This window comes from Anolis sagrei, chromosome 4, assembly GCF_037176765.1.
Source record: "Anolis sagrei isolate rAnoSag1 chromosome 4, rAnoSag1.mat, whole genome shotgun sequence".
In the NCBI taxonomy this organism is placed as follows: Eukaryota; Metazoa; Chordata; class Lepidosauria; order Squamata; family Dactyloidae; genus Anolis; species Anolis sagrei.
The window spans coordinates 180,157,552-180,301,730 of record NC_090024.1 but is presented as its reverse complement, the minus strand read 5'-3'; the positions used below and the strand labels follow the sequence as shown (position 1 = coordinate 180,301,730).

General features: G+C 40.0%; 6 protein-coding genes across 11 annotated transcripts; 3 read left to right on the top strand and 3 right to left on the bottom strand.

The window, feature by feature from the left end:
- Positions 1-3,441: 3,441 nt before the first annotated feature.
- PRDX1 (peroxiredoxin 1) lies at positions 3,442-12,416 on the top strand. Its single transcript, XM_060773384.2, has 6 exons — positions 3,442-3,550; positions 7,070-7,186; positions 8,043-8,196; positions 9,032-9,154; positions 10,667-10,797; positions 11,936-12,416. The coding sequence occupies exons 2-6, from the start codon at positions 7,081-7,083 to the stop codon at positions 12,019-12,021; spliced, it is 600 nt and encodes a 199-aa protein (XP_060629367.1). The 5' UTR covers positions 3,442-3,550; positions 7,070-7,080; the 3' UTR covers positions 12,022-12,416.
- Positions 12,417-16,089: 3,673 nt separating this feature from the next.
- LOC132773391 (selenoprotein Pb-like) lies at positions 16,090-22,711 on the bottom strand. Of its 2 annotated transcripts, none has more exons than XM_060772641.2 (5): positions 22,544-22,711; positions 21,316-21,552; positions 19,730-19,942; positions 19,041-19,179; positions 16,090-17,306 (listed from the first exon to the last, which is right to left on the bottom strand). In XM_060772641.2, the coding sequence occupies exons 2-5, from the start codon at positions 21,531-21,533 to the stop codon at positions 17,184-17,186; spliced, it is 693 nt and encodes a 230-aa protein (XP_060628624.2). In that variant the 5' UTR covers positions 21,534-21,552; positions 22,544-22,711; the 3' UTR covers positions 16,090-17,183. The 2 variants fall into 2 exon arrangements, with proteins under 2 accessions (XP_060628624.2, XP_067324015.1); XM_067467914.1 differs by having other exon boundaries at positions 22,539-22,602.
- Positions 22,712-26,731: 4,020 nt separating this feature from the next.
- On the top strand, positions 26,732-35,706 carry HPDL (4-hydroxyphenylpyruvate dioxygenase like). The gene is made up of 2 exons (XM_060773387.2): positions 26,732-27,090; positions 32,114-35,706. The coding sequence occupies exon 2, from the start codon at positions 32,165-32,167 to the stop codon at positions 33,341-33,343; it is 1,179 nt and encodes a 392-aa protein (XP_060629370.1). The 5' UTR covers positions 26,732-27,090; positions 32,114-32,164; the 3' UTR covers positions 33,344-35,706.
- A 758-nt stretch (positions 35,707-36,464) lies between these two features.
- On the bottom strand, positions 36,465-51,807 carry MUTYH (mutY DNA glycosylase). The gene is made up of 16 exons (XM_060773385.2): positions 51,621-51,807; positions 50,067-50,182; positions 49,182-49,303; positions 49,037-49,076; positions 48,537-48,610; positions 48,339-48,380; positions 48,124-48,195; positions 47,410-47,523; positions 46,361-46,458; positions 45,199-45,343; positions 42,859-42,946; positions 40,991-41,182; positions 38,929-39,071; positions 38,289-38,447; positions 37,866-37,913; positions 36,465-37,169 (listed from the first exon to the last, which is right to left on the bottom strand). Exons 2-16 carry the CDS (start codon positions 50,173-50,175, stop codon positions 37,053-37,055), a joined length of 1,563 nt encoding a protein of 520 aa, XP_060629368.2. The 5' UTR covers positions 50,176-50,182; positions 51,621-51,807; the 3' UTR covers positions 36,465-37,052.
- Positions 51,808-52,454: 647 nt separating this feature from the next.
- On the top strand, positions 52,455-60,604 carry TOE1 (target of EGR1, exonuclease). Of its 3 annotated transcripts, XM_067467912.1 has the most exons (9): positions 52,481-52,568; positions 53,801-53,935; positions 54,191-54,311; positions 54,835-54,875; positions 55,823-55,919; positions 56,149-56,307; positions 57,549-57,808; positions 58,522-58,696; positions 59,686-60,604. In XM_067467912.1, exons 3-9 carry the CDS (start codon positions 54,201-54,203, stop codon positions 60,442-60,444), a joined length of 1,602 nt encoding a protein of 533 aa, XP_067324013.1. In that variant the 5' UTR covers positions 52,481-52,568; positions 53,801-53,935; positions 54,191-54,200; the 3' UTR covers positions 60,445-60,604. The 3 variants fall into 3 exon arrangements, with proteins under 3 accessions (XP_060629373.2, XP_067324013.1, XP_060629372.2); XM_060773390.2 differs by lacking the exon at positions 53,801-53,935 and having other exon boundaries at positions 52,455-52,568; XM_060773389.2 differs by lacking the exon at positions 53,801-53,935 and having other exon boundaries at positions 52,490-52,558.
- A 1,269-nt stretch (positions 60,605-61,873) lies between these two features.
- On the bottom strand, positions 61,874-131,788 carry TESK2 (testis associated actin remodelling kinase 2). 3 transcript variants are annotated; one of them, XM_060773392.2, is made up of 11 exons: positions 131,381-131,786; positions 118,649-118,953; positions 105,890-106,011; positions 99,591-99,639; positions 83,961-84,107; positions 77,060-77,142; positions 74,657-74,732; positions 73,049-73,132; positions 70,411-70,497; positions 70,123-70,270; positions 61,874-67,448 (listed from the first exon to the last, which is right to left on the bottom strand). In XM_060773392.2, exons 2-11 carry the CDS (start codon positions 118,865-118,867, stop codon positions 66,442-66,444), a joined length of 2,022 nt encoding a protein of 673 aa, XP_060629375.2. In that variant the 5' UTR covers positions 118,868-118,953; positions 131,381-131,786; the 3' UTR covers positions 61,874-66,441. The 3 variants fall into 3 exon arrangements, with proteins under 3 accessions (XP_060629375.2, XP_060629376.2, XP_060629377.2); XM_060773393.2 differs by lacking the exons at positions 99,591-99,639; positions 105,890-106,011 and having other exon boundaries at positions 131,381-131,788; XM_060773394.2 differs by lacking the exons at positions 118,649-118,953; positions 131,381-131,786 and having other exon boundaries at positions 105,881-105,965.
- Between the last annotated feature and the right edge of the window lie 12,391 nt (positions 131,789-144,179).

The window sequence follows — 144,179 nt, the reverse complement described above, 5'->3', positions numbered from 1 at the left end:
TGGGGGCAGAGGACTTTTACAAGTCAAACAAGTAGTTGAAGAAGAAAAACACGCCCTGGCAGAATATGTCAAGGAAAGTCAAGAACCTGCTTTAATTGAAGTCAATAATTGGAAACTTCTCAAAGCACAGCAGACAAAGAGTCAGTACAAGAAAACTGCACTCCAAACCAGAGCTGACAGTTGGCACAACAAAGCCTTACATGGGCAGTTCCTTGAGAAGATTGATGGAAAAGTTGACAAGGAGAAGACCTGATTATGGCTCATGAATGGAACCCTGAAGAAGGAGACAGAAGGCCTGATTCTTGCAGCCCAGGAGCAAGCCATCAGAACCAATGCAATTAAGGCCAGGATTGAAAAATCAGCAGATGACCCAAAATGCAGACTATGCAAGGAAGCTGATGAAACCATGGACCATATCCTCAAAATTGCACAAACGGACTACAAACAAAAACACAACTCTGTGGCCCAGATTATTCACTGGAACTTATGTCACAAGTACCACCTGCCAGCAGTAAAGAATTGGTGGGATCATAAACCCGCAAAGGTTGTGGAAAATGAATATGCAAAAATACTGTGGGACTTTCGAATCCAGACTGACAAAGTTTTGGAACACAATACACCAGACATCACGATTGTGGAAAAGAAAAAAGTCTGGATTATTGATGTCACCATACCAGGTGAGAGTCGTATTGAGGAAAAACAACAGGAAAAACCCAGCCGCTATCAAGACCACAAAATTGAACTGCAAAGGCTCTGGCATAAACCAGTACAGGTGGTCCCAGTGGTCATCGGCACACTGGGTGCCATGCCAAAAGATCTCTGCCGGCATTTAGAAACAATAAACATCAACAAAATCATGATCTGTCAACTGCAAAAGGCCACCTTACTTGGATCTGTGCGCATCATTCGAAAATACATCACACAGTCCTAGACGCTTGGGAAGTGTTCAACTTGTGATTTTGTGATACGAAATCCAGCATATAGATCTCGTTTGCTGTGACATACTCTGCTTTTGTGTCAATAATAATAATAATAATAATAATAATAATAATAATAATATAATTTAAATAAAAATTGGTTTTCATAAGGGTGTTGTTTCAATATAATATTAAGTCAATACAGAACTTATTGTATGGTGTACAATGGAGTATAGTATTAGTTAGCCTGTTTTTAAGAGCAACTTTAAAGCAAGCAGAAAGTAAATTTACCTGCATCTACCAATCCCAATGGAGAGAGCCTACTGTATATATCAGGGGTCCACAAATAAGGCCCGGGGACAAGATACGGCCCTCCAAGGTCATTTACCTGGCCCTCGCTCAGGGTCAACCTAAGTCTGAAACGACTTGAAAGCACACAAAAAGAGCATCAACAACTAGTATTTCAATGGGCCCACACTTCCCATTGAAACACTAGCAAGTTTATATTTGTTAAAATTGTTCTTCATTTTAATTATTGTATTGTTTTAAAGTGTTTTTTTGCACTACAAATAAGATATGTGCAGTGTGCATAGGAATTCATTAATGCTTTTTTCAAATTATAATCTGTCCCTCCAACAGTTTGAGGGACTGTGACTTGGCCCTCTGTTTAAAAAGTTTGAGGACCCGTGGTATATATATTTTGTATGATTCTTATCTATCCTCATTCATCATGACTTCTGCAGTTTACACTACATAAAAAAAAAATCAATGTAGCAAAAGTAGTGGTCCCCACTCCTGTTTCCTCTTAAAATAAGAAACTACCACATCCTCATGACTTTGCTCTTTCAATACTGATTGAGATCAGTTGCAGAGCCATTCCAGTATAATGTTTATAACCGCATTCCCTGTTCCTTGGCAACAGCAAAGGGTTATAATTTGCAGCATTAATCATGCCGGTGTCTAAAAGCAACCGCTACTACAATTAAAAAAGTGTTTCTATTTAGCTGCATCCACACCAGGATCAGGCAAACTTTGGCCCTCCAGGTGTTTTGGATTCCAACTCCCACAATTCCTAACAGGCTGTTAGGAATTGTGGGAGTTGGAGTCCAAAACACCTGGAGGGCCAAAGTTTGTCCATGCCTGATCTACACTGTAGAATGAATGCAGTTTGGCACCACATTAACCACCATGACTTCAGATGATAGAATCCTGGGAGTTGTGGTTTCACATGGTCTTTGCTGATGTTTGCTTGTGCTTCGCCAAACTAGAAATCCTTAAAAAATTGCCCATGCCTGATCTACACTGTAGAATTAATGCAGTTTGGCACCATATTAACTGGCATGGCTTAAGATTATGAAATCCTGGGAATTGCGGTTTTATGTGGTCTTTGCTGATGTTTGCTTGTGCTTTGCCAAACTAGAAATCTCAACAAAATTTGCCCATGCCTGGTCTACACTGTGGAATGAATTCAGTTTGGCACCACATTAACTGCCATGGCTTAAGATTATGGAATCCTTGGAGTTGTGGTTTCACATGGTCTTTGCTGATGTTTGCACATGCTTCACCAAACTAGAAATCCCAACAAAATTTGCCCATGCCTGATCTGCACTGTAGAATTAATGCAGTTTGGCACCACATTAACTGCCATGGCTTAAGATTATGGAATCCTGGGAGTTGTGGTTCCACGTGGTCTTTGCTGATGTTTGCACGTGCTTCAACAAACTAGAAATCCCAACAAAATTTTCCCATGCCTGATCTACACTGTAGAATGAATGCAGTTTGGCACCATATTAACCGCCATGGGTTAAGATTATGGAATCCTGGGAGTTGTGGTTTCACATGTCCTAGATGCACTTTAGCACAACTATTGTTGCTGCACACCGCACTTTTAATCTTACGTTCCTCCTGCCATCTCAGCACTTTTAACCCTGTACCCCATTGCGCTGGCCGAACCAGTTTTAATAGTGTCTTGATGTATTGTCATTGTGGTTATTTTGCTTAATTGTTTTGATTTGCTTTGTTTATTGTTGTGTTATGTTTTCTATTGTATTGTATTTGAGGCTTCGGCCCGTGTAAGCCGCATCGAGTCCTTCGGGAGATGCTAGCGGGGTACAAATAAAGTTAATAATAATAATAATAATAATGATCTTTGCTGATGTTTGCTTGTGCTTCACCAAACTAGAAATCCCAGGACTCCATAGTATCAGGCTATATTAATTCCAAAGTGTAGATGGGCTTGACCATTCATTCATTCATTGATCACTTGCAACATCCCATTGGTTCCCAGCTTATACCTTTTGGACTTCAACTCCCAGCATCCCACATCATTGGCCTTGTTGGCAAAGGCTTCTGGGAGTTGAAGTACAAAGGCTGAGAAAGCCTCACCCAGTCCCATCCTCGCTAATGAGCCAAAGTGTCTGCCTAAAGTGCAAAGTCATGCTGGCGCTGCAGCTCTAAGGATCCGGGAAGGAGGGGGCGGGGCCAACGCGCGCCTGCTTTTTCTTCTTCCCGGCGCGAGGCCTTCTCGCGAGATTCTCCAGGCTATAAAAGGGAAGGTGAATCCCGCCACAAGGAGTGCTTTGTCTGGATTCTGCTCCTCGCAGGTGGTTCCAAGTCTGTCGCTGAGATTCTAGGTAAATAGATGTGCAATTAGGGATGCCATGGAATTCGTTTGCATGTTTTGGGGCGGATGAGAGTCATATTGAAGCAAAAGCATGCTTTTGTAATAGTTTTATTTAGTAATTTCACAAATTTTACTCATTTTTTTGGAGCAGAGAAGAGATAGGCGCGTTCTCTGTATTTGATGCTTCACCAACTACTTCATCACACTAGAGAATGAATCCACTTTTAATCCGGTTTCTGCCTCCTGCAGAATTCTGGGGTTTGTAGTTTAGTGAGGCTATTAAAGACCCCTCCCTAAACTACAAACCCCAGCATTCTGCAGGAGGCAGAAACCGGATTTAACGTGGATTCATTCTCTAGTGTGATGAGGTGCCAAGTAGAGTGGAAGAAACTGAATAATAATACAAGCAATTAGGGAAATAGTTGTCATTATTGTTACTATTTTCCTGCTATTGCTCCAAAATTGGGACCTAATCCCCTGATATTTCCATGCAACTTATGTGTTTGCCTTTGGTCATCTTTAAGTGTTTTCTTTTCTGCTTCTTTTGAGACGAACCAGATCAAAGCAATTCAAAAGCTTACAGGGTGCATCAAAACTGTAAAACTAATGTAGTTTGACACCATTTTAACTCCCATGGCTCAGTGCTGTGGGATTTTGGGAGTTGGAGTTTTAACTTGTGGGTCCTTGTGGACAACAAGTTAAACATGAGCCAAAAATGTGATGCGGCTGCAAAAAAAGCCAATGGGATTTTGGCCTGCATCAATAGGCGCATAGTGTCTAGATCCAGGGAAGTCATGCTCCCCCTCTATTCTGCCTATTGGAATATTATGTCCAATTCTGGGCAACACAATTGCAGAGAGATGTTGAGAAGCTGGAATGTGTCCAGAGGAGGGCAACTAAAATGATCAAGGGTCTGGAGAACAAGCCCTACGAGGAGCAGCTTAAGTAGCTGGGCATGTTTAGCCTGAGGAAGAGAAGGCTGGGAGGAGACATGATAGCCATGTATAAATATGTGAGAAGAAGTCACAGGGAGGAGGGAGCAACCTTGTTTTCTGCTGCCCTGGAGACTAGGACTCTGAATAATGGCTTCAAACTACAAGAAAGGACATTCCACTAAACATTAGGAAGAACTTCCTGACTGTGAGAGCCGTTCAGCAGTGGAACTCTCTGCCCCAGAGTGTGGTGAAGGCTCCTTCTTTGGAAGCTTTTAAACAGAGGCTGAATGGCCATCTGTCGGGGGTGCTTTGAATGCAGTTTCCCTTCTTGGCAGGGGGTTGGACTGGATGGCCCATGAGGTCTCTTCCAACTCTATGATTTTATGATTCTAGGGTCATCAACCTTCCATAATACTACAACTCCCAGCATTCCATAGCCTTGAACCAAGACGGTTGAAGTGGTGTCAAACTGCATTAATTCAGGGTTGTTGTCAGTTTGCTGGACTGTAAGGCTATGCTCAGAAGCACTCTTTCCTGACGTTTGCCTGCATTAACTCTACTTTAGGGATTGAGGCTATTGAATTAAGACACACCTCAAAAGGTTACATTTTTTCTTGGCATGGTTTTTTGCTGGATTTAAAACAGCTAGAACAGGCTTGGGAAAAATTGGGTCCTCCAGGTGTTTTGGACTTCAACTCCCACCATTCCTAACAGCCTCAGGCCCTTTCCTTTTCCCCTTAAGTGGCTGAAGGGGGGGAAAGAAAAGAACCTGAGGCTGTTAGGAATGGTGGGAGTTGAAATCCAAGACACCTGGAAGGCCCAAGTTTGCCCAGGCCTGAGCTAGAAAGCTCAGTGATGTATTGAAATCACTGTGATTTCAGAAAAGTGCATTTTTTTGCTGAAAGAGAAGCCGAACCGTTAAAAGCAGAGATGGAGAAACTGAGGTTTCTAAGGATCCGCCTTCTGGATTTAGCACTGTGGATTCCTCTGGGTGGTAATTTTGCTCAAAGGATGAATTGAATGAGTTATTAATGACAAAGCAACGTAATCGTGTTCTTACAAAAAAGTTGCTATGGGATATGCTGAGACTCTGAGAACTGACATGTTGCAAAATCCGTGAGCAGGTTGAGATGGAGATTTATTGAACAAGCTTCCTCTGAGTTTCAATTTCACATCATTGCGTAATGGAAAACTAAAGCTGAGATACTTCCGAGTAGATGTGCTTCCATTATACTGAATTGACCCAACACAACAGTTAGTCTCGAAATTGTTGTCCCTGGATTTAGGTTGGCTTTTTTTATAGCAGGCATGGGCAAACCTGGGCCCTCTCTCCAGGTGTTTTGGACTTCAACTCCCAAAATTCCTGGCCTCAGGCCCCTTCCTTTTCCCCCTCAGCCGCTTAATTTGGTCTGGCCATAGGTTTTTAAATGCTTGTATGTTATTGTTTATTGTTTATTTTTGTTTTGAGATTTATTTTACTGTTTTGTATTGATTATTTTGTTCTTGCCTTCGTTTTATTGATGTACTGTGGGCTTGGCCTCTTGTAAGCCGCACAGAATCCCTTGGGGAGATGGTAGCGGGGTACAAATAAAGTTTTATTATTATTATATTATTATTATTAAATATACACATTAAAATTGGAAGCGAAGAATAAAAGTGCAATTCTTTGAAGTGCGATTTAATTCAATAACCTCAATCCCTGGGTGTTTACAGCGTAGAATTAATGCAGTTTGACACCACTTAAACTGCCATGGCTTGAGGCTATGGAATCCTAGGAGTTGTAGTTTGGTGTGGCCCCAGCACTCTCTGGCATGAAAGGCTAATGGTCCTATAAAACCCCCAACTCTCAGGATCTCGTAGCATTGAGACTTAGCAATCTTTGGTTTGGGGATCTACAAGTAGATCAGTGGTTCTCAACCTGTGTGCCCCCAGATGTTTTGGCCTTCAACTCCCAGAAATCCTAACAGCTGGTAAACTGGCTTGGATTTCTGAGAGTTGTAGGCCAAAATACCTGGGGACCCACAGGTTGAGAACCACAGATCTAAAGCAACACTTAGCTGGAGTATGTAATGTATGGGAAATTCCAAGCTATGAATGGCAGTTTCTTTTTGTTTTTAAAGAAGTAGTTTTAGGAGGAGAGCCAAATATTGCACCAGTGCTGTAGCTCATAAAGGATAAAACACAGCTTGCTTGTTCCTTCTGTACTACTGACAGAAGTTTGTATAATATTCAGCAAAAGCGTGCATGGAAAATTCAGTGTTGCTTAACATCCACCTCTTGAGTAAAGTGGATCTGGGATTAAGCCAGTGATATTTACATATATAGTTATGCATAGTTAAAATTTGCCTAAAGGCTGAAGTAGTCATTCTATTTAAAATAATTTAAATACATTATTTAAAAATGTGTCTCAAATAGTATTTCAGATTGCGGCCATGAAATCAACATAGGTTAAATATATGCAAACTTTCAGCTGCAGACCATTTAGGTACTCTTGAATATTAAATAACCTTTTCAACGCCAGCAGAATTTTCTGGGTTGGGCTGGGCGAGGTAATCATAAAGTGGCAGAGCTTAACAAGTTGCAACTTTCTTTAGTTTCTATCAAGATGTCGTCAGGAAAGGCTTACATTGGGAAACCAGCTCCAGACTTCAAGGCTACCGCGGTGATGCCTGATGGGCAGTTCAAAGACATCAAACTCTCTGACTTCAAAGGTAAGTCAAATGAAACATGCTGGTTTTGTGGAGTAAAACGGAGGGAAAGACAACAGAAAAATATTAGACATATGTAATGTGTTTATAGTCCAATTTCTCTCCTCTTGGACTATGTACAGGATCTGTATATTATTCTGTGCTCAAGATGATAAAACAGATCTGCAACTATAATCGCTAGTGGGCAGTACTAGAGTGCTTGTTGTACATCTTTAGCAAAGTCAGAAATTGGGAAGTTCCTTTTTTATATCAGCTTCCAATAATTCCCAATTAGGATGGTCACTTGCCATGGGGTTTGGGAAATGAGATCCTCCAAAACCTTTCCAAGCTCTGAAGTGCAACGTAGTCCAAGTTGTGAGCAATACTAGCTGAATGTTAATCAGATCAAAATAGTTAATTTCTATAAAGTTGACAATCTACTATATTCTTGAAAACTAATCTCTAAATATTATTGTTCCATCTTAATGTCAGATCTGAAGTGCAATGTAGTCAAAGTTACGAGTAATACTAGCCGAGTATTCCAGGCTGTATGGCCATGTTCCAGAAACATTATCTTCTGACATTTTGCCCACATCTATGGCAAGCATCCTCGGAGGTTGTGAGGTCTGTTGGAAACTAGGCCAGTGAGACTACTTCTTTAAAAACGTGGACAACACCTCAGGAGAGAATGCATTGGAACATCCCATACAGCCTGGAAAACTCTGGCCATGAAAGCCTTTTGACAACGCAGTAAACATAATGTTTAATGCAAAAGAACCTTACGATTTGGAAGAGACCAGAAAGTCCAGCTTGTCATACAGGAATTCACATCTTAAAGTTGTCCCAAAAAATTAAACACTCTCTTTCTGTTTCCTCTCAGGGAAATACGTTGTGTTCTTTTTCTATCCACTTGATTTCACCTTTGTGTGCCCAACTGAAATCGTTGCATTCAGTGAAAGGTCTGACGATTTCAGGAAGATCAACTGTGAAGTAATCGGCGCTTCTGTTGATTCTCATTTCTGCCATCTTGCCTGGTAAGGACTCTTGAGATGCATATAATGATGGACCATAGATAGGCAAGCAGTAACCAACAAAATCACTTAGCTGTCTCATTTCTTTTCATAGTAGCACATAAGATAGTTGTCCAGGGATTTTTTACTTGGGTTACTGTAGCCAACTTCTTTCTCTTTGGACCTTACTAACTGCCACACTTGAAAGCATAAGGGCTAAGGTTGAATTAGTATGCTGTGCCAGGTTTCAGTTCAACTTGTACATTCAATTTTAAATTGTGGATCATAAAGCTCTTCCTGGTTATTAAAAGAAAAGATATTAAAAGAACAGTATGGGACCACTTGGAATTTGTCCCTTTACCTCTCTAGACTTGTTAATGGAAACTAGAGAGTAGCCTTGAGCCACTTCTGCAATGGATAGTACAGTTTTATCATTACTGTTACAGAATGCTTGGGACCTAAAGTATTTGGTATTTCAGATTTTTTGATTTTGTAGTACCATTATTTGCACCTGCATATATGTCTCTGTCTGTTCACCAATCTTCAGTCGCTCTAGCCTTACATCTTGTTTGAGACATGAGGCTAGACAGGGATTGAGGACCTGTGGAATGGTAGGAGGTGAGCATTCGCAGCCAAGCACTACGTTTCAATTTCTGCCATTTCACAGATCTTTGGTCTCTCCAGCCTTGTGTGGCTCAACCTGTGTCTGCATGTTATTAATGTAGGAAAATGTTGTTCCTTGATACGATTGTGCTGCAGTTGAAACAGTGGGACAAAGATATTTCAAAATATTTTGGTGACTTCTACTTGGAATCTGAAAATGCGGTGTTCTTTCTTGAAATGCATATTTTTGTTATAGGGTCAACACACCTAAGAAGCAGGGTGGATTAGGCACTATGCGCATTCCTTTGGTGTCTGACACAAACCGTACAATTTCTAAAGAGTATGGGGTGCTAAAAGAAGATGAAGGCATTTCTTACAGGTAAGGCTACTGGTGAATTTTTGAGAAGCAGCTTGTAATGAATAACAAGGGAATATAAGTTGATTCTCCATGAATGAAGGCCTTGGTGAAATTAGGGAGCAATTCTTTTAACTGGTTTGGAACATGAGCAGGAATGTCTTTTTTTCAGTTCCTTTACAATCTCGTTTCAAAAGTGTTGCAAATTACAATTGGCTTGTATTTCTCAAAGTTTCCCAGTTAACTTCTGCCATTCTCTTCCTTCCACAAGGAGGCAGTGCTTCCATCCATATCTTACGCCTTAGCAAGGAGAGGGAATGTGTGGGCATGCTAGATTAATTTGTGCCTGGCATCTTACCAAAGCTGATATTAATATTTGGGTTGAAATAGATACATTTGTGATTTCAGGTGAACATGGCATTGAAACAATAAATTACTCACTAAAGGTGTGCATTATCCAAAGTCTCTTCTGACTCTTACACAAGATGGAATCTGTTTTAAACTTAATTTTCTGTGTTCCGTGTGTTGCTGAACAAAAGACCTTTGTTACTCGCCTTACATGTGCTGAGATGCTTGGGATTTTTTTCTAGGCACCACTAGAAAAACTTGTTGAGCCAGTATGGTGCCATGACAAAGAAGCTGAACTTTGGATCAGGAAGTCCTTGTGTGAATCTCCCCTCTGCCATTACGTTGCTAGTTCGCCTTGAATGAGCCACTCTGTCAGCTAAATACGTTTGTAAAATATGGCAGATCATACAAACACCCTGTTTAACTAAATAATTCATTTCAAGCAATTTGAACATGTGGAAGTACATCGTAAAAATGTTTAATATGGTAAAGTTTTCAAAAATGTGTAAATGATTCTGCAAATAATGGTCAAATGCAATCTAAGACTTTAAATCAGTGGTTCTCAACCTGTGGGTCCCCAGATGTTTTGGCCTTCAACTTCCAGAAACCCTAACAGCTGGTAAAGTGGCTGGGATTTCTGGGAGTTGTGGGCCAAAGCACCTGGGGATTCACAGGTTGAGAACAGCTGCTTCAGATGGTGAAAAATAAAAATTAAACTGGTATGTTGTGCTGAATTCTGCCGAAAAGCTTGTTTTCTAGCCAGATACCTTAAAAATTGTTTTTGGGGACCAAATGGGTGGCACATGATTTTTGGGGAGCAAAGATTTTGCAATATGTCAGCTGTTGGTATGCTGAAATTAAAAGCTTATGGAAGCAAATAAGAGACAAAGACATACTTGCAATTGTGTTCACTTCCACTTGAAGTTTTTTTCTGCTTTATATTCCACATTCTTACATTAAATGCCAAGTGTATTGGAAAATTTACTTTTTGCACCAGTTGAAGCTTCACCTCTGTCCTTCCAAATGTTGTAAGTAAGCTATAAATATTTAACAGTGTAGGATATGAGTTGTAAAGAAGCTTTATATTGCTTATGCTCCTTCAGGCTGTAGTCTGTAATTTTTTCTAGTAAAAAATGCAAGTGCATAAGTCTGACTGTTTGTTTGTAACCTGTGCTATTTCTGTTTAAGGGGCCTCTTTATAATTGACGAGAAGGGGATTTTGCGCCAGATTACAATCAACGATCTGCCTGTTGGTCGCTCTGTTGATGAAACACTCCGGCTAGTTCAAGCTTTTCAGTTTACAGACAAACATGGAGAAGGTAAAATTTTCATGATTTGTGCTTATCTGACTTTTTAAAGAGAAACTTTCTCAAGGAAAAGGAAGTTTTAAATTTTAACAATAGAATTGTGGCATTCTTTGTCTACACAGTAGTATACAATTGTTAAAAATGCTGAGATGGAAGAACTGTAGACTAAAAGCAATGCCAGGTATCATCATTGTTAGTTTCTATGGGACAAAGATGAGATCAAATAACATGCCAAATAGCAGTGCAACAGTACTTCTTCCATCAGATTGATTTGAGAGTCATTGGAGGAAAGAAGCCAAATGCATTCCAACAGCATCCTTGTAATTTGAAATATGTGGCTGCTGTTCATTTACATTCAAAAAAAGAGTGTTGCATTCAGGCTTTCTTGGCGCATCCGACATAGCTGTATATTGTGCCTTCTCAAGCCTGCCTGCATTATAAGGTTTTTGTTTTTTCTCCCTTCCTCATTCTCAGTGTCAGAAATTTGACGAGTAGTACATAGAAATAAATCAAAGATGAGCAAAACATGTATATTACCATTTCCTATGCTGGTAAGACTCATGAGAGCTGTAGGCCAGTGTCATTTTGGTCATATTTACACATTCCTGGACTAAATTCAACTTCATGTTGAATTTAGGAGTAACAGAGCCAAACAACAAAAAAAGTTGGTCTCTTGGTTTTTAGGGCTGTTCTTGGAATTATTTGGGATGCTGATTGAGAACATTACATCAGCTCTAGTTTCTTATGGTTATCATGATTTCTTAGGCGTGAGCAGATGAAGACTGGTATTATGTATACCTCAACTAAAAGCAAATAGGGGGAAAGTGGTTCCATTTTTGGAATCTGCAGGTCAAATATATCCAGAAACAGGCCTGACATTTGAGGCATGTTGACCATTGTAATCAAATTTGCCACAAATGTGGAAGTCTTGTGGTATTTTGGTTTTGCCTATTTTCTTGCTTCCCTGTCTAAGTGCAAGAAGAGGTGGGTATACTGAAATAATATCAGGCCAACTAATGTTTTCCTAGCTATAATCATACAGATAACATAATTGTCTACAGATCCAAGACATCTTGTAGAAAATATTTTTTCACATGCTGTTTTTAAACCTGCACCTCTTAGTAACTAAAGTGTAATGTTATCTCTGCAGTGTGTCCTGCTGGCTGGCAACCTGGTGCTGACACAATCAAGCCTGATGTCATGCAGAGCAAAGAGTACTTCTCCAAGCATAAATAAATTGTGTACGTCGTGTTTTGTATGATAAAGCTTTTCTGTATCAAGACCAAAACCAGAATTGTATTTACCCTTCTCTTATTTAAAGAGTTTGCTATATTGTGAGCTAATTGGCTTATGAGTACTATTCATAAACCATTTATTCTAGAACAGTCCAGTTGACTCTACAAGGGTGGTTTCTGGAGTAGATGGATTATGGGTTTGAAGCCTGTTAGTGATAGTTATAAATGTTAATCAATTATACGTCCTAACCATCTCAACCAGGGTAAAGTACTACTTGTGCTCATGTGAGTAACTATGGACCTGTATCATTTAAATGACTGGCTCAGTCACGTGCGTAGAACAAATGGTCTTCTGTTTTGTACTGTCATTAAATTTGTGCAAAAAAAAAAAAAGAAGTTTGTGTTAAAGTCATTGAGTGTTCTCAAACTGAAAAGCAGATGCAACAGCCCTTCTGAAATTACACTAGTAATAAAGTATTCATTTTGTATGACAACTTCTTGGAGAGGGAGGGGTAGAGAATGTCTTTTCAGACCAGAAATTATGGCTTCCGTAGCAGAATATTGGCAGGTGAAGAACTATAGAAGCATTATGTCCATTACTACCTTGTGTTTTAAAACAACAGCAAATGTGAACAGAAACCAGCATTTCCTTGTCAAGAAGAGATGGGAAAAGTGCATAGGATAATTGTTGACCAGTTCAGAATCAGAAAAGGTGTTACCAACCAATTAATTGAGCCCATAGTGTGTCACTGCCATGACTATTAAGAATCCATTCCTGGTAAAATTAATTGCACTGCTACCCTTGAACATTATAAGAGCATCAGATATCTTGAGATTAAATTTATTAGTAATTTATCATTCTTAAAAGTAGTAGAGGTTGCTGGACAAAAGCCTGAGTTAAATTTGGTTGTAGTGATCTTGAAAGTATGTGATTTTCATAAACATACAGCAGTATGTGCTAAATGTTGAAAACCACTTTCAGGAATCTTTATTTCAAGAGATATTTTTAATACGATCTGAGGAGAACACACATTCTTTGCACAAAAATTAGGCACCTAAAACTGTTAGATAGGAGCATTTGCTAGCTCTTAAAAGCTATTTGAAGTAAAGAGGAATGCCACTAATACAAAGAGGTACGATTGGCCATCTGTATCCATGGCTTGGAAATAATCCAAAAAGCAGATCATAATGCTATTTTATATAAAGGACACCATTTTACTACACTATTGTACATACAGGCAGTCCCCAAGCTATGAACAAGATAGGTGCTATAGGTTTGTTCTTGTTGAATTTGTGTGTAAGTCAGAATAGATACACTTTTAAGTGTAACTCCAGCCAAAAATGTATATATAAGCTTTGGGTAGCATAGGGAATGGTTAACTCCCCTGTGGTGTTTGTTTTGTTGTCTGTTTAGAAGATTTAACTTGGCTTTCTTTCCTTGAGATAATTGGATTTTGAAACATTTGGCTTGTTGTAGAAACAAGAATTGGTGAGAGAGCTTCCATGATAGCTCTTGTAGGAGTGAATTTCCCTTTCAAGGGGTAGGTTTTTCTCACTTCCTGCTGTCTCACCCCCATTTGTAATTATGAGTCATTTGTAAGTTGGATGTTTGTAACTCCAGGACTGCCTGTGTAATGAGAATTGAGCATCTATGGGGAGTGGAAATGTGGGAGCGGGCCCAAACACCAATGGAGACCAAGGGCCCACTGTATCTCATTTACAATGCTATGCTTCTGCTACCACAAGGTGTCAGTATGTTTTCTTAAAAACTGGTATTGTCACAAGAAGGTTGCTGTTGGAAGCCAGTCTTTTTGTTTAATTAAAATGTCATATCCTTGGTCCCTGTAAAACATCGAGAGTCAGGCATACATTCTGAATTGAAATAGAAATAACTTTCCATATACATGCTCAATAATTTTGCTTCAGGGCAAACATTTCACTAAACTTAGAATACGTATCAGTTTTTAGTTTGGGTTGTCATGACATAGAAGCTACCTTAGCTGCCCAAGAAATGTTCCCTGTACCCTAAATGGCTTTAATTTTTATAAACTCCAACTCTTGAAGAGTTGCAGAGAAATGTAAGAAGGTTTGGTTGCTGTGAGTTTTCTGGGTTATATGGCCATCTTCCTGAAGCATTCTCTCCTGATGTTTCGCCCATATCTATGGCAGGCATCCTCAGAGATTGTGAGGTCTGTTGAAAACTAAGCAAGTTAATGTCCAGGGTGGGAAAAAGAACTCTTGTCTGCTGGAGGCAAGTGTGAATGTTGCAATTGGCCACTTTGATTAGCATTTAATGGCCTTGCAGCTTCAAAGCCTGACCGCTTCCTGCCTGGGAAATCCTTTTTTGAGAGGTATTAGCTGACCCTGATTGTTTCCTGTCTGGAATCCCCCCCCCTTTTTTTAGTGTTGCTTTTTATTTATTGTCCTGATTTTATAATGTTTAAATACAGGTAGCCAGATTTTGTTCATTTTCATGGTTTCCTCCTTTCTATTGAAATTGTCCACATGATTGTGGATTTCAGTGGCTTGTAAGAAGGTTGCACTTGCTTGGGAAAACCTATTTTTTTCCAAATACAATGTGCGACATCAGTTGTGTTTCCTGATGGGAAAGGAAAGACTACATTTAGCATTCCAAGGTGCCACTTAAACAGATTAAAGATGGAGAACTAGATTTATTTGTGAATATGAAAGCACACACTTTGCTTTGGGCTCTTCCTGAAAGGATTCAGAACATAATCCCACTATTTCCCCTCTATGATAACTGTTGTGCTTTTGTGGGAGGCTCTGAGAAAAAGTTTTTTCTGTCATGTTGTGAATGGTGGTGCCTTGTAAATAAAACATGCTCTTAGGAACATGATAGCTGTAGGTTGTATTACACCAGTAAGTCAAACTGAATGCATGGTGTACATGACAATTCGAGTAATTAATACCATCCTAATTTTTCTAATTTTTTTCATCTCTGTTTTTAAAAAAGGCTGTAAACTGCAAAACACATCAGACCATTTATAACTTCAAGACACTCTCTATCACTACAGACTTTAAAATGGTACCTTTGGAGAAATACAACTTCTGCAAAGAATAGCCGACCTCGTATCTCAAAAAAACTCAGGCCAGCAATGTATAATATACTGTATAAATATACTAAGTTTAACTTTTTTATGAAAAGATTTTATTGCCTTACCACAATAAGCTCTGCAAGTGTAGCCAGAAGGTCTTCCGCATCCACAATACGTTAAGTCACTCATGTTCCATGAAGCTGAAAAAATGCATCCAACAAAGACAATAGTGCAGGCATGGGCAAACTACGGTCCTCCAGGTGTTTTGGGCTTCAACTCCCACAATAGCTAACAGCCTCAGTCTGACATGGTGGTTGTGAGAGTGGTCCAGCATTTCTGTGTTCTCAAATAATATACCGTGTCCAGGTTGGTTCATCAGGTGCTCTGCTATGGCTGACTTCTCTGGTTGAAGTAGTCTGCAGTGCCTTTCATGTTCCTTGATTCGTGTTTGGGCACTGCGTTTGGTGGTCCCTATGTAGACTTGTCCACAGCTGCATGGAACACTCTCACAACCACCATGTCAGACTACACAGAGAAGCCACTGAAATCCACAAGCATGTGGATAATTTCAACAGAAAGGAAGAAACCATGAAAATGAACAAAATCTGGCTTCCAGTATTAAAAAATTCAAAAATTACAACAGCAAAACAACAGAGAGTAAACAATCAGGCACATCAAATCACCTCTCAACAAAAGATTCCCCCAGGCACTTCCAAGCCATTAAATGCTAATCAAGGTGGTCAGTTGAAACATTCACACCTAGCTCCAGTAGGCAACAGTTCTTTGTCCCACCCTGATCATTCCACAGATATATAAACCCTTTTTCCTAGTTCCAACAGACCTCACTACCTCTGAGGATGCTTGCCATAGATGCAGGCGAAATGTCAGGAGAAAATGCCTCTAGACCATGGCCATATAGCCCAAAAAAACCTACAACAACCCACTAATGGTTATGTCTTATATTTGTAAAGCCTCTTATACACAAAGATATTATGAGAAGAACACAGAACACATACATTTCAGAAATTTTATTTTCATTATTTTCCCCAGGATACAGTTTTACTATATTTTATAATTTTAATTATCTGGTATAATTGGTACAGAATAGTTTTCTTTCTTGATTAACTCAAAATATAATTGCTTACTCCAGCTTCATCCTAAACCTCCCTGAAATGTGCAAGTTTAGCATATCTGTATCCCATCCCATCATCTCCATTGTCCCAAACTTCAGATGTTCTTTGCATACAACAAAACAAATGTCAGAGTCTTCAAGCTCAGTTAGTGTACAAAGCATTGAGTTCCAGGTTTCAGGCCAAAGTTATCCTTCTTTGATGACTTAGTCGCCCTCCTACTGATCCCATACTTCCACCTGTTTAAAAACGTTTCTGCAAAGTGTCAGCCTGCAGTGACTAAAATATTTTAGTTTACACCACATGCTTCATTAAGTGCAAAAAAGCAAGAAAAGCAAATGGAAGTGGGAATTAAAACTGGCTTTCCAACAGGAGAGAGGACTGTAACACCTGAATGTTCTTACAGAAGGCAAGGTGGTTACTTGAGTCAAACCTCAACAGAAAAAAAACCCAAAAGCCCTAAAAAGATGTCAGAATTTGAGATAAATTGCACCCTTGCTTTTGTGGAACAGAATGAATTAATTTGTGTATAATTACCAAATTATTAAAAATGTGGGGATAGCTCTCATCAAAGATCCTGGTTATACTTTCCAATTATAAACACCCAAAGTCAAAAGGTTGTGCTATACTCTGCTATCAAAGACGTATCTAGACGGTCCATCTTTTTCTAAGCACAGAATTAGGATATTCTGTTTCCTTTACTTGCTGAAAAGGGAACCATTATGCTTCTTCTCTGCTGGTGAATTTTTATTTTATTCTTTTACATTTCCTTGCATAATTGAGTTTTAAAAAGTATGTGTATGTGTAAATGTTTGTTTATGGGTTTATTTCTATGTAGTTTAATATATTTTACTAGGTTTCACCTGCATGGAGCTTCTTTGAGTAGCTCTGAGAGAGGTGAAATGGATGGTCTGTACTGAGCAAATTTAAAAAACAATCTTATCTGCTAGGTTCTCCATGCTGTGAATATTGGCGGACTATATAATGAGTGTTATGTTCCCCTTGCTCCTTTCTTCATGCTTGTGCTTGGGAAGGCTTTTCTCTATGTCCAGTGGAGCTTCAGTTGTTGTCATCGTTTGAGCACTTACTGTGCTATTCGCCTGTGAATAGAACAACAGGTTCTAATATACAGATAGAGTCAGGGTGTTCAAAAAGGCTGAAACTGAGATTGGAGAGCAAAATATTTACACTGGAATCTGGAACCAACTGTATGTATTAAGGTAAGGAAAAGGGGATGCAGAGCTTTCAACACAACCAAAGTCCATGCAGTAACTCCTAGAAGCAGACATATTTGCCTTCATTCTAAGTGTGATGGGAACAGAGTGTGATAGATTGTGGTGCTGTGGGGTTTTTGGTTTAATCGCTGAAAGTATGCTCATATTTTATTTTGAATACAAATGCACTGCTCCCTTGATCTGCAGCAGTGGTTCCCAAGAACAAAAATATGGTCAGTTTACTACACTGTTGCCTCAAAACCACATAGCAATGAGAGTGACTGGTCTCGTGAAACCCTCTTATAGTGCCAAGGCAATGGGGATGTCAGGAGGGGAGAGGCTGACCCACAAAAGATTACTACTATCACATCAGCTCTAGGTTATTAAATATGGTTTTCTGTGGTTGAGCAGATAGTGACTACTAGATGGCATATGTTCTGTATCTGAAACTAGAGCTGATGTGGTCTATCCAATGCAATTTTCTGAATCAGCACCCCCAATAACCAAACCAAATCTAACGTTGACAAAAATCGATTTGTAACCCTTTTGGTTCTAATGTTGGAGAGTGGTCCCTGGTCAAAGTGGTCCCTAGTCAAGTGGTCCCTGGTCAAAAACAGATTGGGATCCAGTGATCTACAGGAATGGCCCAAGAAAGAGGTGGGTTGGAGAGGGGAGATATTGGGAAATATAACACACAGTACTGCATCTCACAAGGAGGGTAATTAAACTGGCAAGGCAGAATCTGAACAACTGGTCCCTCTCCATACTTGTTTCTGAAAAAATAAATTATTTTCCTCTACTTTGCTTCTTTTTTCAACTCAAACTTCAATTCTCCACTGAGCTATTCTACTCCTATCTCACAATTCCATGGAAAGGATCATGCTAGGCTCCTACCATTTTTGTCCTTCTTGGTCATTATCTTTTCCACCCTAAACCACTGTATACTTCCTTCAGATTCTTCCACCCCCCCCCCCCCCCCGCAAGCATATCTGTTAAGCAGGTCTTTAAAATGCACTATATTCTTAATTATCCCTTTACCCACTCAGAATTCATTCAAGTGTCATATAATAAACTATAATTATTGTAGTGCACTTTCAAGTAATTTCTGACTTATGATGACTCTAAAGAGACACTGACTATCAGGATTGTTTAGGGGAGGGCGAATGTGCGACTTGGCTAAGATCATGCAGAAGATACCTATAGCCAAGAGGGAATTCAAATCCTAGTTTCCCAGTCTCACTCCAACCACTACATCACATTGGCTCTCTAGTTATACTTTCTAAAGTGTATTTGCTTCACTGTGTTAGTCTCTTTGAGTGTGTGAGTACTGCATTCCTTGGACACGAGCAAAAAGGCCCTTTGCCTATGAATGTGGACAGCAGTCTCAGGGAGATGCACTCCTGGGTCTTGAGCACATTTCCCCCACAGTTCTCTACAGGTAGCAATATAATTGTTATTGTGGAGAGAAGACCAGTTCTAAAAATGACCTCTTTCTGCTTTCTCAGCTATAAAAGGAAGCAATGAGAAGTCCTCCACAATTCCTAGTCAGATCAGGCTGGGCACATAAGAAAATATCTGTCTTAATAAAAATGGGAAGGGAGAGAATGAAGAGGTTCCTACCTCCTGGCTGCTCTCAGAATAGTACTGGGTACAATTGCCACAGTAGTCTTTCCGGTGTGTATAACGCACAGCTGCTTCAACATATGGTAAATGCAGAAAACTGTATGGCAACTGGATGTGGAAAGTGAGCCTGCTGCACCTGCAAAACCCAAGACAGAAATAAAAAGGAAAGTACACCAACTTAATATCAGGAAGGCTGTGAACATCTACGAAATGAATGTAGCCAGGCCTGAATTGTCTAAAATGGCTTGAAAACCAAAAAGGTGCAAAACGGTGGCCAGACACACCCAGTCAACCCATGTTGGTATCCAATATTCCAGAGCTTTAGGTTTAAACATTTAAAAACATGCGTCAGTGGAATGTTGTACAGAAAGCCAGCAGTGGATTTGATGTGAGTTTGGGTTTTTCTCCCCATATGGAGAATCTTGATCATGCCACCTTAACTCGTTCAGTGCACATTAAAGGATTTTCACACAGTGTCAATTCCCTCCCCTTACAACCTTTCTTTGTTTTTCTGCATTTTTTTTCAAACTAGGTGAAGAGGTCTCTAATTCATAGAGTCACATTAAGTCAAAATCGAATTGACTGCTGTTAATGATATGATCCACTAGGGAATAAAAGGAAAATTATTTGCATGGTGGTGCCCTCTAATGAGGAGAGCCTTCTGGAAAAGCCCAGTAAGTACTGACCTGTCATAAATCAGGAAATCATCCTTGTCCCCATCTAGAATTTGCCATACATCAGGTTCCAGAATCTGCTGCTGGTAAACAGGAATTCCTTGAGGGGCGTTTCTTTTAAGCTCCCAGTACATAGCCCTGGATAAAGGGGTCTTCTCATTCACAATCAGGAAGCTGACATTGGACACCCCTCCGTTGGACAGCTTCTTCTGCAAGCCACCAATGCTGATGGCAGGAAGAGAAATAACCAACATTTACAAAAAGTGGAGCCCCCGGTGGCACAGTGGGTTGAACCCTTGTGCCGGCAGAACTGCTGACTGAAAAGTCAGGGGTTCAAATCTGGGGAGAGGGGTGAGCTCCTGTCTGTCAGCACCAGCTTCCCATGCAGGGACATGAGAGAAGCTTCCCACAGGATGGTAAAACATCCAGGCACCCCCTGGGCAACGTCCTTGCAGACAGCCAATTCTCCCACACAAGAAGCAACTTGCAGTTTCTCAAGTCGCTCATGACATGAAAAAAAATACAAAATAAGATTAACCCTTTACCAGAAATATTAAAAAAATAACTAGGTATTTTTACTTACAAAAATGTGAGTCAAGTACTGATGAAGGATGCTAAGCAAGGGGCTTAGGGTCTCTAACACTGAAAGGGTTAAGTAGATGCAATTACTCAGCAAAGCTGCAGTTCAATATAAGCAGGTGTACCCGTTGCTTAGTAATGTTTCAGTCTGAGAGAGCTCAGTGTGCGAGAAGCCTCTCTGTGTGAGAGAACGCCTTAGTGGTAGTAAGCCTCACTGTGGGAGAAAAGGCCTCAGAGTGTGAGGTAGGCCCCAGTATGAGAAGACCTCGTGTGTGAAGCTCCAGTGTGAAGGCTTAACTTTATCTGTTATGGAAACCTTGTTTTTGTAAATAGTGCAACAATATTATTTTGCTATAAAAGAAAAGCCTCCTATGGATGAGATAACATTGGTCTGTGTGTTTTTGTTCTTTTTATCACTTTGGGCTATTGACACTGGGTCACGCTGCCACTGATAAGTTGCTGTACCTTTATGAGGAGGGCTTTTGTTGATAAGCCCACTCGCCCAACACCCTGGCTCTTTACATACACTATCTGATAAATGTCTTCACAGCCAGAGGCTCCTTCATTTATTAACTCACTGGTGGTCATTGCTGCATAGATCTCAAAATAGATTATATTTTATATTCTGATCGAATTCTTGAGGCAAATGGCTCCAGTCTTTCATTATGTGTGCTATATTTTGTCTATTATAGCCAAAGCTGTAAGTCATTGAACTGGAATTTATGGAGAATCCGTCTTGTTTAACATTTGACTAATGTCCCATTTAGCAGATTAACATTTTCTGGCAGAAAGCCTAATAGGAAAACGGTGACATCTGAGTTGCCACATTTGCTATGAACAATAGAGGTGCAGTTCCAGCAGCTTGGAAAAGTAGCATGGCTGGGAAATTGTGAGACTCAAAGTCCAAGGAAAGCTAACTTTCCTGTGCCCTGCACTGCAGCTCAAATCTGACATTATACTTGATAGCTTTTTGCAGCAGGCTTTGAGCCAAGCTGGTCTTCTTTTTGGCATGTACTCACTTGGCAGCCTGCTTGAGGCAGAACTGTCAGCTGGCTTTCAGCAAGGCCACCACTGTCACTTGACCCTCCATCCCAGCCATTGGGGCAGTCCCATTGATCTTCCATAGCGGCGCAGGCTGGCATATCCGGGTCTTGTTCTCAGTCACTTCTGCTTGTGCAACAGAGATAACCACCAGTCCCAGCAGCAGGATTCTGGGGGCTAAGGCAGAGTAAACCATCCTAGCCACCTCCTTCAGTCTGCAATAGAAAAGAGCAGCAGTAACCCTGATCTCTGATAGGGTTGCTATGTATAGAAGGCAATCAGTGAGACATTAATTGATGATTTGAAGACACCATCACACGGCAGACTCTCAGGACTTCATAGACAGTTTTCCCAAGCAAGACAGTGAGGTGGCATACATACTATAGGGCTGTCACACTTCAGACTGTAGTGGGCAATTCATATGGCTGCATGCAGTTCTATTATTGTGTACCTTCAAGGCATTTCCAGACAACCCTATCACAAAGTCTGGTGGGTTGTCACAGCTAGCATAACTTCATCACACTAGAGAAAAAAATCCACTTCAAATCAGGTTTCTGCCTCCTGCAGAATTGCAGAATAGTGGGGTTGTTAAAGGCTCCTCCCTAAACTACAAACCCCAGAATTCTGCAGGAGGCAGAAACTGGATTTTAAGTGGATTTTGAACATTTACTTGGAAGTAAGTCCTTGAGCCACCTTCCTTGTAAACATGCTTAGTGATGAACTTTAGATATCAGATAGAATTACCCCAAACTTACCCTTCTTTCTTGATATAATATATCCTCCAAAATTAAAGTAAAGTAAAGGAAAACTGGGGGGTACTTATCATTAGGTAACCTTTTTTTACTGCAGAGCCAAATTCCCCCCTTTCAATTCAACGTTGCATTCAAGGAAACGATGCAGTCATAGGAGGGTCTGAGATCAAACCTTAGGCTCAAATAGCAAAGCCCTAAAACGTAATTATATGTGACTCAAACCCTTCCACATTATCACCCACACAAACGGATTTGATAGCATACAAATCAGTGACTCCTCTCAGATATCCACCAAGACCTTTTCACTTTCTGTTTCTGAACCCTGTCAAGCTTTATGTCTTAGTGATATCTTTCATGTTAAATTCAAATACAAGCCTTAACCATTTCCAGAGCACAACACCCTCCCCCAATCCATTGCATTGAGAATTCCCAACAAAAAATTATGGTACTCTGCCTTTCTCCATGCGACTCCAGTTGTTGCTCTGCTCTGTCTTCTGAGGGACTTTGGACTATTCTAGTGTTGATACAAGCCTCTGACTGCCCATCCCCAAACCGACCCCCAACATAAGCTATCTCTTCACTCAAAGGCGGCTGGGAGGAAGGAGGTAGTTGGTTGTCGGGATATCTACAGATCCCTCTTGATAATTTCAATGTTTGTGCCTATTGCTGACAGTCACGCAGTGCTATTTGTTTCACACTCAAAAACATCACAGGCAGGCGTTAGAGAAATGCCATGCAGTGCCAGGACTGCATTCTGGAGAGCATGATTCCCCCGGAGGATGGCAAGTTGACAAAACTGCTGCCTGACCATTTTGAAGAATGCTATAAGAAAACAGGTCATTATGAAGCAAAAAGAGGGCATTGTTATAGAATGCATACAGGCAGTCCCCAAGTTATGAACAAGATAGGTTGTGTAGGTTTGTTCTTATGTTGAATGTGTATGTAAGTGGGAACAGGTATATTTTTAAATATAACTCTCTCTCTCTCTCAGTGGTTCTCAACCTGGGGTCCCCAGATGTTTTTGGCCTTCAACTCCCAGAAATCCTAACAGCTGGTAAACTGGCTGGGGTTTCTGGGAGTTGTAGGCCAAAAACATCCGGGGACCCCAGGTTGAGAACCACTGCAAGTCTCTCTCTCTCTCTCTCTATAGCATATATGTGTGTGGTTTTTTTTTTGCTGTCTGTGCCCCTGATCAGAAGGTTTCACCTCACTTTCTCTCCCTGTGAGAATGGGATTCTGAAAAATTTGTCTTCTTGTGGAAACAAGGATTGGTGAGAAGCTTAAGCTAGTGGTTCTCAACTTTTGGGTCCCCAGGTGTTTTGGTTTACAACTCCCTGAAATCCCAGCCAGTCTACTAGCTGTTAGGATTTCTAGGCCAAAACATCTGGGGACCCACAGGTTGGGAACCACTGGCTTAAGCTGAGACACATATTCCCCATGATCATTCAGGAGTTAATTCCCTTCCAAGGGGTCAATTTCTTTCACTTCCTTTGTTTCAATCCCGTTCTTAATTATGAGTCATTTTTCAGCCAAATGTTTGTAGCTTGGGGACTGCCTGTACTTCAGAAATGTTCCATTTGCTTGCATCCTCACAGAATGTTGTATGTGTCACTTTGACACATACAAGGGCGGTATTGGAGCCTTCGGTGGTGCAATGTGCTGGCAGGACTGCTGGCAGGACTGCTGACTGAAAGTTTGGCGGTTTGAATACGGGGAGCTGGGTGAACTCCCGTCTGTCAGCTCTGGCTTCTCATGCAGGGACATGAGAGAAGAATCCCATAAGATGGTAAAACATCTGGGCATCCCCTGGGCAACGTCCTTGCAGACAGCCAATTATCTCACACCAGAAACGACTTGCAGTTTCTCAAGTTGCTCCTGACAAACACACACAAAAGGGGGGGGGGGGGTATTAATACCACTGCCTACAAATGGCACATTTTGCTGTTAACTCATTCAAAACTCTCTTGGGACCAGATTTTATTACTTTCCCCAAATTAATATATGCAGCTCTCACAATCTGATTGTTGTTGTTGTCTTGTGGCATTGGTAGTGACTTTGTCTGGAACGTGCTAACCTGTGAAAATTACATTTTGCACCAACCCCTTTCATGTCATCTTTTAAACTCCATGCATACTGCTACACAATGTGGTTCCTTCACTCTTCATACACCATGTGTTGTTAAAGAAAAAATGACAGAAACTTTGAAAACACCCTTTAACAATAACTGAAAAAATATAAAATAACTAAAATGGTAAACCCTAAAAAGAAGTACAGTCATCTTGCATATTTTTATTACTTCCATTTTATTATGCATCACCCATCCTCAACCTTCAGTGGTGCAGTGGGTTAAACTGCTGAGCTGCTGAACTTGTTGATCAAAAGGTCACAGGTTTGAATCCGGGGAGTGGCATGAGCTCCCACTGTCAACCCCAGCTTCTGCCAACCTAGCAGTTCAAAAACATGCAAATATGAGATCAATAGGAACCACTTCGGCAGGAAGGTAAGAGCACTCCATGCAGTTATGCTGGCCACATGACCTTGGAGGTGTCTATGGACAACACTGGCTCTTCAGCTTAGAAATGGAGATGAGCACCAACCCTCAGAGTCAGATACAACTGGACTTAACGTCAGGGGAAAATTTTTACCCATCTTCAAGTCCAATGACCTAAGTTTGGTATAGACTTTTTGCACAACCCTCTTTTTTTCTGCACTCATCCCTTTTAATGCAAATTTGCTTTTTCTTTTGAAGTCCCTATGGAATGACATTGAAGCGATGTTTTCCCCACCCAGAAGTGTGTCCTTCACTCCATGAAAGACAAGATAAAAACAGGCAGCGCAGCAAAATAAAGAGACCGCTTTTGCAAAGACTCCAGGGAAGAGACTGCAGAGGGTAGAGAACTCTTCACAGAAGGAAAGCAGTTTTCCCAGGTATCTTTGGCCTTCTTTTGCCTCACCAAATGACAACTCCCAGCATCCCATCGCATTGAGACATGGTGGGTCAATATGGTGTCAAACTGCATTAACTCTATAGTGCAGATGCAGCCAGAGAGTGAGAGGAAGAAAGAAATGCCTTCCAAGTTATGTAGCAGCACATCACAAAATAATAATAATAATAATAATAATAATAATTATTATTATTATTATTATTATTATTATTTACGACACTTATATGCCACCCTTCTCACCCTGAAGGGGACTCAGAGCGGCTTACAAGATATATATATATATATATATATATATATATATATATATACACACACACACACACACACACACACACAATATATTATATTATTAGCATAGTACAATATCAGTATTAAATATTACTATATTATACTATAACAATATATTTTAATATAATTAGTAATATTACATGCAATATAAATATATAATTATAATATCATATTATTAGTAGTAGTATTTACCTGCATTACATTATAAAATTATAAATCTATATAAATAAAAATGTAATGTTTGTTTTTGGGATTAACATAACTCAAAAACCACTGGACGAATGGACACCAAATTTGGACAGCATACACCTAATAACCCAATGTATGTAATTTGCTCAAAAAAGTTTGATTTTGTCATTTGGGAGTTGTAGTTGCTGGGATTTATAGTTCACCTACAATCAAAGAGCATTCTGAACTCCACCAATGATAGAATTGAACCAAACGTGGCATACAGAACTCCCTTGACCAACAGAAAACACTAGAAGGTTTTGGTGGGCATTGACCTAGAATTTGGGAGTTGTAGGTCACCTCCATCCAGAGAGCACAGTGGACTCAAACAATGATGGATCTGGACCAAACTTGGCATGAATATTCCATATGCCCAAATATGAACACAGATGGAGTTTGGGGAAAATAGACCCTGACATTTGGGAGTTGTAGTTACTGGGATTTATAGTTCACCTACAATCAAAGAGCATTCTGAACCCCATGAACAACAGAATTGGGGCAAACTTCCCACACAGAACCCCCATGACCAACAGAAAAGGTAAAGAATTTCCCCTGACATGAAGTCCAGTCGTGTCCGACTCTGGGGTGTGGTGCTCATCTCCATTTCTAAGCTGAAGAGCCAGGTCATGTGGCCGGCATGACTGCATGGAGCACCATTGCATGTTTTCGAACTGTTAGGTTAGCAGAAGGTGGGGCTGACAGTGGAAGCTCACGCTGCTCCCCGGATTCGAACCTGCGACCTTTTGGTCAACAAGCTCAGTGCTTTAACCCACTGTGCCACCGCATATAATATAATAATATTATATTATATTATTAGCATAGTACAATATCAGTATTAAATATTACTATATTGTACTATACCAATATATTTTAATATTATTAGTAATATTGCATGTAATATAAATATATAATTATACTATATTATTAGTAGTAGTATTATATTGCATTACATTATAATATTATAATATATATATATATATATATATATATATATATATATATATGGACACACATATATAGATACACATACACATACATACATATACACACATACACACACAAAAGAGAAAGCCTCATAGATCAGGAAAAGAGGGGAGAAGGAGGGAGGGGAATCTTGTGTGGCGTCTAAGGAAGAACCAATGGGTTGCAGCATCGTCAGGTTCTGTGGAGAATGCTCTCTTTCTTTTGGCTGCAACCAGAAGGGAGGGTTTCATCTCTGCTGGAATCCAATATAGTCCATTTCTGCCTTTGCTCCTGTGCCTGAATCCCTTCGCAGTGTTGGTTGCTGAGTGCCTTCCAATCAGGCCAGAGTTCTAGAGACCTTCAGCCTATCAGAGGAGGGTTTTCTTAGCGCAGCCTTGGCGGAGCCTCGGAGGCTGAGAGAGTGTGACTCGCCCAAGGTCAGGCGCCCAAGGTTGAGCCCGCCCAGATTTCCGCTTCCGACCTTCGCCGGGTGCCCGCCGCGTGGGTTTGGCTGTCTTGGAGAGGGAAAGGAAGAGAGGCTGCAGCCTGGAGCAGAGCTGCACCGGATCCAAGCAAGGCAAGATCCGCAAAAGGAAAGCGAGCGGGAGGGAGGGAAGGGATATTTCGGGCAGAGAGAGGGGGACCCCAAAGGCAAGGGAGCAGGGCCGTGGGTTATGGGTATGGCTATCTTCCTGGGAAGGAAACCAATAAGGAAACAGTAAAGGGAGAGATATACAAGGTATCTCTTCCAAAAAAGTGTATACAACTAGTATCTATGATAGGCATGGGCAAACTTGGGCCCTCCAGGTGCTTTGGACTTGAACTCCCACCATTCCTAACAGCCTCAGCCCCCTTCCTTTTCCCCCTCAACTGCTTAAGCGGCTGAGGGGGGAAAAGGAAAGGGCCTGAGGCTGTTAGGAATGTTGGGAGTTGAAGTCCAAAACACCTGGAGGACTGAAGTTTGCCTGCACCTGGTCTACAGTAATAATTAGACTGTGGCTTGTGCTTTTGGTGCTGTTGTTTCAGGATGCCTTTAAGCCAAAGCATTACTCCAGAGGAGAGCAACTAAAATGATCAAGGGTCTGGAGAACAAGCCCTTTGAGGAGCGGCTTAAAGAGCTGGGCATGTTTAGCCTTCAGAAGAGAAGGCTGAGAGGAGACATGATAGCCATGTATGAGAGGAAGTCATAAGGAGGAGGGAGCAAGCTTGTTTTCTGCTGCCTTGGAGACTAGGACGCGGAACAATGGCTTCAAACTACAGGAAAGGAGATTCCATCTGAACATGAGGAAGAACTTCCTGACTGTGAGAGCTGTTCAGCAGTGGAACTCTCTGCCCCAGAGTGTGGTGGAGGCTCCTCCTTTGGAGGCTTTTAAAAAGCGGCTGGATGGCAATCTGTCGAGGGGGCTTTGAATGCAATGTTCCTGTTCTCGGCAGGGGGTTGAACTGGATGGCCCACGAGGTCACTTCCAACTCTATGATTCTACTCTTCTGCTCAGTAATGTAAATTGCATTCAAAGCACCCCCGGCAGATGGCCATCCAGCCTCTGTTTAAAAACATCCAAAGAAGGAGCCTCCACCACACTCTGTGGCAGAAAGTTCCACTGCTGAACAGCTCTCATAGTCAGGAAGTTCTTCTTAATGTTCCAGTGGAATCTCCTTTCCCGTATTTTAAAGCCATTGTTCCGCGTCCGAGTCCCAGAGCAGCAAAAAACAAGTTTGCTCCCTCCTCCCTATGACTTACCTTCACAAATTTGTACATAGCCCTCATCATGTCTCCTCTCAGCCATCTCTCCTGCAGGCCCAGCTCTTTAATTCACTCCTCATAGGGCTTGTTCTCCAGACCCTTGATCATTTTAGTCGCCCTCCTCTGAACACATTCCAGCTTGTCAACATCTCCCTTCAATTGTGGTGGACAAAGTATGATTCCAAGTGTGGTCTGACCAAGGCAGAATAGAGGCGTAGCATGACTTCCCTGGATCTAGACACTAGACTCCTATTGATGCAGGCTAAAATCCCAGTGGCTTTTTTAGCCACTGCATGACATTTTTGGCTCATGTTTCACTTGTTGTCCACGAGGATTCCAAGATCTTTTTCATACGTACCGCTATCGAGCCAGGTATCTCCCATTCTGTATTTCATTTTTTTTCTGCCTAAGAGGAGTATCTTGCATTTGTCCCCGTTTAACTTCATTTTGTTAGTTTTGGCCAATCATCTCTCTAATCTGTTAAGATTGATTTGAATCCTGCTCCTGTCGTCTGGAGTATTGTCTATCCCTCCCAATTTGGTGTCGTCTGCAAACTTTATGATCCTGCCTTCTAACCCTTCATCTAAGTCATTAATAAAGATGTTGAACAGGACCGGGCCCAAGACGGAACCCTGCGGCACTCCACTCATCACACCTTACCAGGATATCCCTATTTAAGCTTTACTGTAAGCTATATTTCATAAGGAACAGTTAACTTAACCTTTGGAACCTCTGTATCACTACAGAGTCACACTGGAGGACCTAGAAGGGATTTTGCAGGTAAAAAATTAGTGTTATGTATTTGCAGAGTTCCCACTTTTGCAGAATTCCTATGCCCGTAACCAGAGCGAATGTGTTGGGCTGACTGTACATGTAACTCTTTTTAATATTAATGGGCAGAAGTGTTTAAAATGTGTTTGACTTGGGTTACAGCAGTGGTTCCCAACCTTTGGGCCTTCAGGTGTTTTGGACTTCAGCTCCCACAGTTCCTAACAGCTAGCAAGCTAGCTGGAATTTCTGGGAGTTGAAGTCCAAAATACCTGGAGGCCCAAAGGTTGGGAACCACTGGGTTGCAGTCGTGTGCCTACAGAGTAGATTTATACAATTGTCTGGGTTATGAAAATATTTGTTTATTTATTTATTTATGATATTTATAGCCTGTCTTTTTCAGCCATGTGGCAACTCAAGGGGGGTTACAGATTGGCACAATTCAATGCCAGACATTTATAAAAGTGCAATTAAAAACAGTCAACACAACAATATAAAACATATATAAAAACCACTGAAATATAATCATCGGTGTCAGCCTGTTAAAAACGTTTTCCAGTAACATTGTCTGGCCATTCCATGTTCATCGTTCATAGTTCCATGTTATCTATTCCGCTGCATTCTCAAAAGCTTGCTCAAAGAGCCAAGTTTTACTTTTTTTCAGAAAGTCAGGAGGGAAGGGGACGATCTAATATCCCTGGTGAGGGAGTTCCGTAGTGGGGTGGAGCCACCACTGAGAAGGCCCTATCCCTTGTCCCCGCCAGTCACACTTGCAAAGCAGGCGGGATCGAGAGCAGGGCCTCCCCAGACAATCTTAAGCTCCTAGATGGTTCATAAGAGGAGATACATTCGGACAAGTAAGCTGGGCCGGAACCATTTAGGACTTTATAGGCTAAAGCTAGCACTTTGAATTGTGCCCGGTAGCAAATTGGCAGCCAGTGGAGCTGACGCAACATAGTGTGCTCCCTGAGCGCTGCTCCTGTTAGTAACAGTGGAAAACAGTGGAAAAGTAGGTTGCAGAAAGTTATGTGCTCATGTTCTGTAGTGCCCTTATTTTTATCATTTTTTTCCAGGATTGGTTCTGTAGCAAAGCAGATGGGGATGTCTTTCACACACACACACACACACACACACACACACACACACACACCCCACTTAATTTCCCCCGTGTTGTGAATACAAGTGGGATGGCACAGAAACTCTGCTTCAGGGGTCCTCAAACTTTTTAAACAGAGGGCCAGGTCACAGTCTCTCATACAGTTGGAGGGCCGGATTATAATTTTTTAAAAAATGAATGAATTCCTATGCACACTGCACATATCTTATTTGTAGTGCAAAAACACTTTAAAACAATACAATAATTAAAATGAAGAACAATTTCAACAAATATAAAATTATTAGTATTTCAATGGAAAGTGTGGGCCTGCTTTTGGCTGATGAGATAGGATTGTTGTAGTTGTGTGCTTTCAAGTCATTTCAGACTTAGGTTGACCCTGAGCGAAGGCCGGGTAAATGACCTTGGAGGGCCACATTCGGCCCCCGGGCCTTAGTTTGAGGACCCCTGGTCTACTTCTTTCTGATGTTGTAGCTTTGTGGGCTTGTTCTCATGTAGCACATTCCTTTTACAATGTCTCTAAATATCCTGCTTTTCCCATTTGATGAAGAACACACTGTCCTTAGTATGAATGTGAAGAGATAGCGATGACAACATACTTTTAGTTGAAAAATAGCATCTGAAAGAAGAGCAACTAAAAGAGTTGATTTCTTGGTAGCTGCTTGACTGTAAGGAAGAACCAAAGTGGCCAGAACCTGTTTTAAAACACTGCTTATTAAAATGTGGGTCCCAACCCCAAATGGGGTCCCCTTAGCTGAATGGTTCTCAACCTGGGGTCCCCAGATGTTTTTGGCCTCCAACTCCCAGAAATCCTAACAGCTGGTAAACTGGTTGGGATTTCTGGGAGTTGTGGGCCAAAAACATACGGGGACCCCAAGTTGAGAACCACTAAATGTTGGGGTCCTCACCTATATACCTGGGATTGTGTAAAATAAAACTGGGCCAAAATGGATCTCAAGTGGAAATGTTGAAGACACCTTGTTCTAAGGGAACAGTAGACGTTTCCTGAACAACATCTCTAGTGGCTGTTTTAGACATTTATTTGCACAAAACTGTTGTGCAATGTTTACAGTGGATTCTGCAGAAGATGCTTCAACAGCACTTCATTACAAAAATCAACAAATTTAGCAAGCCCTGACAAATGCTGGTTTGTTATCATCGGACATTATCAGTAGATGTCTGATTTTTATATCTCTTTTATATGCCACCTGGGATCGTGTAAAATAAAACTGGGCCAAAATGGATCTCTGTTCTAAAGGAATGAAGGAAAGGGGTTATTGAGGGGCAAGGTCTTGAACCTTGGATATTGGTCCTATTTTGCATCCTAGGCCTGGGCATTTTTGTACTAATTCCTATTCTTGCAAAACATGGAGTATTTCTGTTTGCGTAGCAATAGAAGGTAAAATATAAAAGTTTCACCACCACCCCCAAAGTTGTGTCCGGCTGGGGTGGTGGTGCTCATCTCCATTTCTAAGTTGAAGACGCCTCCAAGGTCATGTAGCCAGTACGACTGCATGAAACAGTATTTTTAGTATAAGTATATGTTATGTTGTATTTGTCTGGTTTGTTTTGTCGTGATTCACTGTACACTGTCCTTCTTTGTTGCTGTTCACCGCCCCGAGTCGCCCTCGGGCTGAGAGGGGCGGTCAATAAATGCAAGAAATAAATAAATAAATAATAAATAAATAAACACCGTTACCTTCCCGCCAAGGCAGTACCTATTGATCTACTCACATTTGCATGATTTCAAACTGCTAGGTTGGCAGAAGTTGGGCCTAACAGCGGGAGCTTACCCCGCTCCCCAGATTCCAACCACTGATTTTCAAGTTCAGCAGCTCAGCAGTTTAATCCACTGCACCACCAGGAGGCCCTAGCAATAGAAAAAGGGGCCCCAACTTGCATTCCAGCCCCTCCTGCCTGTACCCTGCCCTCAAATAATCAAGCACTGAACTGGATTTTTCTCTATTTTTATAGATCCAACAACAAAGCTGTTAGTTGCCATCAGCTGTCTTCTCAAACTGCATCATGCCTCTTCTACACCGCTTATGCTACATCGGGTTCCATGTTCTTGAGAAGGAACATCTGGCCAAAGACCTGGTGAGTAAGTTTGGCTTTGAGTTGTTTGCAACACGGAAAGCAGAGTCGAGCAGGCAGTTGGCTTTGCGAAGAGGGGATGCAATTTTTGTCGTCAATGAAAAACGGCAGGAGATACCTGGAGAAGTTGCACCTGAGCCGTCTTCTGATAGTGGGATCCTCTACGATGTGGACCTTCAGTATGCTGTCAGCACAGCCTCCAACATTGGCTTTGAAACAGAAGATGTACCTGGCTTCACTCTGAGTCTGCAGGAACGTGGCTGCCAGGTCCTTATCCCTCCCACCACTGTAGCAGATGAGGATGGCTGTGTCATTTATTCTGTGGTGAAATCTATTGTGGGCAACATCAGCCACACTCTACTTGACCGGTCTCAATATTGTGGACTATTCTTGCCTGGCTTCCAGGTTGAGAAAGATGCCCTCAACAAGTTCCAGAAGATTGGGGAGATCACACACTTTGACCACATCACTTTTGTTTGCCCCCAGGGCAGTACTCAAGCTTTACTGGAGTGGTATGAGACCTGCTTTGATTTCCAGCGCTTCCTGGTCCACAAGCAAGATGACATTGCAGAGGGCTATGTAATCCATGGGGCTGGTGTGGGTCTTCGCCTCACTGCCATGTGGTACAGTGGGCTTGAACATGACTGTAAATTTATTCTGGCAGAGTCAATGCCAAAGCAGAGGCAAAACCAGGTGGACAGTTTCTTAGAGCAGCATGGTGGGGCTGGCATCCAACACGTAGCCCTCTATTCCACAGATATCATAAGTACTGTTGCAGCCATGGCCAAGTCTGGAGTAAACTTTGTCAAAACGCCCTTAGCGTATTACACTGAGAAAAGAAAGATGCAGGAGATACAGCGATCTGGGCAGAATCTTCAGCTCTTAAAAGATCATGGAATTCTTCTGGATGCTGCCGTAGATGAGGAAGGAGACCAGAGTGACTCAGCCCTCCATGGGAAACAATTCCTGATGCAGATCTTCACCAAGCCACTCTTTAGAGAGGAGACATTCTTTCTGGAAGTCATAGAGCGATGTGGGGCTGCAGGTTTTGGAGAGGGAAATATCCGTGCTCTTTGGCAAGCTGTACAGAATTACTTGGGCCATCAGTAGGGAGAGATTCTTTAGTTCTCAACGCAAATAATCCTTTTGTGATGTCACTGCTCTTGCAAGCCTACTTTTGGCGCTTGTGTTCCCATGTCAGATTAATAATTTGCCTAGGAGTTCTGACAAAGATCCTATACATGTTTCTTACATTAGCAAAGCACACTGTATCCTGTTTGTTTACTATCATGTAGAAACAATCTACAGTGTTCCCTCACTTACCGTGGGTGTTATGTTTCAGGATCACCCACGATAAGTGATAATCCTTGAAGTAGAGATGCTATACACACACACACACACAGTCTCAAGCTTGACGCCTCTCCCGCCTTTCTTTCCCTACACACTGATCCCCCCTCCTCGCTCCCAACCCCCGCACACGCCCTTCTTCACTCACGGCTTTCCTCTTCCAAGCCAGGCTCCCCCGGAGACAGCGGCAGCAGAGGGGTTGCCAAGACAGGGCCATGGCTGCCTTGCTCTGCTCCTTGCTCAGGCCCAGCGCCGCTATGCCAGTAGCAGCAGCAGCAGTAGGGAAGCCTGCTCGACCCGGACGTGGAAGCCCGGGCCTGGGGCAACATGTGGGACCCCAGCAGGAAGGCCTCCTCCTCCTCCTGCCCCTCCACTTCTCTGAGGAGCCGTAGGGAAATTATGGGAAATGTAGGACGAGCAAGGCGTCATCAGGGAAGGAGGAAGAGGAAGAGGAGACAGCATCTACACTAGAGAAACAATGGGTATACGGTGTTCCCTTGCTACTTGTATATTTTAAATTCTTTTTTAAAAATCCCGCGAAACAGCGAGTCTGCAGAAAGCGAACCGCGAAGTAGCGAGGGAACACTGTATATCCTGTGGCTGACCTGTAAACTAGAACTTGTATACATCACTGAGGTGAACTGGGAGACGACCACAGGAAAAAAGTGTTGTGGCAGCAACCACACCTTTTCAAAAGAATGCATACGAATTTTTTCTTTCTGGGCACCTAAGCTAATATTTTTTTTCTCAACCCTTAAATGGAATAAGGCAAAGCATACATTTCTGTCCTAGAGAGGAGGAAAATGCTATTATTTTAAAGTAAGTCTATAATAAAACATGTATTCTTTGAGGACCTGGAAACAATGTCTGATATAGCTAAATTGCCCTTTGAATAACTCTTTTTCTGCTACCCCTATCTTAAGGCCAGATGTCTCTACAAGTCTTGCTGCTTATGCAATTTCTGTTGCCCTGTTTGTAATATTCCCAGTGAAAAACATTCTTCCTATTCTGCTTTTTTTCACGTGCCATAAAGCAGGGCTCTGTTGGCTGGCTGTAGAGGGCCAGAGAGACAATGCACATTGTTTTAGTTCAGAACATGCTTCAGTAATTGCCTGGACTGAATGGTATTTAGCTCATTGATTCTTCGGGTCCTTGGGTTCTTGTCAGTACTAAATGAAATCTAGATTTTACTGGGAGGAGACATAGTGTTATTATTTGTGTGTTTTAGTAGTATTACTGATGTAACAATGGCATTACAGAGGTAGTAAACTACTATTTCCTTATTATTTTTTCCTTATTAATATTAACACAAACTCATTGTTACAAAAACTCCACAATTGGAGTAATGGTGAAGTTGGCAGCTGTGTTTCCTAAGAAAGGCGTACAGATGACTTCATTTTGTTCATCTCACAAATTCTCCCATCTCTTCTTGTCCAGAATTTGAGAAAGATTGGGTGTGTGGTTTTCTTTAAGAATATCAGCTTGCTTTTAAATATACCTATTGAAGACTCCTGGAAACACAACCAGAAGACTCCTTCCTGCTAAAATAAGTGAATCAACTCATTGTATAAATAAGTGAAAAATAGAAACACGACTTTGCGTGCTATTGAGAAATGTCTCTTAGAAACTGAAATGGAAAAAGCGAAGTGGCATGTGGATACCTACCCAAATTTGTCCCAATCCCAAGGTAAAGAAGTTGGCATATTCAAAAGCATGAAGCCTATCTCAAAAACAAAACTATGCTTGGTTTTCTTCCCAAACTCCTTTGAGAGCTTGAACAGTTAGTGCTGTTGAGCTATTACTTTTTCTTCTGCTTCAAGGCTCCTTCCTAGGTATCCTAAAAGTATTACCCGTTGGGATGGAATAACAACAACAGCACTGTTTTCTTTAGAAACACAGTTTCATTCATTGTTTCAAGACATATTATTCTTTTTTCTACTGAATGTGATGGCATAGTGTTTTGATATTTTAGTTTGGTAGTTTAGTCGGTCTGTTTGTTTGAAAATGTCTCAATTTCTATAATTCTGTAATCCTGGCTAGAACTTTTTCCAAGTACGATCATTCCCCTGTATTTCCTTTCTCCTTAAAATTAAAATAATTGCTAAGTCTGTTGTCATTCTCAGAAACCACTGTGTGTAAAGTTTGTTATTCTTTTCCTGGTCTCTCACTTCAGCACTATATACACAAAGCATGCTTTACTGAATTCTTTACCATGAGACCAAGCTTTTTGAACTTGGTATATCTTTCACTTGGGGAAGGTGATATACTGGTTTATATGTAACTGATAAAGAACCATAGTTGACACCTTCTAGCTTGTAATACTTTGCTTTTGGAATTACTATAGATGGAGCATTTATCCTTCAAGCAAGCCACCTTTTTTGGTCAGTAGACAGGATGCTTTTTAAAAAGTGGTAAATGTTTTTTGTATGCATACTGCAATTGTGATATTATTTGTGGATTGCACAACATACAACATGTGCATGAACACTCTTCTTCTTCCCAAGCCCCTTCCACACAGCTGAATAAAATCCCATATTATCTGCTTTGAGCTGGGATATATGGCAGTGTGGACTCAGATATTCCAATTCAAAGTACTATAAATATTGTGGGTTATTCTGCCTTGATATTCTGGGTTATATGGATATGTGGAAGGGGCCCCAGTTGTGTCTCTATTTTTAATCATGCTTCAGTCATACATATGATCAAATCTCTTAGTTCCTTCCCACCATCATGACTCCACACATGTCATCAATAAGCTGGAGCTCAACTTACCAACCACAGGAGAAGTTTCACAATTCAGTACTGTAATATGGATAACACAACTGATTTTGGGGAAGCATCAGTCACTGAAAACTGGCATTAATAATATCTTGATACAAATTATTTAAAAATTTATTAGGGTAAACAAAATTAAAATGACATTGTTAATTTGTTATAAAAATGGCAATTAATGCAATGCTAAGACCCAGTAAAAGAATATTTACATGTCTTAAGAAGTAACAAGAAAGCTGCATGATCAAATTTGTCAGCCACTGAAGGTCAGATACCCTATCCTACTTTTGTTATCCTGTGTGGTATTTAAAACATATTTTCTTTGTTGCTGTGTCATGAATGTATGAATCGCCACTATCTGCTTTTATTGTGCATGTGCAAGATTGTTGGTGGACTGCAATATTACAGCTTTCCCATGATGTGCTTGCTACAGACAGCTGTTGTTACCCTCCACTTAGTCCCTTATCCCTCAAGGTAAAAGACACATGAGGAATCCAAGAGAAGCAATAATATTTCATAGTAGCAGACTGTGTTTAGCATTGTCCCCAACAGGCACATGAATACCTCAGACAAGAAGTATAATGTGAAGGTCATGAAATTATCGTCCCCTTGAAGAGACACCAGCAGTACATTAAAATACAGTACAGCAGAGGATATGTATCATTTCTCATATGAAGTCAGGCACAGCAGACAGACTATATCAGTTCTTATGATTTGTTGCAAGAAAAGAATCCAGAGAAAGCTGCCTTTTGCAAGCACTGGTCTCTTCCGGCTTTGAACAGCTCGCATGTAGGAAGTCTCGTTTCCGCTTAACAACCTGAACAATCACACATGCAGATATATTAATACAGAAATGCCTGCGGCTGTCTATATACTCCATCTTCCCACTGAACACTAGCCCTAACTTTAGGTCCTTGGGTATAGGGGAAAAGCCAAACCATCAATATCTCCATGGTATGATTGTAAGAAAGTGTAATTACAGGCAGTACCCGGGTTACAGGCATCCGAATTACAAATTACTCATAGTTAAGAACGGGGGTGAGACAACAGGAAGTGAGAGAAACCAACCCCTTGGAAGGGAAATTCACTCCTATAAGAATTATCATGGAGAAAAGGTGTTTCCACTGAAGCTCTCTCACCAATCCTTGTTTCCACAACAAGCCAATGTTTTCAAAATCCAGTGCTAACAGGGACAAAAAGTGAAGTGAAATCTTCTAAACAGACAGCCAAACAAACACGACAGGGGTGTTAATCAATCCCCATGCTATCCAATGCTAATATATATACATTTTTGGCTGGAGTTATTGTTCTGTTCTGTTTCTGTTCTGACTTACATACAAATTCACCTTAAGAACAAATCTATAGAACCTATATTGTTCATAACTTGGGGACTGCCTATAGTAAGTTTCAAATAAAATTTCTTTTACCGATAACTAATTCTGAAGTATGTACTATTTTGTTTTGGGAACATTCCCAAAATTGCAGTTTAGTTCTATTAAAATGATGAACTTACCTTGTCAGAACTGGTTTTAGAGCTCCATGCTTCATATGCTTTCAAAACCTGAAAATAAGATGCCTCACATGACACACAAACCATTTAGCAGTACACTAAATTGCTAACTTAATAATTGAAATAAAAGGTGCTATACAAATAGATTCTACTAATGAATAGCAGAATCCCATGCAAGCACCCAGTTTCAAAAGTGGAAACTAAAGGATGTTGCAGAGATGAGGCACTCCCTTGTTTATTTATTTTTATTTATTTACTTTATATACCGCTTTTCTCTTTACAACATGCCCTTGTCTTCTCCACAGATAAAGATGTCCAGGCAGTTTGTAAAATTTAATTCAACACAAAGTTTCTATGGCAACATTCCACATTGTTTTTCACCTGCATATCTTTAGAGAAATGCAACCTGAAATCAGTATTCAGTACCTTTTTCATAGCTGTAGAAATAGCTGAGCTCTGGAATTCGGTTTTGGTCACCCATCGGGATGCTGGCAACTCCACCTCTTTGTCCCAGTTTTTCTCTTTGTTCAGATTTAAAAAATAGATCATATATGTTTGGCGGATATGGGAGAAAATATGGAGGACCTGGTGAAGGCAAGAGATGAGGGCAGACATGGAGACATATCCTATGGCTCAACAACATCCTCTCCTTCCCTTCTAGTGGACACGTTATGCAGTTTCTTGGCCAAGAAGGAAGCAAATTCCACCCTTGTAAAGAGCGGCTGGGCAGCAAGCTTTAAATGAAGAGTTTCCCCTTTCTGAAGTCTTCTCATTGCCTTGAAATAAGGATCTGCAAGTATATCAATATCATTTAGCAGAGATGAGAATGGTGCTTTATGGAACCAAAGTCTATATCCATGTAAGGGTGACTAGATATGAATAACTGAGGTGAACTACTCTGAGATATACATACAGTGATAACTATTCCAACAGCATCTCAGATATGGTTGGGCTGCAAATCTCATATTAAGTATGATGGAAAGAGCTTGCTGGGAGATACTTTGGCTAAACACTGATAATTCCTGGCATTGTGCATTGCTGTTCATTTCTGTAGGAACTACTTTACCTCCCCAACATGCTGCAGACGCCTTACTGCCACATCACTACCAACCCAAGTCTGGAGGTAACCTGCGAGTGCTGATTTCAGTTGCTTCTCTTGCCCTGGCTCAAGGAGGAGGCTTGGAAACTCCCACAGCCCTGCCAGCAGTCCTACAAGGAAGCACATAGTTATTCATGTGACATAGTGGATGTAAGAATTTGTACTCTTGGTGATACAAAGCCACATACAACTAAGCTGCTAAAACGTTGATATATTTTAATACAGCATTTATTATAGTGGGCCCTCTGTATCCACAGGCTTTAGAACTGCAGATTCAACAAATAGCAGATTGAAAATAATTCTAAGAAATCAGTCTTCTCATATATATATATATATATATATATATATATATATATACACACACACACACATACATACATACACACACACACACACACACATACATACACATACACACACACAAATAATTACACACACACACACACACACACACACACCTTAAATACAGACTTTAAAGATTTGTTTAAGGTACCACAGGACATCTCATCCCTCCCTTGTCTCGCCTTGTGACCTTGCATAAAGACTATGGTAGAAGCTCTTCTGCAACAGTCCCCTGCTAAGGATGACAAAGCTGTTGAGGAGAAAAAAAGGAGACTGAATCTGACTTTGGGGGGTACACAGGTGGTGAGCTGAAAAGATCATGTAACGAAGGACAGAGCAAAAGGGAAACTGATTTTTGGGGAGGCTGAACTTTAGGAGCCCCCGGTGGCGCAGTGGGTTAAACCCCTGTGCCGGCAGGACTGAAGACCGACAGGTCGCAGGTTCTAATCCGGGGAGAGGCGGATGAGCTCCCTCTATCAGCTCCAGCTCCTCATGCGGGGACCTGAGAGAAGCCTCCCACAAGGATGATAAAAACATCAATTCATCCGGGCGTCCCCTGGGCAACATCCTTGCAGATGGCCAATTCTCTCACACCAGAAGTGACTTGCAGTTTCTCAAGTCACTCCTGACACGACAAAAAAAAAAAAAAACTTTACGAGCATAGAGGCAATTTCCTTTGGAATTTATTTCAGCTCCTTTTTTATCCCTTTGTGTAAAGGACTTGAGTATCCATGTTTTTATGGTATCTGCTGGGAATCCTGGAACCAGTTCCATGGCTACAGACGCCTCACTGTACACATTACAATGTAATCTTTCATACATACAACAGTGCATCATCTGCTGCATCAAGCACATGCTATAGCAGTAATGTTTGTTAAGTCCAGCAATAAAAGCACTCTGGGAGATGCCAGGAACAACATCAATTCCCAAAACAAGATACTGGCAAAGAACTTGAGCTAGAAAATCCTAGTTGAAAAATTAGCTTGAATTCAAGGCACAGACTTGAATTCAAGAGGAAAAATAGGACACTCCTAAGAACATTAAAAAAAAAGAATGAACTGGCTGTTACAAAGGTTTATGAGATAATGCCCTCAGGAACTGCATAATATAAATTAGTAGTTCCCAACCTGTGGTCCATGGACCACCAGTGATCTGTAAAAAAGGTTGGTTACCTCTGAAATAAATATTATATAAATTATCACGAGACAGAAATACCATTATTGAGGGTACATTGTTTTCCTTGGTAACTGAACAATATTCCCCAGGCATAATTGTGTATATCTTTACTATTGTTAAGGGAAGAGGTGCCTCAAAAATGCATTTTGTTTTCTTATTTTATCTCAACTGCATCACAGTCTTTTCACAAGCAGGTAAACTCGAGCAAACTTTGGCAGTGCAGGCACCCACTTTCTGCAGTCCCTTACTAAAAGTCCCCAACACATTTCAACTTAAAATCATATGTCGTTCCAGGGAAAACCTCTCCTTCCCACTAAATGCTCACACAAAAACAATGTGTGTTGCTTTTCTCTTTTTAAATACACAAAGATATGCTGCGGGTTTATCATACATTTGCACCCACACTTCTTCAGTTGCTGAAGAAAGAGGATGTTTGGCTAGGGAAGTAATAATAGTTTGTTACCTGAAAAAATGTTCCCCTTTTAGAAATACCTATTCTTGAAGCAATTACCTGAGCTGGGTCTCTGCACGATAAGATACTCTAGCTCCCCACCAATGCGTCTCCGCTGGAGCACACAGGTGGCTGTGTGTTCAATTCTTGGCTTCTTCTTAGTGACCTTTCTGGGGAAATTGGCCACCCCAAAATTGGGATCCCATGGCTCTGAAGGAGGCAGGCAGAAGGAGCAACTCCCTGTAGCAGTGGCTGCAAATGAGAGGAAAAGGATAGTTGAATTTGACTCTAATTCACTTTATAAACCAGATGATGCTGTCCATCCTATAGTAGTGATCTAGTGTTCTAATATTGGCTCTGTATCAGGCAGATGTAACAGATTGTATGACTTTCTACTTCAATATGCATCCACTCAACAGTTGTATTGCAGAAAATGTACAAAATGTAGACAACTTATCAGAAGGAAACGGCAGTTGCACTGCAAAATCTGCAGAACAGATACTTAACAGCAGGGAAAATAATAATGCTGGCTAGTATTTGTTTATTCCTCCAGCTGACTGCTACTAGGGATATGAACCTCTGCATTTAAGAGTATATATTTCTGCTTCATTTTATGCACATGCAGTTACAAATATAACAATAACATCCATAAAATAATTTGTTCACATGGAAGAGAACAGACTTTTTCTAAAAGCATTTTTTTCAGATCTGAAAGAGCATTTTCAGTCTTGAACACACAAATGTTTTCTTTCACCTGAGGGGAACCTAGTAGTGCCACAGAACTCAAGGAAATGCAGCAGGGAAAATATTCTATTTATTAAGCTCCAGATGTTATCATCTGCCCAGGCTGACAGGGTCACCAAACCAAGCAGAAATGCCCATTATGGTTCCTGCAGACGTCCATCTTTCACAGAAATGAAAACACAAGAACTAGTGATCTGGAAACCAGGGACATCTGAACACAAATATGCCTTCTTCAGCCTCAATATGGTCTCTACTGGGCTAGACTGGACCCATAACCCTTGTTGGACGAGTGGGCTTATTCACATAAGAAATTCCCCATAAATGTACATCAAAGTAACTTGTTAGCAGCAGCATGACCCAGCACTAGTAGCCCAAAGTGATAAAAAGAATAAAAACACACAGACCAATGTTATCTCTTCCATAGGAGGCTTTTCTTTATAGCAACATAATATGGTTGCACGATTTACAAGATCAAGGTTTCCATGACACAAATAAAGTTCAAACGTTTACGCTGGAGCTTCACACACGAGGCCTTTTCATAACGAGACCTATCTTACACACCTCAGGACAACCCTAGCGTTGACTCACTAACTCTGATAGGCTTCGGCCTTCTAACTCTTTAAGTGCTTGACTCACAATTTGGTAATCAAAAATACCTAGCTAATTTTTAATATTTCTGACAAATCTGACTTTGCTGACAGTAGCCCTTCTTGAGGCATCTAACTTGAATAACGGCAGAAAAGGAAAGGGAAGAGGGATTTCTTGAGAATTAATAACCTAGGGCAGGGGTCCTCAAACTTTTCAAACAGAGGTCCAGGTCACAGACCCTCAAACTATTGAAGGGCCGGATTATAATTTGAAAAGAAAAAAGAATGAATTCCTATGCACACTGTACATATCATATTTGTAGTGCCAAAAACACTTAAAAACAATACAATAATTAAAAAGAAGAACAATTTCAACAAATATAAAATTATTAGTATTTCAATGGGAAGTGTGGGCCTACTTTTGGCTGATGAGATAGGATTGTTGTTGTTGTAAATGATCTTGGAGGGCTGCATTCGGCCCCGGGCCTTAGTTTGAGGACCCCTGACCTAGAGTATTCCTGCTTTTATAAACTTCAATAAGTATCCGTTCCCTATGCCAACAAAAAGCCTGGCAATTCAAGGTATATAAGCACTCACCGCATTCTTCCACATCTGGTAAGTGAGAGTACTTTGAGGTTGCTTTTCCTAGCAATCTCTCTGTAGAAAGTACCAGATCCTTCTCCACCTGCAAAAGAGGAAGGTTTCAGTCACCAATGGATATCAGACATGTGAGTGAGTGTTCTTGATTTTCTCCTCTAGAATTTCAGTGCCTCTTGGTTCATGATCAAGTTCTGTGCTAACAAAGCTATGAATCTGAAATCCCAAGTCAGTATGGAAGGATGCTGTGTAATATACACAGCATTTAAAGAATTACGATGAATTATGACAGTGGTTCTCAACCTTTCTAATGCCATGACCCCTAAATACAGTACCTCATGTTGTGGTGACCCCCAACCATAAAAGTATTTTCATTGTTACTTCATCACTGTATTGTTGCTCCTGTTATGAATCGTAATGTCAATATCTGATCTGCAGGCTGTATTTTCATTCATTGAACCAAATTTGGCACAAATGCCCAATAGGCCCAAATTTGAATACTGCTGGGGTTGGGAGATTTTGTCATTTGGGAGTTGTAGTTGATGGGATTTATAGTTCACCTACAATCAAAGAGCATTCAGAACTCTACTAATGATGAAATTGAACTAAACTTGGCATACTGAACTCCCATTATTAATAGAAAATACTGAAAGGATTTGATGGGCATTGAGTTTTGGAGTTGTAGTTCACCTACATCCAGAGAGCACTCTGGACTCAAACAATGATCAATCTGGACCAAACTTGGCATGAATGCTCAATATGGCCAAACATGAACAGTGGTGGAGTTTAGGGAAAATAGACTTTGACATTTGGGAGCTATAGCTGCTGGGATTAACAGTTCACCTGCAATCAAAGAGCATTCTGAACCCCACCAATGATTAAACTGAGCCAAACTTACCACACAAAAGCCCCATGGTCAACAGATGGTCTTGCGACCAGCTCAGGGGTCCCAACGATGGCAGAAGCGTGAGGCAGACGAGGGGGCTTGGCGCGAAGTTAGGCCTCGCGCCGAGATCCTCTTGCCCACTTCTCGCCCTCGCTGAATGGTAAGAGTGCGCGGCAGCCCTCACCTGGCCTGCGCCCTAGGGGCAGGGCCAACGGAGGCGGCCTCGCGCCCCCTCTGAAATGGCCAGGTGACCCCCCTGGGGGTCGCGACCCCCAGGTTGAGAACAGCTGAATTATGACATTGTTAAGTGGAAGGAATCTGAAAGAACTGCAATCTTAGACTCATTTAATATCAAGGCTGCCCCTCTGAAGCCACCTTGGAAAGACTGAAATCTTGAAAGACAAAAACAACATTAAATAAGAAACATTGAACACAGTGAGAACTTCTCATGAAGCATGCCCTGTATAGAAGTCTGAAGTGTCCCGTCTTTCCCTGACAGACAGATACATAGATAATTCACAAATGAACAGAGTGAATGTTGACTGCAGCAAGCCCCTCACAGATTCTGCCAAAACTAACAAAATGAAGTTCAACAGTGACAAATGCAAGATACTCCACTTTGGCAGGAAAAACGAAATGCAAAGATACAGAATGGGGGATGTTCTGGCTTGAGAGCAGTATGTGTGAAAAAGATATTGGAGTCCTCGTGGACAACAAGTTAAACATGAGCCAAGAATGTGACGTGGCGGCAAAAAAAGCCAATGGGATTTCGGCCTGCATCAATAGGAGCATAGTGTCTAGATCTAGGGAAGTAATGCTACCCCTCTATTCCGCTTTGGTTAGACCACACCTGGAATATTGTGTCCAATTCTGGGCACCACAATTCAAGAGAGATATTGACAAGCTGGAATGTGTCCAGAGGAGGGCGACTAAAATGACCAAGGGTCTGGAGAACAAGCCCTATGAGGAGCGGCTTAAGGAGCTGGGCATGTTTAGCCTGAAGAAGAGAAGGCTGAGAGGAGATATGATAGCCATGTATAAATATGTGAGACGAAGCCACAGGGAGGAGGGAGCAAGCTTGTTTTCTGCTTCCTTGGAGACTAGGACGCGGAACAATGGCTTCAAACTACAAGAGAGGAGATTCCATCTGAACATGAGGACGAACTTCCTGACTGTGAGAGCCGTTCAGCAGTGGAATTCTCTGCCTCGGAGTGTGGTGGAGGCTCCTTCTTTGGAAGCTTTTAAACAGAGGCTGGATGGCCATCTGTCAGGGGTGATTTGAATGCAATATTCCTGCTTCTCGGCAGGGGGTTGGACTGGATGGCCCATGAGGTCTCTTCCAACTCTTTGATTCTATGATTCTTTGTCCCCTTTCCAGCAAATATTAATCTGATTCCCCAGCAGGACAACTCAGGTTGGTCTAGAACACAGAGAAGAGAAAGGATCCTACTCACTCTATGATAAGCCCTGCAGTGCTGCTTCACTGGACACTCCGTGCATAACGGTGTCTTGGGGGTGCACACAGTTGCCCCCAATTCCATCATTGCTTGATTAAAGTCACCAGGATGAATTGGATCCACCAGACTGTTGGCTAAAGCCCTAAAAACAGGAGATGTCTACATTACCAAACTGAACAGTTATGTACATGGCAAAGGCCTGTAAAGAAATCCCTACAATCATGGCATGGTGTAATGAGTTGTGTGTGAAACAAGAGACTCCGGGAGAGTGGTAATCTTTTCTCTATCAACAATGCCGGGGGATAGTGGCCGTGACAATGCCTGGCAGGAGTGTATTGCATGAACAATGGCACCAAATCCCTAACTTTAGTGAGGAGCTGTAGGTTTATAGCATGGAGCTTCCAAAAGGAGCTGTATTTCCAACTAGTTTGCATTTTGTCACTCTCTATAGCAAGGCTTCTTAAACTTTTCCGCTTGGGACCCCTTTTGGCCTGAGGAATTTTTATGTGACCCAAAGTATATGGTAGGTATATAAAATAGATATAAAATCAAATATTAAAGAGAATAAATCAGCATTTACAAGGCTTGCTAAACAGACTGGTTTTCCTTTTTGTGAAGCATTTTCTGTAAATAGTTCACACTTGTTGACAGATTCATGTGAATGTCTAAAACAGCCACTAGATTTACTATTGCAAAATTTTTGGGACCCCAACACTGAGATAAAGGGATCCCATTTGGGGTTGGGACCCACAGTATAAGAAACAGAGCTAATCCTTCTTCTAAAGTAATTTTAATAGAAGTTTCACTGGCTAAAATGGGACCTACTTACATGTATATGATTGGCTTCTTTATCTGCATAAATATTTACCTTCTCAGTTTTTACTTCTGCTGATCCTTGTGATAATGAGAAAATTAAGACTTTCTGTAATTTAAATCAACCTGCTCCACAAACAGGAATCTACTACTATGCTATCCTAATGGAGGACTACTTAACGACCATCTGTTTTCAATTAGGAATTGGCCATTACTAATTTCCACTTTGGATTTCAGATGGGGACAAAGAGTTATTTCTTTCCCTGTCTTGTTTCTGGAAATAATCCACCTTCCTTATGCCCCAAAGCAATACTTGTATCCATACAATCCCTCCTCTTTTGCTTACCAAAGCCTGTCAACAACAGCTGAACTTGTGGGATCAGCACCAATGGCCCGTGCACGGCACAGGACTCGAATTACGTTCCCATCCACCACACCTGTCACCTGGATGTGTTGGATGATAAAGCATCACAATGAACAGTAAAACAACTGTTAATAGATTCAAGAGTCCTTTCATTTAAAGCATCAATAGGAAGACCAGTGCATCTAAGACCAGCTTCACAGTGACTCCATGATGAATACTTGACCTGAGACTCAAGGAATCTCTCCTCTGCCTCTTGAATCTGTGGGCAGCTTCCCCTTCCTCCATTGCCAATATGAGGAATAATACTGATATCAAACGCACTTGTATGTTGAGGATACATCCAAATGCTTTCCCCACTACTTATGCAAGGAGCATGGAGCAGTAAATATTTTCTCTTTTCACAATGAGATTCCACCATGTTCTCCACTGCTTTTGCTCAGCTGGTTGTGCTGATTCCTCATTTATCCTCTGTGCTCATCAACTTCTTCCAAATTTTAAATACACTGTACTCCTTTTGGCATGTAGGTCAAGAACTTGGCATCCTGGACAATTGTGGTGGAAAGGGGAGCCCACAGAGAGTCTTCCCTATATGCCACCCTTCTCATTTAAGTAGAGCTCCTTGTATTCTGTGAGACCATTGTTAGGCAAGAATTTCCAACAGGAAGAAAAACCTCCTTGAGCAATATTCCCCTGCATGTAAACTGCACTTCTTCCATCCCTCTATATGGACAATCAGTATATTGTTGACAGACAGGTGTGAGCTGCCTACATATAATGTAATAATAACAACAACAATAACAACAACAACTTTATTTATATTCTGCCCTCTCCCTGAGGGGACTCAGGGTGGATTTCAACAAAAAATAGCAAACATTCAATGCCAAACACATTCATAAATTATAATTCATAAATTCATAAATTTTTGTACAAGCTTATCAAATCTCAAAAAGAAACAACAACTACGGCAAAATTAAGCAAAGATTGAATGATAACATAAAGCAAAGCTATCCATCAGTTTGCAGCCTAATTACCTGGCCAAATGCGATGGATGCTACAGCTCCTGCAGTATACCTCCCGACTCCTGGCAACAACTTCTGCAGCTCCTCTGCTGTCCTGGGCATATGGCCTGCCATCTGGGACACCACCTGCAAAAGACAAGTCAAGCAGAGCAATCTAAAAATAGGGAAAGGAGAAAGATGGAAAACCATGCCACAATCAACGTGCCACACAAAGGGAAGCTGCAGAAAACAAGGTGATGCAATGTCCAGAACTGCAAGTTAAACTGCTGTAATATGTTCATAATAGCCAAGGCAGGACAATTGCATTTTTACCAACAGCACTATCCATACAGATATAATGCTGAAAATATGAGTATCCCTTTAATAAGGAAATTATCTTTCTACTGATAAAATCTTGTGATGTTAAAACATGTTTTCAGAGGAAGAGGACGAAGCAAATGTCACATATAAATATATACTAGGGGATTTTGGACACATGTTTTCTACAAGGCTTGCCTTTGGCTTCCAGGAGTACCCCCAGCCCTTCAGTACTCTTGTTGTTTGCGAACATTTTCCTGCCAACATCAAATGTCTTGATTACACCTGAATAGTAACTACTGTGCATGCTTTTATACTACTTGCATATTTCCAAAGCAGCTATGGGATAAAGGCAATCATCAGCCTTCCTTTGTGATTTGTAATTACAGAAGGAAAAACATCTTGAGAGAAAATCATGCTATCAGCTACCTTACGTGCACCTTCCTGAAGCCTCTTCCCACGGGAATAGTAGCCAAGCCCAGACCATAGCTCATTCACTTCCTATTCTCAAACACAAAGAAGAAATTAGGAAAAATGTTAATGTGGAAAAAGGGAAAACCAAAGCTCTATCCTCCATTCACACATGCATGATGTAAGCATATATGCATGCACACCCACACCACCTCCTGCATTCGCATTCTTACCTCTAGTGAAGCGTTAGCAAGCTCCTGTAAAGTTGGCCATTTCTGCACCACAAAGAAAAACAGGGACTTGTTTACAGACTCTACAAAGCAGAATTCACGAACAGCTAAAATTGATAATCGAATCCCATTCTGGAAAAAAGTTGGGGTATGCATTCAATAAGTAAATAATATGCCACAGAAAAGAAAGCTCAGCATCACCTGCATCCAGCGATTGTAGTAGTTGATCACTGAAGCCACTTGGGTTTGCTGGAGCATGATCTCAGATACCCACACTACATAAGCACAAAGGCAAAACATTAGCGCTTTAGGGGTTCAGATTCTAACTTCCCCTTTATTATAATTGAAATGTTAGCAATATAGTATGTTAAAATACTTTTCTTCTTCTGTGATTCCCACCTGATTCCTTCCTCAAATCTTCCTGATTCTGCTTGGCAAGTGGGAGGTGCTGCTAAACAGACTTTAGGCATAATTGCAAGAAAAAAGTGGCCTATTTTGAACAATCTCTTCTATCCCAAGACTGTTCAGCTCAGGAAAACTTGTTTGACATGACAATCTTTCCTCCCTCTAAATGCTAAACTATTGCCATGCCCTGATGGATTTGCTATTATGTTTAATTGGATTTAATGTGAAAAACAAAAATTATTTTTCTATGCAACAAAGCTGATAACTCCCACATTGCAGTTACCAGTCTTTCTCACCAGCATAGGCTCGTCTGTCGGCATCAGCTTCACTTGTAGCCTGTTAAAAAAATGATATGGGAACTTTAGAAAAAAGATAATTACCTAGATCATTAAAAACAGAAAAGTCATTTTGAAGTACTCTAGATCCTACATGACACCGTACCATTTTCCTCCAGGGAAGGTCCCGTTTGCATTTATTGTACCAGGTGAGTAACCTCTTACGGAAATCTTTGATTTCAGCTACATCGCTGAAAGTATGGAATAAACACTGTTGACTGGGTACTTCTGAAACAAAGACAAGCCAGTTATTATTATTATTATTATTATTATTATTATTATTATTTTGTAGTGGCCACTTCTATGAACAGTACAGAGCAAGTAAAACTACAAAGAGATGAAAAAATCTGCAACCATCAATTTTTGACAAAGCTGAAAAGAGGTACTTCTTTTGGCATAATCTCCAAATATACTCCAAACTTGTGCCTTTTTAAACCATGGTCAGTAATATAAACACAAATAAACACGCCACATAAAATAAGAATGCATATAGGAAATAAATGAACAAAGAAATCCTTAGATGTCTGCTTGGTCACAAGGGTACACAAAGGGTAGTTTGTTCATTCAGAACACAACATAGCACTTCTCTTGACTACATATTCTAAGTATGTTTTTATTCTTTAAAAACCCCACCATGATTAAAAGTCCTTCACAGATATTTCAATGACCTAGATAACTACAGGAAGCTAGAGTGGAAGCGAAGAAGACACATGCTTTCAGTCTGTGTTGTTTGTCTTATACTCCCCAATCCTATATCAAGAACAGTCTAACTTATTAGCAGTTCCCAGAACAAGTGATCCATGAAAGTCTTACAACTCCAGTTCTCCAATTCAGACTTTGAATTTACAACCAAAAGAGAAGCAGAAGAGAGTTCGGCAGTTGTTACTTAAAACTAACCATGAAAACATAGCCAGAAATACTATTTTCTCTTTCTTTTAATATTATATTAATTCTTCTCTTGCTTCATACACAATATGTTTTTGTAGCCCACCTTTGCTGAGTGTAATGTCATCTTCACATTCAGTTGGTGGTTTCTGCTTCTTTGCAATCTTCTGTTGTGTTCTCAGCTTGGTGCATGTTGACAGTCGACGTTTACTCATTGCCAAGCTAATAATGACAGAGGCCGTGTTACTCTCAGATTAGATTCTTCAAATACAATTTTAGCATTTTGGACACCACTTTGTATATAATGCCCTTTATTCCATCAACACAGGAATCTTTACAAAATTAAAAATGAAATACAGTTTGAGCATACCTTATCTGGGATTCCAAAATTTGAAATCACCCACATGGGTGGCTGAGGCAGTGACACTTTTTGCTTTCTGATGGTTTAGAGAATTTGATTAAATGCATTAAAATATTTAAAATATGAATGACCTTCAGTCTATGTGTTTAAAGTGTATAAACTTCACATTTGGACTTTGGTTTCAATTCTCATTTATGTACAGGTATCCCAAAGTAAAAAATAAATAAATATGCAATCAAAAACACTTCTGGTCTAAGCATTTCAAGTAGGAGAATTCCAATATGTATAATCCAATCTTAATAATTCTTTTAGGGTTTACATGTGCAACGAAAGTGAAATAACAGAATCCTATGCTATTGAAGAATATTACATCATTTAACAAGGGATATGGACATTAAGGAGCTCCCAGTGGTGCAGCAGGTTAAATCACTGAGCTGCTGAACCTGCTGACTGAGCTCCTGCTTTTAGCCCCAGCTTCTACCAATCTAGCAGTTTGAAAACATGCCAATGTGAGTAGATCAATAGGTACCACTTCGACGGGAAGGTTATGGCACTCCATGCAGTCATGTCGGCCACCTTGGAGATGTCTACGAACAACACTGGTTCTTTGGCTTAGAAATGGAGATGAGCTCCCACCCCTAGGGTTGGACACGACTAGACTTAATGTCAAGGGGAAACCTTTACCTTACTATGGACATTAAGGGTACAGCTACACTGATGAATTAATGTAGTTTAACTGCTATAGCTCAGTACTGTGGAATCGTGGGGGGTTCTCGTTTTACAAGGCCTGTAGCTTTCTCTGCGAAAGACTGCTGGTGCCTCACCAAACTACATATCCCAGGATGCCATAGCACTGAGCCATGGCAATTTAAATGTAGAGATGCCCCTTAATCTACAGTGTAGAGGTGCCCCTTAATCTTCTTTTTCCACTTGCACGTTGTTATGAGACTGTCAAAGCAACTGAATGTTTTCAGTTTAGCCTGATAGTCTTAAAAGAGTTTGTTTTCCATGTGGATTTTCTGCTGCTTTTGTAATAAAACTGTTTTATTACTTATGCAGTGAGATGACTTTAAAAAAAAGTTCTGTATAAGTACATTGGAAATTACTCAGGCATCAATCCCCATGAACTCAGTGATGCATATTCTCGATAATTAAAGTGTTGCCTTATGAACATGTAATAGAGATTTTACATTACGATGCTGTTGTAATAATGACTTCAAGAAATGCATTCAAAAAGGGTGCTTTTAATTCCATATGATAGTCAGGGATGAGCTCCAAGCGAATTAAGCATATTCCTACCTCGTGCCTTTGTTGCTATTGCTCCCTCCTCGCTTCGCGCGCCCCACTCGGGAATTCTAAAGCGAGGCAGCGCAGAACCAATCAAAACGAAGCACTGGCTTCCGCGTTTATGTGAACCCATCAAAACGAGGCATGGCTTCCGCATTTCTGAGAACCAATCAAAATGAGGCATGGCTCCAGCCTATCTACCAAGAAAAGACTCAGAAGGAGAAGGGCGAGACTCGCAGCCCCAGAGATTTAGCAAAAGACTAGAGCTCCACGGGCTTCTGTATAATTCTGTAGATGTATTATTGGCCTCCAAGTTCCTACGAGGATCAACTGCAAGCTGGTCATACAGACCCGTGCTTCCCAAACTTTGCACCTTATTTGTGGACTTCAATTCCCAGAAGCCCCAGCAAGGCTGCCCAATGACTGGGAATTCTGGGAAATGTATTCCAAAAACCTGTCACAGCAATGGCTTTGAATTCTGGCTTCCTCCTGATTGTTTTTTGGCGCCCTTTTCTCTACAGGGTGAAAACCCGACCAGTTCATTGGGGCGGGAGAGCATTGATGTGTTTTGAGGCTGCAACGTACTTCCTTTCCCAACGAAGCATGGCCAGGAGCTCATCCTGCCTCCTTTTTTGTAGGCAGCTCTACTTTCCTTGAGTGAGACATGAATACTGACCTGCTTTTTTAAGGTGGGGCAGCACAGCTACCCTGAAATAGAAAGATTATAAATTTTGCAGCTTTGATGTGAGACTGAAGTTATGAGGGAGTTGGGGACGACAGTTGCGAGAACATAAGGCATACACCTAGACAGCTAAACGCCAGGGCCGACAGGAGGGAAGGACCCCGCAGCGCGCGGCGCACCGGAAGTTGGCGCACTTGGTGGGAAAGAAGATGGCGGCCTTGTAGAGACACCTGTTCGCCACAGGAGGGATCTTCCTTGGCAGAGGAAGGCGACAGAACGTATGGACTGGTTTGCAAAAAAAGTAGCCGTTTTAGGGCCTTTCCACACAACCATATAACCCAGAATATCAAGGCAGGAAATCTCACAATATCTGTTTTGAACTGGATTATCTGAGTCCACACTGCCATACACCCCACTTCAGAGCAGATATTGTGGGGATTTTCTACCTTGATATTCTGGGTTATATGGCTTTGTGGAAAGGCCAGAAAACGGCTACTTCTTTATATGAGTGTGGACTCAGATGACCCAGTTCAAAGCAGATATTGTCGGATTTTCTGCCTTGATATTCTGGGATATACGGATGTGTGGAAAGGCTCTTAGTCTCTTGCAGCAGAAAAAGGAGGGGAGGAAAACAGGGGTGCAACAGAACTTTTAAGACTGATTGGTTTTTATTTTAGCATCGGTTTTCGTGGATATAAGGCCACTTCTTCGGAGGCAGCATAGAATTCTATGAAAGTCCCAATCATACAGTTTTGGAAGTGGGATGGGATAGAACAGGTCCCATCTGTGAACCGGTGCAAACTCTTAAAATCTTCTGGGGATGCCCTCCTTTCGCTCCCACCACCGTCACAAGTACGGCCCTCCCGCCTCTGGAATGCCCTTCCAAGGGAAATAAGACAGGCCCCATCACTCCCCTCCTTTTGTAAGAGCTTGAAGACCTGGTGGTTTCAACAAGCCTTTGAGAATGACCAGTTCTAGTCCAGCCCCAAACATTGTTGAATATGGCCTTGCATTTCTTACCTATTCTCCCGGTCATCCCTCTAATAGGCCCTGAAAATGAGCAGCCACAGACCCATAGCCTATTATAGCACAGTACTTAGATCCCGGCCCCCTCATATTTTGAGTATGCACTAGCCTTGGCCCGGCTTTTTAATTGCTATGAACAGGCAGGATTACATTTAATGTACATGTGTTATTGTGATAATTTTATGCTTATGTTGTTTTGTTAATTTTATGTTATGCTGTTTACTTTGTATGTTTCAGTGATGTTACTTGGAAACTGCCCTGAGTCTCCCTCAGAGAGATAGAGCGGTATATAAATAAATTATTATTATTATTATTATTGGATCCAGAAAGACCTAAATTTTCAAAGGTGGTCAAGGTGTTTTGTATCTTTCCAGTGAGCAGCATCTACCCATTTGATACCACGTTAACTGCCATGTTCAAACCTATAGAATCGTGGGAGTTGCAGTTTTACTGTAGTTTGCTTTGCCAATTAATGCTGGTGTAGGTGCATTCAGTGTCAATGAGTGAAATCAAATTCCAGCCCATTCGCAGAGGCATGGACAAAGACAACGGCTTTATTGCGCATTAATTGCTCCTGTAGATACAACAACAGGAATCTCCTTGGGGAAACTGACTTTTGGTGAGTAGATTTGTTGCTCCCACAAATCAAGCTAACCAACCACTGTAGAGATCTGGAAAAAATAGTACAATCTTGCTCAGCCTCTGAAAATTTAGGGCAAGGGACATGATTTGAATATTTTTTTATCACATTCCCAAAACTATATAAATATTTTATACTTAAGATTTGCTAGTAGTAGTTTCGTTTCTCTTAATCACAGGTTCTGTTTGCATGGTTTCTGAATTTTTTAAATATTACATGTCTTCTGTCTAACAGCTGTGTGAGAATGGCTTCCTTGAAGGTACCAGTCATTGATGTCCAGAATGATAATTTCAAAGAACTCTGGCCATCCATGCTCCTGGCCATCCAAACGTCTAGCTTTGTAGCTGTTGACACGGTGAGTAAAGTTGCTTCCCTGTATTTACTAACAGGGACACTATGTGCAGTAAGATCTCAAGAGTTGTGTGGTTGTTTTTTGAATGGTGATTAGACAGCCTTTATTTGGGAATGTAGGCATGGTGTTCTTCAGCTGATTTCTTCGAGGCTTCTTCCACTTACTGGAAAGTGGTGTTTTGGAAAGTAATACGAATGCAGAAAATAACCTTAGGGTTTAGTTGGGTATGTGGTTTTTTTCTTCACTTATTTGAAGACAGTTGCCTCTATGTGCAAGGGAACAATAGCATGTCCTCTGTACCACGTCTTGGATAATCGGTTATCCTTCTAACTCAATATTGTCTATAGTAAGTCTTTGGTGTTTCAGGCAGAAGTGTTTTCCAACCCTATCTGGAATATCAGAGGTTGAACTTGGGAAAATTTGCATGTGCATACCGCTGACCTACGTCCTCCCCTAATCCATTGTTCATAGTTGCATATCTTACAACACCAGGCAGTGAAAGTTTAACTGTTATTCTTCTCTGTAGGAACTTAGTGGGCTTGGATCAAGGAAGAGTTTGTTGAACCAGTAAGTAATACACTAAATGTAAATGTTTCCCTTCTGTTGTAGTTTCCCAGTTTGTTTTAATCAGGGAGATTTTCATCTTGGTGGGCCCTTCTTTTCAAGGATTCCCCTAAATGCAATTACTAATTGGTTGCCACCCATCAGGATGAACCTTTTCACTTACTGAGAAATTGAGGGGTCTTCTTCTGTCTCCCACCATTGTGGGAAAATATAGGAGAGGGCCTTCTTGCAGTGAATATACCATTGTAGAATGCTCTCCCTTTGGAGGTCTATACTGATTTGGCATCTGTACTGATTTCTTTCTGATACCAAGTAAAAGCGTGGCTTTTTATTCAAGCCTTAGTTGCCTAAGTTTTTTCTTCCAAAATGTAACTCTACAGGGTTTTTAACTGTTTTAATTTGATCAGTTGTTTAGTATTTTTAGTCAATGTAAATTATTGTTATTGTTTTAGTCTGGTGTCTTTTATTCTGTGTAAATTATTAATTATTTATTATAAAAAGAGCTCAAATTCTGAATGTACATTAGAGAATAATATCTGAAATAAACCTATTCCACTTTCCTTGCAGGCCACTTATTTATCAAATATTCTAATGGGTACTGTTGCGCTGCATCAGAATATAGGGATTTGCCACAGTTGTGGACTAAATTGTGCACAGAGTGTCCACAGAATGTTCTTAGGAATCTTCCTCTGCTCCTCCCCTTAGCTCTCAAGAGTTGCTTCAACATACTTCATTGGGTATCTATTGTGTAGTGTTTCTATTTTGTGTTATTTAAGATGCGATTCAAAAATTATTCCACTTGTGGATGTCATCCCCAAGTGCATGATGTTGTCCAATTGAATGGGAAGGAGAAGCCTGTTATAGAAGTAAGAAAGTCTAAGTAATCTAGGGCAGAATGATCCCATCATTAAGTTTACTTCCTACTAAGCTGAGTGATGCTTCTCCCACAGATGTATTGAAGAGCGCTACAAGGCTGTTTGTACTGCTGCCCGAACACGCTCCATTTTATCTCTTGGAATTGCTTGTTTCAAGCAGCAACTTGACAAGGTATGGTGCTCGGTTTGTCATTTTTTCACTTCATTGTTAGTGAATTAAATGTATGTTCAAGCTGAGACATTGATGTGGAGAACCTTAAAATAATCCCCAAAAGAATGAATGTATATAACGACTAACTTTGTTTTTAAATTAATAAAGGAAACGTATAGACTTTTAGGAAGTAACTATTGCTCTTTTTCTGTTCTCTTCTCCTTTTCATTGGGCTGACATATGTTTTCAGACAGAAAACACATACCTTTCCCAAATCTACAATCTGACCCTGCTTTGCATGGAGGATTATGTCATTGAACCACAATCAGTTCAGTTCCTGGTACAACATGGCTTTGACTTCAACAAACAGTATTCTCAGGGGATTCCCTATCATAGGGGCAATGACAAGGTATGAGGGCTCCATTGGGATGTATTTTTATTTAATTAGTTGAATGTTTTAATTCTAGTGTTTACTATTAGGTGTCTTGAATACAAATGGGAATAGTCTTTTACAAATAAGTACTTGGAAAAAAAACCCAATGTGGTCTTATTCAGTTAGCATCCTAGATGAATGTTTTACTCCATAGTATGGTTGCTAAAAGATGTATTTTCATCTGAGCCAGAATATTAGATGTTGAGTTTATTCTAATCTATGTTTTTTAACAGAAAAACTCTGTGGTGCAGGGGTGGGCTAAATAAAGTGTGTTCACATGACTATTTCAGGCCCAGGAGAGGTATTTTTTTAGAAACAGAACATGACTGGGGAGGGGGGTCGAATTCTTGCAGTGGGATATGTCTCTCTCCAAGCTTTCCTGGGAGGCCAGTGTGGCCCTTCAGCCTTTAGACTGACCCCTGTTATCAGTCTGAGAACTCAACCCACAGCATCACGTTAAGGAATTTTAGGACCAGCCCTCCTCAATACAATATACAAAATAAATGCAACAGAGCCCAGAATATAACAAAGGAAACAAAACATCCCCTGGTCATTGTTTGCCAACAGTTAAAGCACTGGCAAAAATAACATTTAGGAAACCCCATATACTAAGCCCACCATTTTCAATAGGGTTTCCAATCAATGCCTCTGAGAAATACTATCACTAGTTAGCTCTTTGGTCCCAACATGTCATAAGGAAGTTGAAGCAGGCTTGTTTTCTGTTACCCTGGAGACTAGGATTCAAAGCAATGGGTTCAAATTACAGGAAAGGAGATTCCATCTGAACATTAGGAAGTACTTCCTGATTGTAAGACCCTATTCAACAGTGGGACCTACTGCCTCGGGGTGTGGTGGAAGCTCCTTCCTTGGAGGCATTTACACAGAGGCTGAATGACCATCGGTTGGGGGTACTTTGATTGTGCTTTTTCCTGCATGGCAGGGAGTTGGACTGGATGGTCTTGGGGTCTCTTCCAACTCTATTATTCTGTAATCCTGACTGTTCTCAACGAGTGGAATGAGTGTCTCATAGACTGACAACAGCGGTGTGCAACTGTCCAGGGCTAAAGGGCCATACTGGCCTCCCAGGAGACCTTGGAGAGAGACATATCCCACCCACTGCAAGAAGACTTCTGACAGAGAAGTGATTCTCATAATAGGAAAGCTCATGTATGCCTTAGAGATGGAATTTACTTACTCTCTTCCTCCTCCCATCCAAGGGAAATGAAATTGAGAGCCAGACTGTCCGTACTTTTTTCCTGGAACTGATTAAGGCTCGAAAGCCTCTCATCCTACATAATGGCCTAATCGATTTGGTCTTCTTGTACCAGTGTTTCTATGCTCAGCTACCTGATAACTTGGGTACCTTTACTGGTGACCTTTCAGAGATGTTCCCAGCTGGTATCTATGACACCAAGTATGCTTCTGAGTTTGAGACACGTTTTGTGGCTTCTTACTTAGAGTATGCCTACAAAAAGTGGTAAGTGTTTCTATTTGGGTGAAGCTTTCACAATCTGGCAGGGATTTCTGGAATAGGTTTGGGGTCAGGTCTGCTTCTGTGTTGCTTGCCGGATTGTGCAAGAACATCATCTGATTCTCAAATGAATAGTTTGGTGCAAGAGAAGAATTAAGATGTCTGTAGTTAGCCAGCTGTTATTTAGTCACTAGCAGTCTTACTCCCCTGGCACATGGAGGAATTTTGGATGGGAAAAATTGATCCTTCACTTTATTTTGCACTACCAGAAGTGGTCTTGTTGTAAAATTGTACTGCCATCTAAGTAGTACTTCTCAGTTTGTCTGATGTGGGAAACCAGTAATATATTTCTGCCCATTGGGAATTGCTCCTCCCCACCTCACCCCAGTAAACCAGTCAAGGACTGGTAGTCAGTGGCTCAGAGACACACTGGTCCAGGGCCATTATTTTGAGCTGCACTGCTCTAAAGGAGGAAGCATATTTTATTTTCTGATTTCTGTTTCTACCATTTTCCGCCTGTACGCTATAGATTGTGGTGGCTAGCTTGGAGTCCTTTAGATGTTGTCTGTGTTCGGCTCCCAGTATCCCTCGTCATTGGCTGGACTAGGATTCTGACATCATCTGGAGGGTCACAAACTACCCTGATTCTGGATAGAGTAATAACAAATTCTGAAGGCAGTTGATTTTCTTCTAGTTTTAATGCAGTTCTTCTGTTTCAGCAAGCGAGAAAATTGCCGACTGAAAGACTCCAAGAAGGAGCACCTCACCATAGAGTTCTGCAACTACCCTGCCAGCATAGCTTCCTATATTGACTACCGCCTCTGTTCTTTGTCTGATAACAGCCAACCTGGAAATGACACTGTAAATAAAGTCACTATCTGCCAGACATTTTCTGTAAGTCTCCCTCTCCTTTGCTTCCCATAGTTTAAAGTGGTGAGGAACTTCTTTGAGAGGTTCTGGGATGTCAGTTCCCATCACCCTTCCTGCTGGCTAGGTTTGGTGGGAGTTGCAGTCACGTTATCTTAAGGACCACAAATTGCCTGTTAAAATTATAATCTTTTCAGATTCTTAAAAGATCTGGAGTGGTGTAATGATTAAATCCAGATCCAGTTTCCCATTGGGTAACCTTCACCCAGTAACACTATTGGTCTTATCATCTCATTGCATTATTTTAAAGATAAAGTGTATGCCAGCTTGAATTCATTGCAGAAAAGTGGGGTATAAATAAATAACATGCTTCTCAGGGTAGTTTGGATATAGCTGATTCTGTATTGTTTATTCTGCAGTAAGGACATTCTGACTGGTGAATCATTACAAGATGAGATCTTTTTCTTGGATACTCGGGTACTGCTTTTAAAATATTAGGAATATATGGGATGTGTAGTGGGCCCTCTGGTGGCGCAGTGGGTTAAACCGCTGAGCTGATGAACTCGCTGACTGGCAGTTCAAATCCGGGGAGCAGGGTGAGCTCCTGCTGCTAGTCCCAGCTTCTGCCAACCTAGATGTTTGAAAACATGCAAATATGAGTAGATCAATAGGTACCACTTTTGTAGGAAAGTAACGGTGCCCCATGCAGTCATGCCAGCCACATGACCTTGGAGGTGTCTAGGAACAATGCTGGCTCTTTGGCTTAGAAATGGAGATTAGCATCACCCCTGAATCGGACATGACTAGACTTAATGTCAGGGGAAACCGTTACCTTATGGAATGTCTGACCCAACCATTGTGGTATAGATAGTCCTTAATATTACTTTAGTCCTGCTGTTCTCCAGGGAATCAGGCTGCTGTGATTTCAGTCACATAAATGCTTAAGAGTTTGAAGTACTCTAGTCCAATGCAAATCCTTTCTCAGCTCTGCTAATGGTTTTCACCCTCCCACGCAGGCCTACGGCTGGTGCCCAGATGGGCCAAGGTGTTCACAGTCCCACAACATTGAACTAATAATTACTGAAGATGAAAATCACAAAGAGGGGAAAAGGAAGAAGAGAAAGCCGAGATGGAGGCATCGGAAGATTGCTGCAGATCCTTCTAACAAACCTGAGTTGGAAAGAGCTGAAAAGAATGGGAGGGAATCTTGCAACATGGAAGATGGGCCACCCTCCAAGCAGACGTGTCCTAGCAGCACTACTGCTGCTGCAGACAGTGTAGGGACAGGACCTACCTCCAGCAATGAGGAGAGTTTTATGGATGTGGAACGGGATAGTGCGGGTGATACAAAAATGGATGAAGAACAAATCAATTTGGCAGACAGTGAGGACTCCACTTTCTCACCCTCCCGAGATGGTGAACAGAAGGAGGGAACAGGGCCTGAAGGAACAAAGCCCAGGGCCGAAGTCGAGAGTGCATTGGCAACGGAGTACTTACCGGGCACAAACCCAGCAGTGTCTCTGTCTTGCAGTTCAGAGGGAGGTATCCACAGGGCTGGGTTTGATGCCTTCATGACAGGTTACATAATGGCATATGTACATATGCTCAAGAGTGATGAACACACAGGCTCAAATGAAGGGCTATGGCTGCCGGATTGTCACAACAAACTGTACCTCAGTGGGAAGTCGGTGCCACTTCAGATTGTAAAAAGTTTATTTGCAAAACCCTCCAGAGGTCACAGCCAGAAGATGAAATTGGCCTCGCTCAGTATGTAAGACAAGGAGACTTCCTATGGCAGACGGCACATGAGAGCAACTTCTAGCCACAGTCCTCAAACTACCTAGTAGCTACTTGGGATAGCAGGTATAAGAAACCAAATGCTTGTATCTGATTTAGTTTTTTAAAAAATATGAAAAATTAAATAACGTTATACAAGTTTTTATTTAATTGTTTATTTATAGTTTATATATATTCATAAAGCTAGGGGAAAAAATAAGAACTTCCTGAAATGAATAATATAGGCTCTAATTTATATCAGCCCCCGGTGGCGCAGTGGATTAAACCGCAGAGCTGCTAAACTTGCTAATCTAAAGGTCACAGGTTCAAATCCGGGAAGCGGTGTGATCTCCCACTCTTAGCCCCAGCTTCTGCCAACCTAACAGTATGAGAACATGCAAATATGAGATCAATACGTATTGCTCCGGCAGAAAGGTAATGGTGCTCCATGCAGTCATGATGGCCACATGACCTTGGAGGTGTCTATGGACAACGCCGGCTCTTCGGCTTAGAAATGGAGATGAGCACCAACCCCCAGAGTCAGACATGACTGGACTTAATGTCAGGGGAAAACTTTTACCTAATATAGTTCACCCATTCAAATAGCATATGAGAACTGGCAGCAGGGTCCAGGAGCACCACGTTTTCTCTTATTATCATAAGGGGACAAAATGGCTGGCATAGATTGGCAACATTGTAGTGATTAAATTATACAGAATTTTGCTTCTATCCTGTTTCCCTGTGTAATTCTAGGTTTTCTTTTTAATTTTAACATATACTAAATAGTAAACATAGCTCTGCTGAACACACTCACTAAACTTGGTTCTTCAGTTTTCCAACTTTATTGATGAAAGTGATCTTGCAAAGTTTTCAAAAAGCATGTGACTGATTTACATTTTCTAAATAAGATTTAGCAGTCATCTGATGCAGTTAGGTAATTGGCCAAAGAACAGGAGGAAGGGGAAAAAAGGTATGAAACAGTCTGGTTTCATTGGGATTCAAAATTGGACTAATATTATAAACCAGATTTTCTCAAACTGCACCTCCAGATGTTTTGGACTTCAACTCCCACAGTTCCTAACAGCTGGCAAACTGGCTGGGAATTCTGGGAGCTGAAGTCCGAAACACTTGGACGAACACAGTTTGGGAAACAACTACTATAAACTAATAAATGATACAGAATGAGAAATTAGTGAGAAAATCACAAAATTAACAGATAGCACCAGACGGATTAAGCAAGTGAGATACTGTCAAGAGGCTTAACTACAAATGTAAAATTATGTACAGCAAGGTATACACTCTTGAGTTGATCATGGTAGAGTCTAGACTGGTATTGAGTAGCCAAGGAGGAAATCTTATAGTCTGGTGGATAGTTCAATGATATGGTCAATTCAGCAACAGTGGGAGGCAGTAAATCCATGTTGGGGATTATTGTGAAAAGGGGTTTTATTTATTTATTTTATGCCTCTTTTCTCTCATGGGTGGGATTCAAAGCTGTGGAAAATATAACTGCTAATATCAAAATACATTTATATACATTTTAGCACAGTCATACCTTATTTCTTAAGCTGGAAGAGAAAGTTACCACTCAAGGAACTATTTGTGCAAAGCAAAAAAACCCCCCTAAAGAATCCAAGGTATTTTTTGCTTAGTTATCTTTCCCTATAACGACATTTTATTGGGATAAGAGTGATAATATTTTTCCACTACAGAAGAGAAACAAGGATCAGTTTGTAAAAGTGGTTGATTTGGGGAAGGAGCATGAAAGTGTTAAATACGTAATTAACCTAGGAATTTATGGAGACAGGGATTAATAGTTCATTTATCCAAAAAAAGAAAAAAAAAAGAATCCCATCTCCATATACCTCTGAATCCCATTTTTTTAGAACTAATGTCTACGCTCTTCATGGCTTTGTGAAATAATTTACTAAATCCTACAGAAAACTGGATGCTGGCACTTCATAGAGTTCGAAGTTGAGGCAGCAGGCCTTTTATGACTATGTTTGTATGCATATTAAAAATAAAGCATTGCTACATAGGAAAAATACACTTTCTATACCAGGTGCTTTAGATTATCTTTCAGAAGAAGGAACTGGCAAAACTACCACTGAATATTCCTTGCCTAAGAAACCCCAAGAAATTCATGAAGTTGACATAAATTGACAGGCAACTTGAAGGCACACACACAAGTAATATAATTTCAAGATGAGTACTAGGAAATGTGATGGACTGGCTTGTAGAAGTGTCTTGAAGAACATTATCAGGATCCTTACAACATATAGTAACCACATTTCTATTTATATGATTAAGAATTTTGAAGCAAGTCAGAACTACATAAAGGAACATTATTGAGATCAGAAATGTTAACCAAGAAGGGGAGAAGTCTATCATCTTCCTCAAAAAACGATTAAGTATATTACAAAGCTGCATGCAAGGCATGAGAAAATAATACCATGTAACATTATTTTTTTTGTTCCTGAGTTATAAATGTCATTTCCTAATTGGTTCTATCATAAAGAAGGAAAATGTTTATTAAACTGCAAAAACTGTTTTTGTGAGACATCCTGCAGCACATTTTGCTATAGTTTTTCAATGAATATCTCCAGAGTCTCAACCAATTCAACATAGTATGTGGCACCCACAAAAAGCAAGTGAGTATAACAACTACTTTAAAAGAAAGTACCGCACAATTAAACAGGAAATAATACTTTCAAACTAGGAACATTTTTTTTTCAAATTTTGTTGCATAGTGTAATAGCATCACTGCCCTTCATTATCCATTTGTAATTTGCAATGGGTATACTTCAAAGGTTTTAGAACGTATGTATTACATTCATTTTTGTTTTCTCCTTTACTCCATCTTTTCAACAGCAAAGGTAAATTTATTTGTTTTTATTTGGAAAGCAAATTGGGAAACAATTTACAAAAACTGACAAAACATACGCAAATACTAGATTCATCTTTGGTTACTTATTTCAGTTCCAGTAAAACATACCATTTATGTAGTTAAGAGTAAAGTCAGAAAAAGTAAATCAACATAAAAACTCAAGATTTGCTTCTTTACATATTCATAAATATTCGCAATATTAGAAAAAAGTTTTGCAAAAATTCTTCTCTGGCAGTATTAAATTATGCACAGGCTACAAACTTTTTTCTAAGTTTTAATGACAAAGTTTTAGCTATTTACAGACTGCAAATATTAAGACATAAAATTCCTTCATAAATATGAAAATAGATCTTGCACAGATCTTTAAACCTTAATCAAATATTTGGCTGCCCCAAAGGTTATTTTTTGCATAGAAATGTAGTGACATGCAGTATAAACAGCAGCATTAAGTGCAAAGAGGAATTATTCAAGTGTCTGTAGTTAAACTGGCAAGGAACACCAGTGTTCTTGGACAAAATACAGCAACCAAGAATAAACCTATTGTGTCCCCACCTTCTCTTGGGGCAGCAATTTGTTACATTTATTCACACAATCTTCGTTCACCAATCAGCCACATGTATAACTTCTAATAGGCATTTAATAAACTCAGTGAATTAAAAACAGTTGGGGGGATCTTAGAAGTGTCTGCAGGTGGCTTATAAAAGCAAGCCGCATCTTTGTCATCAAATCAAAACCATGATAAAGGCAACACTATTCACTATTGTGTTCGTACAAAGCATTGTAGAACCATGTTCTGTAGTGAGCACGACTAATGGCCAACAGATGATCTGAAATACTGGCTTGGAGAATGCACAGGTAAGATGCCAGGGGCCCTTACCTGTTGCACAAGGGGACGGTATACATTTTGTTTTAATCACATCACAAAAGAATTGGCATGCACCAAGGCTCTTTTAAAAGCCAACCTCTTTCCATCACAATACAAACAGGGAATACTTCATACTTTCTATGTTAAAATAAGGAACCCCACCTAAAGCTCAGCATTCTGGTGTGAATGTAGAGCAGTGACATAAGTTTGTCCTGCTTCCATTTTGGGGTGTACAGAGAAAAGACCTCATGTAAAAGGAAAATACACAAAGGAGGAAGTAAGGTCAGGGCAGAGGCCACTTGTTCCAAACGGTGCCTTTTGATTCACCATCAGCCTTTCAACGTGTAATAAGAGCACTATTAAAACATCAAAAGGCTACAAGATTATTAGAGGCCTCGCAGCAAAGCCATAGAGCAGACATGGGCTTTCACAGTCTCCAAAGCAGACCCAAATTCTCAAGTCAACATTTCAACATCCATACACCAAACTATTTTGCTGATGCCAAATTTAAACTGTGTCTGAAAAGTGTTCAGAAATAAGCTGGTAACTCAGATACTTTTCCAATACTTATCTAAAAAAATATTACATGGGCTCTCTTTGGCTGTTTCTAAAAGAGATAACAAATGGTACTGCTTTAGAAATCTATGTTAATGTATGGCGAAAGGATAATCATTCTTAGTTCCAGATGCAAGGGTATCAAGGACTATATAAAGTACAGATATGTTTACTACTGATAAGTTTTCAACAAGTGAACGTTATCTGCTCTTACAGGATTTCAGTATTGCTCTGTGATTTCCATATTATTGCTTGATATTTAAATGGATTTTTACTTATTCTATAGTTCATTTTTGAGGGATGAAAAGGAAAGGGAGGCAAGCACGGCTTTTATTTTCCTCCCCATAGGGGAGTTCTCACTAGTCTAATATATTAAAATATGGGATCAAAGGCATTCCTCATATAGAATTCAAACTAACCTCTCTACTTTTGGGCATTCAGGACTGGTCTGGATTCTGAGTAGAAGTTACATACAAAATGGGCATGCTATTCTTCCTTCAGCCTGAGTTCAAATCTAATACGCAAACAAGCGAATCCTCTCCATTAGAGGGATCTCAGGTGGATTCAAAATGGGATTATAAAACCTATAAATATAAACCGTGTTTCTAAATGTGCACACATCTACCCAGTGTGACAGGCCAAAACAGAAAATGACTGAAAATGTTGCAGACAGCTAGACTTCAAGAACATGTTGCTAAGGAGAGGTGGGCTTACTTTAGAATTTCATATTGATATTTGTAGAGCTATTCTGCCTCATTACTTCTACAACACAGAATAGAGATACCTAAGATATGTGAATATACTGTTGTTGAACTTTTCTGCAACAGGAGCTCATTAGATTGATTGAACATTACCTGTATAACAGCTATTATTGCTTAGGGAAAATGGGAAGGTTATAAGTTTAAAGCATGGCCAAAGCAAATTGTAATTGGCCAAAGGATGTCCTGAAGTAGGGTTCTAAGCTATTCACTAAGCAAGTGTTTGAAACTAGACTGGATGAATTAAGAAGTTTAACTACTGCAACCAAATCCAACTTTGTTTATGGAATACAAGGAAACTTTTGCCTTGTTCCTTCATTAGAGAAACAAGGAGCTATCATCTCCCTGTCCATCTAGAGCAAATATGGAAATGAGCGGCCCTCCAAATCTAAGCAGTACGATTAACAGGCAGAGGCAACTGATGTAAAATAACTGGTTTCCCACCCAGATCTAGAATATCACTGCATTGCCCATTTCAAACCTCTTACAAGCAAAAGAAGCTGTCATTTATATTTGCTCAGCAGTTGCCAAGGAGAAAGGCAAACTCAAAATGAGGGATACCTGAAATGAAGTGTCACTACCAGGTTTGGAAGCATTCTTTCAGTAGAGACTAAGAATTCCTTTAACAAAACGGAAAGACATGTATGAATGGGGGGAGGAAGGGGGCTTCTAATAGGTTTGTCCCTGATTCCATCTGTTTCAGAATTATAAACCTATGGTATCCCATGTAGGTTCTGTCTACAGTAGCTGCCTCCTATGGTATGCTATGAGATTCTCTTACATGCTCTCATACACATGTAGTTTCTCCAAATACATGTTGGGAGTTTCCAAATGGTGGTATTGCTACAAATTCCTAGAGCACTCTGACATAGAAATTAAAACCAAAGCTGTTGGAAGGAGTTTCTTTTAACCATAGTATCATAGCTAGGCTTTAAATGTCACATTTTGACTGCTCGCTTACTGGTGCTGGTGCATTTGAAGATGGAAGAGAAACCACATTTGAGGGGTCACTATCCACTGCTTCAAAAAGAGAAGAAGACATTCTGCCTGGTTGTGGGGAAGAATTAGCACTAAACAACAGTTTGGAAGACTCCAACTTAGTGGAAGGCATATTCCTTTGAGTTTCATCTTCTACCTCCATATCTTCAGAGGTGGCACAGCTCATGAACATCTCTGAGGATCTATCTTCTGAACAGTCTAAATCCTGTACCAAGAGGCCACCTGCATTCTGGGCATCTTGCAGAATGTGTCCCATAGTCTGCCTGAGTTCGGGTTCCTCTAGTGAAGTTTTAAGAGGGCAATATCCATTTTCTTCTTGGGACTGTAATCCATCAGAGCAATCCATCTCTTCCTCTTGAAGAAAAGAAGACTCTTGCCTATGATGTTTGGCTTGAAAAGGAGGGATCTCAGACACACCATACTTATTACTGCTCAGTAGCTTCTGCCGCACTTCAGCCCCCAACTGGCTGGGATCACACCTACTAACAGTTGCAGAGAGATCCCCAAATGTACTATAACCTTTATGTACAAATTCAGGAGAGACTGGGAGTGATCTACTCCGTCTTCCAGGAGCGAAAGAGGATTCTTGCCAGTCAATGCCGTAGGATGGCCTAAACTGTGGTTGGCTCATCTTCAGACACCCTGGGGAATGCAAGTCAAATACAAGGGATATCACAGATTTGCTTGGCATGTCAAAAAATTTGATCTTTCCCCCTTTTAAGTCTTCCCTAGAATTGAAGGGGTTGACTTTGCGGTTTGCTCCTTTGCTTGGTGTGTAGTAGGGGTCCTGCACATTTATTTTGCGACAAGGCTTTCGAGAGAAGATATCTGACTGACTGCGTGACAACCAGATGTTGCGCCTTGGACGGGGAGACTTAGGTGGGATCTTGTCATCCAGTGAACTTAGTCTTTTGACTCCTTGTCCTCTCTCTAGTAATCCTAAAAAAAGAAAAAGAAAAAAAAAAGCTTTAAGGTTGGTGTTAGTAACTTAGCAGGAATCATACAGGTGCAGGGAAAGACTGCCAACATGCTTGTGATATTTTTATAACTCCTTCAGAAACACACATACACACTTGGAAAATGCATGAATTCTCCATCAAAGGAAATGCTTCATTCCCAGATGATTCTTCCTCAAAATAAGAAGAAAAGATCAAATACAGAATATATATCCCAATCAATAATATAGAATTTCAGATCTTCCAGATATTGATCTGACATCTGCTTATTGAACATCTTTTATCTAAAAGGATTCAAGATGAGTTTCACTCTGCATAAAGCCCTTTGTGAGGTCGCAGTCACTGACGTAATTGCTTTCTCTTTCGATAGTGTTACATATTCTGTATGGGGGCAAGTTTATTCAAATGCCCAATATGACAGGAGATATATTTTTTCCAAATGTCATGTGTGCCTTGTGCACTAGTAGATTCTTCCCAAGAGTCTGAGTTTAAGAAGACATTAGCCATTTAATACAGGAATAGTATGAATCCCTTACATTAAAGGCTGATGCTTTCAAGAAGCGACCTTTCCTTAGAGCAAAGACACCCTTGTGCTGTGAAAGATAAAAGCAAACACTAATACTTCCCTCTGGAAGTGAACAGTTATATTCCACCTCAGTCTTGAAACAGCACATTGTCCAGTGCAGAAACTAGGATACACAGCACTTGGGGGCAAAATCTGTTAAATACATTTAGACATTGCATCACTAAACAAAATGACCACAAATAGAGAGTTCAAAGGAAATGGTGTCTTGCCATAAAACTGCTTCCTCTAAAAAATTATGCAAAAAGAAAGAAAATAAAAGATTAGATTTTTTTTTACTTCAGTTTTCAGAGGACACCAGGTGGCAGTGTAATGCTTTACAGCAGGGGTTCTCAAACTTTTTCAGCTGCCTGTTGTGGTGCCCCAAGAAATGTTTATATATTCTATATAATGTATATATATCAGGCATGTACAAGCTTTTTAACCAACATAAATGTAATAGTATTTCAATAAAAGACCTCAGAGGCCATCCAGTCCAACCCCCTTCTGCCATGCAGGAAAAGCACAATCAAAGCACCCTCTGAGCGGTGGGAAGGAAATAAGGCTTTGAAAGCAAGCAAGGAGAGGGGGAAAGGATCTGGACAACAAGGGCAAAAAGGCTTGTGGTGGCAAGGGGGCCAAGGGGAAAGGCTTTTGGTGGCAAGGGAGGCAGATTGATCCGTGCTTTACAGGGATGTGCTATGTAATTCAGTTAGGCCAAAGGTCTGTTATTTTCTCCATGCCTCTGTTTCTAAATGCAACACAGAGAACCTGAAATTAATTGGTACTAATCTAGAGGTTACTTGGGCAAACTTGTGTCAAAATGAATTTCACACACAGGTATCAAGGTTACTCGTTCTGTGCAATGTCAAAGGCAGCTGTTTATGTAATATCTCTCTATGTTTTTTAACATTTGAGTGAATGAGGTACAATGCAGAAACTTTGAATCCAGTTGAAAGCTACCATACCTGCTTTTTGCCACCACACCATTGAACACAAGGATTGACTATTGTGTCCAGCAGTGTGTGGTGATGGCAGGAAGGATCTAAAACAGCCTTAATCCTGCTCCTAGTTCACCCCACCTGGATACATTTCACAAATGAAAGTTTTTCTTTCATTGTGCTGAGAAAACTTAAGTTCAGATACTGTAGGATTTGTGTGACTTGAGAAACTGCATGTTGCTTCTGGTGTGAGAGAATTGGCCATCTGCTAGGAACGTTGCCCAGGGGACACCCAGGTGTTTTGATGTTTTACTATCCTTGTGGGAGGCTTCTCTCATGTTCCCACATGGGGAGCTGGAACTGACAGAGGAAGCTCAACCCACTCTCCCCGCATTCGAACTACTGACATGTCGGTCTTCAGAGCATAATAGATTAAAAATTGTCTCTGAAGCTAACTCAAAGAAAAGTATGGATATGGCTGAATAAATTTATGTATGTTGTATGAAATTTTCATGGAAGAAGAGAATGCAGGTGCACAAAAAATAGAGGACCCCCCCCCCCCAAATAATAGAAATCTTTAACTGTCCATCAGAAATTTAACTAATGGGCCTTTCAAGAGAGTGATTGGATAATTGTAGCAATACCTATATAATTTTTAAGATCCTTGGGAGAAGGCTCTCTCTCGATGCTATCAGCATCACAAGCATGTTTGATGAAATTACAAGAAGGGTCTTCTTAACAGCTGCTTCCAAGCTTTGCCATTTCCTTCCACAAGATGCTAGGTTAGTCATCACTAGTTATTCACTTTCTACTGGCAAACAAAGATCTTTTTATTCAGATGGGCCTTTGGTTGCTAACTGGTTGTGGAACAAGGGTCTTTCAAATGGGGCAGGGCGCTTCACTGTTTCCCTCATTACTATGCTTCAAATGTGCAAAAAAGAGTTTTAAATGAGTGTTTTTCTATTTAATTTCTTTTTCAATTTTTGTATTCTAAGTTGTTTTAGCTATATTTAGTTCTAATTTATTCTTTAAGCTACTTTAGGCTCCTTATAGGGAGAAATTAAACAAACAAACTCTTATTCCAAAAAGTAAAGAAGCCTATGGCAACATACATTGCATACTACTTTTATTTAGTAATCACCATCAATCCTTACCTTTCGAAACAGAGATGGATTTCCTTTCCGTATTGTCCAACGTTAGAAGCTTCCTTTCTCTTTCATCCTCCTCATTTTTCAAATTGCTCAAGATTTCCTCCAGTGCCTTGACAATATCAGCAAATGAAGGGCGTAACTTTGGGTCCATCTATGAAAATGAAAATAAGTGGTATTATATCCTGGCCCTGTTATGATGCAATATCTGTATGGTTATTTTGCAAGTCAAGATACATATCCTTTGCACATAATTTGACTCTGGATTTGTATTTTTCTTCTAAATATACTCACGTTGCAGCAGTTGAAGGCTAACTGGAGGAAGTTAGGCGGACAATCTCCTACCATATGCTGAAAGGCATCATAATCCAATCCAAAATTCTGAACATGGCAGGAAAAAAAGGTAAAATAAATATAAACATGCACTTGGTTCTAACCATGTAGGTAAAGATAGTAAATGAGAAAATTATGAAAACTAAGACAAAATATGAAAAGCTGTTCAGAAAAAAGCAATACACTGGCAATATATTGAACTATGTGTGTTAATTCCATATCAATTCTGAATCATATCTATTAAATCTACAGTGCCCCAATCTACACCAAAATCTTCCATGTGGATAATAAGAAGGGGAAAGGAGTTTCTTCTTAGTTTGTCAGTTTGTGCACTAGTCTTGCCCGAACAAAAGATACCCTTACCCTCCTCTCCTGAATAGTGTGCCCTCTATTATATGATTCGGGGGACAAGTAACCCAATCCTGGTGCATCCTGCTAAGCCTTCCTTCACAGAACTTAAAGCACATTTTAGTTCCAACATACTACTGTTACTTTTTCTTTAGTCTGCAGCAACACAAAAAGTTTCTGCCTTTATAAATTAACCAGTGCTGGCACTAACATAACCATGTTGCTTATCTACAACTGGTGTGTTTTGAGTGGTCATCTACACATTCACACTCATGGGGGTCCACCATTGGAAACTACTGGAAAGTGAACATATGGGCAACTGGCCTGCCCTCAACCCTCTAAGAAAATTTGAGAGGAAGGCAATGGCAAACCACCTATTAGTATTCCTTACCTAAGAAAAACCTATTAAAATAATGAGTTAGCTATACGTTGACAAGTGGCTTGAAAGCACACGTTCATTCCACCACAGAATCTGATTTCGGTTTTTAATTTCCATATTAGCAGGTAGTGCCTCAGTGTTTCACTACAAAATTATGAGACTCTCTACACCTTCCTTGTGTTCTAACATTTTAAACTGTGTAGCATACTGCATAAAGGACTTTCTACTTTTACCTAATTACATCAGGGAGTCTGGTTCGTTTAATCCAGTAACACTCTCGACTTGACACAAGGTTTGATCATCACCAGCTCAGACTATATCCGAATAATGTCCATGGGAAAATGTGAAACTTGAAAATTATGATTTGGCACTTTGTTATGTTTTAATCTGTTTTATTGTTTTATATGTTTTAACTGTTTATATGTGTTAACATAAGCATACCACCACATTACAATTTAATGTGGTGGTATGCTTATGTTATATGTACAATACAGCACTGAATTTTTGCCACAGTTTGTAAAGCTGCTCTGAGTCCCCTTTGGGGTGAGAAGGGCAGGGTATAAAGTAAATAAGTAAATAAATAATAAAAAACTGCATAGCTGGCCAATCAGTGATGAAACAGGATCTTTTTTTTTTTTTACTATTATGACTTAATTATGAACATAGTTTTGCAGTACCTCTTGTATAGATTAATTTTGAAATTACCAGTACTTTTAAACCGATCTCTTAAAGAAAGCCTTCCCAAAACTTGTACCTGTCAGAAACATTGGACAACAAGTCCTCTATCAACCCCAGTCAGCAATGCCAATGATTTGGGGAAGTTGTCTTAATACACTCTGGGGGGTGGGGATTGCATTACTTTCCCTAAAAGAGTGGACTCCTTACACATTTAGCTTAGGAATTCACCATGGAAGGCTACTTCATACTATGCCAAAATGTCATATACTGTTAATAGCCCATTATAGTGGTGCAATGGGTTAAACCGTTGTGCTGGCAGGACTGAAGACCAGCAGGTTGGAGGTTCGAATCCAGGGAGAGTGTGGATGAGCTTTCTCTGTCAGCTCCACCTACCCATGTGGGGACATGAGAGAATCCTCCCAAAAGGATGGTAAAACATCAAAACATCTGGGCATCCCCTGGGCAACGTTCCTTGCAGATGGCCAATTCTCTCACAGCAGAAGCGACTTGCAGTTTCTCAAGTCGCTCCTGACACACACACACACACACACACACAAACACACACACAAACACAAATGCCCATAATTAAAACTAAAGGCCAGTACTGCCTACTTCGACCAGCAACTACTTTTATATCTCTTAAGCAGACATCTCTCCAATCAGATCCTTTTAAGGAGAGATGGCAGGGCTTGAATCTGGGGCCTGATATATGCAAAGTAGTTGCTCTGCCACTCAACCATTGTTCCTTCATGCTGATAATTTTCCAGGATCCAAGAAAGCAGGGATATTACTGTATTTCAACTGTGCTTGCCTTAAGAAAGCATAAATGGATTTGGCATTGTAGGGCACTCAACCAAAACCAAGATTTAGCCTTAATATGGATGAAAATGATAACTCTTTTAGTTGATTCTGCCAGTAAAGATAATAGTATTAGTAACAGGTCTCTGTTATTAATATTCACAATAAATGGTAAATACAGTCCTCACTGGCAAACTATAATTACATGTTTTGAATGGGGATATGGCAGAAGAGGATTCCATGCCACTCACTGCATGTACAGGATGAATGCTTTTATTTAAAGCCTTGTAGCAGCCATTCATCATATTTCTGTTCAATGCCTCTTTGTAAATGATTACCAAATTAAACTCTTGAACATTCTTCCCTTACCAGCCCTTGTCAGTGCACTTTGCTCACCTCTGTGCGAGGGAGAAAGTCTGGATCAGCCTGGATCCTGGCTATAATTTCACAAAGAATTATTCCATATGAGAACACATCTGCCTGAGGTGGAGAAAGAAAATATGTTTTATTAGAGTCCCCTTCTGATTGCTTTAACTGTAAAAGTTTTCCTCCTCGCATCATAAAAGAGCTCTCCTTCAAAACAGCCCTATGGCATTCACTTCCCACCATTTGCCAAAGGCATAGTTCAAGAAAACACAAGCCCATGTTAGGAGACCAGCAGTCTTTCTTCTTTGCTCCCTTGGAATAATGGAAGCATACCCAATGAATGACCATTTTAGGATGTGCAGAAAGGCAACTATAAAGAGGTCTCAGTGAAAATTTTCTTCTATAGAATTCTCTGCTTCTTCTATTTAAAACTTGATGCATCTATATAATCTTCTGGATCAAATTGCTCCCCCCCAGTCTATGCTGTAAGGCAGTGATTCCCAACTTGTGGTCCGTGGATCATCAGTGGTCCCCAATAACGAAAATATGGTTCACGGCCTCACCATTATTACACCGTTGCCTCAAAACCACGCTGCAATGAGAGCGACTGGTCTCTTGAAACCCTTTAATGGTGCCGAGGCAATGGGGATGTCGGGAGGGGAGAGGCTGGCTATCCACGAAAGATTACTACTACCACATCAGCTCTAAATTATTAAGTATGGTTTTCTGTGGGAGAGCAGATGGTGACTACTGGATGGCATATTTCTGTATCAGAAACTAGAGCTGATGTGGTTGATCCAATGCAATTTTCTGAATCAGTGCCCCAAATAACCAAACCAAATCTAAAGTTGACCAAAGTGGTCCCTGGTCAAAGTCGTCACTGGTTAGGTGGTCCCTGTCAAGAAAAGGTTGAGAACCACTGCTGTAAAGGGTTGCTAGAGTGTGTGTTCTTTAAACTATACCCATAATACTAGAACTAAAGGCTTTGTGACTGACATTGATACTAGATAATTAGTTCTGATAACCAGAAGAACTTTTGTTTCTTGAGCTCTGAAAATGCTATAGGACTGTCCAAAATGTGGTGAGTGCACTTTTAAGGAAGGCTCCCTCTTAAAACTAATGGACATCTATACAAACGGATCAGCAAAGTTTCACAACAATGTATTCTCTGGATGGGAGGTGAGCAGTATGGTGGTAACCTACACAGGCGCACATTTGTGCAAGCTTTCAAGGACTAAAATCTACTTCATTAGATAAATATATAGCAGCACATGTATTAATATATTTTATTATTATATTTATTTATAACCCGCTTTATCTCCCCTGAAGGAGACTCAAAGCGGCTTTCCTTTGGCTCACCACCATCAAGGAAAACAGGAAACACTGCATTATAAATTCATTGTCTTTACATAGAATGAAGCTGTCTTGTAACCTACACAATTCTGAAAACAGGAAAGAGGACAGTCCAACTTGATTCCTTTAAAGTAAAATGCATTAACCTAAGCTACTTGATTTACTGTGATCACGTGAGAACGCCAAAAAAGACACAAAGGTACACAAACTCCAGCCCTGTCCTCACTCTATCTCCATCAGACAATAATATTTTATTGAAGTGATAGTAACCGAAAACATACCAACCTTTTCATTATATGGCTCATCTCTCAGCACTTCAGGTGCCATCCAGTAAGGAGACCCCACCACTGGCAGCTTCTCACTTTACAGATTTCAATGGGAGATGGTTAGAAGCAGTATTTTATAAGCACTTAATGTGCTCTTTAACTTTCAACATTAAAAATTGGTATAAGCTGAACACATACAAAATACAAAAAAGTTCAGTTTTGGTGTTAATTTACAAATATTTTATTGTTTAATTCTGAAAGGATATATGCTTTCTAGAAGCAGAGAGATTCCATTAAACATAGTGGAGGCAAAAAAAAAAAAAGCTCAATGTCCAATTTATCTGTATATATTAGCTGAGCTCTGTTTCAAACTATTGCAGTTCAGTCCATTGTTGGATCTGCTGACCTATTTTAAGTAGTTTAAATGGGTAAAAAGCATATTGTGATAATACTAAATTGTAGAAGTATGCAAAGAATATCCAAGATCTGTTACAAGACTAGTAACAGCCCTTTCACAGCTGACTAGACCAACTTTGAAACTCTGGCCATTGTTATTTCGAATCCTATCTGGTGGAATAATACTGGAACTGGCTTTTAAATGTTTGTGATTGATTTAATAGTATTATGTCTATGTTTTATAATGGTCATGTTGTATGATTTTGTGTTGGTAATTGAAGGCTTTGGCCTATGTTGGAAACCGCCCTGAGTCCCTTCGGGATGATAGAGAGGTATACAAATAAAGTTGATTATTATTATTATTATTATTATTATCTCATCAATTTGCACTTGTGGTACTTTGCAAAAACAGAAACAATTTCAAAGGTGCCTTTTTAATGGGAAAAATTGGAACACAGGAAAAAAGATAAAATGAACAAAATAGTGGTAACTGAATAGACTATTCTTAACAGCTAAGGCCCTTGAATCTACTAGCATTTCCAGTGACTGTTTCATTGTCAGAGTCATCTCATGTAAAGAAAAAAATGTATTGGAACATATGCAAAGTCCACTCCACAATCAGTATCTAAGAAAAGCCTGCACCAGCACTAACAGCTGGAAGGTACTGCAAGCCTATATCATGCACAGGGACATCCAAGCACTTCCCTCTTTGTTGAAGTTAACCTTATTTGACCATAATGTAGATTTATGCTGATTACTTCCAGTGATACATCTGTCTTAGTCGATAACAGCAAAACCAGTGAAAGCTCTCGGCCCTCTAAACATTAACCAATTTATTACAGCATACTTTTTTGTGAACTAAAGGCCACTTTATCAGAAAGAGTGAAGTATTATCCCGAATGGGTAGGTACAGTGTACACACATGGGTGTATTTAGGAAAATGTAAACAGTGACTTGGTTTTCCAGTTTTGTTGCTGAACTGAAAGTGATGTTTCAAAGGGAAATTCTAGCATGAAATACCTGGATTAGAATGCTGTTCTAATGCTATTTGGCTAATTATCACGTTTTACAGCTATTGTGAATGGCCACTGAATACATGTATAACACTGTCAGACTGCATGCTTTGCATTTTTACCGTTTTAACTTCTGATGTTCATATGACGTTTAATGTGAAAGAGCACATACAAGCTTTAAGGAAAACATGTTATGCATTTGATGACATGAGCTTTTCATTCATGGAAACGTACGTCGTAATAAGTCTGGTCATTCAGTCTCTACAGACTCTGCACTATTCATGCAAATTCAGCAATTAGAATTGAAAGGCTAAAATCCTTGACCAACACTAAGAAAGACTGGGGCTTATTTACTATCTTCATACACCAAAGATGTGGACAAGACTTCACTGCTGATTTTTTAAAATGAAAATAGTGCTACAAATGGCCATAGTGTGGTATTCGTGATATCTTATGAGTGTTTTGAATAAGTTAAAACCAACAGACAGAGAATGTGGGGCTCATAGAGTAGGCACTGTTGTTGAATGTGCGGTATTCACTTAGTGGTTATTTATTGTATCAGTTGTAATGTATTTGAAAAACACAAAGTTTTAAAAACTTGGCATTATCCTCAATGTCCTTTGACCAATAGCTGGCCCCTTACCACTTCATTTAATGGTAGAGGGTTGGGATAGTTATAGTGACGATGACTGTTGTATTTGCTGCAGTTTCTTTTTATATTAAGAAAAAGTACTTGCACAATTTTGTTTTTGTGAGTGGGGAATGGTTTTGTGACTGTGTATTTTGTCAAGTGTTTTGTATATTAGGTTGTGTGTTGGTTTGTTGGTGTATTCTTTGTAAAATAAAAATTAATTAAAAATAAAAACAAAAATAATTTAAAGATTACAATATAACAATTTCAATGGAAATTAACCAGAAGTTTTTTATCCTGAGCCCAAAAAGCATGTTTATTATTTAGCTCAAAATTGTAATGCTACTGATTTTTCATTCTGATTAAATCTGGAAATACTTACCTAAAATCTGGGATTTTCTCTGCCAAGCCAAAGTCACCAACTATAGCAGAATATCCACTCTCATCATGCTTTATCAAACAGTTCTGAAAGAAATAGAAATGTAATGTTGTGTAATTTGAATGTCACTAATAGAAAACTAAAAAGCTGAAACCATGTGTGTGTGTGTGTGTGTGTGTGTGTGTGTGAATGAGGATATATTGGGAAAGCACAAAAGCCCAGTTTGTTTTGAGTTCAAATAAGGTATACAGTAATCTTGTACAGTTGTATCATATGTTGATCACAGCACTAAAACACAAGACAACATCAGGCAGGAGTGGGTTTCTTTCAACTGGCATCCTGCAATCAGATACTCTGGCCTGATCATATAAAAATTGTGTAGAAAGACAAGGTGGAGACTTTTCAATATTGAATCTTAAATATGCTCTTCTTAAGCACTGAGATGGCTGATTCCTAGTCTGAAACATTATTTGTTTTAACCTGAATCAGATGTACCACATGCAGTTCACTTTGGGATTTATAAATTTACACAAGGTCAACAGAATCAGGCCAACCCAACACAAACTAAAGCTTCTCAATTATGGCCTTTGTTATCACTCGTCAAAGAATGCATTCATTCAGCTTGCTTGTGGTTAAATATTTGTTCACTGCAAAATACAGCTAAACCCTAGAGGGATAACATTAATCATACTGCAATGCTAAAACCATGATGTAAATTCAGCACACTCAGAGCAGAAATAAACATGTGCTAATAAGAGGTGTTTTACAAGAAAGGTTTCTCTTCATCCTGAATTGGTGCAGTCAATGCCAAGCAATTTTCCAGCTATTTCAACAGCTTTTAAATATAGGATAAAATGAAACTGAGCTTTCCTCTCTGGTTTACAGACTTCATATTCTGAAGATGCAGTAATTTTAGAAGAAATTATCTTGCTGGTCAACAAATAACTGATATTTATTGCTTGGTTTTCTGCATGAGCCCATCTGTCCACTGTGTTGTTTACAACTACTGCAAGGGAAACCTTTAAATCTAGACTAAGAACTGTTGCACTGAGATTAAGAAGAGTACAGAAGTGTATTTTTATATTTTGTAAACAAGAGATTTGGGGAAATCAAGTCAATCTTACATCTCTTTAATTCCTTAGTGCTCTAGATATATTCACCATCTACCACACTCCATCCACCAACAGAATAGTTTCATCTTAATTTTAACTGCTAAAGCAGTTTGCTGAAACTATATACATAGAAGAGCCATCAGTAAATTAAGCCTTGAACTGAAACACTCATGTCACACCCAGTGTTTAACACTATTCATGAAGAAGGCTGTGTTAGTCCTAATTGCACTAGTACATGTTAGCCCAAGTGAGTCTTGAAAAGTGAGATCTCTTTATATTGTCGAAGGCTTTTACGGCCGGAATGACTGGGTTGCTGTAGGTTTTTCAGGCTATATGGCCATATTCTAGAAGCATTCTCTCCTGACGTTTTGCCTGCATCTATGGCAGGCATCCTCAGAGGTAGTGAGGTTTATTGGAAACTAGGAACATACTAGGTTTATATATCTGTGGAATGTCCAGGATAGGAGAAAGAACTCTTGTCTGTTGGAGGTAGGTGTGAATGTTTCAATTGGTCACCTTGATTAGCATTTGATAACCTGACAGTTTTTAGGAGTGGCTTGTTAGTGCCTGAGGGAATCCTTTGTTGAGAGGTGATTAGCTGTCCCTGATTGTTTCCTGTCTGGAGTTCCTGTGTGTTTGAGTGTTGTTCTTTATTTACTGTTATAATTTTAGAGGTTTTTAATACTGGTGGCCATATAGCCTGAAAAATCTACAACAACCCAGAGATCTCTTTGGTTGCAATCTTTCCTGGTTCACTTAGTATTAAATGTCAGAGGGCATTTTTTTTAACTGTACATTTTTGAACATGTTTTACCACACTAACCAAATTAAGGCACAGAAGGTGATGTTATCGTTGATGAATTTGTCTTTGCACATCTGCAAATATTCAATGTCAAAAATGCCTAGCAATTTCTTAAACTCTTCCTTTTTTGCTTATCTGAAGTCACTGTGGCTATAGATAAAAGAATTGTATTGAAAGTATTACATGCATCTGATGTGAATTACGAGAAAGTTAAAATCTAACATACAAATACACTGGGCCCTTGGTATGTGCTCGGATTGGGTTCCAGTACTCCACATGAATACCAGAATCTGTGGATGCTCAAGTGCCATTACATCCATGGCATAGTAAAGGGTGTCCCTGATATAAAATTGTGAAGTCATGGTTTGCTTTTTAGAATTTTGGGCAGGGGTAGTTTCAAGTCAATAGTGTTTGAATCTTCAGATGTAGATTCCATGGATACTAAAGGCTGATTGTATAAAATATTTTTACTGGTACTCTAGCAGAGCTTTGCAATATATGGCAACTTTGGCTGCTTATGTATTGTCCTAACTTCAGTCAACCTTCCATAGAAGATCTCTAGGAAGCTTGTACAGATACTGATACTGAAACTTATTTTGGTTTTCTGACCAGTCTGCCTAACTCCAATACCAGGAAAAATAGTACATCAAATTGTACAGGTCTGTCTGCAAGTAGTTTGATGACAATGCAATGATCAGTAGGAACCAGTGTGGGATGGTTAAGAACAAATCCTGCTAAACAAGTATCATTTATCTTCTTCAATGAGGTCACTATTTTAGTAGTTGGTGGGAATATTGTAATTGTCTGGTTTTCAGCAAAGCATTTTATAAGGTCCCCATAATATTTTGATTACCAGAATGTGGAATACATGGGAATATTAACATATGGATTCATAATTCATTAGAAAACCCATATTCAAAGGTTCATCATCAATGGTTGCACTTAAAACTGGGAGAAGGTCTTGAGTGGACCTTGAGATCTATCCTAACACCATACTCCTCAATGCTTTTATTGATTATTTAGATTATGGGATGTAGCTTGTCAAGTTTGCAGATGTCACAAAACTGGGAGAGGTGGCTAACCCATTGGAAGATAGCACAATTGAAAAGGACGTAGACAAACTGGGAAATTTGACAGAAATTAATAAAATTAAATTCAAAAGAAACAAATAAAAAACTCTGAGGTCACAAAACCACATGCACAGTACAGGATGGGGGATACCTAGCTCAATAGTACATCATGCAAAAAGGACCATAAGTCCTTAAACATGAGCCAGCTGCATTGAAGAAGGTGAATGCTATAGCCTGCATTAAAAGAAGCGAAGTTTCAAGGTCGAGGGAGGTAAAAGTCACACTATATTATGTGATAGAAAGGCCTCAACTAAAGTACTGCACCTCATTTTAAGAAACTGAAACAAGTTCAGAGAAGGGCAATGGGGATGGATAAAACATATGGAGAACAAAATATCTGACGAAAGATTGATAAGCGGGGCATATTCAGCTTTGTGAAGAGAATACCTCAAGGGCTGTCAAAAGAGGAGGGCACACATTTGCTTTCTGCTACTCTAGAGGACAGGACTGGGCCCAACTGTCTGAAGTTAGAGTAAGAGAGATACAGCAATGGAACCAATCCCTAAAGAGATGCTGAGGTCTCCTCTGAAAAGTCACTGGACAGCTACCTGCTGGGAATGCCTTAGAGATACTGTATTGAGTAGGGAGTTGGACTAGATGGCCCATGTGACCCTTTCCAACTAATTCTATAACTCATATACATAAGACAATTAGGATGAGAAATATTTGTTAAATTTACTCTGGGTACTTAATGTTTCTATATGGTTTTAGAAAGTAAGTCTTTATCATGAAGGCCAGGGCTAGGGAAAAGGTGGGGTATAAATAAATAGTAATTATAAAATAATAATGACTTAATTTAAATAGGAATACATTTGGTCAGTAGGAGTGGATAAGGGGTTGTATTTCACTTGAAAAAACAGGAGTGCATTTGCTGGTAGTCTGTTTTCAACCACAATTCAAAGTGCTGTCCTTTGGAACATGAAATTGATATCTAAGGATATCAGTATTTTCCATTTCCCCAAACCCAGAGAAGTTCTTTTGTATGTCTTACCATTCAAGACAGTCTGAAAGAGGGCCAACAGAAACAAGGCCAATAAGAACATTCATTGTTCATCAAGCCAATACCATCTACTGACAATTCCTAAGCAGAGCTTTCCTGGGCTGAATTTTACCAAAAAATAAATGTGAGACAGTCTTCAGAAAAATTATGCATTCTGCATAACCCTCTGACTATTCCTAGACAGATTCAGGTTCCTTCAAACATACTGCTACACTGCTCATGTAAAATGGTCCAGCAATACATTAAAAAACCTGTCTATGGAGATTTCTTCATTATAGAGGCAGTGTTCTTTTGCACTTTACATGATTCAAGTTGTGCTTTAGGCAGAAATTTCTGCTGAAAGTCTCTTAAAGGAGCCCAAAAAGGCTCTAAAGAGTTAATAAATGTTTATACATAAACAGATGTGAGAGAACATAAAGCTCTTTTTGTGTGTTGGGGGAGCTTAACATCTGTTTTGCAGTGTAATCCTGCAAAGGAAGTGAAACATTCATCTTTTCCTCCCTCATAAAGAACAGATAGCTACTAGCAATAACTTCTCCATGCCACATGTCGTTTCCATTGGTTTTCCCATTGTGTTATAGAAAGCAAATTCCTCTGAAAGGAACTCAGGTGTGTTACTGCAGTTGCATTCATATTTGCAAGAACAAGAATCAAGTGCAACTTGTTCTGTCAAATGGCAATGACAAATTAGTCAGGCAACAGCAAACATATACTTCCACATTTTAAAGTATTATATAGCCATTATATAATGGTGATAGAACCTAAATAAATGCTGCTATCTAACAATAATATATATTGTTGCCAATACAGATGTTTAATATTATGTGTATTTGCTAGGACAGAAGGTGGGAAATTAGTGGAGTATTAATATATGGTCTATAAAATTAGGATGTGGTAATGGGAAATTTCTGTTGATAAAAACTTGAAAAACGGCTCAACAAAAACATAAGAAAACATGCACATTCATTTTGAATTCCACACAATGTGTTCTCAAATGTGCTTAAATCAATCTAGAGTAGGATCAACAAAATATAATTGACCAATGGGGTGAGCAGAATTTACATATATGGTGACTATTCTATTCAGGACTAACAATTAGTTTTAAGTGTATATATGTGAATGTATATATATACACACAACACATGCCCCTTTCAGAGAGTTCCAAGTGTTGCCCAGAAGTTACCTTTTGTCATCTTTACAACATAAACCGCATTGAGTCGCCTAATAAGGTTGAGAAACGTGGTATAGAAATGAAGCAAATAAATAAATAAATAAATATAGAGTATATATTATTATCTCTTACAATGCAAATGTGAATACCGAAACTGCGGCTTGCCTAATACATCTAGTAAATTTATAATTGAAATGCATTTCAAACTGGGATTTTCAAAGTTTGTTGAGCAGCCTCTTAACCAGGATACTACAATCAATGTGTAAGACATTACCAAAAAGAATTCCATTAATGTGATTTCAGTCTACATATTTTATAATATTAAATAATGATGCAAGCTAAATACTGTTCAGCTAAAATGTCTTATTCTAGTATTTCAAATATAAACTAAAATTTTCATGGCCAAGTTAATATTTGCCACTGTTTGGAATGACTTTCATGAAGAACTACAAAATTAGTATAGTGAAATCTGGAAAGAGTCTTATAAACAAGAGAAAGAAGTTTTGGATATTTTTCCTTCCAACACCAGGGACAATAACTCTTTATTCCACTGTATTCCATCTCTACAGAATTGGCAGACTGTAAAAGCACATCCCAGCTGGTCATTTGCAGCGCTGACATGTCAGCTTCTATTGTTAACGCTAATGCATCTTATTTATGGAATATTTTAAAAATCATAATCAGTCTCTCACGTTTTATGACAGTTCCTTTTATAAGTTAGTGTCATCACAAAATATAGTCCTTGGGATTATAAATTTCTGACTGTTCTCCAGCAGTTTGTAATTATTCAAAGCTCAAAAATTACAAAGAATTTGGAAAGAAAAATGAATAATTTCCATACTACTAGCTACAACTGGAAATATCAGCAGGGTGAGAGATCTTGAAAATAATATTTTGCACAAGATTTTGGATTTCTGTTTCAATTGTTGCATGCTTTCAATTGTTTCCAACTTACAATGACGCTAACCCGAACTTATTGCAGGATTTGCTTGTCAAGATTTGTTCAGAGGGGTTTTTGCCCTTCTCTGCCTCTGAGCCTGAATGTGATTTGCACAAGTCACCCAATGAATTTTGATGGCTGAGTGGGGATTTGAACCCTGGTCTCCTGGAGTCTTAGTCCAACACAAGCTCCTACTGCTGTTTTACCAACATCTGAAATAGCTTCTGCAGTGAAACCGCCAACTGGCTCAATATAACCTGGCAGCAGCTTAATTTGCGTGCAGAACATTAATCTGCATTACTGGGAGCATTTAGATACACAACATGAAGCCTTTAGGAAAGGTGTACAAGACAAATTTCTGTATCTGCAATTTCTTATTCTTTCAAACAATTTAGTTGTCTAAATTTCAGTAAGAAGGGGTTAGGATAATTTTTGGCAATCAAACTAAGGAAACTTGAGTCGTGCAACTGTGTTCCCAGAAACACAATTCTAACACATTTACTTTGACCTCTACTTCAGGCTAGTTTCCTCTCAGACATCTACACAACATGAGTTTTTCTGGGAAAGTTTAATCCACTAAACTATGTTTCACTGTTTTCTCACAATCCTTTAAAGTGACAATTTATGTAACGGTTTTACTGCTGGAGGCACTGAGAGGGGCAGGGAAAGCAAAACTACCCCACAATATTAGCTTTCCATGAAGTAACACATCTGTTGGAAAATGATTTAATGTGAAGAAATAATAGTACCTTAGATGTTAGATCTCGATGGAAAATGCCTTTATAGTGAAGATAACAAAGTCCTAGAGCAATGTCCAAGGCCAGTTTCACTCTCACCATCCAGGGAAGATGCTGATTGCCGTCTAATAATTGTTCCAAGTTACCACAGTTGATATACTGGATGAAAAAAAATATTCGTTATTATAACAACAAAATTACAGTTAAAATTGGAGTTCAAAACAATGCATTTCTTGAGAGCAAAGGTAGTTGATTTTTTTTTACTAGGATGTTAAACAATTTTATAAGACTGTATAAATAATATACTAAGTTGTGGACACAAGCAAATCATGAGGAAGCTATATGAGGACATTTCAAAGTTGCTCAGATGGAGGTCATGGGCCAAGCAGAAACATAGCTATTTCTACTTTATAGATTTTTTTTTTTTTAGAAAAATGCAAAAGCAGAACATTTCACTGATGATTCTATGTCCAATAGCAAAATGGCAAAAAAAAAAAGGGAAAAAAAAGATACAGCCATTCTGACTCTTATAATGTCTACTTCCTTAAAATGATCATGTATTAAGAACTGTAAGCAAATACAACAGTCTTTCATAACAGAGCCTAGATTTCCATTGCTTACTTTTTGCCAACAGGAGAGGGAGAGATTGGAGGAGTGGATTAACAATTCTTTCTCCCCCATTATTTGCACAATAACACGTTCTGGTCTAGTTTGATTATTTGGGAATCTTAAGATTGACAAATTGCTCAAAACAGCATACCATTGTGAATTATTTCCACAAGCTAACACATACAATAAAACCACACAGATGTATTACCAAAACATTAATGCTCAACATTCTGTATATTACACACCTCCTTTAATAAATTCAGACTAAAAGATTGCATTCCAAATGCCAATACCTTAATATTAAGCAAGGACTAATATAATTCATTGTACTGGAAATCAAAGAACTGTTAATTTCAAACTGTCCAAATTACTCAAGGATCTAAGGACCAAAACGACATGTTCTTTGGCTGGCCACCAAACTACTTGGCCCAGATTTTAGGAGCCAGCTCAAGTTTCTCAGTATCTTATGCCAGGAGTGTTCAAGGCCACCTCACAAAAAATGTAGTTGTTTACCACTTGTGGACCAGGATTATGATATGCAGTGATCTCTGCTAAAAACGAATTAATTCGGCACAGTAGAAAGTTATGTCAACTATTCTTTGGTTGCAGCAAGTACTTTGTTGAAGTAAATACAAGGTTCAGCTATATTAGAGCAGCATCACATCTGATGCAATGAGAAGCTGTGTATAGTGCATACTACAATAAGTGCATAGGAACCATGCACATGTTATAGTCAGAAACTGATGCCATACTTTTCCCTCTCCCCCTGCCAAGAAAGGTTTTTTTTTGGGGGGGGGGGGGAAGGTAAGTATATTCATAACACTGAAGCTGTGACCAAAGACAGCCCCAAAATAAAACTTAGGGATTACACTACTACATAGGTTATTGCTTTTTATGTTAAATGAATAATCAAGGTTGTTGTTTCTTTCAGTCTGCAGGAAACAACGTTTTGTCCATTTCTGCGGCAGACCTTTTTACACTTGCTAGCAATTCATTGCTATATACCAGACTGCATTTGCTTCTTAGAGTCGAGGCATAAAGGGAGCACTGTATTGACAGCAGACCCACTATTACCAGAGTGATGCTAAAGACAGCTAACCTCTCAGAAAAAGACACTTAAAAATGATTGAAAGTGCGGGGAACTGTGGTTGTTTGAAAGAGTAGATTTGGCACTTCCTTATTGTTTACATCATTAAGAAAAGTATGCCTGCCTGTATTTTTATTTTTAATCAGCTTACACAGCTGCTCAGCTTTTACTTGCTTCTGGGAAAGATATATTTGAAAGAGAGAGAAATGGAGGGAGTAAACATCACAGCAGTAGAGATGGGAGAAAATGGGGCGAGACCCAGCCTAGATTATTTATGTTAAGGCAGCTGAAGTGGTTCTGCTGATAGTCTGGGGCAAAGGTAACACTCTTCATGTCAGGTCGGTAAATAGCCATCTAGCTCTTAATCTTGGATGAGCTTACCAACCTGATTTATATCAGAGAGTTCTTGGGGATAAAATTGGAGATGCATAAGTATAATAAATATCTCCTAACTTTGCTGTTCTGGGTCCAAGAGCCAATAGTGTGAGAAACAAGGAAGGAAACTTGCAATGATTTTACTGCAATTGTATCTTCCTGATCAAGTGTATTATTCTATAGTCCATCTGGTTTTAGTGTATTTGAAAGCTGATGTTTGGGGCAGCACAGAGATTCTACAAGTGTACTACCAAACAATTTCCTTTCCTAATCTACAATCCTCCCTACTAGTTATCCTGGAGAATGTCAACATAAATTCGACTTAGAAACATTTGCCTGGCAATCGGGGATCCGTTCCAACTGGTGCTTGGCTCCTCTCATTCAGAAAGGTGCACTACAATAGCTGAGCTGCAATCAATGAATCACTACTTGGTGGGGTTTACACTTACTGGGCCCTAAAAGCTTCTCTAAAGACCAGGGAACAATTAAAATGGTGTATTCTCAGAAGCTGGTTAATACAAATCGTTTCCTGACTTTTTCTGGTTTTTTTCTGTCACAAGATTAGCCTGTGGAACAAGAAAATGGCCTGCTACAATTGTAACTGAGCACTCTCTTCCATCGAATAGAGCAATATAAACTCCTTGTGTGTGTATGGGGGGTATCATTGGTAATGAAGATAAATGCATGCCTATAAGTAATTTTTTTATCTGTAGAGTCAAGCACATGGGTATATATCCGCGTAATGGCTTCAATATTGAGTATATTTAAGGAAGAATTTTCTCAGTGCAGTTTCATTTTTGGAAAAAGCTCTGTGTAAATATAAACTTAACAAAACTTTAGCAAAAAATATGTAGGACTTTTTTGAGGGGTGGCAGGAGTGTATGAAAAAAAAGAGCAAGGTCAATGCCTTGAGCATTGGCCTATGACTCTGGAGATCAAGATTTCAATCCCTGCTTGGTCATAAAAACCCATTGGGTGACCTTGGGCAAGTCACACTTTTATAGGCTCCGAGGAAGACAAAGATTTCAACAAATCTTGCCAAGAACACCCCGTCACAGGTTCACCTTAGGGTCATCATAAGCTGGAAATGACTTGAAGACACCAAAACAACATTAATTTTTCCCCCAAGTTTCAATAAGCTTCTGGCACATTTTAATTCTGAGGCAGCCTGAAGATACTGGGCACGTTATCTCTTGCAGCTGCAAAAGGTTTGTTTTGGTTTGGTCAAGGCCATAATCAGACTCACAAGTTGAAAAGCCTTTTCTATCATGTCTGCTGGATATAAAAGGGAACATAGGCAAAAAGATTAAAAAATTAAGCTTTATGCCCTATAAATGATTAAGTGCAATGTTATTGGTTGCTATGGGTTAAAGGTATAAATCTAATTTTGCTCCTTCAGCTTTATGGTTTCACATCTCACATTATTTTTCGGAATGTTTAAATGTTTTTTAAAACCTTTTTTCAACTTTTATTGACTTTGTATTGTTCTTATCATCATCATTATTAATATTATCATTATTTCAAGTTTTGGTCCTTCATGGTTTGTATTATAGTGTTGTGCTTGCTTTACCATTCAGAGTTTTGTACTTTGCTTATGCTTTGATTCTTGTAGGTCCAAATCTTTTCTTGTGAAATCACAGCATACTATCTGCCCTTGGTAGTTTCCATGGATACCAAAATTCATGTATTCTCAAGTACAAATATATACAATGCTGTTGTAAAATATACAAAACGGCAAAATCGAGGTTTGCTTCTGGGATTAAACATAAAACTTTAAAGCCATGGATGATCGAATCTGTGGATACAGAGAACTAAATGTATACAGCCAACTAAGCTATGCTTTTTAAAATATTGTCTTGTTATATTTCAAAAAAGTTACTATGTTTCTCTATCTTTATTCCATGGTACCTATTTTTCTGGAGGGTGTTGTTGCTGTTGTTTTCTGCAGGCTACCCTTGATCTTATTACAGTCCCAACCAATTAGAGAATGATACTATTTGAGAATATTTGCCTAATATTTTCCAAATCAGGCTGAAATGTAGGTACTGGAATGGTGACAGTTCTACTTTACAGAGTTGGCATATCCAGACAGAAATAGAATATTTTAGGTTCTTATACAAACTAAGGGGACATCTACCCCAAGGCTGATCTTAAGTGGAGTACTCCTTATCAGTACCAGGGGGGCAGCATGGCCAGCCTCCAGACAGTTGTGGAGATGGGAACATGTCCAGGCAGTCAAGCACTGTCCATGCCACCCAGCCACCCAGCCCCCCTTACCTTTACCATCATATCACTGTCACAGTAATGACCATGGAGTGCATAAAGTGCACTCCATGGTCACCGCTCTGATCATCGTTTCCCCCACAGTGCATGTCAAAGTGCCAACATGATTGGAAGGGGGAGGTGGGAAAGAAGTAGGGATTATTCTTCTCCCTCCCCCACCCCCGAATTAGATAGTGTTGACACTATCATCAGCACTGGTGAGGAGCAATGACCAGGAGCAATTGTGCACTCCATGACCATTGTTATGATAGCAACAGATAGTGACAGTAAATGCTAACCCTTGTCCAGGCTGCCTGAGCCGGGAATGGTGTACACAGAAGGGATGAGTTCCAAATCTGAGCCAGCTCAACTATTTATACATGGCCAATTTGTGGGGAAGCGCTGAGGCATTTCCTCACTTCAGTTAATGTGAAGCAAGGCTGTGTTAAGTGGCACTGCTTCATATATATGCTGATTTGGCTTTGTGCATCATGTGGACGCCAAAAGGTCCATTCACCACTGACCCACCTTCATTTGGTCCGTGTAGATGGGCCCTAAGACACAATATCCCTTTTATGGTAAAATTCAGACGCAGCCATGTGAGTCTGGATCAGTATGCAAAGGGATCTTTCAGCAACTTTGAAACTAACTGAGAGAAATAAATTAACAGCACACACGTTTGTAGACTTAAATATACTTCATCACATGTATGTGATGTATATATACCGTTGTCAAATATGCACATTACATTAAGTATTTCCAATCTGTGGGTCACTGTTTTGTTTTCCACATTTGATGACAATTTTTAAAATGCAATCCCATGACACCAATGATGATAGCATCAATTGAAGAGAAAATACACCCTTCTTTATTTAATTGCTCATTCTAGTTTGGAGAAAAGGGGACAGTGGACATATTTTCTTCTCTTTTCCTATTGCTTTCTATTTCGGTAGTAGTTCCCAGCTGGCTTCTCAGCTGTTTTTTTTAGGAAGGGCATGTTGGGCAAATGATGGTTCTACAGATTTCTAGTGGTCCAATATAACATCCACTTAAATTACCTGATGGGAACATTGTAACATAGCTACAGTGGCAGAAAGATTTGCCACCATTCAATGAAGATCTCAGTAGACAGGCCTCCCACTGCCCATGGTGGGAGATATTCACAATATCCAACAACTTTGAAGGTTTGGCCCAGGGACTTTGAGATATCAAATTAGCATTCCAATTAAATTATGAGATCCTGAGAAGCAACATTTTTGTAAAATTATATTAATTAGGCTGAATTTAATTTAGCCTTTACAAAAATGAACATTCACAATAAAAAGGATAGGGCTGTGAACTGCCGCAATAGATTTGTCTACATAAAACACATACAAAAAATCTTCATATATCAAGAAACAAAATAGCTTTTTGTGCAAACAGAGTGCCAAACTCAGTTCAAGTTTCTCAAAAGGCCTTGCAAGCTACTAAAAATAACAGCATGAAATATGCATGAAGATCTCAAGAGACCTCACTACTGAATATCTGAATCATTTAAGGACAGCTTCTAAGCCAATAAGAATTCCATGCCAAAGTAACTTTTTAATATCAAAAAGTGCATTCATACAAAAAGGAAGTGTGATTTTATTTTGCTGGGTTTTGCAACTTGCAAACCTCATACAATGAGTCATCTTATTCATAACGGAAAGTTAATGCTGGAGAAACCTTCATTCACATCCTTGCCTTCACTAGGACAGCTGCTGGAGAAATTTCAGTCACTCTTTAACTTGTAAGGAACACATCTGACTTCTGTTGCATTCCCCCAGGAAGAGGAAAGTACTTTAACCTTAACCAGACATTTAGCAATCCACTGCAACAGGTATAACTTTGTGACCTTGTCCTTTTCTTTACAAGAGCTACCATAAGGGGATGCTTTGTAAAGTGAAAGTAACAAGTAAGGAAAAAATTGTTGATAAGAAATTCTTTAAAAGACAGAAAGGAAAATTCCAGCTTAAATAAAGATAAGAATCTTCTTAATTTCTCAATTCCTCCCTCTAACAAAAGCAGTATGTCCTTAACCAGTACTAAACCAAAGCCATACATGCTAAAATTTAACACTTCAAGATACTCCCCACTCAAAAATTCCTACAACAGGGATAGGATACTACCAGTAATTTTGGTCACAGTGCTGGATGGAGCCAAAATCAGTAGAAAATGGAGCCAACATTGTATTTCTCTTTTATGCCAAGGTAGAGCCTAATGTCACTACCTGCATATTGAAATAAAGCCAAGAACTGTCCTAAAGCCACGGGCTGCTATCCACTGTTATAGTCTAAAGGTGAACCAAACCAGGATGCGTAGTGTCTTAGCTTGTCTTAGACTCAATACAGTAACCCCAGAAGCTCCACAGCAGAATAACTGTGGGAATGACAGAACTGAAGTACCTGAATGAGAAAAATTGCAGACCATCACACATCTCCCTTCCAAAACAGGCGAGGCATCAACACAATCTTTTGGTGAAGGAATCCTAACATCACTATACATATGTCAGGAACACATTGCCATGAGAAATTTCCGCTATCTTGGCAGCCACCTCTCCACCAAAGTCAACATCGACACCGAAATACAACACCGCCTGAGCTCTGCGAGTGCAGCATTTTCCCGAATGAAGCAGAGAGTGTTTGAGGACCGGGACATCTGTAGGGATACCAAGGTGCTTGTCTATAAAGCTATTGTCCTCCCAACCCTGCTCTATGCCTGCAAAACATGGACTGTCTACAGACGTCACATGCAACTCCTGGAACAATTCCATCAGCGCTGCCTCCGGAAAATCCTGCAAATATCTTGGGAAGATAAGTGGACAAACGTCAGCGTGCTGGAAGAAGCAAAGACCACCAGCATTGAAGCGATGGTCCTCTGCCATCAACTCCGCTGGACTGGCCCCGTTGTCCGGATGCCTGACCACTGTCTCCCAAAGCAGTTGCTCTACTCTGAACTTAAGAATGGAAAACAGAATGTTGGTGGACAGGAAAAGAGATTTAAAGATGGCCTCAAAGCCAACCTTAAAAACTCTGGCATAGACACTGAGAACTGGGAAGCCCTGGCCCTTGAGCGCTCCAGCTGGAGGTCAGCTGTGACCAGCAGTGCTGCAGATTTCGAGGAGGCACGAGTGGAGGGTGAAAGAGAGAACCGTGCCAGGAGGAAGGCGCGTCAAGCCAACCCCGACCGGGACCGCCTTCCACCTGGAAACCAATGCCTTCACTGTGGGAGAAGATGCGGGTCAAGAATAGGCTCCACAGCCACCTACAAACCCACAAAAATAGTCATCAAGGAAGACCATCTTACTTGTCCAACGAGGGATCGCCTAAGTAAGTAAGTAAGCCATGAGAAATATATTTTATGAGTTCTTTGGAATAAACAGCTAATGAATACTGCAAAAATCAAAAGAAAAAAACAGTATGGAAGAAACAGCCCAAAAAGGACTCTGTTCTAGAGTTTATTGAAAATGGGGAAGACTTCAGAAGGAACTGCTCTATCTCACATTCAATGTATCCTTATACTATTGTTACCATTTGAACAAGAGAAAGTGGTGCTATTGAACGCCAGATCTGTCAACGGTAAAACAACTTTCATCCAGGATTTAATCCTGGATGAACGGGCAGATCTGGCGTGCATCACAGAGACCTGGTTGGACGAAGCGGGAGGCGTGAATTTGACCCAGCTTTGCCCGCCAGGTTTCTCTGTGCAGCACCAACCGAGATCCGGAGGGCGGGGAGGCGGAGTTGCAGTGGTCTATAGAGATTCCATTCTTCTGACCAGGGCCCCCATCCCGCAGTCCACAAATTTTGAATGCGTCCACCTGAGGATGGGTGACCGGGACAGATTAGGGATTCTGTTAGTGTACCGCCCACCTCGCTGCACTACAGTCTCCCTACCTGAGCTTGCGGGGGTGGTCTCGGACCTGGCATTGTTCCCAACGGCTACTTGTGCTGGGGGACTTCAATGTCCATGCCGAGGCCGCCTTATCGGGAGCGGCTCAGGACTTCATGTCTACCATGGCAACCATGGGGCTGTCCCAACAGGTATCTGGCCCCACTCACAGTGCTGGACATACATTGGACTTGGTTTTCTGCCAGGGATGGGAGGAAGGTGGCGGTGTTGAGGAGTTATCCATCTCTCCGTTGCCATGGACCGACCACCACCTGGTCAGCTTTAGACTCACTGCACCCCCCAACCTCCGCAGAGGTGGAGGACCCATTAAACTGGTCCGCCCCAGGAGGCTTATGGATCCAGATGGATTCCTGACGGCTCTTGGAGAATTTCCCGCCACCTTGGTTGGTGATCCTGTTGATGCCCTGGTCGCTCTCTGGAATGGGGAGATGACTAGGGCAATAGACACGATCGCTCCAGAACGTCCCCTCTCAAGTAGCCGAGCTAAACCAGCTCCTTGGTTCACCGAGGAGCTGGCAGCGTTGAAGCGAAAGAAGAAGAGGGAACTAGAGAGCATGTGGCGTTCGGATCCGAGCGAGCCAAATCGAACACGGTTTGTGTCCTTTTTAAGGGCATATGCCGCGGCAATAAGACAGTATTGCTATCTATTGCATCTGCAAAGAACCGTCCGGCTGAACTGTTCCGAGTTGTCAGAGGCCTATTAAAACCCACCACTCAGGATGGGTGCCCTGATGACTCGGCAGCTCGCTGCGAAGCTTTTGCTCAGTTCTTCGCAGACAAAGTCGCTTTGATCCGCTCTGGACTGGATACCATATTAACGGCAGTATCTGAGGATGTAACACGAGCATCTGCTTGTCCGGTTTTGATGGATTCATTTCAATTGGTTCAATCCGAGGATGTGGACAAGGTGCTTGGAGGAATGAGAGCTACCACATGCATCCTAGACCCCTGCCCATCCTGGCTTCTGAAGGAGGCCAGAGGGGGATTGGCCGAGTGGGTGAAGGTGGTGGTTAATGCCTCCCTCCGGGAGGGCAAAATTCCAGCCAGCTTAAAGCAAGCTGTGATAAAACCGCTGTTGAAGAAACCATCACTGGATCCCACCCAATTCGTCAACTATCGGCCTGTTTCCAATCTCCCCTTTTTGGGCAAAGTCATGGAACGTGTGGTGGCCTCACAACTCCAGGCATTCTTGGTAGACACGGATTTTCTGGATCCGGCACAGTCTGGCTTTAGGCCGGGGCATGGTACCGAGACAGCTTTGGTCGCCTTAGTGGATGATCTGCGTCGGGAGCTCGACAGGGGGAGTGTGTCCCTGTTGGTGCTGCTCGACCTCTCAGCGGCCTTCGATACCGTCGACCACGGTATCCTTCTGGGACGCCTCGCGGGGATGGGTCTTGGAGGTACTGTCCTGCAGTGGCTCCACTCATTCCTCGAGGGTCGGTCTCAGATGGTGTTACTGGGAGACTCCTGCTCAACCCCACAACCTTTGTCTTGTGGGGTTCCTCAGGGTTCAATACTGTCCCCCATGCTGTTTAACATCTACATGAAGCCGCTGGGCGAGATCATCCGGAGTTTCGGAGTGTGATGCCATCTGTACGCAGATGATGTCCAACTCTGTCACTCCTTCCCACCTGCTACTAAGGAGGCTGTCGAGGTCCTGAACCGGTGCTTGGCCGCTGTGACGGTCTGGATGGGGGCGAACAAATTGAAATTGAATCCAGACAAGACAGAGGTACTCCTGGTTAGTCGCAAGGCCGAACAGGGTATAGGGTTACAGCCTGTGTTGGACGGGGGTCGCACTCCCCCTGAAGACGCAGGTTCGCAGTTTGGGTGTGATCCTGGACTCATCGCTGAGCCTGGAACCCCAGGTTTCGGCGGTGACCAGGGGAGCATTCGCATAGTTAAAACTTGTGCGCCAACTGCGACCGTACCTTGGGAAGTCTGACTTGGCCACGGTAGTCCACGCTCTGGTTACATCCCGCCTTGACTACTGCAACGCTCTCTACGTGGGGTTGCCTTTGAAGACAGTCCGGAAGCTCCAATTAGTCCAACGGGCGGCAGCCATGATACTAACAGGAGCGGGGCACAGGGAGCATACAACTCCTCTGTTGTACCAGCTCCACTGGCTGCCGATCTGCTACCGGGCTCAATTCAAAGTGCTGGCGTTGGCCTTTAAAGCCCTAAACGGTTCTGGCCCAACTTATCTATCCGAACGTATCTCAGCCTATCAGCCCACCAGGGCCCTAAGATCTTCTGGGGAGGCCCTGCTCTCTATCCCGCCGGCTTCCCAGGTGCGGCTAGTGGGAACGAGAGACAGGGCCTTTTCTGTGGTGGCCCCTCGGCTTTGGAACACCCTCCCTATAGAGATAAGATCAGCCCCCTCGCTGATGGCGTTTCGGAAAAGACTGAAGACATGGATGTTTGAACAAGCATTCGGATAATCCGACGAAACAAATTTTGACGACTAAAGGATTGGTAATCACAGACGATGAATTGCGATTCCAATTACGAGATGCATTTGGATTGTTATTGGTGGCCCAATAATTTTGTATTGTATATGTGTTTTTATGCTTTTAAATTGAATATTGTTGTTTTTAAATGTTGTAAACTGCAATGAGTCGCCGATTTAGGCTGAGATATTAGCGGTATACAAGTGCAATAATAAATAAATAAATAAATAAATAAATAAATAAACAAACATCATAAACTAAGTCTTTGGTATCACATTGTCATATGGAAATCTCTTCAATCACTGCTTTGCCAGATACATGTAACCAAATTAATACCTCCAGGTATGCAAACAAATGCATATGTTTTAACTACTTTTATGCAATTTAAATATGTCAGCTGTTTTTATTGGAAACTGTAATATAAAGATAGTCGTGGAATCTTCAAATCAATTCAACAACTGTGTCCTGTGTTATGAATTATGTTTAATAATTTTTTTCAAATAAATAGCTTGTGCCTATAAAACACTGGAACAGTACTGAAGGGTGCATAAAGTAGTCTTTACTATTTCCACACATCAACCCATACTTAGTAAGTTGTTGGTATTAAGCTCTTAGACCATTTGTATACTTTTGTCTTCTAACATTTGAGAAATATTAAGCAAAATAATAACTTTTCCATGTGCTGCTTCATACATATATTCTATATGAAAACAATCTGGATAAACAGTATAAGTAGTATCTTGATTGTGGTTGATGAAGTGTACCAATATGCAAACATATCACACTCTTCCAACAACAGATATGATTCCTAATAGAAAAATTGAGAGATATGGAATATGTAAATTTCTTTTTTTGTAAAATAATCTTTATTGTATCTTTTCCAAATGAGATAAAAATCAGAAAGAAAGTAAAAGAGAAAAAGAGAAAAAGAAAAAAATCTTAATGTTAACTACGTCAAAGTCAATATTAATTGTGTCCAAAGATCTGTAAGTCCCACAAAACAAGAACAAGTATCAGTCAATGAATAACTTGACATCTAAATTCACCAACTCATTCCCAAAATTAACAAAACTCTTTTTTAATTTAAGTTTTTCTTTTACTAGGTAGCCAAGCTACCTAACTTCCTGTCTCAATATTTTCTGGGGAATACCAACGGCTATATTCAGAACTTTATCTTGCAGAATGACAGAAAATTGGTTGATATTACATAATATATCACATCTCTACAAAAAAAAATGCATACAGAAGCTGTTGGAGCTGTAATATTTTTAAAGTCAACTCTGTAATGACCACTAAACATAGCAATGCTATCTGGCAGTGCTATGTTCTGTTTATTTGCAATATTCATTTAACCACATATATGGTGTATACTCTTCGTTTTTTAAGATAACCTCTAATATAAAGATTTTTTCTACTAATTCAAAAATGTTTTGTGTAAATGCAATCCTGCTAGAAGCCTCATATTCTTCATTATGGATAGAGGGAAGGAAATAATTTTGGTACCTATCACTATTTTAAAACGGCATGCATAAGCGCACACTAGGGCTGCAACTAATCACTGACCAATGTCATGAGTCACTGAAACTTCAGGAGAGAATGCCTCTAGAACATAGCCATATAGCCCGAAAAAACCTGCAACAACCCAGAAATCTTGGTGTCTTTAAAAAATGTCATTGACAATATTCAATGAATATCAGTGTTACTCATGCAACCACACTCTATTTGACACCAATTATCCCACTTGAAATCTCACTGCATACTAAATAAAATGTGAACAGCTAAGAAAGTAAAATGCTGTGAGTGGACTCAACTTTAAAAAACACATTAAATAATATATGCACAGAGAATGGAGTCACAAAGGGAGGAAAGTATAATTAGGAATAGGTGGTTATATAATATTAACATTATGCAGAAAACGAGAAATGAAACAATCAGGTCAGATAAGATTCTCATGAATAAACAAAAATATTTTGAATCTTCTAGTGTCCACTTGAAAGCTTAATTCCAAAAATAGCCTCTATTTTTATGATTTCTATCTGGTAGCAAAACTTTAAAACCTATACTTTTTCAATATGAGAAAGATAATCCTCGTGTCCTTTTCCTTTCAGTTTTGTTCTTCACACATGCTCAGTAAATGATTCTAGAGTTAATTGTTTTACCTTGCTGGTTGTACCTAAGAACCCATAGTTGCGGTAGGATCACCAAAAGTAGCTTCCCATTCTTTCTTTATTGCATTGTTTACTGCAGACATCCTCATGAAACCCAATACTGAAAATCTTTTGTTCTCAACCCTCCTTAATCATCCTTCCAGTCACAATGGTGATAACAAAAACTTCTAGCTAGACAGAAGACAAAAACCGCAACATCAACAGCAACAAAACATGTGGAGATTGGGTTGGACTCCTGTAAAAGGAGTTTGTAAAAATAAGCTTCTTTGTTAGAGTTTGTATTAACTGTTCCACTCATCTTTCTTCACATGGACATCTGTTTAGCTGTATGTTCTGAACTAGTTAGGTCTGCAGCTTGATTCAGCATGGTTTAAAATTATACTGACCTCTTTAATATTATGTTGTGAAAAGAAACTCTAAACCAAGGAGGGGAAAACTTTGATGCTATCGATGTTTCTGACCTCAATCCCCATATTTCTTTATGATAAATCATGATGGGTGGTCCTGGAAGTTCAAAACATCTGGAAGATCAAAATTGTACAAACCTGCTCTAAATTAGAGGCTACTTGCATAACATCAGTCCCATTTTTGAGAGAGGCAAACAGATCCCAATTGCTCATTATCCCGTTAAAAGTTTGCATTCTATAGAAATGCAAAATGGAAAAAATGAATATATTGGAAATCTAACATCTAAAGGAAACAAATCTTCATAGTATGAAAAGTGGCTTTTTCTAATACTTCATATTTACATTATGGATACACAACTACAGAACAGACACGCAACAGGATTAAGCTGAACTGGCTTAGTGGCTGCAGTGTGCATACGATATCTAAAGAATCCACATTTGCTAGAAAGCTCTGGGTTTCCTTATTTTTAACTGGTGAAAAGAACTATTTCAAATACAGATGTGAAATTTAGGATACATGACACTAAATTCACCAATGATGTACTGATCTCATGTTAGATCCACTGGATTATACCGTCTGTTCCCTATTTCAAAATTGATAAGCTTCTCCATTTCCACTTTAACAAAGAAGTTGAAAGACAGAATACATCCTTTAAGAATTCTGTTTATAATCTGCTTTAATTCCAAGATGCTTCTTATGTCCAGGAATGGTACACACCCTCATTCATAAAACAGTACAGGTATTCAATTAAAGGAAGTCCCAAAGTTACAAACATTCGACTTACAAATGACTCATAGTAAAAAATGAGGGTGAGACAATAGGAAGTGAGAGAAATCTATGCCAAAGAAGGGAAATTCACTCCTGAAAGAGGTCATGGGGAAAAGGTGTCTCCACTGAAACTTTATCACTGATCCTTATTTCCAGAACAAATCAAATTTTTCAAAATCCAATTATCACAGGGACAGAAAGTGAGGTGAAATCTTCTGAACAAGGGCACAGAAGGGCAAACAAACATCACAGGGATCTTAATCCTTCCTTGTGCTATCCAAAGCTTGGAGTTACACCTAAAAATGGACCTCTTCCAACTTACATAAAAAATTCAACTTAAGAACAAACTTACAGAACCTATCTTGTTCATAACTTGGAAACTGTCTGCATTTGAATGCTGAAATGCTCTTAAAATATTTTCTCTTATATTCTAGAGTGGCAAGGAAATCCTGTAAAACAGCAATAAAACTCTACATAAAAACACTACTAGTATTAGGCTAAAGAAATATATGGCATAAAAGCCTATGACATGTTCTGTTAATTCACTCAAACAGAGGATGTAACAACAAAAATCAAGAGGCCAGATTACAATTAATATTAATTAGCTATTCACATTGCTCCCTATATAGGTTTTCTGTTGCAGATGGTAAACAAGGTGCAACTGGTACAATTTTTTTCTACTAGTATGTTGACCGGGACAAATGAAAAGTAAACATATAGTCACATTTACTCCACATCTGCTCGGGTTAGGGTTGCGGGACCCTAAAAAAAGTGGAAAAACCATGGCAAAAAACTATTTTTATCTGAGAGAACACCTCTGTTGAAAATTTACCATAACAAGATGCTAGAAGACCTACAAATGCCTAGAAAACTGTTCTCTCTAGGAATCTCCGGGTTCTCCAGGGGGAAGTTGACCATAGAGTAGTGCTAGAGGACAGAGAAATTCCTAGAGAGAACATATTAATCAAATCTGCAAATAAACAAACACTGACTGTATAACTCCAGTTCTGAAATCTACAAAGCTAATTCAAGATTTCCATACAACTATACAAATCCCTAAATAATTCAGGACCATGATGTGAAGAATCTTCTCCACCAGTATTGACCAATGCAGGACTTAAGATGAACTGAGGAAGTTCTGCTTGTGCTGCCTATGGTTAATATTTTCTGCAGGCCTGTCACACAAGGCACGATTTTTTTCAGTAGAAGCCCTCCAGCTCTGACCCTTGCTGTTGTAATTCAAGTGTGAGATAAAAATGCATTTGGTTTGAAAAAGCAAAATAAATGCCTCATTTATTTTGCTGCTGACTTTTTATAATACATGATTTTAGAACTCTATTTTAATTGTGTTTGTATGTTGTGCTGCATTCTGTGTTGATTGTTGGCCATCCTCAACTTTTTGTGAGGAATGGTAAGATATCTACCAATATAAATATAAATACATCAATTTATAAATATACCTGGATAAGGATCATATTAGATTACTTATGTAAACAAAGTGTGTTAACATAATTATAGATAGAATATCTAATTCAAGGGGTATATACATGACAAAAGATTTGTTGGTTAATGAATGCAGTCATACCTCAGTAAGAGCATGCAATTGTCCTTGATGTACACAGACACCCATAAACCTGAAAAGCAAGAGCAAATTGCCTTATAAATGAGAAACAGAGAGTGCATTTTATCAACATTAGAACAGACTGTAATTATATTTGGAACTTATATTTTGGTTACAGCTCTAAAAGCTAGACTCAAGTAATTTACATGGCAGGAGATCAGAAGAATTTATTTATTGTATTGCATAAAATACAAAGATAAAACATAATTTCTATTTCTTATGTAAAATAATAATACATAGCTTCCCTCTAGTTATAGTATATTAACCTGAACAATGTAATTGAGCATTAGGAGTAAATTTCAAACTCTGCCTATCCACAGATAGATAGATAGATAGATAGATAGATAGATAGATAGATAGATGTGGTTAACTTATACAACTTTTCACAATTGTTATGCAGTACTATTACAGTGTGGGGCAGAGGAAACAGTACAATTGTCTTTATGTTGAAAATAGAGATATAGTAAAATGCCTGTTTGGCATCAACTTGGTAATTCATTCAGGCAATATTGACAACATATATGGTATTCAGTTTTTATATCTGAAACATCTATCCTTTCATAAACTTGCAAATATTATCAGTATTTGCATAAACAAGGATGTTTATAAAACATCATATATTATACAGCTATGAAGAACTTATGCTGCAGCTTAAGAAGCGGCTATAAACAGAAAATCAATAACTTGCAGCCAAAAGCATACATCCATTTGAATTAAGCATGTATGCAACGTAACAAAATGAAGTATAAATATGACAGTAAAGGAGTAAACCTATTAACTATAAGATAAGGATTCTACATACCCCCAAAAATGCTTAAATGAATATCCAATTGCTTATATATCATCTTGTAACTGGAATAAATGGTTTAATATTTAACATGATTCTTGGGGAACTGTCTTTGAAGAACATTACATAGTTTCATAATTAGAAATAATGGATAAGCTTAATGTTTAGTAAGGAAAAAATAAATTCTGGGACTTTTTTTAGCATAAACAGAAGTGAAACTACACCATTTCAAAAATACAGATCACAAGAAATACAGCAATTGGAATTCTAAAGAACTGAGTAATGGAAATAGCACTCCATTTTATCTCAAATGCTACTTTATATGTTTGAATTCATACAAATAGAGGGGAAAAAAATACTGTATGCTATTTTCAGTGAATTAATGATTATTTCATTTAATTGTGGGTCGCAGCCATTGCAACTTGGATCCATGAAGAAGCAGAAAAAATATATAGTTTAGGGGGAAATTAAACGGAGCTAGTCTTGCCACCTTGTCTCTCTCCTGAGGAATCTGTACAAGGACCAAGTAGCAACAGTAAGAACTGATCACGGAACAACAGACTGGTTCAAGATTGGGAAAGGCGTACGGCAAGGCTGCATACTCTCAGCCAACCTTTTAAACTTGTATGCAGAACACATCACGCGATGTGCGGGGCTTGATGAATGCAAAGCTGGGGTGAAAATTGCTGGAAGAAACATTAACAACCTCTGATATGCAGATGACACCACTCTGATGGCCGAAAGCGAGGAGGAGCTGAGGAGCCTTCTAATCAAGGTGAAAGAAGAAAGCGCAAAATCTGGGTTGCAGCTAAGCATCAAAAAAACCAAGATCATGGCAACAAGAATGATTGACAACTGGAAAATAGAGGGAGAAAATGTGGAGGCCGTGACAGACTTTGTATTTCTAGGTGCAAAGATTACTGCAGATGCAGACTGTGGCCAGGAAATCAGAAGACGCTTACTTCTTGGGAGGAGAGCAATGTCCAATCTCAATAAAATAGTAAAGAGTAGAGAAATCACACTGGCAACAAAGATCCTGGAGGGAAGGACACTAGAGACAAAGTTGAATTACTTTGGCCACATCATGAGGAGACAGCAAAGCCTAGAGAAGACAATTATGCTGGGGAAAGTGGAAGGTAAAAGGAAGAGGGGCCGACCAAGGGCAAGATGGATGGATGGCATCCTTGAAGTGACTGGACTGACCTTGAAGGAGCTGAGGGTGGTGACGGCCGACAGGGAGCTCTGGTGTGGGCTGGTCCATGAGGTCACGAAGAGTCGGAGACGACTGAACGAATGAACAACAAAGTCTTGCCTGAGCTCCAGTACTTAAAAGTTAAAGTATGTCTTAAAATAGACCAAAGAGCAAAGATGGGAAGCTATCTGGGCCATTTTAGTACAAAATTATTAATACCTCTGCTTGCGCCTACATTTCCTTCCTTCTCCAGCCATATAAGAAAAGCTATGATCTGGTAGCTTAGCCTCTTGTGCTCCTACTCACCTCCTAAGCAGAACTTCCCCAGCCCTTCCCAAACTTTCTAGGTTTAGGGATAACGATACATTGAGATCTTGACTCACTATCTAAATAAACTCAAGCCAACATTTATAGATCCCATTTCTGATTACAATTCAAACTGTCATTTGGATGTTTTGTGTACACGTTTATGCCAACACAAAACATAATTACCTTTAAATCTGAAAACCATGCAAGAATAGCAGGAAACTGAGAGATAGTGTGAAGGATATTTCCCGCGGTCACTCCAACAGAATCCTATGATAATATAACAAGGTATATATACAACCACACAAAACGCACAGAGAAATGTGCAAATCATGGTCCAGGTATTCTATCTACGTTTCTGCACCAGGTCATTTCTGTATTCAAAAGCTTCTGGGTGGATCAGATTCAATGCATCTGCAATCTTATTCTCCAGAGCAGGAAGAATCCTTGATTTCATCTAGTAATTTTAGCCACTTGACAGCTAACTCTTTATCTAAAACATGTAGATAATGCCAGAGTACCAGCATTAATCCACGCTCTTCAGAGAACAAGACGACTCAAGTGTTAAACATAAGGTGCCCAAAATGCAGCTGGTTCAGAACTTGGTCACCGTGTCATTAACCAGATCTATCACAGTGAATATTTCGACAATATTAAAACATTTTTATAGGCTTCCAGCTTGTTTCTAAGCACAATTCAAATTGATTTTGGATCTATAGAGAAATAAACAACTTTTCTAGAGTAATTTAAGTCTAAACTTACTATTATTTATTTATTCATTTATTTCAAACATTTGTATGCCGTCCTTCTCAACCCCCGAAGGAGGACTCAGGGTGGCTTACAACCAGCACAATTTGATGCTCACACATAAAAACAGCATAAAACATGACATTACATAAGAGGTAAAAACATTAGTTTAAAAAGAAAAATCCATTTAAAACAATATTATTAACTAAATAGTCGTATCTGAATCAGATTCAGCAACCAAAACATTGTGATTGCTGTCAGCCTGCTACCGGAATGCCTGGTCCCAAAACCATGTTTTGAGTTTTTCCTGAAGGAAAGGAAGGATGTAGTTGACCTAATTTCACTGGGGAGCGTGTTCCACAGGTGGGGGGCCACCACCAAGAAGGCCCTGTCTCTCAACCCCACCAAGTGCATTTGTAAAGAAGGAGGGATCGAGAGCAGGGATGATCTTAGACTCCAATCAGGATGTAGAGGGAGATATGTTTGGACAAGTAAGCTGGGCCAGAACTATATAGGGTTTGATAGGCCAAGATCAGCACTTTGAATTGTGCTTGGAGATGGACTGGCAAGCCAGTGGAGTTGACACAACAGGGACGGGGGTGGGGGGGGGTGGGGGGGTGATATGCTCCCTGTATGTCGCTCCAGTGAGTAATCTGGCTACTTCCCATTGGACTTGTTGGAATTTCCAAACAGTCCTCAAAGGCAATCCCACGTAGAGTGTGTTGCAGTAATCTATTTGGAATGCAACAAGGGCATGGACCACCGTGGCCAGATCAGACTTCCCAAGGTATGGCCACACTGGCACACTAGCTTTAACTGTGCAAAAGCTCCCCTAGCCACCACCAAGACCTGGGGTCCCAGGCTCAGCAATCAATCCAGGATCACTGCCAAGCTGCGAACCTGAGTCTTCAGGGGGGGTGTAACCCCATCCAACACAGATACAACTTTTGTAACCCTATGCTTTGTTCGGCCTTTCGACTTGTACTAATTATTTAGTTAACAAAACACAGCAATTTAAGGATTACTCCTATCACAATTATTTATTAATTAAAATATTACAGTTTTAAAGTTTGAATTTGTATTCTCAAACTGGTTGAATGCTTTGAATCTCTCAGTTTTACTATTAGTGTTTAGAGTTAAGTTTTATCATTTTGAACATCAGTGTTAATGCATGCCAGCCTGAACTCTTATCTGAGTTAAGTTACAGTATATACATTTTAACACAAAGGATATCCTGGTAAAGCTTCTGATAAAACCCATGTACAAAAAGCTTCATTAGAAGCCTTCTTCTATATACTTCCACTGAGATCAGGAAAAAATCGCATGTGGAGATAATGTGTTCACTAAGGGGGATGGAATGTTCATCCCAAGGATAAGGTAATAGAATCTCTCTTGTGATCTTAGATGACACTTTAAAAATTACTTTCCTGGATTTTAGAGTGTTTCCCACAGTAAGATGAAGAATGTCTGCTGCTTGATTGATAGCTTTACTTGTATTGTTTATACAAATGCAGGAGAGCTAGGTGCAATAGAAAATCATCCCCTGGCTCCTGCACTGTTGCCCAACACTCCTATCCTAGCTAGAGATCTATCGTATTACCAGATGGTAATATGATTGGTTAACTTTTAAGTAGTAACCAGGTCGAACTGTACTCCAGCTTCCAAAATCAAACAAGACCAGGTTTGTTCACAGTATCTTAATTTAAAGTGCTTTTTTTTAAAAAAACCACATCCTATTGTGATAGTTCTTTTTTAAAACACAGAAAGGCACAGATAAAACAGATTTTTCTCAAATCCTAAGTGTTTTCAATGGCGTTTGCTGAAAGTGCTGAATCACAAAGGTTGTATTTTTCCTACTGTACTGGTTGTTATTTCACTGAAGAAGAACTGACACATGATACTGCTTCCTCAATTCGTATTTTTTTTACTGATTGAACAAAAACAGATAAAACAAAAACTTTAAAGAAGCCACATTTAGAAACACTTGTTTATATCTGCCTTGATAAGTTAAGTTTAATCAGCAACATAATAGACATATTTACTGAGCATAAAGCAACACTAAAATGCTCTTCTGCAGACTCCTAAGCTACAAAGTGAACACTGAATTAGTTTTTGTAAAGGAAATTTGAAAAGTTTATTAAAACTAAGATTTCTTACATGAAAAATACTAAGTGCTAGTCAAAAATGGTTATATTTGAAAGAATGGGGGAAAATATACATCATCAGTACATTAACAGAATTTTGAAATCTGAATCTGAGCATGATCAGGGGCATTGCCAAGGACTATGGATTATAGAGTATGTTATCACTTCAATTTCAAGGAAAATAAAATATATGATAGAATAATATTTATTTTTCCCTATTACTGAAAAAGCATGCTGTTCTTTCTACTCTAATTCCAATTCACTGGTGGAAAGACAACAGAGATCCTAAACTTCTATAGTGCCCTAAAGATGGTATGGTTTGGTTTGCTCTGCGCTGGAACAGAGGCTTCAATTATGTAGTGACTGCCTTGTTTAGATTTCTGACTATGGGAAAGTGTTTATGCCCAGACAATCCTGTTTATGAATATTTTCAAACTTTTCAAATTCCACATGCAATGCTCCAAAAGGGAGCCTGCATGTGCAAGTTCACTGTGTGCTTCATCTTCCATTTCTAGCATGGATATTCAGATAAACACATTAACAAAGCTATGCATAATTTTCCTGCTTCTTGGCAGGGGGGTTGGACTGGATGGCCCATGAGGTCTCTTCCAACTCAATGATTCTATGGTTCTATGAATAAGCTACATCACCAAATATGAAGATGTTCACAATATGCATGGGTTATGTACTTAACAAATTGGGAATATAATACTTAATCAACAATCAAGAAGACAGAAAACAAGTTAGAAGTATGGTGCAGCTAAACAGGAAAGGATTACGATACACAGAAAAGTCAGGAGTGACTTGAGAAACTGCAGGTAGCTTCTGGTGTAAGAGAATTGCCCAGGGGACATCCGGATGTTTGATGTTTTACCATCCTTGTGGGAGGCTTCTCTCATGAAGGGCATAAAGAAGCTACAAATTGAAACTCAGTAAAATTGATGTCTTAACTCTCAAGAGACACTTGCTTACACATATGACCCACACCAAATGATGACTGACTGCAATGAGTGGCAGATAAAAACATGATCTGTACTGTCACATACAAATGCTCACATACACTCTCACATACACACACCTTTCTTACTTTAGTATGTTTGGATGTGAAAGCCTGTTCATGAGCTGGACTTCTTTTAGCATGTTTGCACGGTTGCTACTTAGTGTATTCATCTTCAAAGCCATTACTTGATCAGATACCTTGTGCCGTACCTATAGAATAAACCCAAGAAACCATTAGTACAGTGGAACACAAGAACAGCATTCAGTTATTATATTTCCTAATATGCAACCTGGCTGAATACAATAGCTTATAAAAACTGACAGATATGCAACTTATTCTACTTCAACATTTATACAGGCAAATAAGGTGACATGCTAAAGGTTTGGAACATTTCATTTAAAAACATCTCTAAGATTAATTTCATAGAGCATTCACTTTTATGCACATTTTTTAAAAGAAACCTATTTTCCACCTTTTTTGCTTTCTTTTTTTGAAGAGAGGATGGAATGAGGTTTCTATTTTCAAAAGAATGTTGGTAAACACAGCCAGATGTCAAGTAGATAACTGTATACATATAGTCATCTATAAGTTGAAAAATCGAAGACACGTTGGGGGCCAAAATATATGTTTTGATATGATCCATGGATAAGTCAAGGGTCATTGCATGGAGGGGGGAAAGCCACTGACCATCAGTCTTTTGTTCCTCTAGCTAGAGAAGGGAATGGTTCCTTCTTTTTTTTACAAGAGGTATGCTACAATATTTCTACTGACCCCTAGAAAAGTCCACCCCAGTTTTGGGAAGTTGATTTTTGACTAAAATGTCTACACTAATATAAACAGTAATAAAAAGGATATGTGTGTTACCTCCAGTGATATATCTAAAAATGTTCCTGCAATAAAAGACATTACTATCAGGAGGCCAATGTGAGGAGACCTTTGTTCTACCTTATGACGATAAACAGTGCTTTTTGGAATGCAGGCAAGATGCAAGCTTTTGCACTGGAGATACAAGTTCTGTCAGTAGTGTCATACTCCACACTAAGTTTAGAATAATGATTATGTTTGGAAAAAGAAAAACAACAACAAGGGATTTAGTCACTGTGGACAGATTGGTTTAACTCTTGTCATTCTGTTTTAATGTTTCTGTATCATAATACTACTGAATTGTTTTTAAAATGCCAACCAACGCCAAACAAAATATTGAAGAAGAATCTGAACATATATTTTTATTCATCACAAAAGAAATCTCTGCTGAAGACATCTGTCATCTATAGAAGTAAGAAAAGGCAAATACATGAATATAAATTATACATTAGGATTTCTACCCACCACTCCCATACACATACACCAAGTTTCAAGGGGGAAGTTGATAACAGATAACACTGATATTTGTTAATAAGACTTTTATGATATAGGCCCGCAACCCTTTGGCCAATGGCTACTAAAATCAGTGTAATATGCATTTAAGTAAATCTGTTTAATTTCACACTAAAATAATATTTTTTTCCTGAAAGCATTTAATGGGTTCCATCTACCCAATTCATAGTGACCTATGACTGATGATTATTCAAAAACATAATTATCCATATTCAAAACATAATTATCCATATTATTTTATTCCTGTAGAGAACTAGTGGCATTTGAGGTGACTTAGTATTTTGCCAACAAAATTTGTGCTGTGATCAGCATATAATTTCTAAGTACCGGTATTTGTTTTGCAATGTAGCTAAGAGGTATAGCTGAAGGATCTAGTTGTAATTAAAAACCTGTCATTGTCTTTACACTGTTCAGCACCTTATTCCAATATTATCTGATCAAAGAGCAATACTGGCCTATGCAAGTGGATGCTCCATTCCTCATTTAGCAATGTCAACCAAGATCAGCTGTTGCATACCAAGTATTATTTAGCATTGTGGTTATGAGTAGGACTGTTCATTAGATTTTACATCAAGCCAAATAAGCCTTCATAAACTAAAGGACCTTTATATGATTCCCCAACAATGCATGAATCACTTGTTTCTTATCTGAAAAGCGTTTTTGAGAAGGGCTGCACTGTGTGTTCTAGTAATTTGATTTTGAGGTTGAAAGCAGTAATTTCCACAAAAGATAAATATTTTCTTTAAAGATCATGCATTTATTTTCTCTGTTTGTTCACTACACGTTTCTTATTTGCTGTTCCACTGCAATTTTGTCTTCATCTATATAAGATTTACTTCTTGGACTACTTGCATCCCAGTCAAACGGGGTTTACAAAGGGCAAATCTGTTGTTACGGCCCCCTAACACAGAAAGAATCATGCAGTCCTCCAGATGTGGTTGGACTGCAACACCATGAGCCTTAGCTAGCATAGCCAATGATGAGGATTGCAAGAGGTTGCGATCCAAAATATATCCAGGACCTCATTATTCCCATCCCTGTATGGGAATATAACTCCAACCTTTTCTAGACAGAACAGTCACTCACAGGCAAAAACATCTGAAAGAGGGTGATGTTTCTAAAACAAACAAACACATCAATTTCAACCTTAAAAAATCTAGGATGAACTGCTAAAAATGTACTGATGGAATTGTGCCTCTTCCTATAATACAACTGCCACAATCAAATAACAGAAGATTAGACAAAAGACTGAAAAGCTTCCTGTATAATTAAATGTTCATTAGAACAGGGAGTTGGACTCAATGGCCCATGAATCCACCCCCCCCCTTTCAACTGTATGACTCTATGACAAGTCATTTACCAATCTTGGAAACTCAGCAAATATGTTGTCATACTCTAGAGCACAGCTTTCCAAACTTTTCATGTTGATGACACACTTTTTAGACATTATTATTATATTCATTTATACCGCTTTTTTCTCCACAAAGGAGACTCAAAGCGACTCACAATAAAAGCATTTCAATACAATTTAAAATCTACAAATCTACAAACATTAAAACAGAATTAAAAATAAATGTTATTAAATCATTTATAGTTAAAATCCAAAAAACTGATGAAAAACATAGTCAAAGCTAAAACCACAGTACCCCTGACTTGATCTTTAAAACCTTCTTTTTTAAAAACCTGCCTGAATAAAATGGTTTTAGTGTGCCGACAGGACAACAGGGAAGGGGGCATTCTGGCTTCCCTAGGCAGGGAGTTCCAGAGTTGAGGGGCAGTCACTGAAAATGCCACTGTCCCACCAACCAAGCTTGCAATTGTGGTGGGACTGAGAGAACAGCCTTTCCTGAAGACCTCATGGCCTGGGCAGGCTTATTCAAGGAGATGTAGTCAGCCAAATAGCCTGGGCCTGAGCTGTATACATGTATCCTTTCATGACACAATAATTCAGTTTAACTAGCAATCCAGAGGTTAAACCAACCCCTTATAAGAGTTTCATTAGAGAGTTATATATAACATATTATATAGTTTTATATAATATATCTAACATAATATTTACGTTTCATATACTGTAACGCTTACTGTATAAACAAAGTTTGGACATTTTTCCTTTACACTTATGTATTATGTATTACAGTTGATTCCTGAAACGTGCCAAGAGGAAGGCACGTCAAGCCAACCCCGACCGAGACCGCCTTCTACCTGGAAACCAATGCCCTCACTGCAGGAGAAGATTCAGATCAAGATTAGGGCTCCACAGTCACCTACGGACCCACCAAAATACTGATCCTGGAAGACTATCCTACTTGGCCAACGAGGGATCACCTAAGTAAGTAAGTAAAGTAAGTAAGTTCCCTCTATAACAGGCATGGGCAAACTTCAGCCCCCAGATGTTCTGGACTTCAACTACCACAATTCCTAACAGATGGTAAGCTAGCTGGGATTTCTGGGAATTAAAGCCCAAAACACTGGAAGGGCCAACGTTTGTGCATGCCTGCTCTATAGTCTTTCCATGGGGTTCATCGCAAAGATCATTCCTAACACATTTACTTTTCTTAATTAGAAACGTATCGATTTTAGAGGTAATTACTGCAACTCAATCAAACTGTGCAAATCAGAAAAAAGTATATCAGTACCACTTGAACAGCACCAGCACTCCATTTCTGTAGCAAGTGAACCTCTCTGGACATTTTTAAGTGGAGTTTAGATGGTGGACTGCAGGCGACATACTAGTGTGTCCCGATACACAGTTTGAAAAGTTCTGCTCTAGAGTCTAGCCTCATTAACTAAAATTGGTGTCAAGAGTAAATAATAAATAAATAAATAAATAAATAAATAAATAAATAAATAAATAAAGACTCTGCCACAAGCCACTAAAGGTGGTTCCAGTGGTGACTGGCCCACTGGGTGCAGTGCCTAAACACCTTGGCCTGCTCTTAAACACAATCAGCGCTGACAAAATTACCATCTGTCAGCTGCAAAAGACGACCCTACTGGGATCTGCATGTGTTATTCACCGATACATCACACAGTCCTCGACACTTGGGAAGTGTCCGACATGTGATTCAATACAACAGCCAGCAGAGTGACCCTGTTTTCTGTGTACCAATCTTTTTGTGTTTCAGGTAATAATAACAACAACAACCACTTTAGGGACTCAGAGTGGTTTCCAACAAAAGGTGACAAACATTCAATGCCATAATAATATCCAAGAACTGCTTGCCTATTGGTAAAAAAAGGATTACATCCAGCATTCTGCTTCCTCACTTAGATTTCCCTACCCTTTTATCCCACCTTATTCCCCAATAATTCCAGAAAAACTTATAAGGATTGGAGAATTCATAGCAAAGGTTTGGGATAACATGGAAGGGGTCCAAAATCAGACCAAAACAGCTTGCAAAGGAAGAAATAATAGACTTCCATTTACACAACTCTTAATCCAAATTACCGTACTTGGAATGATTTTTGACATAAGAACATGAGAATATTACTAATGCTAATACTGTATGTTCTTGTTTGACTCTTAGAAGACTTGTATTTAGCTTCTACAAACTCAACTATAAAGTCATGACACAAGAACAGTATATGCATCTAACCGTGAAATAAATCAATTTTATTCTTAGACTAGCTTGGGGACCCGGCGCTGCCCGGGTTATTAGAGAAAGTAATTGTGTATCAAGGTTGGTCTTTATCAGTTATTTATATGACTCGCAGTTGTCTCAGGAAGTTAGTGAAGTTACTGTGAGTCCCATTATCTGTGGTCCATCCCCCTCCAAACTGCTCCAGGATGGAGAGTTGGTCATGGGGGTTTTGTGTGCCAAGTTTGGACTTCATCGGTCATTAGATGAGTGTTGTAGAGATCTTGGGAAGTGAGTGGAGGTACTTGAAGTCCCATCATCCATAGTCTGTACTCCCCAAACCTCACCAGAATGTTGAGTTGGCCATGGGGGCTCTATGTTCCAAGTTTGGTCTTTATTGGTTTTTGAATGAGTGTCGCTATGGTTTCAGGAAGTGAGTGAACGTACTGCAAGTCCCATCATCCATCGTCCATCCTTCAAACAGCACCGGGATGTAGGGTGGATCATGGGGGCTGTGTGTGCCAAGTTTGGTCTTGATCGGTCATTAGATGAGGGTTGCAGCAATCTTGGGAAGGGAGTGGAGGTACTTGAAGTCCCATCATCCATGGTCTGTCCTCCAAACTGCACCAGGTTGTAGAGTGGGTCATTGGGGCTCTGTGTGCCTAGTTTGGTCTTGATTAGTCATTGGCGAGGGTCTCAGTGGTCTCAGAAAGTGAGTGAGGTTACTGCAAGTCCCATCATCCATCTCCTTTTTTTTCCAAATGACACCAGGACGTAAAGTGGGTCATGAGAGGTCTATGTGCCAAGTTTGGTCTTGATCAGTCATTGCATGAGGTTTTCAGAGGTCTCAGAATGTGAGTGAAGGTACTGGAAGTCACATCATCCATTGTCCGTCCTCCTCCAAAACTGAAGCAGGATGTAGAGTGGGTCATGGGGGCTCTGTTTGCCAAGTTTGGTCTTGATCGGACATTAGGTGAGGGTTGCAGCAGTCTTGGGGAGTGGAGGTACTTGAAGTCCCATCATCCCTGGCCTGTCCTCCTCGAAAGTGCACCAGGATGTAGAGTGGGTCATGGGGACTCTGTGTGCCAAATTTGGCCTTGATCAGTCAGTGGTCTCAGGAAGTGAGTGAAGTGACTGCAAGTCCCATCATCCATTGACAAATTTTTCCTAACCGCACCAGGATGTAGAGTGGGTCATGCGGATTCTCTGTGTAAATTGTGGTCCTGATCCATCATTGTTGGCAGTTGTAATGGTCTTAAGAAGGGAGTGCAGGTATTGCAAGTCCCATCGTCCATGGTGCATCCTCCTCCAAACTGCACCAGGATGTAGAGTGCATCATGGAGACTCAGTGTGCCAAGTTTGGTCTTTATCGGTAATTGGATGAGGGTTGCAGTGGTCTCAGGAATTGAGCAAAGGTACTGCAAGTCCCATAATCCATGGTCCATCCCCGGCCAAACCACACCAGGACATAAGGTGGGTCATGAGAGGTCTATGTGCCAAGTTTGGTCCTGATCAGTCATTGGATGAGGTTAACAGCAGTCTCAGAATGTGAGTGATGGTACTACAAGTCCCATCATCCATGGTTGCAGTAGGATGTCGAGTCGGTCTTGCAGGCTCTGTGTGCCAAGTGTGGTCTATATTGGTAATTTTCTGACTCGGCCCCCTCTGGCCTTTTCCTTTCCTCTCTTTGTCAGCTCGGAATCTTGGAATTGAGGCTGGCCAATCAGAGACCATATGCAAATTTCCTTCTCATGTCCCCGTTTCTGTCATGAACTCTTTTCTCCACCAGGGGTTCCTCTTGAAGCTGGCCAATCAGAGACCATATGCAAATAGCACTGCTGCCCAGCCAATCAGAATCTTGGAATTTCAGGCTGGCCAATCAGAGACCACAGTGGCAGCCAATCAGAACGCTGCCACATACACCGCCCGCCGCCCTTCCTCTGTCCGATACAAACACTCTTCTTTATTATATACTAGCTTGGGGACCCGGCGTTGCCCGGGTTATTAGAGAAAGTGGGTAATGGCGGTTCTGTATGCCAAGTTTGGTCTTTATTGGTCTTTGGATAACGGCTGCATTATTTTCAGGAAGTGAGTGAAGGTACTTGAAGTCCCATCATCCATGGGCCACCCTCCTACAAACAGCAGCAGGATATAGAGTGGGTCATGGGGGCTCTGTGTGCCAAGTTAGGTCTTTATCAGTCATTAGATGAGGGTGGCAGTGGTGTCAGTAAGTGAGTGAAGGTACTGCAAGTCCCATCATCCAAAGTCCATCCCCTTTCAAATTGCAGCAGGATGTAGAGTGGATCATGGGGGCTCTGTGTGCCAAGTGTGGTCTTGATTGGTCATTAGAAGAGGGTTGCAGCAATCTTTGGAAGGGAGTGGAGGTACTTGAAGTCCCATCATCCATGGTCTGTCCTCCTCCAAACTGCACCAGGATGTAGAGTGGGTCATTGGAGATCCATGTGGCAAGTTTAGTCTTGATTAGTCATTGGCGAGGGTCTCAGTGGTCTCAGGAAGTGAGCAAAGGTACTGCAAGTCCCATCATCCATCTCCAAAGTTTTCCAAATAACACCAGGACGTAAAGTGAGTCATGAGAGGTCTATGTGCCAAGTTTGGTGTTGATCCGTCATTGGATGAGGTTTGCAGAGGTCTCAGAATGTGAGTGAAGGTACTGGAAGTCCCATCATCCATGGTCTGTCCTCCTCCAAACTGCACCAGGATGTAGAGTGGGTCATTGGAGATCCATGTGGCAAGTTTAGTCTTGATTAGTCATTGGCGAGGGTCTCAGTGGTCTCAGGAAGTGAGCAAAGGTACTGCAAGTCCCATCATCCATCTCCAAAGTTTTCCAAATAACACCAGGACGTAAAGTGAGTCATGAGAGGTCTATGTGCCAAGTTTGGTGTTGATCCGTCATTGGATGAGGTTTGCAGAGGTCTCAGAATGTGAGTGAAGGTACTGGAAGTTCCATCATCCATGGTCCACCCTTCTCCAAAACTGCAGCAGGATGTAGAGTGGGTCATGGGGGCTCTGTGTGCCAACTTTCGTCTTGATTGGTCATTAGATGAGTTTTGCAGCAGTCTTGGGTAGTGGAGGTACTTGAAGTCCCATCATCCATGGTCTGTCGTCCTCCAAACTGCTCCAGGATGTAGAGTGGGTCATTGAAGCTCCATGTGCCAAGTTTAGTCTTGATGAGTCATTGGCGTGGGTCTCAGTGGTCTCAGGAAGTGAGTGAAGTGACTGCAAGTCCCATCATCTATTGTCAAATTCTTCCAAACCGTACCAGGATGTAGAGTGAGTTATGCGGGCTCTCTGTGTAAATTGTGGTCCTGATCCATCATTGTTGGCAGTTATAATGGTCTTAGGAAGGGAGTGCAGGTATTGCAAGTCCCATCGTCCATGGTGCATCCTCCTTCAAACTGCACCTGGATGTAGAGTGCGTCATGGAGACTCAGTGTGCCAAGTTTGGTATTTTTTGGTAATTGGATGAGGGTTGCAGTGGTCTGAAGAATGAGCAATGGTAGTGCAAGTCCCATAATCCACGGTCCATCCCCAGCCAAACCACACCAGGACGTAAAGTGGGTCATGAGAGGTCTCTGTGTGAAGTTTGGTCCTGATCAGTCATTGGATAAGGTTAACAGCGGTCTCAGAATGTGAGTGGTGGTACTGCAAGTCCCATCATCCATGGTTCATAGTCCTCCAAACTGCAGTAGGATGTAGAGTGGGTGATGGGGGCTCTGCCAAGTCTGCTATGTATGGGTAGTGTTGTGACCCAGCCCCCGGCCTTTCCTTTCCTTTCTTTCTCATCTCGGAATGTTGGATTTGAGGCTGGCCAATCAGAGACCATATGCAAATTTCCTTCTGTCATGCCCCGTTTCTGTCATGAACCCTCTTCTCCACCAGGGGCTCCTATTGAAGCTGCCCAATCAGAGACCATATGCAAATAGCACCACAGCGGTAGCCAATCAGAACGCTGGCACATACCCCTTCCGCCCTCCACACTTCCTCTGTCCTTCCCATACAAACACTCTTCTTTATTATATATACAGATACAGATATAGATAAAGAATTTCTACTGGAATCCTATACAATGTTCCCTTGCTGCTTCACAGTTCGCTAACTGCAGACTCGCTGTTTTGCAGCTTTTCAAAAAAATTAATTTAAAATACAAGTAGCGAGAGAACAACCAGGTGAGAGCCCCATGCCAGTGGGGAAGCAGGGAGGGAGGGAGGCTCCAGCAAGGGGAGGGGGGAGGCAGGGGGAAAGAGGAGAGGAAGAGAGAGAGAAAGGAGGGGGAGAGAGGAGTGGGCAGAGCTATAGTGTACATATAAAGTATAGTGTCCCTACATTGCGGTTTTTCACTAATCGCGGGGGTTCCTGAAACGGAACCCCAGCAATAGGTGAGAGAACACTGTACTTCTTAAGCAAATGTTCCAGTATATTCTGTTAAGAAGTACAAGGCTGCATATCATGATAATTCGTGGTCTATAACATAAACATGTAATTACAGAACAATCCCTTTGGGGGAAATCCTAAAATCAATGTCTATTAAAGAAATCTACCCTGGCGGCAACATTAGCCATGTCTGGAAAAGCCACAATTTTTCACACTAAATCAAGTTGCATTAGAAGTTTGTTACACTTATATAAGTCAGTGAGAATGTTAAAACAGAGACAGAACCTGTAAATGACATCAGGAACCATGAAAGCAATAATAGAACAACCCTGAAAGGAAGAAAATTACTTTCTTTATGAAAAAAATAAAGCAGACACTAAAATACATTAATGGAAAACAAAAACATTTCTTCTGTATTGCATGGGACTCAGATCAACCTGACACTAGTTTACACTAAAATCAATGGAACTTGCATTAAGTCATTAAATTCATATATATTACATTACATTCAGTGAACTTCATGTGGATCCAATCCAATGACTAACACAATAGAAAATTTAAGACAAATTTAGCCCCACTTTAAAGTGAACTGGAGAAGAGGAAACTGTATACTTCAAGTTTTGTGAGTCAACTGAGATGAGCTTGCATAAGCAGAATGCAAAAACCTATGGCTGTAATAGCCTCATGCTCCAACTGCCGACATAAGTAAAACCACCTCCTTATCCCATCCCCCATTAACAGTTATGAAGCAAATATTATTGCATGAAGCAAGGCTGCCAGGCTGCCAATCTGTTCCCCCCCCCCCCCAAAAAAAAGTAAACAGAAACTGGACAAAAGCAAAGAACACACAATACAGTTCACAGTTATTTTGTAGGTCAAGTTCAACTCATGATTCTATCATAAATTAGAGTCACTGTATTCTTCATATACTGTACTATAGTTTTTCCTCTAAAACCACGCTACTATATAACCCAATACCTGCAATTTCCCTAACTATTTAAATTTACCCCATGTTCTCTAAATTATACAATTAAAATGGCAAAGCAAAATGCCAGCAAAAATCTACTTGAGCAATGTGACCCTTTCCCTCTCTCATCTCCTCATCCTCTGTAGTTCTTTGTACTGCACCCTGGAAGGTTTCCCAGCCCTTCAAAAAAGTTTGGTTTTTTTTTGGTCTGGAAAGGGGCTCTGGGAAAGAAGGGAACCACCCTCTTCTGATTCCTCTAATATCAATGCTGCAATATTTGGTCCAAGCAGATGTTTTTTTACATCACTTCTAGAAAAAAAATATGCTTTAAAGTGGTTCAGTCCTAGAGAACCAACTCCAATTTAAGTAAAAAAAGAATGCACTTTTCTAACCCACCCAACTGCTGTTGTGGAGCAGTTTTCTGAGAAGCTTGTACTTTATTCAGGCAGAACGGCTTCTTCCTACCTATTACTAAATATTTAAGATTTCATTTGCTTTTATCTTGGGAAGATCACATTAAGAACCATCATTTATAGCCCAGTAAGTAGTGCATGGATTTCCAAGACAGATGTACTCTTTCGGGCATGTAAGGCTCACTTCATGTCTTCATATCTGCTACAATCATTCAGCAGCTGCTGTTTTATCCTTCCTTTTAATTTATTTCTGTTATATCTTTAGCTATTCTAAATCCTCTGTAAATTCAGCATTCTTCCTTTCCCATCCTTGTCCCTCGTTCAGAAGACCAAAAATGTGGTTTCTGCAACGTATTTCCCACAACTCATCTAGATATGTAACAAGAAGCACAAATATAACTCTGTAAAATGTCTATACTCTTTCCAGGGAAAATTATACAGGAACCAAAGAGTTTGCTGCTCCAAACAACAAACCTCCTCTATCAAATACATTAGCAGAAGAAGATTAGAAAGGAAAGGACATAGTTATAATTCTCAATTAAAACAATATATTTTTATTTTAAATAAATGTGATTTTAAATGAATGTTTTAATAATTAATGTTTTAACTAACCGTTTTAACTTTAATTGTTATTTGTAAATTTGTTTAATGGCATCGAATAGTTGTCTGTTGTGAAGTTGCCCTGAGTCCCCCCTTGGGGGTGAGAAAAATATTAATATTTTTAATACTGGTAGCCAGATTTTGTTCATTTTCGTGGTTTTCTCCTTTCTGTGGGCAATTTCAACAGAAAGGAGGAAACAAAAAAATGAACAAAATCTGGCTACCAGTATTTAAAAACTTTAAAATCAGGACAGTAGATAAAGAACAATACTCAGAAAACAGGGGAATTCCTGACAGGAAACAATCAGGGCCAGCTAACACCTCCCAACAAAGGATTCCCCCCAGGCAGGAAGCAGCCAGGCTTTGAAGCTGCCAGGCTGTTAAATACTAATCAAGGTGGTCAATTGCAACATTCACACTTGCCTCAAAAAGACAAGAGTAATTTCTCCCACCCTGGACATTCCACAGATATATGAACCCCACTTGCCTAGTTTCCTCACACCCTATGAGGATGCCTGCCATAGATGTGGGCAAAACATCTGGAAGAATGCTTCTGGAACATGGCCATACAGTCCCGGAAAACTCAAAGCAACCCAATAATAATGCTTTCTAGTCACATACTGTAAGGAAAGTGATTCCTGTTTGGATCTGGAAAATGAAATGATTTTTTTGTGCATTAAAACCCTAATATGGCTTGTTATTTTAATATGGAAAGATCTTAATACAAAACTGAAAGCAGAAGGAGCCTCACACATAGATGTGTGTGTGTGTTGCTGGATATAATTCTGCTGAACACAAATTGGATTTCCCACATGGCCTACACTATCATGAGTATGACCCAGATCATCCAGAATCAGAAACATATGGAAAACAATTGACTGTTCTCAACATTTGTTTTTCTTTGAAACAAGCCCAGCAAAAGGCAGCTCTTTCAGTTCAAGTGTTAGAGGCCCTGAAAACTTAAAATCTCTTCATATTGCCATACTATCTGCATTTAAACTGCATATGAAGTTATTTATCTTACACATTACCAAAAGCACAAGATAAATATCTATAGTACAGAAGTTGGCTATATCGAAATTTAGTTTAAGCCAAACATCAAACCTTTAGTGCTTATTGTTCCAGCTGAATCAAGATGATTTGTGTCACAAAAAATGTAACTACAGCACCAAGAAATTAAAATATTAAAAAATAAAATTCAGGATTATTAAATCCTATATATAAACGGTAAAACTCTTTCTTCGCTATTTTTCAATATCCTCTCTGAAAGTACACTGGTGAAAATCAAAAAACACAAGACACTTTGTTAAAACAGCAGCCTCCTTAGAAGGCAAGAGTGCAGTTACACAACAAAATACTTCTTATTGTACCTTGATTTTTCCAATAACAGTTTTTCAGGTGACAAATAAATAATTCAAAGCATTTGAAATCCCTCTCATGGAGTAATTGTAGGCAGAGATTATATCACTATAATCATTCAATGAAAAATAAGGAACAACTCTTAAAATTAGCAACCCACCTTGAACACCTCAGAGAAGAAACCAGATCCTATTTTCTCACAGGAAAAGTCATCAAGCCGTGTAAGTCTTGAAAAGGCACTTATCAAGGCCTTGTATGAAGAAGTCCAGACTCTGCCCATCTGAGACACAGCCCCATCACCTCCACCACCATCAAAGTCTTCAAGACGCTCCAAGCGCGGTGGAAATCCTGCTATTGAATTTCGCTTACTCCGATCCATCTTGCAAACAATATGGCTCCTTTAGAAAGGAGAGGATCTCTCACATCCTAGGTGTTCAATTTGTTTTTCTTCTCTCTGGTTGGATACTAAAAACAAAGGATAAATAGTTGAACTATTTTCTTTTGTGTCATCTCTCTCACTTCAACCCCACAAATCATAACATGGGGAGGGGTAGTGGGAAAAAATGTTACAGTAATTCATTTCACACAATCAGCATTTAATAAGAAGTGGATCTAGGACCCTGGTTCCAAATGTTGGGCACATGTCCCATAGAGGGGCAATTTGATTTTTATTGGGGAAATTCAAGAATGGGTTATTAACAGTTAATTTCATGCATTTCTTATGATCCTAGAAGCCTCATATACAGTATATAAATATATATTGTGACATACACATTAAAAAAATTAAAATCAGAATGTACATGGTGTTGGGGGGGGGGGAGGTTTTTTAGGTGGGGCATGGCCAAAAAAAAGGTTGGAAACTACTGGCCTAAAACAATGCTCCTCGGGTTATATGATATGGGAGACTAGCAATTTTTTTTCAATTTGTCAAAGACCAGCACTATAGTTGCACTCACTGGGAACAACTTCTCTCCCCCCCCCCCCCCCAATACTTGTCATGGACCAGTAGCTCAAGGGCTTGCATCAGTCCAGGGACCATCATTTTGAGCAGTAGAGGTCTTGGAGCTCAAAATGTTAGGGTATCCTTTTCCTCATAGAGCTCAAAATCATTTGAAGGCAAACTGCTTAGTAAATAGTTGTGTGTCTGTCTGTAAAACCAAATTAGCATGGGTGGTATTTCTTCTCTATGGCTTAGAACAGTGCTTGTTAAGCCACCTGATATAGAGAAATAGCAAGGGCTTTTCCCTTCAATGTGCCAGAAACTAGCACTATATTTGTGCTGACTAGCTACAACTGCACCATTCTATCCTGGATACTTTCCACAGCCTAGTAGTCAATGGCTCATGGACTGGCACCAGTCTACAGAATACCATTTGAGAAGCATGCTGGTTTAGAGAATATAGATTGAGACACAAGTATATGCTGAGCTAGGAAAGAACTGATGCTCTAAAAGCTTCCCTGTACCTCTGAAGCAGACTGAGTTTCTTATTACAAACTAGGCTAGCAATCATGAAATTCTCCATACATTGCTGGACTAAAAGTACCAGTACTTCTGGCCAGGATAGTCAACACTAGGAGCTACAGTCAACTGAAAGGTCACATGATTCAAACCCCAAAACAAATATTATAGTACTATAAAAATATAAGAAACCCTGATAGGAAACATTATGGCAAACAAATTTCTAATATCTTCTATGTAAAATAGAGATAATTTAGAATGAAATAAGTATTACAGCCTACACTTCAACAAGCATTCAAAACTCTGCTCATAACTATACGTTTATTTCTATACAAACAACTCACAGTTAAGAACAGCAAATAAACATGGCAGAGGTGTTAACCCTTCCCTATGGTCTCCAAAACTAATGTACCTGTTCTGACTTACCTACAAATTCAACTTAAGAACCTACAGAATCTATCTTGTTCATAACTTGGGGACTGTCTGTACTTCAAGCTAAATCAACATGGACAGCTGTAGAAGATTAGGGGACCTATTTTAACCCCCTTGGCAAACTGCAAACTGTAATTTTCAGCTATTTATTTATCGTGTCAGAAGCGAATTGAGAATAGAGTTATAATGTATAAAAAACCACAAACAAAGTTAAAAACTCAGCATTATACTAAATTTTCTTTGACCAGAAGCTGGCCACTTCGGGTGCTTCTGGTGTCGCCACATGCACAGTGCATTTCATGGTACCAGAGCACAGTGCCTTCTAAACTGCCCAGTCTTCTATGTGCACAGAAAGGAGTTTCTTATCTGCTATCAACCACTGATTGAGGTTACAGATTTTAGCTTGCCATTTATGGAATCTTGCTTGCTGAGGTGTTCCTGCAAGTATCTCTGTAGATCTTAGAAAGCTATTTCTTGATTTAAAACACTGGCATGCTGGCTGAAATCTGTACAGAAGATGGGCCGGAGATATCAATGCCTTGGTTTTCATTACTGGCTTCTATTTCCTGACAGATATGAGGTGGTGCAATACCAGCTAAACAGTATAATTTCTCTAGTTGAAAATTTCTAAAAGTCATTTTGGTTGTAACTTTCAAGTTTCTCAGGTGGAGAGGAAAGCTGGGAAAATTAAAGTCAACCGGCTACTCCTAGAGGCCTCGAAGAACAATGATTGACTGTTTCTACATGACACCCCAACATTAACAAACTGGGTGGTCCAAGCAAGTCCAGAGATTTTCAGGGATACTTGGGAAAGTCTTTGAACAACTGTTTTCATCACAATACAGACAAGTTTGAACACATTCACAGTTGAATAGAGAAGATAATTTTTTTTAGAAAATATACTATTCTTTATACTTCCCTAAGAATAAGAACAACCATTTATTCAAAATGCTTCCTGTTTAGCTAGTAAATAGTCACATATTCTTTATAGGCCACGAGAGCAAATGAGATATCAAGCCCTCCACAATATCTTCCACCAGAACTTCCTCAGAACTGTATTTAAAAATGTAAAACCCGCTTCAGACACAAAAAGGATGTATGTTTTTCACTGACAGTGATGTTACTGTCATGATCCAACAGTAACCACAAACATCCATTGTGGCAGTGCTTGCTACATTGTTGGGAGCTAACTTTAGTCCCGGTCCCCCAGGTATAATTTGTAACACTGGCTGGACCAGACATTATAGTTGCAAGATGGAAAGGACAGGAATGCTATGGGCGATGAGACATTAAAGAAGTACTGTACAGTTGAAAATGTCTTCCCAGTATACAACCTAAATCCTTACTAAAAAGTCTGTTTTACAACAGACTGTTCTATAAAAGCTGTGTCAGAAAAAAAAGTGTCAGAAGGTAAGACTCATAAAAGATGTGTGGCAATGTGTATCACTCTGTGCCCACAAAACTGGTGTTTCAGCAATCTGTTAATTCTTAAAATATATGCCAAGGACATTAAATAGTCCTTGTTGAGATTTTTCACTAGTATCAGTACATCCAAGAGACTTTCCAACATACAAGATCGACAAAAGACTTAAATAACCATATTGACATCTACTAAAACTTAGCAATTAACTTGACAAGTAATTTGTTCTTCCAACTTGTTTCTTTAAAACAATGGAAAATATCTGCCCATAAATTAGCACTTTTACAAAGATCTGATGGTATTAGCTATCAGCAACCTTTTCATCTTACTCTTTTGTTAGTATTTGAAATGTATTACCAGTCAGTGAACTTTGTTCTGAAAAGGAAATTTCTTGTTCTAGGTTGAGATATCTTGTTTCTAATTACCTAAAAATGAAGACAATAATCCCAAGCAATAATCTGCTTTACTCAAAACTATGTTGGTTCAGACACAGCATATCAGATGGCTATTCTATGAACTGGTGAAATGGCAATTCATTAATGTTGTAAAAGACTGTCCTGAAGCAAACAACTAATTTCTTTTCTGACATTAGCAAAGCAAAGGCAATTTTGAAGTCACATTTGCAAAGTAATTGACAAAGCCCTAATGTCTCATTGAACTCAAGGTGTCTTAGATTTTTACTTCACACCGGACAGACTAGTATTTTAAAACCCTGAACTTATTTAGAAACATAATTCATTCTTTTAGAATTACGGACAAGAACTAATAGGGTTTGGCTATATAACCAGGGCAGAATTAAAATTATGTACTGTCCCCCAAAGCAGGTCTGGCTTCTGTCTTTTAGGTAAGACTCTCTAAGAAAATAAGGCCCCTTCCACACAGCTGAATAAATTCCCACATTTTCTTCTTTGAACTGGAATATATGGCAGTGTGGACTCAGATAACCCAGTTCAAAGAAGATATTGTGGGATTTTTCTGCCTTGATATTCTGGGTTATATGGCTGTGTGGAATGGAACTAAGACAAACATAGTAAGTTAGATTATTGAGTACGCCATTAGGAGCACTTGGTGTCTTGAAAAACCAATGTACAAAAAGCTCCCTCTCACGCTACATTGTCTCCTTTGCTCATTTCCAACTATGGTTTTCTTACCTGCTATGCCAAACTCCCATTTGTCCATGGAAGTCCCTCTTATCTATCACAACATTTAAATGGCTTCTTCATGTTTAGAGACAGCATGCCACAAGCAACTATGGCATGCCAATTTAATGGACTGCTTGCAGACTTCTTAAAAGGATCTGGTTTGGTATAGTAGAAAATGGGGTGCTAAATCAAACAGAGTACAAAAGCAGAAATAGGTTCCAAACCTCAAATGATTCATTCATCTCCAAATTTGTTCTGTAAAGGTAGCATATACGTTACAAAAAAAGTGTGGTCTAGAAAAAATTGATTTGCTCCCCAAAATAAATCTTTAAAAGGCAAAGGTAGGGTCTTTAAAATCAATGTGTTGTCGAAGGCTTTCATTGTGGAATCACTGGGTTGACATTTCACCCACATCTATGGCAGGCATCCTCAGAGGTTGTGAGATCTGTTGGAAACTAGATAAGTGGTGTTTATATATCTGTGGAATCCACAGGGTGGGAAAAATAACTCTTGCCTGCTGGAGGCAAGTGTGAATGTTGAAATTGGCTACCTTGATTAGCACTGATTGGTCTTGCAGCTTCAAAGCCTCATAGTCTCTGAGGATCCTTGCCCTAGATGTGGGCGAAACATCAGGAGATAATGCTGTTGGAACATGGCCATATAGCCCGGAAAACTCACAGCAACCCAATCTTCAAAATGTATTTATTTATCATATCAGTAGCGAATAAAGAGTACAGTTGTGATGTATTTGATAAAACACAAAGTTTAAAAACTTGGCATTATATTAAATGTCCTTTGACCAGTAGCTGGCCGCTTGGAGTGCCTCTGGTGTTGCTATAAGAAGGTCCTCCATTATGCATGTGACAGGGTTCAGGCTGCATTATAATAGGTGGTCTGTGGTTTGTTCTTCTCCACACTCACATGTTGTGGTCCCATTTCTTAAGGTTAGCTCTGCATCTCATGGTGCCAGAGCACAGTCTGTTCAGTGTCTTCCAAGTTGCCCAGTCTTCTGTGTGCCCAGGAGGGAGTCTCTCATTTGGTATCAGCCATCAATTGAGGTGCTGGATTTTAGCCTGCCACTTTTGGACTCCTGCTTGCTGAGGTGTTCCTGTGAGTATCTCTGTAGATCTTAGAAAACTATTTCTTGATTTAGGGTGTTGGTGTGCTAGCTGATATCCGAACAGGGGATGGGCTGGGGATGTCACTGCCTTGGTCTTTTCATTATTGGCTGCTATTTCCCGGCAGATGTCAGGTGGTGCAATGCCAGCTAAACAGTGTAATTTCTCCAGTGGTGTAGGGTGCAGATTGCCTGTGATAATACAGCATGTCTCATTAAGAGCCACTTCCACTGTTTTAGAATGGTGAGATGTGTTCCATGCTCGGCATGCATACCCAGCAGCAGAGTAGCAAAGCTTCAAAATCACTTCCTCTTTATATACTCCTAAATAATTTGTTTCTCTATCTTCTCTCATCACCTTTCCTTTTTTCCTCACTTACTTATCTTTTATTCTGTTCATCCCATTTTGCCTTCAGCTTAATGAGACCAAACACAGCATATAAAGAAAGCCAAAAAGAGGTCTGATGTCCAATAATCTGCCATTCAGTACTGTCCTAATCACATATACACCCCACTATTAACCTCTAATTCACTATAGCAGAAGCACCCCAGAATGTAATGTGCTATTAAGTATTTATTTTCCTTGTCCTATTCTGACTCTAATTCATCATTTCTATATTGAAAAGCTTAATAAGAATTTGACCAGGCCTGGTAACACTTTCAAAATACAAAGAAATTTAAGAGAAAGATCCTTATTTAAGTTGGTTACAATTCCTCTATATATGCATAAATATTAATTTTAAAAGACCTCAAAGTTTTTTTCTAATAATATATCTTTCAATTTACTAGAGAAGATGCTGGACCTCACTTGGAAAGCTGTAATCAATTCCCCTCTCTGACATGAAACTCTGGGAAAGCTAGTCTCTTTTCTAATCTGACAAGGAAGGTTAGAGCAGAGACTGCAACTGAAAGTATGAAATACAATAGCTTCACATAAGCCATCTGGAGATGTCTGAAGGATGGACCACATACAGGGATCTAATTTTAAAAATTGTTGTATTTTTGCTTCTTTTGTAACCTTTTATTTCTGTTCCAATATGACTATAATTTCAGCACACTGCTAGCAGGAGGAGCTAGACAATGTGGCCTTACTGGAGGCATTGCAGAAACGCTCTAAGAAGTTACAGAACAGGAAGTACCTGTTTTCAAATAGCAAGTGTGTATATATGTGTTTCTGATACCTGAATGAATATTAGGTGGTGCTATAGTCCAGGAAGTGCCTGTCATTTACATGGGAACAATTTACAATTCATTGAATCTTTAACTGGCCAAGTGACAGATTAAGCCCATTTTTTCTTTTCACATAGCTGCTACAATCTCTTACCTTCCTATTATGTCTTGAACAGATTAGAAGACCATCCATCTCTTGTTAACCTTGGAACACTTTAAGTAACACATAGAATTATACAGGGGACTAATATTAAGTACCAAGAACAAATATGACCTGTCAACAGTACTCCACTGAACTCTATTTTATGAGTAAATCCTTAAAAAGAAATATGGGTCAATAATAAAACCATTAAGCAACAATACAATCCATCTTAAGGTCAAGGCAAAAACAAAAGAGAAAAAACAAGATCAGAAGCATATCTTCCTCTATGGATAAAAATCCAGTCAGTGATTTTTACTCATCATTACAAGAACAGTCATTGTCAACTTTTATTTTTCATATAAGAAACTATGAGTCCCATATAAAAAGCCACAGTGAAATTTTGACAGATCATCAATAAAGACAGTGTGAAATATTTTTGTTCCTTGATTATACATCTACAATAAAGCAAACTTGGGTGCTTATCAATCATCCAAGAGTTCAAAACAGGTAGGATGCCTTCACGAGTATAACCACATGTTATTTTAAAATATGACACAGCAAAAGAGATTAATAGTGTTCTGTGAAGGCATCATTTTACAAAAGGAACGTAATTTCTTTATTTTGTTTAATCACAGGCAAGCAATTTTACACTGTGTCACAAAAGATTTATAGAGGAAAAGAGCAATCTAGCTACATTGTAGTCAAAGGTTGCTGACTTCTGAGTCAACTGTGACTTTCTTGCAATCAGAATTTCTCTCACTGAAAAAGAAGCAACGCTGCAACACTTTATCTCTGAGAATGGTTATTTCTACCAAATGATTCAAAGAGAATCTATGAGATCATAACTGGTGGACTTCTATGTATATAGCATTTTTATTGCTCCCTTTTTAAAAGATAATAAATTTAGAAACGTCTGAAAGTGCCTCGTTGTTTATTAACTTTAAAAACACATTCTGCATGCTTTCTCATCTAGTATGCATAGGGTTTTTTAGAGCAGTGGTTCTCAACCTGTGGGTCCCCAGGTGTTTTGGCCTCAACTCCCAGAAATCCGAGCCAGTTTATCAGCTGTTAGGATTTCTGGGAGTTGAAGACCAAAACATCTGGGGACCCACAGGTTGAGAACCACTGTTTTAAAGGAAAAAGAAAGTGAACCAATACTGTGCACTAATGCACCACTGCAAATTCACTGCACTTGGATAAAAAATTGCCCCACTTCCACTGGAATATAGTTGTCACTATTTAATACATAGAATAAAACCTGTTTCTTAATGAAGTCATTTCGAATGTATACAGTATGTGCCATACAACTTAAGGAAGTTTTGCAATATATACCAACTATACAAGTGTCTGTAAAAAGATACAGTTGTAAATACAATTTCAGTTATTGTAACTACAAGTACTGCAATTTTTGAACAGTGGTGAATGTTTACTGGGATGAGCATCCATGGAGATTTGCTATGATAGGCCCAAATGTGAGACCTCCATTTGCAAAAAAAATAAAAAAATAAAAATAAATTACTCTGAATTTAAGATTTCTGGTAACAAACAATTAAGACTCATTTTACCATGCTCTTTTTGTAGGCTTCTGAGACAAATTTAGTTGGCTAATAAAAGAAAGAAACCTCAACTAGATGTACTTTTTAAAAAAGCAGAACATCATAACCAGAATTCATGCATATTAAAAGCCCATATATATATATATATATATATTACTCTGACCACTTCAGGAAACTGAGGGAGTCTTTTCAAAAGACTACATAAACCTAATGTCAGCCTTGTTTGAACTAGTAACCTTGAGAATGCTGTCCTTCAACTCCCAGCATCCCCAACCAGCATGGTTTGCTTTGTAATGAGACTTGTAATTCAATGTACCTGGAAAGTACATGATTGAGAAAGACTATTACTACTACTACTCCCTGCTTTTATCTCAGGTACCTTAACTGCTCTACACAAAGTTACTTCTTTCCTGAAATCATGTTTTCATCTATTTGCTAAAAGTACCCAAAATGCAAATACTTTATTTGTGAAACAATCTATTTTAGACAGAACTGAAATGCCATAAATAATGGTTCATTGTCCTCTTCACATTCTGTCATTAATGCAAATGCCTCTTTGTTGGGTTTGTATTTAAGGTATTATACTTTAACTTCCCCATAATCCATTCCACTATTTTATGAACCAACTTTAAAGAACATATTTTTTGTTATTCAAAGTCACAGAGGAACAGTATTAGAGTGTCTCCAAAGTACTGTGACTATCATTCTTTGCGAATTCTATTTATTTTTTAAAAAACAAAGAAAACACAAGAATTGGATGAAGCTCATCTGTTTTTCAATTCAATGTGTCTCTACATGAATATGAGAATTACTCCTAGCAAAAAGTCTGTCAAGGACAGTACTTATTATGAAAATTAATACATCACACTAAATGTCACAGCTTGACAATATGTGATTCTACATTTAAAGGGAAAGCAGGACAAAATAGATACTGGATTAGAAAATATATGTACATTTGCAGTTTTATAAAAATAGTCAGGCATAATTGTCATTTACATTATTCACTATTCCATGATGTTTACACTTCCATGCCAAGAACAAACACTGGGAGTATTTATGATGGATAGTGTAAAAAGTCTTCCTAAGGAGACCTTATCTCAGGATGTAAATCGTCAGTCTTTTTTTACTTTACAGACCTGCAAATAAAGGTGAGATTGGAATTCAAGTCCAATAAAACAATATTTATCATAGGCATGTTCCCACTAAGCGGTATGTTTTTAAACTACTGTTGTCGTATTAGACTAAAATAAACTTTACAAGAACTACAGAAACAACTCCAGAAAGATTTAAGAAGGCAGTACACAGTTCTTCAAGATTTAAGTATTCAAATAGTAAATCATAAAAAGTGACCAGCTCTACAGTACATGGAATTCTATATTAATAGTTTAGAACATACCTTCCATCAAGGAACCTTTAAAAATGTCCACAGAAAAAAATACACATACAACATTTCCGGCCATAGAACAAAATCTACATGCAATATTTTGCCCTAATCTTTGTTAGTTTTGACCAGAGAAGACTCAATGAATCAATGAGGTTAGCCTCTATATGTGTGTGTGTGTGTGTGTGTGTGTATGTGTGTGTGTATGTCCCAGCACTGAACAGTTTAATTGAATCATTTCACAGTGAGTTTCCCAAGTCAGGTCAGATCTACTCTCTTGAACGAAACAGCTAATTAGGAACAATAGCCAGTCACACAATTATATTAAGGGGTACTTAATATTCCCAATCCCATCTTCAAAATGTCACTGCAAACACAAAGCTGTTTGATCATGATGTCTAAGTAGGTGTTGATCATTACTCTCAAGTCCTAGGCACTAAATTACTCTCAAGAACCCGGAATAAAAGATAAGGAAGACATCCCCACCCCACCCCCTTTACTCTTCATCCCCTTTATCCAATATCATTAGACAGGTGGCCAGACACTCCTCCATCTTTGAATGTTTCCTATGTCCTACTGTTTTACTTTGAGGGCATAAGAGGGAAAAAGGAGTCAAGGGGGAGAGAACTTACACAGAGCACTGCCAAAGCACATCAGAATTCCTTCACTCTTAAATCCATGCCCAACCACTAATGCAGAACATTCCCCACCCCACACACATATTCAGGTCACCCCTCCACACAACTTCCCTCCAAAAAATCTGATCTTACTCCTTATCTTCTTAATTCTGAGGGGGATCACCTTTGTCTCCCCAACTATACCCCAACACCAGCATTAATCTGAAAGGGAGGTCTGCACAGATGCACATTCGTGTTTTACATAATTGTTATTAAGAATTATTCAAAGTGCAGTAAAAATTGCATGTATTTGGGGAAAAAGGGAGAAATTATATAAAAATATAGAAAAGAGAATTGTGGGTATATTAGAGCAGGTGTGGTGTAATGGTTTGTGTGTGAGACTAGGACTCTGGGAGACCAGAGTTAAAATTTGCACTTGGCCACAGAAACTCACTGGGCAACCTCGGGCAAGGAACACTCTCTCAACCTCAGAAAAAAGGTGTGGCAAATTTCTTCTGAACAAACTCTGGGATATAAAGATTTGTTCAGTTGCTATATGTGGAAATGACTTAAAGGCACACAACAACAAAATACAGGTTGAACATCCCTTATGTGGAATTCCGAAATCCAAAAAGGGTAGCTCAGATAGAGACACCTTTGCTTTCTAATGGTTCAATGTGCATAAACACTTTCGTGCACAACATTATTAAAATATTGAGTATAAACCTGCCTAAAGGTATATGAAATCTCATAATACAAAACTATGAATTTGAAGTTGGCATGTTATTGGTATTAATTATTTCAGCTTGTTTTACTCTGGTGTATCAGGATGCATCTACACTGTAAAATGAATGTAGTTTGGCATCACTTTAACTGCCATGGCTCAATACTATGGAATCTTGGGAGTTGCAGTTTTAACAAGGGCTTTGACCTTCTGTGCCAAAGACTGCGGGTGCTTCACCAAACCACTCCTAGGATTCACTAGCATTGAGTCATGGTGTCAAACTGCACTGCTGCTACAGTGTAGGTGTTTTAATGGAAGCACCTACACTGACATACAAATCTGGATATGAAAGCTGGCTTTCAAAAATGGTTGACTACTTTTCATTATGACGGTTGTCTTTTAGCCTTGTCAATACCTATTAGTTTTTAACTGGTTTTGCCTCCAAAGTGCAATATGTTTTTAAACCCAGTATAATTTTTAACCTGTGTATTTATTTATTGTGATAGTTTTTTTTAAATTATTATTCTATTATATTTTAATATATTGTATATACATATAATATTGATAATATTATAATGTAATACTAATAATATGATACTATAATTATATATTTTATATTAAATGTAATATTACTAATCATATTACAGTATAACGTTATAGTACAATGTAATATATAATATTAATATTGTGCTATGGTAATAATATAATATATTGTATTTACTTTTTACTTGTAAGCCGCTCTGAGTCCCCTTCGGGGTGAGAAGGGTGGCATATAAATGTGTGTGTGTGTGTGTGTGTGTGTACACACACACACACACACACACACACACATACAGTTTACATGATATGTTGTTTACATGATTTTAATATGTTGTAAGCTGCTTTGGGTCCTTTGAGGGAGAAAAGCAGGATTTAAATAAATATTTATTATTATTATGTCTTGTCCTTTTGGTTTCTGCTTATGTATGTATTGTGACTTGACTGTGTTGTGAGCCACTCCGTGTCCTTGTAGAGAAGGGGCGGAATATAAACAAAGTTTATTATTACTACTACTACTACTACTACTACTACATTTTAACTATGCTGTACTCCACCTTGAGTATGAGTATGTACTCCACCTTGAGTATGAAATAAAACTTATTATTCTTATTGGATGCCAATATGTAAAAATCTGGGGGGAAGGGGGAAAGCCCTGAAGCCTTTCTGCTCCCAAGCATTTCTGATAAGGGAGACTAAACCTGTATATTACTAAAACTTCCACCCCATTCACCCCAGAGGGTGCATCTATACCAGGCATGGGCAAACTTCGGCCCCTCAGGTTTTTTGGACTTCAACTCCCACAATTCCGAACAGCCTTCGGTTCCTTCCTTTTCCCCTTCAGCTGCTTAAGCTGAAGGGCTGAAGTTTGCCCATGCCTGATCTATACTGTAGAATTAACACAGTTTGGCCCCACTTAACAGCCATGGCTCGTTGCAATGGAATCCTGGGAGTTGTAGTTTAGTGAAGCACCAGTACTCTTGGGTAGAGAGGGTTAAAGACCTTGTAAAACTACAATTCCCAAGATTCCTCAGCACTGAGCTATGGCAGTTAAAAGTGGTGTCGAAGTGCATCAACTCTCCAGTGTAGATACACCCTGAGCCATAAGAGCAAAACAGATTGAAATGATTATTATTCACACCAACCAAACACCGCTTGTGTACCTGAACCCGAAAGTCGCGGAGAGCCTGCTCACCTCGCCACTGGGTCTTCCTTCCCTGCCTGGGGGGGAGAAAAGGCAAGCGAGGCGGGGGCGAGGCGGAGGGCCCCGCGCTCCCCGGGACGGGCCATGTCCACCTCCCACTCAAGAGGCAGCCCGGGCGAAGGAGGGAGGAAAGAAAGAGGCCAGGCGCGGGCTCAAGCCCTGCGGCGACGCCTGGACAGGGCAGAGGGACGCGGGGAAGGCGCCAGCTTGGCCCCGCCCCGCGCAAAGCTGGGCCTCCGCGACGACAGCCTCAGCCAGGCCCTTCCCTCCCCCTTGCCCTCTCTCTCTCCCTCCGCGACACAGCAGCGAATGAGGAGGAGGGGGGGGGGGAGAGAAAAAAGAGAAGGAGAGGGGACCGCGCATGCCCGCACTCACGCGCTCACACATACACACCCCTCCCTCGCGCGGGCGGGCGGGCGCGCGCTCCCAACGAACGCTCAACTGCGCCTCATTCTCCACAGGACAGAGTTAGGGAGGCGGTCTCCGCTCTCGACCAATCGGCGGCCGCTTTGATTTTGATGGACGGCCGGCACGGCTAATGGCGTGAAAGGTTCTTCCCACAGGGCATGCATGCTACTTAGTAGCTTGTTCTAACCCAGCTTATCTGCACCTAGACTTTTGGGATGCTCTAGGACAGGCATGGGCAAACTTGGATCCTCCAGGGGTTTTGGACTACTAGTACTGCTTGGGCCGTTAGGGTCATGTTCAGAAAATGGGAATTGATCTATGGATAAGGTGATATGGACGTGCAACTTTTGGAAATTCAGATCAGTCACTGGATGAATCTACATTGCAAAATTAATGCTGATTGACACCACTTTACCTTTCATGACTATCTGCTGTGGAATTATGGGAGTTCTAGTTTTACAAGGTCTTTAGCATTCTCTGCCAAAGAATGCTACTGCCTCACCAAACTCAAAATCCCAGGATTCCGTAACATTGAGCTATGGTAGTGAAAATGGTGTCAAACTCCACTAGGTTTACAGTTTAGGTTAACTCATTATTTCTTAGTAACAATGTAATATCATCTGAATTGTTCAGAATGGGACAAGGGACTTTTGAACTTCTAGATCAGTGGTTCTCAACCTGTGGGTCCCCAGATGTTTTGGCCTTCAACTCCCAGAAATCCGAACAGCTGGTAAACTGGCTGGGATTTCTGGGAGTTGTAGGCCAAAACACCTGGGGACCCACAGGTTGAGAACCACTGTTCTAGATTTTGTCTGAATGCAATTTCCATCAGCCCTGAAAATATGGCAAAATATGGAGATGATAGGAGTTGTAATTTGACATCTGAAGGAATGCATGTTTCCCACTTAATGGAGAGACAACATGGTGTAGTAGTTTGAGTGTTGGATTAGGATCCTGGAGACCAGGGTTTGAATCCCCACTTGGCCATGGAAACCCACTTGGTGACCTTGAGCAAGTGCTCTCTCAGGATCAGAGGAAGTAAAGGCAAACATCAGCTGATCAAATCTTGCCAAGTAAACTTTCTGGTAGTTTTGATTTAGCCCCCCCCCCCCCAAGCTTGGAAATTACTTAAAGGTACACAGTAGCAGCAACAAGAAAGTACTTGATAAATTATAAAACTGTCGTGAAAGACATTGTGCTGGTTTTCTGAATACTTGTGCTTCAGTATAACATAATCAACATAAATAGCAAAGGCTACTTTAAACAGTATGTTCTGCCTTGAGATCTGACTTATGCGGAAGTTATTAGGATAAACAGTCCTAAACCGTCACTCAAAGCCTTGCTGACATATGTTTTAACTATGTGCCTGAATTTTAATAATGATGCAATTCCAAATAGCAAATAGACCAATAAGGTCTTTCTCTTCCTAGACACTGGGTAATTCAGGTCAATAAGCATAAAATATGATCAGTATTGTTTATATGAAACCAAACTTCATAGGAGAGCAGAAAGTTCTTAAAATAAGGTTGTAAGGTATTCTTGTCCCAAATTATGTAGTTCCTGAAAAGAACAGAAGTTTGGTTGGTGACCCTAGTGGCACAATTGGTTAAACCAGGACTGAAGACCGACAAGTTGTAGGTTCGAATCCGGGGAGAGTGTGGATGAGCTCCCTCTGTCAGCTCCAGCTCCTCATGTGGGGACACCCACAAGGATGGTAAAACATCAAAAATTCCAAGCCTCCCCTGGGCAACATCCTTGCAGACAGCCAATTCTCTCACACCAGAAGCGACTTGCACTTTCTCAAGTCACTCCTGACACGAAAAAAGCACTTTGGTTTATGGCTAGAAGATACTAGGCAACTAATGGAAATAGTTCCATCTTTTCTATGGCCCTCTAGATGTTTTCAACTTACAGCATGCAGTAGCCCTAGCCAGCATAAACAACAGTGAAAGATGTGCAGAGCTGCAGACTAAAAACATCTGGAGATCTACAGTTGTTTATTCCTGATTTAGTACAAGGCCTTCTCCATAAAATTAACTCTGTCCAGCAAGGTACTGCGATACGTTGATTACAAAACAACTTGCACATTCAACCATTTTATTCAAATCTTTAGCTGCATTCGGAATAGCAATAGCCTAGGTTATTCACATGTGTTTGTTCTCTGAAAAAGTTTTAGAGTTTCACTGGTAGAAGCTATGGCAGATCAATCTATTTGGTTTACCAAGGTACTAAAGGTTAAAGGATGGTGACATCTAGTGTTCAAAGTAGTGAATAATTAACGAATGAATTGTGGAATTGAAGTTTCATTTGACCAATTTCAAAGAAGTGGAATTGGTCAATTACATAGTATAATGATACCTTGACCTAAGAGTTTAAATCTTTCTTAACTCAAAACGATCTTCTCTCCCATTTAAATGCTATTAATCTGCTCCAGCCTCCTGAACTCCTTCACCCCCATTTTTTTTGTTACGTGCATTAAAATAAGAAAATGTACTTTATACATAACATATAAATAACAAATAATGTATAATTGCATATTCACATGGAACAATAAAATAAATATCAACTTTAAATGGTAAAAGCACAAAGTTGTGGCAAGAAAGCATGTTTGAAGTAACAAAATGTGTGTTGGCCAGTGTAACAAAAGGCAAAACCTGCACATTCACATGGGAAAATGTCAAGGGACTACTCCAATTTCCAAATATCACAGCCATATTTAATATATTAAATGTCATTTATTTTTAGTGTCCTTCTTTCTGAGTTTGAGCTGATAGATTGAAATGGCAAAGGCAGAAACTGTGTTAGACCTGTTCTAGGACATTGTTTACATATACTAGTATCTATCTATCCATCTATCTATATTTAAAATAAGTTAAAATTGTCAGCTAATCACAGGACAGCAGCTACCTACATTATATTTTCTGCTCTCAAGATAATTAATGCATCAGCTTTTACTATATTCCATCTGTCCTGACTCTCAATTATTTTTTCTGCTACTACAGATTTGAAAACATATCTTGAAAATTATACACTTCAAAGACAGTGTAGACTCATATAATCCAGTTTAAAGTCGATAATCTGGGATCAGATTCTGAGATATAGGACAGTATATATGTGGAATATATGGCAGTGTGGACTCAGATAACCCAGGGCCCTGCCACACAGCACTATATCCCAGAATAACAAGGCAGAAAATGCCACAATATCTGCTTTGAACTGGGTTATCTGAGTCCACACTGCCATATATTCCAGCTCAAAGCAGATAATGTAGGATTTATTCAGCTGTGTGGCCCTAGTCTACTGTCTCATCAGCCTTTTATCAGATATAAACTAGCTATTTAAACTCTGTAGAGACATCTTCAAGCAAACTGTAAATTGCTCTTTGTTTATTTTAAAAGTCTTTATTCAGAGTGCTAGTTTGCTTCACTTGTTGGTTTTGATTCCACAGTTCTAATTCAGAAAATTTGACACAGAAACATACAGCTTTTTCAGGATCCTGCACATTATGAAATTTGAAATGACTGCAATGCTTAATGATATAATGATGTGGAAAACCCTGCAGAGCAGAATATAGGTATGCTTAAAGAACTCCCCATAACAGATGAAGTTTTCAGCTCATGAATGCTGTTAGAGATAACCCTTTGGGTACTGAAGTACTTTTGTGTTAGACACTTGGAAGTAAATAGTTATTGTTTGTGTAAGTATATAATTACCAGTAACATAGTTATGGGTAATATCTACAGCCAGCTATTTTAATAAGAATGCAACACTGTTACTTTTTAAAAGTAAAGAAATAGCAAGAGTGAAGTTACTTTATTTATGCAATGAGTAACAATTTATTTTTGCTGACAACATTCCTTTTAAGGCTTCTTAAAGGGGCCTTTTGACAGATACAAAAAATACAAGTTCTGTGTCCTTTTCTTATCAATCCTAAAAAAAATTCTCTCAAAAATATAGATATGTAATAGAAAAACTATGAGCAGTTGAACAAGCGCTCTCTCTCTCTCTCTCTCTCTCTCTCTCTCTATATGCTTTTTCAGCATTTGTAAGGGTTCTTTGTGTTGCTGTGGGATCGGTCTTCTTTTGAAAAACACACCAAGATGCACAGGGGCTCAAGATACTATACATCTTTATTGTTTGGAATACCAGAGTCTAGCACTACTGCTGATTCCAATATTGAGGGTACTGATGAAGGTTCTAGGCTTAACTGTAAAAGAACTTTCAATTGTGCTAATGCCCAGCCTGAAGGCACATTCACACAGCAGCCCCAGCTTTGGGAGCAGTTTGCCGCAGGGCAGACATAATGCTCATCCTTCCCACCTCCTGAAATGAAAGGCTGCTGTGTGAATGTACATGCTGCAGCCCTAGCTTTGGGAGCACCTTTGCAGTAGTGGTGATTGCTCATCCTCCTTTCCTGAAGCACAGGAATTTCAGCTGCTGTGATATATCTTGGTTGCCCTGAGTCCCTTCGAGGAGAGAGGGCAGGTTAAAAATAAAGATTATTGTTGTTTTTGCACCTGAGATGTTAGCATTCTGTGGTGGTTATGTGCCTTTAAAATGTTTCTAATTTATGGTGACTCTAAGGGCTCTTCCACACAGCCCTGTATCCCAGGATATCAAGGCTCAGTGTGGACTCAGACAAAGTGTAGACTCAGACAATCCAGTTCAAAGCAGATACAGTGGGATTTTCTGCCTTGATATTCTGGGATATAGGGCTGAGTGCAAGGGCCCTCCAATTTACCAGAGTCTTAGGCTCTGTGTCTAGTAGTCTTCCAGCCTATGTGTCTATACCACATAGGCTGGAAGCCCCCAGTGGTACAACGGGGTTAAACCCTTGTGCTGGCAGGACTGAAGACCAACAGATCGGAGGCTCGAATCTGGGGAGAGTGTGGATGAGCTCCCTCTTTCAACTCCAGCTCCCCATACAGGGCATGAGAGAATCCTCCCACAAGGATGGTAAAACAGCAAAACATCTGGGTAAACCCTGATGGCAAATTATCTCACACCAGAAGCAACTTGCAGTTTCTCAAGTCACTCCTGACACACACAAAAAAAAACAAAACAAAAAAAAAAAACAAGCAAGCAAAAAAAAAAAAACCCACATAGGGTTTGGCAGCATACTAGTCATGCACTGATGTCTTTTGGTCAAGTTTAGAGGCTGTTACAGAATATTGATAGCTGGCTGGCTAGAGCTATAAACTTAAATATTTCACCTGGGTTTTTAATTAACTTTTTAACATCAAGCAATTCAAAGAATAAGTCTTGATTTATGGAGTACTAAATAGCTTGGGGCCATTATATTTGTGTGTCTTCCCATTGCTATCACATGAACATGTCAATTTGTTTTCACTCCAGGCCCTGCTCTACAAACTCTTGTCTTCAGAGATTAGGTGAAAGATGACTGGAGACATGGTATTACTGATGTTAGTGTCCAACTATTAAACCTTTTCCCAGGAACATTGTTCTTGATTAGCTTTTAGATACCAGGTGAACACAATTTGATCTTCCCAAGCTTTTAGTCAATTATATTGGAACACTGCACTTGCTGTTTTATTGCTGGATTTGCTGCTGCTTGTTCTATGGCTGGTCTCCTTTTATTGTTGTTTTCTTTGGTCTTATTGCTGCATATATTGTAAATTGATGGCTTAAAGTGTCTCAAGTGATATTGTGGTAGTTTAGCTGAAAGTGAGCCTGTGGGGAGAGAAAAAAAATACTGTATTCAGTTGTGCAAAGATGTTAATACATGAGAAAACTGAGAGCCCTTCCACACAGCCCTATTTTCCAGAATATCAAGGCAGAAAACCCCACAATATTTGCTTTGAACTGGGTTATTTGAGTCCACACTGACATATATTGCAGTTCAAAGCAGATAATGTGGGACTTTATTCAGCTGCATCTCACCCTACCTCCACCTAACATTGTTAGCAGCGACAAAACATTTTGCAAGTATTATAGTTGGTAAAGGTTTTCCACTGACATTTAGTCCAATTGTGTCCGACTCTGGGCGTTGGTGCTCATCTCAATTTCTAAGCCGAGCAGCCGACTTTGTCCATAGACGCCTCCAAGGTCATGTGGCTGTCATGACTGCATGGAGTGCCATTACCTTCCTGCCAGAGCAGTACCTATTGATCTGCTCACATTTGCATGTTTACGAACTACTTGGTTGGCAGAAGCTGTGGCTAACAGCGGGAGCTCACACTGCTCTCTGGATTCAAACCTGCGACCTTTCAGTTAGCAAGTTCACCAGCTCAGCGGTTTAACACATGATGCCACTGGGGCTCCTACAAGATTTTAAATTTCTGGTTAAAATAAGTAGGAAAATAATGTCGCAGAATAATTTTCTAAATGCATAATTTCATACTGTAGGATAGAGGAATTTTCATGGAATTTTCTGGGGTCGAGAATGTGTGAGATGTATTCATTTTATGCTTTTACTAGCTGTCCCCTGCCATGCGTTGCTGTGGCCCACTCTGTGTATATGTGTTTTGTGTGTGTATATATGTGTATATATATGGTTTTGCGCAAGCATTTCAATGCATTTTCTATTTTTTGGCTTTTTAAGTCTCTTTTGCTGTGTTTTTTTCGAGTGATGGCCACTTGTTGGCCTGATAAGTGTATTGTGTCCAAATTTGGTGTCAATTTGCCCAGTAGTTTTTGAGTTATGTTAATCCCACAAACGAACATTACATGTTTATTTATTTAGATTGGTCTGTGTTAATTGAGTTTAAAACATGTAATTATAGTTTTATTTTATTTGTATTTTGGTTGAATGCCTTAGCACTAATTTTAATGTAAAAGTCGGATGCAGAGGTTTCTAAATTATTATTTTTTCCAAAAGGAATGGTTAATACAGAGGAGATGTGGTTGGCTTATCCTTGTAAAGAAAGAGAGGGGCTATTTCCAGTCTCCAGAGAGAAAGGCCAGCAGGCCAAATAACTCATAGAGTTTTCCATTACTTCCTAAAGTGTTTAAAAGTGGCACTGGGAGGAAAGGATCAAAATTAATACTTGACAACCACCACAGTGCTTTCTTATTTATCTTCAAATACACTCAGGAAGGCCAAGAGAGGCAGGCATCCTGAAAACCACACTTCAGGAAGCTGTGTATCCTGCCTTCCTTTCCCCTCCATCACCAGTCCTTCATGTAATTATACTGCCCTAACTGTACATATCCTTGTGAACAGATCATTAATCCTTGCATTACATCACAGCATGTTTAGTTCAAGCAAGTTATATAGTGCTAAATTGGAGAAAACAATGCTTATCTGAAATCATTAACACACAGTGCCATCATAATTGAGACTTCAATGCAGTGTATTTCATGTGTAGGTGATTTTATTATCTGTAGCATTGTTTTTATGCAATGCAGGCATGTAGCTGGGGGGGGGGGGGCTTGAGGGGCTTCAGCCCCCCCCCCCCCCCCCGAAATTCTCATGGTGGTCCACAAGAAGGCCTTACTGGTGCATTATTTAAACTGTTATGTTTATTCATATCATGATCTGATTGCCATACTCAATATATCCCATATACATGGGGATATTGGGGTCACAATACAAAAGGTTTGCTAAGGTAGACCCTCTTTCACTCAGACTCAGCCCCCCCCCCCCCCCCCCCCGAATCAAAATCCTGGCTACTGGCCTGATGCAATGTATATTATCTTCCTCAAATAGTTATTGGTAGTAGAAATATTTGAGTGAGGGAAATGTAACTCCCTATTTCTAAAGTCTTTCTACATGATGTAGTTTGTAAAAGAGTATTCCATGCGGTTTGATAAACCACAGTTTTCCCCAACCTGCATTTCATTACACCTTTCAGATTTTCGAAGAGCATGGCAAGTTGGGAGATCTTCTTGTTTGCTACATTAATATAAGTCAGTGTTTCTCAACCTGGGGGTCAGGATTCCTGGGGGGTCGCGAAGGGGTGTCAGAGGGGTCACCAAAGACCATCAGAAAACACAGTATTTTTCATTGGCCATGGGGCTTCTGTATGGGAAGTTTGACCCAATTCTGTTGTTGGTGGGGTTCAGAATGCTCTTTGATTGTAGGTGAACTTAAATCCCTGCAAATACAATTCCCAAAGGTCACGGTCTATTTTCACCAAACTTAATCAGTGTTCACATCTGGGCAAATTGAGTATCCATGGCAAGTTTGGTCCAGATCCATCATTGTTTGACTCCACAGTGCTCTCCGGATGTAGGTGAACTACAACTCCAAAACTTAAGGTCAATGCCCACCAAACCCTTCCAGTATTTTCTGTTGGTCATGGGAATTCTGTGTGCCAAGTTTGGTTCAATTCCCTCACTGGTGGAGTTCGGAATGCTCTTTGATTGTAGGTGAGCTATACATCCCAGCAACTACAACTCCAAAAAAAAAAAAACACACACACAAAATCAATGCCCCCCCACCAGTATTAAAATGTGGATGTAGAGGGTATTTGTGCCAAATTTGGTTCAGTGAATAAAAATACATCCTGCATATCAGATATTTTCATTATGATTCATAACAGTACCAAAATTACAGTTGTATAGTAGCAACGAAAATAATTTTAAGGTTGGGGGTCACCACAACATGAAGAACTGCATTAAGGCATTGAGCCCCTGGTGGCACAGTGGGTTAAATTGCTGAGCTGCTGAACTTGCTGGTTGAAAGGTCGCAGGTTCGAATCCGGTGAAAGGAGTGAGTTTCCACTGTTAGCTGCAGCTTCTGCCAACCTAACAGTTTGAAAACATGCAAATGTGTGTAGATCAATAGATACCGATCTGGCGGGAAGGTAACAGTGCTCCATGCAGTCATACCGGCCACATGACCTTGGAGGTGTCTACAGAGAACGCCAGCTCTTTGTCTTAGAAATGGAGATGAGCACCACCCCCCAGAGTCAGACACGACTGGACTTAATGTCAGGGGAAAACCTTTACCTTTACCTTTACTAAGAAGTTGTGACATTATGAAGATTGAGAACCACTGGATAAAGGCATGGTTACTGGTATTATCTTTGTTATTGGTGTAAAAATTTGTTGTTGTTTATTAGTTCAGTCCCTTCTGACTCTTTGTGACCTCATGGACCAGCCCATGCCAGAGCTCCCTGTCAGCTGTGGCCACCCCCAACTCCTTCAAGGTCAAGTCAGTCACTTTAGGGATAACATCCATCCATCTTTCCCTTGGTTGGCCCTTCTTCCTTTTTCCTTCCATTTCCCCCAACATGATTGTCTTCTCCAAGCTTTCCTCATTATGTGGTTGGGAGCCCCCAGTGGCACAGTGGGTTAAACTCTTGTGCTAGCAGGATTGAAGACTGACAAGTTGCAGGTTCGAATCAGGGGAAAGCGTGGATGAGCTCCCTCTATCAGCTCCAGCTCCCCATGTGGGGATATGAGAGAAGCCTCCCACAAGGATGGTAAAACTTCAAAACATCTGGGTGTTCCCTGGGCAACGTCCTTGCGGATGGCCAATTTCTCACACCAGAAGCGACTTGCAGATTCTCAAGTCGCTCCTGACACGAAAAAAAAACCCCTCAGAGGTTGTGAGGTCCGTTGGAACCTAGGCAAGTGAAATTTATGTATCTGTGGAATGTACAGAGTTGGAGAAAGAACTCTTCTCTGTTTGAGGCAGGTGTGAATGTTGCAATTGGCCTGCTTTTTTTAAAATATATTTTTTATTTCTTTATTTCATATAAAAATAAAAAAATAAAAAAGGCAATTGGCTTGCTTGATTACCATTTAACGGCCTTGCTACTTTGAAGCCTGGCTGCTTCCTGCTGGGGGGAAATCTTTTCTTGGGAGGTATTAGCTGGCCCTGATTGTTTCATGTCTGGAACAGTTTCTCAAGTCGCTTCTGACCAGGGGCGGCTCGTCCATTACGCGAAGTAAGCGGTCGCAGAACACTTTTTTTGCCAGGGGCGCAGAGGCGCCTCTGTAAATGCCCCTCGACTGCCACTTGAGGAGCGCCCCCTCAGCTCACAACAGCCCTAGCAGTCCGGGGGGAGCCTCGGCTTTCTTGCCTCGCTGCCGGGCGATCCTCTTCTCAAAGGGGACGTGCCCTTGAGCCTCGCCTAGCCCCTCTCGTTCCTGCTCCACCTGACCACCAGGTAGAGCACAATTGTTCTCCACATTCTATCCCTTCCCCATGACCGGCTCCCTTTCCCGATCCCCCAGTGCTCCACCCGCCTCCTCTCCTCTCCCCAATCTGCGGGTGGGCCAAGGAGCGGAGCCACTGCGTCTGGCCTGCAGACACGGAGGTGTGTCTGAAGACCCCAGCGTGTGCACCAAAAGTCGCCTCTTCTCCTGACCTTCTCTTCAGCCATTGGGACCAAGAGAGAGAGAGAGAGAGCCCCTCCGGCTGGAGGTATCTCCCACCTCCGCTCCCTCCTTTGTTTTTGCGCCTACCTTCAGGAAAGGTAGCGGCAATACAAATGAATGTCCTCCCCGACCTGCTTTATTTGTTCCAGACTATACCCATCATTAAAACAAGGAAAACATTTGAAAGTTGGCACAGAGATATCCTTAAGTTTATATGGAAAGGGGGAAAACATAGAGTAAGCTTTATCAACTTATGTGACAACAAAAGTAGGGGGGGTCTGGCACTCCCAAACCTATGACTGTATCATGACGCATCAGCTTTATGTTGTGTTAAGGAATGGATTAGTCTTGAAGAGAAAAAACTGTTAGTGCTGGAGGGACATGATATAATGCAAGGTTGGCACAACTACCTTTGGAGAGGGAAAGCAAAGAAAGAAAGAAATTTTGAAAATCATTTTGTAAGATCCCCTCTTATAAAAATCTGGGAAATATATAAGAATAAATTTCACACAAAAGTCCCACTCTGGTTCTCACCGAATGAGGCCAGTCAAATTAGAGAGGCTGGTAGAGATAAATAGCTGACCTATAAAGAGATAATAAAGGGCACCCCCAGCAATCCACACCTAAAATCTCAGGAAGAACTAAAAAAAATGAACCAACACTCTCCTGGTTTCAGTATCACCAGATAAGAGAAAGTTATAATGTAGATAAGAAAACTGGTTTTGAAACAGAAACCCCTTTTTGGGATGGAATCATAAATTCGGAGGGAAAGCACATACGGAAAATATACCAAGTGTTACTGAGGTGGGAAACAGAAAAAGAACAAGTTAAAGAAAACATGGTGAAGTGGGCAAAAGATCTAGGCCGTCCAATCAACCTTAGGGAATGGGAGAAGATTTGGTCAGAGAGATTAAAATGTACATACTCTAATGACTATAAGGAGAATTGGTATAAACTGTTTTTTAGATGGTATCTGACCCCAGAACAACTAGCCAAGTTCAGCAAAGGGAAATTGGAGGCAAAATGTTGGAAATGTAAAAGAAATGTTGGTACCTTTTTTCATATGTGGTGGGGGTGCAAAAAAGTGAAAACCTTCTGGCAAAAGGTCCACGGAGAAACCTTGAAAAAGAAATTCCCATTAAAACCCGAATACTATCTTTTAGGAATAATGGATGAGGATTTAGATCCAGACAGTAATGAAAGCAAGATTCTTTTTCACCTTTCTACAGCGGCCAGAATCCAACTGGCCAGACATTGGAAATCCAGAGAAGCTCCTACAACAGAACAATGGTTGTTAAAAGCTTATGATGTGATGAACATGGACCTACTAACTCAGAGACTAAGATTCCATGGAAATAAAAAGAAGAGCACAGATTGGAGTAACTTTATGGAATACATTGATGAGAAGAATAAGAATACTTGAAGATGTAATGAGACTATAACTAGTAAAGGATGAGAGCTGATGTTTTATCAGTCAATATTTGTGGTATATGAGAAATGATTACCTGCCTGTTCAACCTTGAAGTCATTGTATTTTATATTCCCCTCCCCTTTTCCCTCCCCCTCTTCCCTTCACGGCCAACCCTACCTATAATCACTACCCACTCCTTCCTACCCGACCAACCCTACCATACCTTTCCCCCCCTCGCTCTACCCACCACTATCTGATGTTTTTAAATGTGTATTGAAAAATTTTGCAATAAAGATAATTTAAAAATAGGAAAGGTGGGCATCTCCACCTCTCTCTCTCTCTCTCTCTTGGTCCCAATGGCTGAGGAGAAAGTGAGGAGAAGAGGTGACTTTTGGTGCACACGCCGGGGTTTTCAGGCATGCCTCTGGACCCAAAGCAAGCCAGGCAAGGGAGCAAGTGCGGCAAGTGTAGTTACTGGGATGTATAGTTCACCTACAATCAAAGAGCATTCTGAACTCCACCAATGATGGAATTGAACCAAATATGGCACACAGAACTCCCACGATGAACAGAAAATATATATCAATGATTGGTTGGGGATGGGGGGCGCCAAAATGCTGTTTGCTTACCATTGAAAATTACCTAGGGCCGCCTCTGCTCCTGCTCCTGTAGAATTCAGGT

Bases quoted from the DNA above. Each gene is read 5' to 3' on its own strand.
- PRDX1 (XM_060773384.2), top strand. From the start codon at position 7,081: ATGTCGTCAGGAAAGGCTTACATTGGGAAACCAGCTCCAGACTTCAAG. The intron at 8,197-9,031 runs GTAAGGACTCTT...TTTTTGTTATAG, and splicing joins CATTTCTGCCATCTTGCCTG to GGTCAACACACCTAAGAAGC. The intron at 10,798-11,935 runs GTAAAATTTTCA...TTATCTCTGCAG, and splicing joins TACAGACAAACATGGAGAAG to TGTGTCCTGCTGGCTGGCAA.
- HPDL (XM_060773387.2), top strand. From the start codon at position 32,165: ATGCCTCTTCTACACCGCTTATGCTACATCGGGTTCCATGTTCTTGAG.
- MUTYH (XM_060773385.2), bottom strand. From the start codon at position 50,175: ATGAGTAAACGTCGACTGTCAACATGCACCAAGCTGAGAACACAACAG. The intron at 48,381-48,536 runs GTGATGCTGAGC...TTTGTGGTGCAG, and splicing joins ACTACAATCGCTGGATGCAG to AAATGGCCAACTTTACAGGA. The intron at 42,947-45,198 runs GTGAGTAGGATC...CCTCTTTTGCAG, and splicing joins ACTGCAGGGCTTATCATAGA to GTGGAGAAGGATCTGGTACT.
- TOE1 (XM_060773390.2), top strand. From the start codon at position 54,201: ATGGCTTCCTTGAAGGTACCAGTCATTGATGTCCAGAATGATAATTTC. The intron at 54,876-55,822 runs GTAAGTAATACA...CTTCTCCCACAG, and splicing joins AGGAAGAGTTTGTTGAACCA to ATGTATTGAAGAGCGCTACA. The intron at 57,809-58,521 runs GTAAGTGTTTCT...CTTCTGTTTCAG, and splicing joins GAGTATGCCTACAAAAAGTG to CAAGCGAGAAAATTGCCGAC.
- TESK2 (XM_060773392.2), bottom strand. From the start codon at position 118,867: ATGGATCGGAGTAAGCGAAATTCAATAGCAGGATTTCCACCGCGCTTG. The intron at 84,108-99,590 runs GTATGACTGCAT...TTTTTCATCCAG, and splicing joins AATTGCATGCTCTTACTGAG to TATATCAACTGTGGTAACTT. The intron at 70,498-73,048 runs GTGAGCAAAGTG...TGCCATGTTCAG, and splicing joins ACTTTCTCCCTCGCACAGAG to AATTTTGGATTGGATTATGA.